Source organism: Pithys albifrons, chromosome 3 (assembly GCF_047495875.1).
Source record: "Pithys albifrons albifrons isolate INPA30051 chromosome 3, PitAlb_v1, whole genome shotgun sequence".
NCBI lineage: Eukaryota > Metazoa > Chordata > Aves > Passeriformes > Thamnophilidae > Pithys > Pithys albifrons.
This window is the reverse complement of record NC_092460.1, coordinates 15,159,819-15,280,948: the sequence shown is the minus strand read 5'-3', so window position 1 is coordinate 15,280,948 and position 121,130 is coordinate 15,159,819. Positions and strand designations below refer to the sequence as shown.

At 45.8% G+C, this 121,130-nt stretch overlaps 3 protein-coding genes across 4 annotated transcripts; 1 reads left to right on the top strand and 2 right to left on the bottom strand.

Annotated features, from left to right (window-relative positions):
* Window positions 1–11,283: 11,283 nt before the first annotated feature.
* On the bottom strand, window positions 11,284–41,730 carry HEMK1 (HemK methyltransferase 1, mitochondrial release factors N(5)-glutamine). 2 transcript variants are annotated; one of them, XM_071550581.1, is made up of 11 exons: window positions 41,477–41,730; window positions 38,493–38,924; window positions 37,936–38,027; window positions 36,800–36,893; window positions 23,812–23,961; window positions 21,717–21,781; window positions 19,248–19,297; window positions 18,519–18,624; window positions 17,485–17,580; window positions 15,762–15,875; window positions 11,284–15,419 (listed from the first exon to the last, which is right to left on the bottom strand). In XM_071550581.1, exons 2-11 carry the CDS (start codon window positions 38,751–38,753, stop codon window positions 15,383–15,385), a joined length of 1,065 nt encoding a protein of 354 aa, XP_071406682.1. In that variant the 5' UTR covers window positions 38,754–38,924; window positions 41,477–41,730; the 3' UTR covers window positions 11,284–15,382. The 2 variants fall into 2 exon arrangements, with proteins under 2 accessions (XP_071406682.1, XP_071406683.1); XM_071550582.1 differs by having other exon boundaries at window positions 38,493–38,919.
* Window positions 41,731–41,811: 81 nt separating this feature from the next.
* C3H3orf18 (chromosome 3 C3orf18 homolog) lies at window positions 41,812–50,646 on the top strand. The gene is given in 6 exon segments (XM_071550579.1): window positions 41,812–41,912; window positions 45,206–45,357; window positions 45,359–45,598; window positions 46,959–46,984; window positions 48,504–48,633; window positions 50,468–50,646. Coding segments are annotated over 5 exon segments (519 nt in total). The 5' UTR covers window positions 41,812–41,912; window positions 45,206–45,315; the 3' UTR covers window positions 50,549–50,646.
* A 3,147-nt stretch (window positions 50,647–53,793) lies between these two features.
* Window positions 53,794–110,370, bottom strand: LOC139669276 (high mobility group protein HMGI-C-like). Its single transcript, XM_071549719.1, has 6 exons — window positions 110,288–110,370; window positions 62,170–62,273; window positions 61,486–61,572; window positions 60,995–61,042; window positions 59,639–59,741; window positions 53,794–56,577 (listed from the first exon to the last, which is right to left on the bottom strand). Exons 2-6 carry the CDS (start codon window positions 62,257–62,259, stop codon window positions 56,492–56,494), a joined length of 414 nt encoding a protein of 137 aa, XP_071405820.1. The 5' UTR covers window positions 62,260–62,273; window positions 110,288–110,370; the 3' UTR covers window positions 53,794–56,491.
* Window positions 110,371–121,130: the final 10,760 nt, after the last annotated feature.

The following is a 121,130-nucleotide window of genomic DNA, read 5'->3' as shown; positions in this document are numbered from 1 at the left end:
CCATTTTCAGCAGCTCCTTCTTTCTTGCCCTTTCTGGAGATCATACACTCCCCTAGACTAGGAGGAAGGCAGGGACTTGCATTGCAATTTGCTGTATGATATGGACAGTGGTGTTTGCCCCAGTTTGAAATCCAGAACACTCTTTCTCAAAGTGGAAAGAATAAAACACTTGTTCCTGGGTGAAACAGCAGCTCCTGACCTTGCAGGATCTTTGTAGGGAGGAGGAATCATTGCCACCCCACAGGTGAGAACCTGCTACTGTGCAGGAGCTATAAGGCTTCTGGATCCAAACTCCCATTTTCCCTTGTCCTTCATTCTGTCATGGATGAAATCCTAAGAGGATAAAGTGTACTTGGCAAATTCCCAAGCAGTGTGAAGAATGAACTTCCTCTGTTCAGAGCTGTTCTCACCCCACTGGCATGAGACAACCGGTGCAGGTCACTGGCAGGTCCCGCTGGGGGAGTTTCATGCTGCTCTGCTTCAGGCATCAACACCACTGAAGGTGCAGCAGCCTATGGCACAGAGAGGCACTTTCCTGGGAAACAAATGGCATGTAAAGTCCTCCTGGTTTGACATCTCAGCACCTCTTTCAAGTAACAAAATTCAAACACCATCAATCCGCTTGAGGACCGCCCACATCTCTGGGAGTGATGCTCAGTCCCAGCACAGGATGGGACCTGCCCATGTTTGTGGAGCCACAGCATTTAATCTGAGCTAAGACACGAAATGAGTATCTCACAGGCTCTCATTTTATCACATACATCTGAGAAATGTGACTACCCTCTTAAACAGAACATGCTTCTCTGCTACACCTCAGTGACACTGCTCAAAGAGAAGCAATGGCTGTTTATAATGCCATTGCACAGCTACACAAGGGAAGTTGGTAACTCTGTCACACAATCCTGGTAAACGTTTACTTTCTCCTACAGGTTCCTTTCCTTTCCCAAAGCTTTTGGCATAGCCCATTTTCATTCTCCACTGTGAAATGGATCAGTGTGTACCTTGTATAATTTTTGTTACAGAAAAGCTGTACTGAGCATATTATTACTCTACACATTACCCTTTCTCTTCTGTATCTCTTATCAGATCACAAAGAATAGTTGATCTCAGCTATCAAATAACCACAAATGCCTGCTGCAAGTCTGAACCAGGCAGAGGTACAGATATTACATACAGATAAGCAGAGCTCTGAGTAATCTAAGCAGCAATAATCACCTTACAGTTAAGTGTATTGCATAATGTGCTATTCAGACCATAAATTAGCAATAATATGGAATAAATTCAAGTAAAAAAAATAAATCAGAACTTTGTCCTAAAGAATGACCTTTTTAATTAAATCAAATACTTTCTATTCCATGAAAAATAAATTTCTGTCACAGCATTTTTGAGGACTATGGTAATTTTTCCATTCTTTGTCCAGATCTACAAGAAATCCTTTCTTTTTTTTCCATATGTTATCCCCAAATATTTCAGTTTTCAAAGGCCATCAGGTTCAGTCTGACTCTGCTTTCTGAAAAGAAAATCCTCAGCTTATTTAGCATCATATTTATGTCTCATCATATTTAACCTTTATCTTCCAGGCACACAAATAAATCTGGATTTGTTTCCTTTTAATACACATGGAACTGCAAGAGAAAACAATAATGACCTTGTGCTGGTACAGTTATCTTGGGAAGCCAATGCCTTCACCTATGCTTAGGTTAAGAGAGGGAGGAACACTAGAAAAAAGAATATATTCACTTTTCAGAGAACTCTACAATTAACTGCAACACTGAGAATTAATATTAAGCACAATTCCCCACTTCTCCCTTCCCTGCTCCCACATAAACAAACAGCGCCTTTGGAAGAGATCAGCAGCAAGCCAACACAGCACCAGTGTGCCAGCACAGAGCTACAGCCTCACCCCCGGCACTGGGATGGTCAAAACTGGCCAGGCCACAAGGTCTCTCTACTACTCCTTCAGTGAGGAAAGGCCAAACAGATGAAAAATCAACCAATACCTACTATGAGACACATTTACTCTGCCAGAGAGATGTAAAGAAGCACTGCTGCAAACCCAAACTCCTCCCCAGGGACATACTCTTGATTTACACCCAGCCTGAGGGCCAAGCATTTATCAGCCCTCACCAGCCAGTGAAAGGCCATTTATCACAGGTGTCCTCACTTACCAAATCAATACCTGCAGTACCTCACAGAAGTCATCCATTCCCCAACATGGGCCAAGGTCAGCACAGAGCACTGGTAGAGCCCAATAATACATAACCCAAAACTCAAATAATCTGGTCATTTTTTCTGTTGTCCCTTCAAAAAGAATGAAAAAGCCTCCGAGCTATTTGATGCTCCTCAACCTGTAACACAGTGTGTTACATCCCAAATACTGCTCTTGGATTTCCTTCTGCTGAAGTCAGTGAGAAGCCCATGGGCTTGGTGTGAGCTTTCAACTTCCACTCAGATACCTGTCAGCAGAGACAGAGGTGTGAAGACAAGCACCCACATGAGCTGGTTTGATCAGAGCAAGTGATGCTCCAAACCTCTTTGCAGATTTTATCAGAGCTGGGCAGGCAACAGGCAGGTCATGAGTCACTTGGCAAGAGTCACAGCAGCAACAAGCCCTCCCTGCACTATTAGGACTGAAGGGGAAAACTTACAGGTGTGTTGAAGATCAAGGCTGTGTAACAGGCTGTGTCGCAGGCACTTCCAACAGGTGTCAGTGTGTTCCCTCACCTGCCAAGCTTTCTGACCCTTTTTCACCCTCCCAGCCCCGTTCTGGTCCTGCTCCTGCACAAGTCCATTTTTTGGACTAAACCCCACACAGAGTTCTTGGCACACTCTCATATCTTGGTTTCAAACTTCCCTTGTTTGTAACAGGACTGTCTCCCTGAAACCATCCTGTGACCATATCACCCCTGACACACCTTCACCACACGTTCCTATCGCAGTCAGAGTCCCTCTGGTGCCTCCAGCAGCTGCCTCAGCACTCAGCTCATTCCCTCCCTTCCTCCCACCTGCCAGGTCCTCATGCACAGCATTCCCAGACTGTCTGGGGACACAGACAGTGGGAAAGCTGGTGCCAGCCCTCAGTTCCACACACACTGCAGGGACCAGTCACACTGCTCTGCTCCTCAACCTTTAAAAGCAAACTCCCACAGAAGCCTTCCCTGATTCTGGGCCTCCTTCCCTTGATGGCAGACTCTGCCTCCAGCTTTCAATCCTGGGTCTTCTCTGACTCAGGCAGTGGTGACAGAAGGACAGAGACTCCCTTAGGCCCTCAAATCTTAGACCTGACCTACTCAGAAGTTCACGGCCCTTAACTAGACTACACAAGCTCTAAACTGCAGCCAATCAGCCCCTTCAGATACATCCACTGAACCTTCTCTGCTGCCATGAACAACGGGAACATCCTTCTCCCAACTGAGGTCAGTTCTCATCAGGCTTCCCTGCTAATGAAACACCAGCTCCCTGCTCATGGGAAAAATTCCTGCTGATTTCACTACACCGGTGTTTCCTGCAGCCTCCAGTGTTGTATAAGTAGCTGTGCTGTCTCCCACATCCCAGTCCCTGCCTCGCCTTCCAAAGATCCACTTTCAGCATAAACCCAGACTGGGAACAATGGCATATGAAACACCACGTAAGAACAAGCAAAGGCATTTCCATACTTGCATGAAGAATCAACTAGGATGTAGCTAAACCCAGATCTCAGCCTAGGGAATAAAGAATTCCCACATTTTCCAACCCTCAATCTAATTCTGTGAACTGGGGCAACTGGGGACATTTCTTATAGATAAGAAACAAAATTCAGGGGAGCACACAAATGGGAACTTGTCCAGTGCTATTCCAGTGGCCTGGTTTCAGAAACTGCCCTCACACCCTACCTCATACTCACACACTGCTCCCAGGCCCTTGCAGTTATACTGATATTAAGGTCACACAGCACAAACCAATTCATAAATCTGCTTGTTCTACACTGCTCAAAACTTGTCACTCATCTTCCCATGTCTGATTCTGCAGCAAAGCTGTCAGCATCTTTATTTCTGACTTTTTGGGACCTCAGCCCTCCCTCTTAGGTGGGAGTTTCTGTCACTGGTACTGTTAAGAAAAGGACAAAGAAAAGCTTTAAATCAGTGTCATGGGGTGAACATGCAGCTGGGCCTTGCTGAGGGCAGAGCAGTTGCAGCAGCACCCTGATGATTCGTGCTCTCTGCTGGGGTACTTTACAGCTTAAAACTGGGGATACCTGGATTGTGTACTGACTCCCAGGAAAATAAATCCCATTGTCACTGCAGCCCTTTGCTGTGCCACCCCCAGATCTGCTCCTCCACTGTGCATCCTATTCCCAAACTGAACATGTTTGCTTGTAACAAGCAAGTTGCTTCTGTAGCATCAGTTTGTTTTCTTTTAACTATACAGTGTAACAGCTGGATCCATTTAATATAAGACTGATAAGTTCTTCATCTGTGCTGAGATCCACACTAGAATTTGGTTCCCCAGACTGGATTCCCAGCAGCGTCTGCAGTGGGGAACACTGAAAGATAACCACAGGAACAACTTCCTCCACAGGAGCAGCCAAGGCCCACCCACCAGACATCCCATTTCAGTGCAAAGTAGGACAGGAAAGGAAACTCGGGCTCCATGACTTTTGTGCCCTCACAGTCATTCAAGGCCTCTTCCCTGCTCATGACATCCTGGGGGTTTTGTTTGCAACTCATTTGTGTTGATTGTTTGGGCAACACTTTGGAGATGATAAACAGACACACCAACATTTGGCATTCTCTGTGTGGGAGGGAGGATCCATGAAGAGGTCCAACAGGGAGAGCACGTTGTCCTTTCCCTGTGAGGGGCAGGAGGGACAGCAGCTGCTTGAACAGCTCCTGTCTCAGGAGCAGGAGAATGACCTCAGCCCTGACACGATGTTACAAGCAATACAAAAGCAGAGCAGAGCAGGGAAGGGCAGCTGGTACAACAAAGGGATTTTGAGGACTTTCATTATGGAGACTTGGGTTTAAATCATAGTGAGAATGTCTGAGTCTTCTCTACTCATGACACTCAGGAGTGTAAGGAAGAGTGCCTTTGATGGGACAGAAGCACAGCTGGCAGAAAAGCACCAGCAAAACAACAGAACAACTTTTTGGGAAGAACTTCTTTTACTAACAGACCTTTTCTTAGTTTTGAAAGAGCATTGGTTTTGATAAAAGTTCCTGCCAAAGCTACTTGGAACAGCTTTGCTTCTGGCACTTCAGAAGCTCTATTCCAGAACATCCAAACTTTATCTCAAGAGGTTTTTATCCCACATGCATGGTTACTGCTTTGCCCTAACATGGCAAAAGAAGTGAAATATTTTATCACTCTTTAGATCATTAAGACAAATCAGTTACGTTTGTGACTGCATAACACGTTATCCAGTTTTCCAGATTAAGGCATTGCTGGGTGATGTAATGGCAGTGCCAGACTCTCATTACATTGCAAACAAGGGAGTTACTGTTCTAGGAAATAAGATAAGGTATTTCATTCGTATTAAGCAGCAGTTGTTCTTACTGATTAAAGAAAAAAGGTAAGTAACCACCAGTTTTTTATATAATATACATACTGTGACCTGCTACTAGGCTTTACTTAGCAAAGCAGCAGGAAGCATAGGCAGTACAACTGAAAATGGATATAACTAAAAGGAAAAAATTCAGAAATCCCAGAGCAGAATGTTTCTAAAACTCAAAATCTGGAACACAGTGTCCTCATAGGAAATGTTGAAAATTATTTCATTCAGATTAAAGAGGGGGAAAAATGTGCCAAACAAGCTTTACTATGTCAGAACTTCCCAGGAAACAATAATTCTGTGTTAGGCTGTGTCTTAATTCCAAGAAGCCTGAGCAGGACTTTTTCCTAGGAACAAAGTCCAAGAGGATCTGGATGCAGTGAATCCTGCAGGGATCCAGAGCACAGAGAGGTCACAGGAGGTCAGGCACAGCTGGCTCCAGGCTCAGCAGAGCCTTGGTGGGGCAGTAGGGCACTGCCAGATTAGAGGGGAAGGAAAAAGGGGGTTCCCTTCAAGCCTCTGCCCACTGTCTGCAGAAAACAGCAGGTCAGACCTTGAGAGGGAGAAGTGTCACCCTCCTGTGTGGGATGTAGGATGCTATCCATGCTCAAGGCTCTGCTGGCAAGTGCCCAAACCTTCCAGAGGGGCTCAGGAAAAGCTACACCACCAGAGGGTGTGGGGCTTCCCTTCCTGCCTTTTCAGACACTGCACCAGCAGGGGAAGGTTCCAGCAAGCACTGCAAAGATGGGACTCCAAGCAGTTGTTTTGTGATCAGGACACCAACAGGCTACAGGGCACTCATCTGGGTACCTTCATCTTTGAATTTTTGTGCTCATGACCTAACCCTGACCTTAATCCCAGCCCTACTTAGTACCAAATTACCTACTTACTACATTGTAAAATTTATTTAATACTTGACTAATTTTATTAAATTATCCAGCTTTCACAAGTTACAAAGGCCACATCTCCAAAGACAAAATTTTACTCTGAGAGTATTTATAGCCTTTCTCTTTCCCACATAGACAATGATGGATGCAAATCCAAAAAAAGCAAATAAGGAAGAACCTCCACACTCTTGGGTTTACTGCTAGTCAATAGGGCACACAATCAAGCCCTGAAGCAGAACAGAGGATATATTTGCCAGGCTGATGGAACTTACCCTGGAGTTTATTGCACAACTCAGGACCTGCATCACGTGTGCGTGTGTTGCTGAGGTGGAAAAAGTTGTGCTTCTGCACAAAGGGCTGCTGTCTGCTGACACAGACAAGACAAAAAATTCACTGACCTGGAAGTTAAAGTACAAAATCTACTTTCAGCCTCAGTGCCTGCTGCTCACGCACATTAAATGAAGAAGCCTTGTTTGGTGGAGTATGATCTTATCTGTGCTTCTCAATCACAGAGAGCACAAGGCAGCACCAGGACTCCACCCAGCAAACCCCATCAGCTGCATCATCAGGTGAGGGACAATCTAAGTCTAAACTGCTTTTTAGAGTGAAACTTTTCTGTCACAAGGTCACTCCACATTATCTAGCATAAAGAAAATTAGCCATGCAAGCCAACAAAGTTGGCGAGGGGAGAGTTACACAACAAGATACTGGCAGGGGAATAGAGTAGTCAAAATTCAGAGAGATGGAGCAACCTGCAGGATGTTTCTAAGCACTATGGCAATACAAACACACCACAAACTGCAAAGGCTCAGAGAGCTCCAGAGGAGCAGCGGCTCCAAGTCAAAGTATGGCAAGTAAGTCACTCAAGGGTAAATGGCAAAGCAATATAGGACAGGAGAAAAGATTTCTCAGCTCAACAGCCTCCAGTCCCTAGACAGGCTTAAATCAGTGACTGGACACTTGTTTCACAGAACACAAACACCACACAGCACCAGGTGTGCCAACTGGAATGACTGTGATGACTCCACTGAGGTCGAAAGAGCTGTAACAGCTTGCTCTGGATTTACAGCTGGAACATCAAAGCACTACACAAACCTAAGTAATTAATCATCAGTCACAAGCCAGGCCAGGAATTTTATAATAACTCAAGCCTTTTTCAACAACCCAAGCATTCCAGACAGTCTTAGATGCATATTCCAATTAAAACAGGATGTTGATGGCAGAAGCCACTCTCCTGCCAGCACTGCTGGGTACTGCAGCTCCTGCAGCAGCTCAGGCTGCCAGGTAAGGAATCCACAGCACTGGGCACTGTGCTACCAAGCTGATGGGCATGTTTCAGTGTGTGCATGCTGTTGTGTATGTACAAAACACAGGAGACAACCTAACCACCAGGAGAGGAAGAAGAAACAGGGTGTAGTTTAAACTATAGACAGCCGCTGGCTGTGGAAATCAGAATCTCCCATATAAGTATGGCTGAAGAAATCCGACTAGAAGCAGAGTTCTGTCTCCCCTGTACTCACAACTTTTATATAAACTGTGTTTATAGAAACTCAGGCCAGAGGCCCCTTTGTGACACACACTGAGCAGTGCTCAGCTCTTGATCAACAAGGCCCCTCAGTCCTGTGCCCTGTCCACTGCTTCTTGCCCACCACCCCTGGCCCACCAGGAAGCCATCCACACTGCAGAAGGGGCTCCATTCACTCACTGAAGTGCAGACATTGAGTAGAAATGTGCAGTTTGCCTCCTATATGCAAGTTGCACCTTACAGAGACTCAGCCTCACACTCCTGCCATGATTTCAGAGTGCCACAGCAGGAATGTGGCAGCACAGGCCACCCCTCCTAAAACCTCGGCTTCATTTTAACACACCCTTTCTCAAGAATTGTCTTCTCTAGATGAGCTCCATGTCCTGGTTTCTTCACCACTCCCTTCCTCCAAGCACTCTGCCACTTGTGTGCCTCCAGGTCCTGCAGTGTTTAGCAATGGCTGTGCCAGTAACATCAGCTGTGAAAATTGGCCTCCTGTCATATCCCAACACGGAGGATCTCAAAACTGAACATTTCTCTGGTCACACTGTCCATCAGGGAATAACAATCACTACTTTCCGCTCTCAAAGCACTATCAGCTTTCCAAGGCACAGCTGGGCTGTACACTATTTAAAGAATCAGCCAAGGGAGGAACAAGTACACCTACAGCTTGGTTGCCAGATATTGAATGGGGCCAAGGCCCCTTCCCCCAGGCAGCACTTTGCTCACACACAGTGGGTTCTGAGGCCTCCCATCCTGGAGGAGCCTTGCTCATGGAGCCATGGTTGTCACTGTAAGGCTGACAGGGCAGCTGCCCCTGAAATGACACGTTGATGCCCACTCTGCCCCAAATGCTGGGATGAGCACACAAGGCACAGAAGAATGACCATTTGGGTGTGTTGGTGAAGGGGGAAGATGAAGGGTATCTTCAGAGACAGAAGCTGCCACTTACACAAGGCTACAGTTCTGACATAAACCACAGTGAGGAGACAAACCACAGAGACCACAACATGTGGCAGCACTTCTCTGCACCTGCCTGCAATACAGCACATTTGACATTCATGCACTGTCAGAGCCCCAGTTGCTGCTGTGAACAGGATGCACCTTCTCAGCCTCAGCAGCAGCCTCTTGCCATGCTCTCATTGTGCTTAGAGATGCTCTCATTGCAGAAAAACTAGTGCTGGTACTGTGGCTCAATCCCACATCCTCTGGGTTTGCACTGGAAAGCAGCAAAGCCAATCTGGTTTATCACACTCAGCAGGGTGGTGAGCTCTGTCACTAAGCAGCAGATGAGATGAATTTATAGAAGTTGGCTCGTTCTTTGCTCTTTCTGGGTGTAATTGAAGAAGAGCCATAGGACACTCACAGTCCTTCCACAAGTAACTGGGTACCCCACATCCACTATATGAAGTGCTTTTACAGTGGTTTGGAAGGCAGCAAGGGGATAACATTCCAACTGTAACAGCAGAGTAAGCAAAAATGCACCAAGGTCAGGTCTGCAGTTTGTCACACAGCAGGGATCTGAATCCAGATGTGGTGAATTATAGCACAGGATGGACCCCCTGGAAAGTTTCCAGCAAGTGCAGCATTAAGCTTCCTAAAGGGAGCAAAGTGAAATGACAGTTTATTTGCCTCTGACCTAGTAATAGCAGATGGAGAAGAGTGCAGGTCACACCTGCTTTTGGGCACAGCTGGAATTCCTTAGGCCTTGTTTGTGGGCAGGAACTGCTGCAAACAAGTTCCCCCTTCTTGGTCATTCCTATTCATCATCCCCACAATGAAATCCAAAGGCACATGGATTTCTTTTCTTGGATATGAGAGAAAGAAATATAAAGCAGTTTGCTCAAGAGCAAACCCCTTGAAAAACAGTTATTTTGCAAAACCTCCAGTGGATCTGCACACACCACACTCCCCAAAGGCCTGATGCCAGGATCCAGCCCAGAAGGAAAACCATCCTGGTGTTCAGCTCAGTGCAGCACACACATGTCAGCACAATCACACCTTGTACTACCAGAGTGTTCCTTGGTTTGCTCCATTCCTACCCAGGGGGTAACAGAAGCCTTACAGACCCTCTCTGGAGGTGGCCAAAAACCCCCAGTCACATGAGCAGACAATTGAGCAAACAACTTGCACTTTTTACTCTGCCCTCAGAGGCCGCTCTGCCAAGCCCTCTGTGGCACTGACAGTGATGCCTTAAAATCTAGGATTATGAAGAGTTTAGCATAACTCTTTTAGCAGCACTTTAGCTAAGTACATTTGTATTAGATTCCTGAAATATTGTTTAATGTTCCTTGCCAAGGATTTTGGTGGACAAAGATTTTAGAAAGAACATCTAGTTTGTATAGAATGTACCCAGAAAAACATAATAGGCACATTCTTTGATATGTCCCAGTCAAAATTATTCAGAAGACCCAGAAACTTTGAGGCTGTTCCAAGCAGGGCAGAAGGTGCTGAGAAGATGAAGATATCAGGTCTCTGGGACCACACACTCAATTTGGGGATGTGAGCCTGAGGGAGGTCCAAAGGGGAAGATAATTTTTGGGCTGGGTGTAACGGTGATGGAATAGTTAGATATTATAATTAGCTAGTGTTATAAAATTGTAAAGCTTATGTTGACTGAGGGCAATATGCAATGTGCATATTGTGGCCATTAAAGTGCTTTAATTAAAGAACTGCTCTCTGTCTTTCTATACTAAAATTGTCCTGAGAATTTTTGGTTTTAGGCAACAACAGGCAAGCCCCAGGAGTCCAGTTCAAGTCCGAATCCCACCAGATTCCACCTCCTGCTCGAAGGCACAGGTAGGAAAGACTTCCCAGGCTGGAGGGCAAATCCTGACAACAGTTCAGATCCAGTCTCTGATCCCCAGGCACGTCAGCCTAAGCCTCTCTGGAACAATCAGAGAGACAGGTGATTGCAAAGCACAAACGAGCTGGGCACAGCTCTGACTCTGCAGTGAGGGCATGTTTTAGAACACCCTTGAGGCTACAGTAACTTCTGCTGCCTGCCCCACTCACAGCAGCTGCATGCAGGGCATGCCTTGGCCATGGTCCAGGGCTGCAGGATGGCAGCACGGAAATAGCCTCCTGCATTCACCAGAGACCGGATGGACCATGCTGAGATTTGCCAGCAGCTGCCAGGCAAAAGAAGCAGAAGGACTGTGACATGACCCTCCACAGGAGGAAACATCTGAAACTTCTGACACTTAACTGAAAGTATATCAAAACATTTATGGAAAAGGAAACAGCATGGAAACTGGATTAAGTCTATCTTGGTATCTCATTATCTTCTTGACTGTGAGAATGAAGCCTTCTTTCACTGGGCATTTGTCCCTCTGGATTCAAACTGGAGAGGAAATTGTAGTTTATTAAAACTTAAATACACTTTTTGATAACTTTCCCAGACAAACAAAATGTTAATGCAATTTTTGGCTTAGTCTTCACTTGGGGAATGATGACTCTTCTGTGACAGGATGAGCTCTGGCAGCTTTATTATTCCACTCACGAGAGGCCCAAGTATCACCTGCAACACGTCTGCAGCACACGTGGTCCCCTTCCATTCTGGAAGCAGGGAGGGAAGGATGTGCAAGCAGCCTACAGAAACAACACAGTGTTGGTTCTTTCCCTCAGAAATGAAGACTGAGGAAATATGGGAACAGCCATGGAAGTGCTCCAAGGAGAGTCAGCTGTTCACCTCAGGACACGAGGAGTGCTTGGCCTTAATCACACAGAGCTGTCATGACAAGGGGTAACCTTCCAGCACACAGAACAACAAGGCACCACAACAGATTGCAGGCAGGAGTCCTTATCAGCACTGGGAGCTTTCTAGACCAGGCTGGGCAAACATTTGTCAGGAATGACGTAAGGCAAGTTGATGCTTATTTGGATGGGGAAATAGGGCTACATGACTGTCAAGCTCTCTTCCAAACCATTTTGATCTCTGGCCCTACACAGAGGAACATCGAGTGTTGGCCAGTAATCCACACACACTTGATCATCTGGGTCCCCACAGATGATGTGTGTTACCCTGGTGGAGCTACTCTGTCAGTCAGTTCCTCACATGGGAAGCAGCCTCATTCCTACAACATCACAGAGTTTATTCTCTGTGAGGATAAACATATTTCTTTGTTTCTGTAAGGTCCCTGTGAAAGTCCCTTTCACCCCTGATCACCCAGTCTCCCTGGGTGGAGACTGAAATTAGGTGGTACTTACATACACTCTGAGATGCTTCCATGGCCATCACACCAGAACAAGAATGGTACTCTATTTCTGACCTCCAGCCCCAGGGGGCTTCATGACCCCATTACCAGCATGAGGTAAAACCCCAGTCCTGTACCTCAAGCTCAATGTTGAAGCTGTTTCACTGGCACAGGAATCGAGGTTAAAGCCCCTCTTTGCAGCTGCATCGACCCTTCAAGCCCTCTGCTGACCCCAGTTCTCTCTGTGCCGGGGGTCTGCACCTCCCCACGCAGCGGGAAGGCTGAAGTAGGAGCCTGTCCAGCACGGACACAGCTAAACTGGGACCGCAGCTCCATCTGCAGGGCTCTGCCAAACCGCCAGCCTTTCCCAGCTCCTCCTCGGGGAAGGCCAGTTATCCCAGTGGACACTGCACACCTAGTAACCACCAAAACACAGCTGTGAGCACACACACAACCACACTCCTCAGGCTCCTGAAAGCAAATTAAGCCCCTCTCTGAAAGCATCACCTCAGGAATGAAATCACTGTTTCAATACAGTCCCAAAGACCAGTAAATTCCCAGAAAATTCAGTGTATGTCAGACACTGGATTATGCAAAATGCCAAGTGAAGCGTCAGCTTTGTGGCTTCAGGGAGCAGCTCTGCCTCTGCAGCGCTCACGTGCACAGGCAGCCAGTGTCAGCTCAGCCTCCTGCTCACAGGCAACACAGGCACAGCCCAGTGCTCCAGCAAGGAGTCTGTGGTTCCTTAAAACCACCACCTCCAAAAACCCTCTCTGCCCCAAAATGAGCCTGGGCCACTATGTAAAGCATGGAGGAACACACTGTACAACACCAGCCCATTCCCTCGGATCTGAGTCGGACAAGAACATCCAGCCTCTTGGGACCAACAGCAATTTTTCTCCACTCTTGTCTTTATGAAAAGGTCAGCAGCACTATGTGTTTTTCCAAGATATATAACTACGATGCAATGCAAATCCACAGAAATGCATTTTTAACATTGCTTTATCTATAAATATAGGAATTTAACACTTGTCCTACTGGATTAGACCAATAGTCCGTCTCACAGGGGATTTGTTCTGCTCAGAGCTCAGACAAGTGATTGACTGATGCTTCCAAGAAAAAGCACAGTGCCTCCCACCGCCCAGCCACCAGCACTCTTGGAAGGTCAGCTAACTCCAGCCTGCTGCAGGGAAACAGCCAACCCCAGAAGAATGTAGCATGATGCTGTTTAATACTCCCATAATCCAGCTCTTAAGGCATCCTGCAGAAGCAAGCTGTGCATGTTGCTCTGTTTCATACATGAACACTGCTAACACCCAAGAGAAACCTGTGAACCCATTTCTTTAATTTCTAAACAGAGTCTGACAAACTGAATTTAAAATATACCCCTGAATTACTATTAGAAAGAAATCCGCAACCAAACAAAACACCACCTCTTTGACTACAATCTGTACTCATGGCACTAGGAAAACTCACAGGAATCAGCTGTGCTGAAACTTCATTTCCAAACCTAGGCTGGAGTACACTTTAACTGAGCTTCTTTAGTTGTCTCCTTCCCCAGATTTCCTCTACTGTGTTTAACCAGGGCAAGTCCTGCAGGCCAGAGAAGACTCACAGTTTCAAGTAAAGAGTGTACAGGACATGGCTCACTACTGGGGTGGATAAAAGCAGTGTGAGGTACAATGGGGGGAAAGGCCAGTCTGTGAACTGTAACCACCCATTGGGTAGGGAAGGATCCAGCAGGAGACCCGAGCGCTGGTCGGTCAGAGGGAGCTTGGGTGTCTGTGGGAAAGCAGGGCCAACATTCAGCAGGTAAGGGGTGCATGAAAGAGCAGGGAGAGTGACAAAGGTAGAGGGGAAAGCAGATGTACTAGTGCTCAAGTAATGCCTCCGAATCTGCTGCTGCCTTCCAGACTCAGTTTGCTGATGCATCTCCTGCCTAATGTGCTTGGCAGTGGAGTCCCAGTCCAGCCTGGACAAAGCCTGACAGCCCATCCCTGGCACACACAGACTGCACTGGACACTTCCACCCCTACTGAGTGCTCACCTCCACTGGCCCAGCAACTGCTTCCACTCGGACTGGCAGACCAGATCCTTTCCTTTCCTTTGATTTCCTTCCTTCCCTCCTAGCTATGGTCAGGAAGGGAACTTGCAACACCAGCAACAGCAAGCAGCAGCTTGAATTTAATCCTGCCATTACTCAGTGTCATGATGTTGACTGTCCATTTCAGGGACTTCAGTGCTGTTTCAGGCAACCCTGCTCTGAGTCATCCTTCCAAAAGTGACAGACCTCAGCTATTCCCACAGTTGTCAGGAGACTGAGTCCTACTCCAAACTTAACTTGTTGTCAAATTTTGTACAAGTCGTTTCACCTCCTGTTTTTCAACTTCTCCATCTGAAAAACTGGAGTAAGCAACTCTGGCCTTCTTTGTAAAGTCTTGCATCTAAATGCCTCAACATGGAAGTTGGGGATTTCTATTACTATCAGAGCAATGTGTGAGTGTCCGGTGTTTATTTAGGTCTGCTAGGATGTCTGAATAATTGCAAAGCAATTCTTGTGAAGACACTGATCTGAAGCACTATCTTTATTACAATGTTTTGTCTGTTTCTGGCAGCATTCACCAAGTGTCAAGGGCTGTAGATCAGGTGCTATAATATGTGCACTGATCCCTCAATGACATGTCACTCAGCAGGAGTGGGAAACAAAGGCTGCTTTGCTGTTGGAGTATCAGGATCCTGGAATAGAACTGAATTTGAAATGTGCAGGTCAGGGCCATGTCCTGTTATACCTGCAAATCCATGTGCCAATATAAAGCACAGTTTGAACCTATCATCCAATCTGATCACATTCTATATAAATGAACCTCAAGGCCAAAAAAAAAGGAATCCTTTCTAGGTCAAATGGGTGATCTGGCACGTTGAGAATTGTATTTTTAATGAAATATCTGGAGCTGTGAACTCTTCTATCTTGGGTCCTGAGATTAATGAGTTGCTTTTGCAATGCAGACTAAAAAGTTTCATGCAGTTCCCTGGGGAAGGTGAAACACTTCCACACGCTCAGCTGAACTTCTGCACCTCTGTGTGAAGTCTGTGTCAGGAAATGAGGGAGTCTGTCACTGCATGGAGAGTCCAGCACACTGGGAATGAAGTGGAGATTCCTTTCACCTGGCAAAAGGACTTTTCAAGTGTTCAGCTGGGCTCAAGAGCAAAAAGCATCCTGCAAGGAGAGTTGTGCCTGGTACAGCTGTCATCTGCTTTGTTTCTGGATATGCAGAAACCTAGGCCTGTGGGAAAAAGAATGAGCAGAGCTTTAAGCCTCACTCAGGGAGAATGTGCCTATACCTCTATACTATAAAAGCAGCAATTTTCTGATGGCAACAGAGCTGGTCACCCCATCAGAAATGCTTACCTGTGTCAGCATTTATGACGCAGAAACACTTGCCAGGCTATCTCAGGATATCAGAAGGCTGAGATACCACAAGAGTGCCCCTATTTTGTCAAGGACTGGCTTCAGCTGTGGACCTTCTCTAGCTGAGTTCATTCCACACATCAGGGTGCAGGGACATTCTCTACAAAGGACACAGACCTAACCGGAAGCAAAAATCTGAAGGTAAAAAAAGACTTACTTGCCACAGAAGTCCTTGTGAATGGCACGGAGGGTCAGTAGTAAGTCTGGGTGTGCATGTAGCCAGTGCTCCACCATATTTGGGTGTCTGGGATCAACTTCCAGAAATACACTCCTGTAAAGACACATTCAAGAATAAAAAGCAGGGAAATGCAAATGTTTATGTTGTTAAACTGATAAAAATTAAGGCCTTTCCTTTTGGGTGACTCCTACCAGTGGGAAAAGGCAGTTAACACACTGCAATCCAATAATCCTAAACCAGATCTGAGCTGTCCATTTCAGATGCAGAGCCCAACTGCTTCCTTCAGGGGAGAAAGTGTTGAACCTGAGGGGGAATTCTTATGGTACTTAAATCCTTGTGTTAAGATTTAAGGAGGCCTTTTGAAGTCCATGCAGAGACACCACCAGCAATGTCTTCCTGAAGCCCCCAAAGATTTAAGGCCAGAATGCAGTTTCATGCTGCAAATGCAGGAACACTGAGCCCTGGCCTGGCAGCATGAAGTTCCTCCGTGTATATGCAGAAGAGTCATGAAGTACAAGTCAGTACACACATCTCTTCACAGTAAATGTCTCCATAAACCTGTTATAAAAATACCACCAGCATTCAGGCCTACACTAAACTAACCAGCCAGCCTCAGGTACTGCAGGGATACTTCCATTTCTGCCAGGCTTCACAACACCAGCCCAATTCCCATCTCCCCTCCTGTGAGGAGGCAGGACCACCCCAGCTCACAGGCACAAGGACTGATGGAGCTGGTCATAGCCTGGGACAGCACAGCAAGATACAAGTTTAGCAGGCAAAGGTCAGAGGCCAAGTCCCATCATACCCTCTCCTGAAAATTCCTAAAAGATCCCACACTGAATACTCCCTGCAAATTCACCAAGCTGGGTGTGGATCTCATTTCTGACCCTAAAAAACATCCACTCCTCAGTGGGAGCTCCACCTTATAAGACAAGCAAAAAGGGAAGGAAAAGAAATAATCCTAACAAACAACCCCATGGGACCAGTCTCTGTTGGTGGGAAGTTCTGAGGAACATCATCTGCTCTTGTGGTCATGCAAAGCATGAGGAATGAACGCTGCATGGACTAGGCCTCTCCATATTCCTATTCTTCTTCTCAAAACTGCAGATTTTCCACAACCTCTCCTATGCTGGGCAAATATCAGGAATATTGAACAGGATATGTGAATGCCCTGGCACATGAACACTACATTTGGACTTGGTTATCAGCACGATGATTTTCTAAATGGATCCCACATGACAGAGAATAGGAACAATCAGTCTTGAATACTAATCATGAAGAAATTTAACATTTAAGAAACTATCCCTGACTGATATTCAGCATTGTATACTGGCACAATAACTAAGCTTCCCCTAATTAAAGGGTAGGAGGGAAGTGAAGATCTACATCCATCCTCCCAGAGTTCTACAATGCTTCTCCTTCCATCATTCACTTTAGAAAGTTTCCCTGCTTTTTGCACTCTCTTCTGTGTTCTTTTTGCTCCTAAGGACCATGAAACCAGCCAAGGAAGGCCTCCATCCCTTTATTAACTGATTTCAAGGTAATTTTGATCATACACTTGACATTTTTTTAACTGCTATTATTAAATGGGGCAATAGGGGGACAATTTTGTAACTATTTTCCCTCTGTTTTGTTTTCACACAGGAAGGTATAGAAGTAAATGGACAAAAGACACAAAATTCAAAGAGAAAGCAGTGCTTACCCAGAATCCTTCAGAAGAGAAGGAGCCAATGCCAGAATTGTTTTGATGACACTCATCCCATCATCTCCCCCATCTAGTGCATCAAGGTCCTCATAGCTGGAGGGTGGGGAGAAGGTATTTAACAGTGATTAATGTGGCCCTTGAGAATGCATAACCCCACACTCCATGCAGAAAGGTGCACCAAACACCCCTGAACTCCACAGCAGGAGACAGCACTCGTGGCTTTTATATAAAACACAGGGAGTGAGAAGGAGTTAGCACTGAGCTGAGAAACTACATTTACACAAGCAGAACACATCCCCTAAAGTCTGCCTGAAAGTTAGAAGCCAACTGCAGCCAGGGTCCCACAGTTCCAATACATGGATCTGCTCTTTCTGTGTCAGCTGGACGTGGAGTGGGATTGTACAGCAAGGGACCACTGCTTGCTCTCAAGTGAGCCAACAAACAGGTGAGCCTTCCTGCTAACCCAGCAGAGCCCACTGGGATGGAGAAAGCTCAGCTTTCAGAACCTGCTCTACTGAACATCTCGTACGGAGGTAGGGACAGGACTTTGTCCTGACATGCATGACCATCAATTTTGGGCAAGAAACAGCACACACAAAGTAGTTTCACATCCCAAAACAGCTTACTCTTTTTTTTTTTTTTTGTGTAAAACAAGTATTGGGATGAGAATGGGTAGTAGCATTTTCACCCACCACAAAAAGCTGCTCAGATTACTCTTTCCTTCATAAACTCACACCAAGTATTTAAAAAAAAAGTCTATCAGGAAAAATGCTCTGAAAAAAATTTGGATTGAGAACTTGTTGGTTTCCAAGTGCATGCTTTTTCCATTTTAATGAATATTTAACATCCTTTGATACTGCTTCAGGCCTGCAAACAGTATCAAAGTACCACTGAAATATTATATACCACATAAATGCATCTCCACTTTGCACATGTATACTATGTATGCATGTTTTGTGTGTAGTACAAGGAAGCAGACAGAAAACCTTGCTCCAAGGAACAGGAGAAGAAAGGTCTGTTTGTCTGATTACCGCAGGATTTCTGCATCCAAGGAAGCCATGTCTTCATGGAAAACATAGGGGGGGTTACTGACTATGACATCTATGGGGCCCCAGAGCAGGAACTGTTTGGCAGAACCTAGAAAAGAAGAATCACAACCAGCTCTGAACTACAGCATCTTCCCTGTAAGCTCAGTATCAATATCCTACCCAGGAGACAGCCAAGCATCCACCTAACTGGATAAGCCTCAGCAAATGTTGGTTTTAATGGGTTTCACCCAGGTCTGGGGAAGACAAGTATCCTTCCCTGGTTCAATTCACCTCATTTCAGGTGAATAAGGCTGGACGTTTAAATCTAAGCTAAATATATGGGCTCCCTTCTAACATCAAGGCATCCACATGTTTCTCTAAAGCACCCATGGAAGCGTGGAATGGATTACACTCTGTATATATTTGTCTCTCCCCAGTAACAACAAAGAGCACCTCTACTACCAGCTCATACACAACCTTTGGACACCTGAGATCAGGAACAATTCACCTTCTGATGTAGTCAGGGACTTCTCTCAGCTGATCATATGGCCTGGAAATCTCTGGAGGGAGAAGCTTCACTGGCTGTTACTGACCTTTTTCTCTACTAACTTCAACAGCCTCCTGTCACCTGCACCCCCAGGAGGGTCCCTTGGGTGTTTGTCACACCTGCCTCCTCCATCAAAGGGAAAAAAGGAGAAAAACAAAGGGGATTGTAATAGTGAAAAGAGTTACTGTGTGAAACATCTTGGTGGATGATGTGAATCCTCTCCTGGAGCTGCAGCCTGTAAAATTCCAGATGCAAGAATAGAAAGAAGAAAAGTTAGGAGGCATGTTGGTGTGGATTCATGAACTGCATATTCTATAAACAGATCATTACATATTGCACCTCTTATCTAATACACCTGCATCACACCCCACTGACTGCAGTTGGATTCCTCTCAAGCTACAAGGGAAGTTTAGGATCTGCTCTTTGCCTGAGGAACAAAATACAAAACAAAGAGCACACTGTGCACCCACAGTGATTCCAGGCTGTGGCTCCTCTATATGCTCCTTGCCAGGGGAAAACAGCTGAGACAGTGATCCTCTTAAATCTCAGGAATCCTGAGCAAAGCTTCCTTGATGCTCCTGGGTCGGGAAAAAGAGGCCAGTCTGAAAGTAGACTTGGGCTTGCTGGCAGCCTGACACTACAGAAGAGGTTACAGAAAAAGGGAGAGACAGCAAGAAAAGAACAGAACCTCTAATTCCTCAGCCACGTGGTCCACCCACTACAATCCATCTCCTTTCTAACCAGTTTTGCCCCTGGCCCTTGTCAAAACATTTGAACAATGTCAGAGGAAGTACTTTGCAAAGTCAGAAAGACAATGATGGGAAGAACCTACTGTAGGAGCAAAACTCCAAGCCTTCCACAGGAGATGTCATTCCCAGATAGGAACAGCACACTGTGGCACAGAGTCTGGCACTGTCCCCCAACTCTCGTCCTCAGCATGGACACAACTGCCCAGATCTTACCAGCATATTCTCTCCTCCCACCACAGTGGCCTTACAGCCAAGTCCTGCTTGCCTTTGCTGAGGGCCTGTGGCCCTGCCCTGCCAGTAAACACAGGCATCAGGAACAGGAGGGATTCCTGCACTGGGTGCCATGTGCCCAGATGGACCATCTGGCACTGGGACTGATTCAGTGAGAGTAAGACTCACCTAAGAACACATCTCAAGAACACAGCTGGGATAAGGGAGCTTTGGAAAGCAGATAGGATCCAAGCTGGGTTCAGTCAAGCAGTAACACAGCTTATCCTCTGGCTTCTTTCCCAAGACCTACAGGGCACCATGCCATGGACAAGATTGTAAGGATGCAATGAAAATATCCATGGAGAAATATGAGTTTCTCTGACATGGTTTTACACTCCACTCTTATGCCAACAAGCACTGTTAAAAAGCAAGACCATTTTTCCCAGATGACAGAGCAATAGTCTACCAACAGGCAAAGATCTGGCTAGCTTTTACTATATCTATGAAAAATTGCAACAGCACTTCGTTTGACACTGACACATGAGAAGGAAACCTCTGCTCCCCATAACTGGGCTAGAAGGCAAAGGGTGACAGTGGGGTGGCAAGCCTGAGAAGGGCTTGTTCCTACACATCTCTTCAGACTCAGTGTGAGCTGGGACTGGGTTGCAAGTCATGAAGAGAAGCAGCTCAGTGCAGCCAGAGCCAGAATTATCCAGGCTCTGTAGCCCCAGTGCTGGCAGCACTTGGCAAAGAAGGGTATGTGGGCACTGTGGACAGATATTCCAGTTAATGAGCACCTCCTGAGACTCACAGCTGTACTGGACTCCATGAGAAAAGGCAATAGAAATTCTTTGTGATATGGTCTAATGCCAAGGGCCCAGCAGTTACTGAGGACATGGATGCAGTTTGGATCTCTGTACCTTTCACAATGCCTACAAAGACTGGGATCCAGGACTCAAAGGCATACTGGGATTCCAGCTCTGGGACTCCCTCTGGTAGTGGCAGTCCAAAACAGACTGACAGAAGAACCAGCTGAGGAAGTGAAGCCACCAGAAAGGAGCAGGTCAACCCAACAGACATCTGTCCTGACTTCAGGGACAAGGTGATTCAGCAGCTCTGAACATCCAGTCACAGCACAGGTGTCCAAATAGCACAAGGCCCAGCAGCACCATCCCCACTAAACCAAGACTGCCAGGAGGATCCTGAGGGACATCCCACTCACAGCACACCAAAGGCAAAGTGCTACTTGAGTGTGCAAGCTTCTTTCTAGAGGAGCAAGGACAGGCAAAAGCACAGCAATAACGTTCTGGGGAGCCAGAAAAATTGAGGTTCAGGCCACACTTGTCCTGAACCTCCCAAGTGCCATAAATGTTCCTACTGCTGCCCTGAGCTTCCTGAGTTCACAGAAAGGGATAAGAGGATACCAAGATACAGTTTGAAAACCCTTGACGACAAGCAGTGTGTAAGGACTATTGCTCTATTGAGGCTTCTGTCCTTTCACAAGTCAAAGGAAAAGTACTCTGGTAAACCCAAGTGTTTTTTTGCTGAGTTATTATGCACTTCAGGCATTCAACCAACTAAACATTCTCTGGTTTCCAGTGATGATAAAAAGGAACTACAGGTAAAAATATTGAAGACTTTTGGTCTTTCTCAAGCAACAATTTACAAAAATATGAGCAATAGGTGGTCTTGTACCTATGTGCGTTCTCCCTGGTGAGATCCACAGCAGCCTTCTCTTTATCCACGGCTATGACCTGGCTCTGAGACAGAAAAAAACAACAAACCCCACCAAGCATATGTTACAACATCAAGGTTCCTGAGCAGACACGCTCTGCCAAACATGCAAGATCAAAGCTGGCAACTGAGTGCTCACTCTTGGCTCCTGAGAGGAACAGCTCATGAGGAATGTATCTGGGGCACTGCTGGGATCGTGAGTCACATCTAGTAAGGCACTAACGTGACTGAAGGCACAGTCAGGAGCCCACCAAATCAGACAGGCTTCTGAGCTGACAACACCACGCTGACTCAGGTTACCTGATACACCCACAGCTCCTGGTAGTGTGAGACTCAACACTAGCTAGTCCGGGGTAGACACAGGCTGAAGGAATATCATGTTGTAGGTTCCTCCTCTCTAATGCAGACAGAATCCCTCCCAGCATTAGCACAACCCCTTGGACACAGGTTCTGGAATTTTCCATCTGCTATGCAGACACCCTTTACCCAGTTACTCCGTACACCAGATTCCTTGCCTGTATTGACCGCACGTACTTGACTGTGTGTCAAGTATCTGAGAGTTCGCCAGCATGATGTTAGGGGACAGGGCTGCACAGCTAAGAGATTTATTTGACCTTCCATTCTACCTTGGGAAAACCACAGGCAAAGGCCTAACTTGGTTTTGCTTTGCCTAATGTTTTGTAAGCACAGATATTGGCAAGAATTTACACACAGAAAGCATGCTTGGAGAAACCACTTTGCATTTGTAGATGACGGTGTGATGTCCCATCATTCCTAAGGGGACTAATTTCACAGCCCCAGCCTAGAACCCACACACTTGAAGCTGACCCTTAAGGTCAAGGACATAGCTCAGTCCATAAATCAAAAGTTGCTGCCATTTTCTCAGTACCTTAGTGCCAAACTCTGCTTCAAACACTAAAAAGATTACACAGTGTAAACTCCACTTAACTGTCAGTGTGGGTTCCACTAATTCTAATCAGTCAGGGCTGCTTATTCCTCTGGGCACAGTAGTTTGTGCTAGGAAAGGACTGTTATCAGTTACAGAGACAGACTGACACAGCTCTTTAACTCAACAAGCAAGGAAAAGAGCATGAAGCTCTTCTCCTAGCTCAGGAAGTCAGAGCAATTACACTCTGAAGTCATGAAGCACAAGTATTAACCTTCTCAGGTCACTGGGAGGAGGGAACACCCCTCCCACCACAGGCATCAACCTCTAATTTTTACACAGCAAGGTTTGTACTTCTACAAGAGGAGGAGTTGGCAACGGCAATACTTATTCATGCGAAGGAACTGGCTGGTCTGCAGTTCTGAGGAAAGGGGAATACTTTTCCCTTAACCACATGCAGTGTGATCTTGGATTCACTTCTCATTTTCTTTACCAGGAGTAGCTCAGTAACATGTCACATGCCACAGGAATCAAGGGCAAGAAAGGCTTTGGTGACCCAGACCTCAGTCCCCTTCCTGTTCTTCTCCCTCTGTTCAGAAGCTGTGAGCTGTTACTGGGGAACAAAAGACTGCTAAAAGGTGGTTTGGCAGTTGTGGCAGTGACATGTGCTTGTCATGTTGATCCCAAGTACTGATGCTGTTATGGTAATCCCTTCCCTGTGTTCACTTAGTCTTCAGTCTCCTAGAGACAAGATCTTTTGATTCATAGCAAGGTGATTTTTAGAGATGACTGCCCCATAAATTCAACTACTGAGTGTGCCCCTGTGCCTCAGTCCCTCCTGTCCTCAGTCCAGGTTATCAGCTTAAACCAACGCCCACCAGCACCTCAAGTTAAGATGATAAATAGTGAGCTGCAACAGCTGAAGAATGAGCACACTCACTTCTTTTACTCTGATTATATCTCTGCTACTTCTGCAGACAGCTGAGGATATTCCCAAATAAAACTACCACACCTTCTCTCCCTAGTATGAACTTACAAAGCCTGACTGTCACAGACCTGAGCTGCTGAAATCCCACCAGAGAAGTCTGGACATCTCAGGGAAGAGGAGTAGAGTGGGACTGCCCTCTAACACAGACACTCGTTGTACCAGGAGCACTGAAGAGAGCTCACCTGTGGCAGTTTGCACAGCAGACTCAGAGCAATTGCTCCAGAGCCACAGCCAATCTCCAGGATCACAGGATGAGGAACAGGAACTGGGATGCTGAGGCCTGAATTCGCACATTTCTGAGATTCTTCCTCCACAACTAAAGAGACAAGATCCTAACAAAAACAAACAGACAAATAAAATTTATACTAAGAGAGTTGTTTTTATTCACACCTTTGTGACCCGAGGACTGAAGTTTAAGTTTCTTGACTGTGTATTCAATAAAACGTGTTTTTGTTGCTAATTTTAAAACCACAGATGGTAGCAATGGAACTGACACGCCAGAAATCACTTCAGCTCCATCTGCCCCCCAGGGTGCTTTGATTAGTAACCAAATCCTCAGGATACAAATTCCCACAGATTCTCTGAAATTTTCTTGCACTGTTCGGAAAAACAATAACCAAACAGCTGGAGCACATTATCTTCTGCAACACCATTTTATTTACTTAAAAATTTCAGTTTTCAGAATTTGCAAGCATCAAAATTTAAGATTTCCACACTGCCTCAGTAGGGGATGTGATCTGGAGGAAGTGCTAACAGCATTGAAACCAATAATCAAACCTGCAGATGAGAAGCAAAGGCAGTGAGTTACCAAATGATCCAAATGAGCAGCTCCCTGCATGGATTTCAGATTGTGGACTCCTACTACATTTTGTTGGTATAAAGTCACATGGAAAAGATTTTCAACCATGCTCCTCTATCTGTATGCAGCTCCATCATTGCTGCCTCCTCCCTCCTATCACTCTCTTCTTTTTTAAATCCCTTTGCCATGTCATATAAAATCCAACACAGAAGGAGAGGTCTCCAAGATTTCTGTGTTTGTGAAAATAAGTGACTAGCTCCAGGAGAAAGCACACATGTGCCTCCCTCAGACCGCAGCATGAACTTCCCTCGTCATTCACCAAAGAAAATGCTAAGACAGAAACCTCATGAACACCTTGAGTTAATCAGCAGCTCAGCAGGTGCTCACAGCTCCCTGCAATCCTCGGCTGTCACAGCACAACAATACACAAACAAGGCCTTGCTGCCCAAGGCACTCCCACCATGGCTGAGATACTCCCCCTGACAGGTCTGCCCTTGGATCTCTCCTGTACATACAGAAAGTTTAACAAAATCTACAAAAAATATTTGGCTCGATTTTGCCAACAGGTAAAAATAAAGTACATTATCAGGAAAATTACCTGCCTCCATTTTAGCAAGGAATCTTGCATATTCTTGGCATAAGCAGGAATATTTAAAAGCAACAAGTCCTGGCAGCAGGTCAGCTTCTCTTTTACTTTGCAATGGCCTATCAGGAGCCTGACCTGGGCATAAGCCCTTCCTTGGATCTATCCCCCTACCTAGGGTGCAGCATAAAAGATGCCTTATGCAAAGCTGTAGCATTTATGAAGATATTTGTTGCTGGTGGTCATCCTTCACGTTGGGCCAATCCACATCTGCAGTAAATGGGAAAGGAGGATGCAAACAGATATAATAATGAAGTGTTCAGGTAGATGAGCTTTGATGAACCATTCCCAGAGCAGAGCTCCCAAGGCATGGGCTGTTTGGTCAGACAGCATTTTCTGAGCTTTCCCACAACACATGAGATGCTTTTAAACATATTAAAACACTGGGCCCCTGCATACAAGCACCTCCCCAGAGGTGAGAGAACAGAAGTGAAGCTTGCATTGCTTTTGTCTGGGATGGGTGGGACTCACAAGGCCAGGCAGCTTCCCACTGCTCCATTTCAATAGAACCCTTTGCTGGTTGATTCCTCCTGCTGAAAAAAGACTGAAAGCAAGCAAAAAGGAAATATCTGGTCTATTGGAACATGTAAACAGTCTGCATTTCTTAACACTACTGCTTTGTCAGACCAGCCTGTCAGAGCCTTTGCCATTTTCAACTCAGCTGTGTTAGGCCGTGTTGCTTTTCCAGTAGCCTGGCTCTGCCAACAACAGCCTTTGGGGAGCCACTGGTGCCTCACCTTTGTTGAGCAGGAAAGAATTAGTCTGGAAAGGTAAGTTTGGTGGCTCATAGCTAAGTAGCCTCAGCCAGGGATGAGGACTCACACCACAATGTCCTGCCCTGGTCACTGTGTCATTACTGGCACTGCTCTCATACAGGAACTTGCCAATAGCCTCCAAAATCACATCTTCCTCACTGCTGCTCTGCCATTCCCCTCCTAAACAGCAATGGATGAAAACATTCTCACAGGCCCCCAGCCAGTAGGAAACTATTAGAGGACTATCAGGTAACAGGAAAAAATAAAACAACTTCTCTACTCCCTTTAGTGTTCAAATGGCCATTCAGGCACCAGCTCCAGATGAATCAGTCTGAAAACACCCTGGCAGTGGAGACAGCCAGAGATCGGAACCGCAGTGGGTTTGGCCAAGCAGGTGCTGATGATTCCAAGGCCACAGAAGAAGAGGCACCCAAAAAGCTCTGCTTGGTCCTTAAATCAATCTTTTAAATACCAGTCATTTCTGGACACTTACAAATATTTCCAGGAAATCTCTACAGTAACTCAGAACCGTCTGTTCCAGGGTAGCACAAGTTACTGATTACAAATGTCCAAATGTAACTTCCATACACCAGAACTATTCTTACCATTTATTAACTTCCTTAGGGTTTATCATTAGTAATTTCAAGCTTGATAGGTTTTAATGGAATGTCTACTTTACATATTCCACAAAGTATTTTAGAGTGCTTGCCAAAGATCCTATTTAAATATGATCCATTTCAGTTTTTTCCACATGTGTAAATGAAATGGGATGTTGGTATTACTTAGGCTTTGTATCCTGCTTTCCAACACTCTGGCCTCACTGTCTTGGTTATTTCATATGCCTCTTACTGAGACAAAGGCTCATGTTTATGTATGTTTATATTTGAAAGTAATGTGACAACCTAAAGAAATGACATCTTTTTCCAGACATTAGTATCTCACTACAATAATTATGCATAATTATTCAACTTGATTGACAAGCAAAGAAGATGGTGTTTTCTAACTAGCAAAGAATCAGAAAAATCCAGCAACCAAGACACAGAGTATGTCCAGTCATCCCACTGTCATTGCCACTAAATTTCCTTCTCAGAAACCAGGAATGATTAAATTATCCAGAATTGTTTTGAAACTGTTTTCTTCAGATTCTTCTCAGTATTCTTCCTCTTCTAGCAAACAATCCAGCAAAAATCTGTGCTTCTGCAATCACACCATCAATTCCAAAATATCATCCCTGGAAATTGATAAATTACAGCACTCTGCAGAACCCCTCTCTAATCTCATCTTGGGGGATGATGTATTTCTGGCCAAGCACTACAGTGTTCATACACAGACTACAAAACACCCTGCAAGTCAGACATTCCCAATCCCTGCACAAGAAGCCACCTGAAGCCACAGCCAGTGATGAGCAACAAAGGGGTTGATGGTGCTAAAAAGAGATGTCAGTCCCAGACAGAGAAACTGGGACAACAGCAGCTGGCCAAAGGCTGGGTAGGATACCCCATATCTTCTCACACTGTACAGATTCAGAGCACAAACACCTGCTAATATATAAAAGCCATTTTAAATCAGTTTGATCACCAGATTTAAAGGCTGAGAGATGAAATTACAAAAATTCCACTGGGATATAAGGGAAAACACTTTGGCAGCCTTGGTGATTAACCTTTGGAATGTGTTAGGTGAATTCTGCAGGAACTGGCACTCTAGCCTGAAAGGGAAGGCTGTTCAGTAGGGCTTACTTTCACTCACACCATTCACAGGCTTCAATACTTATTCAATACACCATGGAGAGAAATGTCCCTCACTACAGAAAAATGCTATTTTGGAGAAAACAAAGACTTGACAATGAGTGTCTCTAAAACCTGGAGAACAAGTCAGCTTGTTCAGGTGTCCTGTCCACAACATCTAAAGAAAGTGCTTGACTGCTCTCAAATTTTTTAATCTACTGTTGTAGATTAAAAAAAAATTACAAAAAAAATCAGAGTGCTGTATTAAGGAGCAAGTAAAATCATAAATTAAAAAAGTATCTTAGAAACGTGACCCAACTTCATATTGCCCACAGCATTCCAACCACTGGGCAGGGTGAATGCTCAGTTGTGGAGTTAATAAAGTTCAAATTATTGCTTGCAATATGAGTCATTATTGTCAATAACAACAGTCTACACTAAAAATCCTACTAACCAGTGGTACAGGTATTGGCAGAACTACTTTTAACCTGGAGCATGGAGTACAAGCATGTGGGTATAAGTTCCAGCCACCTCTGAAACCTGTGCATTCATGAGGAGGGCAAGTTGGGTGCAAGGCAAAGTACCTGGAAGGGTCTTTACACTGCACTGGGCTGAAGGTGACACAGGCATCAAGTGATGGCTTCCAGGAACCTACAATCCATTCCTTAGCACAAGACAGAGTGGGGAGAAGCTACAGACCCTCTGTGTCTCTCCTAGAAGAGAATTTAAAAATCTACAGGGGAATATGCAGGACATCCTTGGGAGGGGGAAGGATATCTGGTTCTGACTAGGACAGGAAGGGCTTGGAAAGACAAGCAGACCTATTAGTCTATTTAGTCTAGAAAACAGAGAAGACTGAGAGGGGATCTCATTAATGTATAAAAATACCAAATGCCAAGAGGATGGTGACAGACTCTTCAGTGGTGCCCAGCTACAGGACAAGGAGCACTTTAGACATCAACTGCAACACAGGAAGTTTCACTTCAACATGAGGAAGAACTTTACATTGTGTGTGGCACAGCCCTGGAACAGGCAGCTCCAGGGAGGTCGTGTTGTCTCCCCTCTCTGTAACTGACCAGGACATGTTCCTGTGTCACCTGCTCTAGGCTGTGTCACCTGCTCTAAGCTGTGTCACCTGCTCTAGGTGGCCCTGCCCTCTCAACAGGAGTGGATTTCATGATCTTTAAAGTCCCTTCCAGCCCTACCGATTCTGAGATCCTGTGATTACCTGCCGTTCCATGCACAGGGCACACAAATATTTGCCTCTAATGCTACTTAATTTCCAGCACTCAAGAGGTTCTCAAGCTTTGTCTCTCAGCCAAGCCACTCACAGCCTCTCACCTCACGATTCCAGGAAGTCTTGCTTCACTGCCAGATTCACCCTAAGTTCACACTGTCATTTATTTGGGTTTTTCCCCCCCCTCATCTCTGTTGAGTGAAACAAACGTAAAAGCTTGCACAGACCTCCAGCTTCCCCGAGCCTCTGCCTCACCCTCCCACCCACACCTGTGGTTCCCCAACGCCCCCCAGCACACACTCGTGTTCTCACAGGTTCTTGGTATCACCTCTCCCTGCGGGCAGGTCTCCAGTTCACTGTATTTCTTGGAACCACAGCTGCACAGAGCAAGTGTGACCCGGGGGCTGCCAGCACCCAAACCACAAGCCCCACAGCTGCAGGCCCAGCCAGCACAGGCTCAGGCAGTTTCCAGCACCAGGGCAGATGGAGGAAGCAGCAGAGATTCCTGTGCTCAAGGGTGGCAGCAGAGCCATGCACAGGGCCAGAGCTGAGGGGATCCTGTGCTACAGCCCACAAATAGGGAATGGCTTACTAGATGCCTCAGACATCAAAGTACAAGGCTGAGAAAAACAAAAGGAGTGCACTGCAAAGGCAAGGGGGGAGGTCACAAACTCACACTATGTTCCCTACAAGCACCATTTTTTTGTGCTCCATGTGCTCTGGGGAAAGGGGGACAACAGGGTTCCAGGGGAACAAGCCAAGGTGGCAGGAGGCTCTAAATTCCCAGGACAAGGAAAGCAAAAGACCCAAGAAAACCACTTTCTCTCTGCTCTCGCACACTTCCTGGGAATGTTTTTCTTATTTGTGTGCTTTCCCGAAACTTCTGTTCTCAGAAGCCAAGATTTTCCATACACCCTGATCTGATATTAACCAAATCACCCCTCCCCTCCTGTTTGTCCACTTGGCTGCAAACCAGCACATGACAAAACACCAGGAAGCCAAGCTGGAAACCTAACCCCATGGCAATGGCCCTAGAAGATTCCTGCTACGTACCCACTTTCACAACAAGCTACCAAGCCAGCCTAGTGCTTCATGGGCAGGCAGGGGCTTTGTCCTGGGCTCTTACGCCTGGCACCATGGTAGGAAAGAAAAAATGTTTCACAAAGCCCAGGTATAAACAGACAGGAAGCAAAGCACCAGAATAACTGCAGAGAGAGCCTCTGATCATAAAATAAAAGGTGGCTTTATTAGGTATTAGCAATGACAGACAAACAGGTCAAAGCACGCCCAATACTGAGGAAGGGGTTTGGCTTCTTTGTCACACCACAGAAGCTCCTGATGTGTCAGGGAACGTGCCAAGTGCTGCTTCATCTGTTGGAGCAGAGGCTGTGAGAGCAGCCAGAAATGATTTTACCAAGAGGCAGCAACCTTTGCAATCCATATGTGCTCGTGCCCAAGAGAAATTACCACAGCTGTCATGTCTAAATTTAGCCACACCCGAGGGGCAAGAGTGGATCCAAGCCACTGCACTTTGGCCGCACCTTCAGTTTTCTGCACAAAGCTCTGTCTCTCTATATCTAGCAAGGTATTTTCTTTCTCTGCAGGCTCTGCTATTGACCACTGCCAGACACAGCATCTGGACAGATGCACTGGTCTAGCTCACTAGTCTCTAGCTCTGAAATTCCAGTCACTTGGATGTCGGATAAAAGCTGGGGGGGAGGAAATGGTTTTTTTCCCCATTCACGTGGGAATCTCCTTGAGTCCCATCTGTTCCAGCCATTCTACAGTTTGTTTTTACTCCAGTTCCAGTCCTACATCCTGCTCTAACTGCTGATGAGCTACACTACCCAGCTGAAAAACACAGAAACAGAGACCCTCTTTCAATCAGAACAGCCAGATTAAAATGCTAAAGGCATCAGAGTTCTTTCAGGGCCAAAAAACCACAGACATTAACAACACAGAGATCTGTGGGAGCATATTAGGAAAGTCTATAAGTTAACCTGGGGAACAGGTTTGTCCATGACTTAAAAGAACATCTAATGCTTTCCCTGCCTTCAGCACAGATTTTAGCTTTAAATTTACCTTTTTTAGTCTGTCCTGAAAATCACTAATTTGGAAGCAAATCTCTGCAATAGCAAAGCCTTTTTTCTTGCGTAAGAAGCCAGAAGAAATTACCACCATAGTTCATCTTGGCCAGTTAGAGAGAAACAATGCTGTTTCTTCCATCATTTCCTTTTGAACAAGAAGAAATCTATCTGGGGAAAACATTCTGTCCTAATTTTCAAGTGGCCAGCAACAGACTCCTGCTAAGCTGTTTCAACATTTAATTACACTCTCTGGTAAAGATGTGCACCTTTTCTTCTGGCCTGCATTTCTAGGGCTTATTATACACTTGTCTATGAAACCAGAGAGACTTCAGTTATCAAATTTCTGCTTCCTGTGCCAGCTAATGAACCCTTAAGTTTGTCTTTGAGCTAAATAGTCTGTAACAAGGCAGATTTTTTTTCAGCTATTAATCCACATACTGTTTTTTCTCGAAACTTAGTTTTTCATTCCTCTCTCAACCAGTCAGTAATGTAACTGGACATAATAGTTCTGCAACTATTCCACTACTGCAGCACTCACTATTTAATCCTGCCACTTGTACTTGGCAACCCTCTGTCCCACCCACAAGGATCACATCAGTCCTGAATGTGGGTGCTCATGGCCAGCCAATATCCTCAAGATACTGAAGACCCCAAATCCTTCTCCAAGCCCTTCTGACAGCAGAAGGGCCTCAGCCACAATGCACAGGCTGCACTATTTGTCTCTGTATATATGATCCTATTAAACACTTGTGTCTAGCTCAAAGGGCAATTCCAATGGATCTGCAGCAGGAACAGTCTCCCTTCCTAGTTCCTATTCCCCAGCCTCCATACCACAGCCCACATGGAGAAAATATTGTTCTCCTCCAACACACTGATAAAATATTGCCTATCACATGGGCAAAATCTGACCTATGTGAGGCCACAACAGCAACACTCCATCTTTACCACATTTGTTCACAGCTCTATTTTGACAGATAGCAGTTAATTTTGATTTATTTCATGATGCTCTACTGCATTTATGTTCAATGTACCTTATACAGGTCTACACATATTTCAAGAACGGACTTTAAGCTCTGTCAAGACAGGGCAAAATGGTCCTTTTCACTTCCCAAACTGGGAAGCCAGTGATGCAAAAGGGAGCAGCAACCTTCCTTTGAAGAGACAACGGGCAGAGGCAATGTCGGGAAGAAAAAGCCAATTTCTGCCTCCCAATCAATGGCTCAGTCACCAGATAATGTGACCTTAAAACCTTTCCAAAAAGTAACCATCTGTGGTAATGAAATTAGGGAAATGAAAGGACATTTCTGCATCAAAGGCTTCCTTTCAGAACTGATTAAACCAGAAATTGTGTCACTGCTTTAACATAAAACACTGGTGAAAAGCCCCACCTTGCAATGTGTATTTGCATATACAGGTCAGGGAGGAAAAATCCTCCTTTCCCTGTGTGCTGGACCCTCCTGAAAGGTTAATGATTATGTTTAGCTAAAAGTAAAGTTAACCTTTATGAAAGGTTTCTCTGAGCATATCTTTGACTCAAGTGCTTTCACAGAACACCCCACACAATGACTGTCATTCCACAGCAGACACAAGGAAGCAGCAATGACTTCCTGGTATTGAGCGTGTTTCATGGGAAAGAAACAACCTATCTTGGGAAACAACTAAAAAGCTTAAAAATCACAGGTGGAAAAAGAACTGATTACACAGAGACATAACTAAAAATTACAAATGCTGTAGACATTTAAGTGAATGATTGATGCAGTATAAATAGTAGAGGTTTTGCTTTATGGTTAAATGAGCAGGCAGCACCAGAAGCAAATAATGCACTTTTCCCACTTCCAATGCAAAATTAGAAAGATTCGATGTCAGATGATGTCAGGGAGGTCAGACACAGACTGACTCCAAAGAGGATTAAGTAAATTAATGGAGGACAGATTCATTAGTGATTATGAAGCAGGATGGCTCCAAATCTTGCTTTGACTAAGACCAGCCTTTAACTGCTGACTGTCAAAAGAAGAGACCCTTCCACATCCATCTTTTCCCTTGTAATTTTGCTCCCACCATCTGCTATGAGCCCAGATCAGCCACAGTACAGCGAACTAGACAGACCAAGATAGTCTGACACAACGAGTTGTCTTCTTTCTCTTACAGATTGCAGCCACCATATTCTTTGCATTACTCTTAAATGTTCAGCAGGGCACAGATCTGTAATTCTTTTCCCTAAGATGTCTCCCAGGCTTAACACACATCCTCATTTTGCAGTGCCTCCCCTTACAGGACAATGGACTATTCTTGTGAAGTCACCACAACAAAAGCCAAGACAGAAAAATTATGTAGGGTGTGAGTTTGTGCTGAGATTACAACAGGTGAAGGAGGGCGACTGCAGGAGATCCCTGGGTGGCCTGAGCTTTTGCTTTTGCTGGAGGAAAGCTGCTGGGAGATCTCCAGTGTTGCTTGGGGGGACTGTCACTGTCCCACAGTCCCAGCAGATTTCCTCCAGCAAAAGCACAAAGTCCGAGAACCTGACTGTGCCAACACAATAGTAGCAAGGAATAAAAGATGGCCATTTTTGCCCCCACTGAATAAATAAGCCTTTTTAGAAACACCAGAAATCCTGGAGTAAGTGATAGGAAATAAAGCCATCAGGAAGGGCGCGAGCCTAAGCCTGCAGCGCCCTCTAGGGATGACAGACCCTGAACTGCTCCTTCAGAGAAGTCATGGACCAAACAAATCTTCTCCTAAGGAAGCCATGGCGAGGCTTCATATAGCCCATAGTTGCCTGGACAAGAAAGGAATTACTATCTATGGCTGACCGGATTCTCCTCCTCTTTGTCCTCATTTCAAGAGGCCCTGCTTTGGGAAAAGGTCTTTCTTCTCCATTAATACAGTGACTGAGCAGTGTCGAGACAGGAATGCCTTGACATTACAAGAGTAATTGCATTACAAAGAAAATTTGAGACTGAGCACAGCCCTAAAGGTTGGTCCAAAGCCTCCCCAGTGCAGCAGCCTGGCTCCAGGGCCTCAGGAGCAAAGCTGGGAGGTTACAGAGTCCTGCAGGCCCTCACAAACCCACTCAGTGCCTGCAGCAGCGAGTCCAAAGCTTTGCTCACAGCAGGCCAGAATTAAACAGGACCTGCTAGTTCCCTAATTTTGGCTGCCTGTCCCCTTCCCACCCAGTTTCCCATGGAACAGAAGAATGAAGCCACATGTGCCAAAAAAATATTCCCGGAGGGAGCGAATGGGAGAGGGTTCAGCTACCAGAGAGAACGAAATAGACTGCACAGGGGCAAATTTCACAGGGCAAAATTAAGCACACAAGGGAGCTTCTCTCTGCATGTGTCTCTGTCCCCAGGCCCCAAACAATGCTCGTGGTTTGTGTCATGCTGTGTTCAACTTCATGCCATTACCAAGCCACTGGGACCAAGAGTCATAACACTTCTGTTGTAACCAGAGAACAAAATGTGTCACAAACAGCTCCCCTTCCTCTCAGACTTGAACCAACATGCAGGAGCACTTGAAGAAGCTACATAAATACAATTAAGAGGCAAATTTTACAGATGCTTGTGTATCTGCACTAAAAACTCCATTTAGGGAGACACATTTGCTCAGCCAAGACATGTGGCTTGTATGTTCAGACACAGATAATCAACCTGAACCTGGATAAAAACCTTGATAATGAACTGCTTCCTAAAGAACAAGGATTGTTTACAGATATTATTTAGTGAAAAGTTTCAGCACTACTGCATTTAAGAACACTGCAGACAAATCCTAAACAAAAAGAAAGCAAGAGGTGCAACGAACTTCAACATTTCTGAAGGGAGGTATTTCCACTGCAGTTTTAAAGGCTGAAAAAATTACTCTGATAAAACAAAACATAGCAAAACCCCAACGCAAACACTCTACACAAAGCTCCCAACCTGAGATGACCACCCTCTCCTTCCAGCAGGAAAGGATCTGGACACCAACACCCTCCCTACAACACTGTTCCTGGGAGCAGCACGTGTCTGCAGCCATGTCCTGCCAGGTGCTGCTAAACAGCTGGATCTTGTCCCCAAGGCTCTTCCCGGCACTGTAACCTCCTCAGCAAATCACAAGGAAAACTCCCAGTTGCCCACAGGGCTCCATTCCTGAGCTATCATCATAAATTTCTGGTCTTCCATAATAAATGTGCTAAACATGTGCCTTCATAGTAAGTAAAGTGACACATCAAATAAAATTCTCCCAGAGAAAAGGTTTGGGTTGGGCTGTTGATGCTATGTTTTTGCACCAGGGTAAGTTAAGTGGTTTTAAACACAGCATGTTACACAGCACTGCACTCCAGTTTGGGCAAGAGGAGATGATTTTACCAAAATCAGGCATATGGGCTCGATTAACAACATTCCCAGGCATTAACAACCACCCTGGCTTCCACTCCACACAATAGGCCTTTGTTTGGAGCCTGGCACTGCATGGGGAGAATCTGAGCACAGCTCCAGAGGAAGCCTTGCCAGCAGAAACTTTGACTTGAAGAATATACAAGTTTTCCCTGGTTTTAATGCCCCATGAACTACTGGGGAATTGAAGGGTGGAAATACTCTCTTGAATCAATCAGAGCAGAAATACTGTTGACAATAACAAAGCCAACCTTTGCCAGCTCCAACTGGCAAAACTATTCCAGAGCTCCAGAGAGATCTAACTCCAAACTTAACCACCACAGAGTGATCAACCCAGACAGAACAGAGAGCTCTGGACACAAGAGCCACCATTATGATTTAGACCTCAGCAGGCTCTCCATGAGATGCTGCTGCTGCCCCATACCAAATGAAGGCTCTGGTTCTAACTATTCTTCTACAGGCTGAGATGAGAGGATGTGGCAGTTTTGCTGATGCCCACCAAATGGCCTGGAACTCTCTCACAGATTTCAGTAGCACCCTCTTCTTCAAAGAGCACAACAGAAGCCCAGACTGTCTTTGCCTGTTAACTCTTGCTTAATTTTTGAACACTGCAACAGTCATCAAGCAGCAGGCACACAGCTGAAGAAATGACTACTAGGCCAAAACTTTAAGTTTCTGGGACTCATAAATAGACAAGCTATGGAGACCACTTCATCTCCTAAAGTTAATACAGGTTCCAGAAGAAAATAAACAAAGCCAAAAGACAAGGGAAAAAAAGGCCACTCACAAATCTTAAACCCTCCTAACGACTAGCAAACACTTTTCTTGCTAGGATGGTCCACGTGCTAAAAGCTGGTCAGGGAAAACATTACCCTGTAATTCTTAAGCTTTTCTGTAGCAGCAGGAACACTGGAGAAAATGGAGTTTTAATTTGGTCATGTATGGCTGTGCTTTACATTCTTATGACTGACAGTCACATTTAATTCCTGTCCAGGTCAGAACTTACCTTTCAGTTTCCTGTGTTTGTCCAGAAACCACTGTGGAGCCATCAAACAGGTAGTGGATGCCATTTCCTACCAGCCTGCACATGGACAAACAAGCTCTCTGGAGTCCATTACTGCTTTCCAGTAGCAGCTTCCCACTACTGCAGGGTTTGGCAGGCAACCTCTGGACAATATTTATATTCTTATCCTTGGATCAATGTACTAAGTCACTGGGACACCAGTGCAGGGTTTGAACTTCTAGGAATCCTCACTATAGCAGAACTAAGCAAAGAAAAGCCAAGTCCTTCCATCAATGGCAACAGATCTGTGTAATTAAGTGAAACATCACCTTGCAACATCTCTTGTTCTGAGTCAGGAGGCAAAGGTCACCAGCATCAGTTCCAGATCACAAGATTAGAACCCCCACCTTGTTCTAAAGCAAGTGAAGTGGTCTGACTTCATCACTACAACCTCACCACATCCAGGGTGTCTTCACAGCAATGCTCTGACGGTAGCATATCATGTAATTCACACATCCAAGCCCACCCCCACCACATTCCCCACGTTTGTACCTCTGTTTCAGGCCGTGGAATGAATACTGGAGGTCTCATCTTCAGCGTCAGGTCCTGGAAGTCCCACTCGCCAAGGACATACTGCACTGGCATCCTGTGGCAGGCAAGAGCAAGTGTGAATGCCTTGGGACTACGCTCCGTGAGTCAGAGGAGCTCTCATGCCACGCTTAACTCATTGCTATAACCACATGCCCCTTCCCAGGGCGAGCAGCTGCGCATGCCCCAGGCCCACTGCATGAACAATGTGCATGTGCACACTCGTGGAGCTGGGGGGGCTCCAGTCCCACTGCCGGGTTTGTTATCAAGCACTGGACCCAGGGAACTACAGGTCAGTCAGCCTGACATAGATACTGGGGAAACTGATGGAAAAAAGGGTTCTAGAGACTGCTTCCAAACACAGCAAGTACAGGAAGGTGATGGCAGCAGTTAGTATGGATTTAGTAAGGGGAAATCATTCCTGACTAGCCTGGTAGCCACCCATGACACAATGACCAGCTTGGTCCATAAAGAAATACTGTGTCTTGACTTTCCCAAGGGTTTTGATGCTCCCATAGCTCCCTCACATACAAGCTGATGAAGTACACACTAGATAAATGAGGTGGACTGAAAACTAACTGAACTGTCAGGCTCAGAGGGCTGAGTTCAGCAGCACAAGGCCCAGCTAAAGGCTGATCACTGATGGAGCACACCGGAGTCAACAGTGGGGCCAGTATCACATAACACCTCCATTAATGACCTGAATGAAGGGACAGAGCACTCTTGGCACATCTGCAAGTGACAGAAAATTGGGAGGAGTGCTTAACAGACCAGATGGGTGTGCTACTTTTTAGAGGGACCTCTGGAGAAACAGGCTGACAGGAATCTCACATAACTCAGCAGAGTAATATGAAGCCCCATAAACTGGGAAGGAATAACCCCATGCACCAGTGCAGGCTGGGGGCTGAGCAGCTGGACAGGAGCCTTGTGGGAAGTGTCCTGGGGATCAGGGGGATAAGCTTTGCCCATCACTTTAATCAAAAGAGACCAACACAGCACTGTTACTTGATATCTGAGCTGCTATTGTCTGCCGTTCTTCTGGGTGATTTAAGGCTGAAGGAAAAGCCTCCAAAGGAACAACAATAAGGGGATGCTCTTACCTTTCCAGTCGCTTTCTGCTCAGCTGCTGGATTTGCTCCTGCTGCATTTCTGTAAGTGGAGTGCAGAGGCTTTTGGAATTCAGGCTCTGAAACTGAAGACAAAGTCAGTTGAAAACCTGCGCTCTTGTGCCACTGGGGTGTCCTCTGCCACCCTGCCAAGGGCTTCTTCCAGGGAGACCCAGGACACTGACAATCACATATACCTGGAACTGCTGGAAACCCCAGGTGATGAACAGAGCCTATCTGCATGTTTAGAAACAAACATCAACAACTGTTCTGCTACTTTTTGGGGCTTACAAGAATAAGTAAAATTAAGAATCACTTCATCAGGCAAATCGAGGTCAGTGTGTATGTCATGGGTTACATTCAGTCTCTGCAGAACACAGCATTGAAGAGGCTCTGAGTGTTCTACTGGCAATAACAAACATCACCCTCTGCCATTTAAGGAAGGACAAGTTCTGTTCCTTGTAAGTGAGATAAAAAGGAAGCTAAGGGATTCAATCAAAATGACAAAGTGAGAAGCAAGCACAGACCTTATTCTTTTCCTATTACTTAACTGTTTTTGCTCCCAGGACAAATGACACAATATATTGACTGGATTCTCGTGCTTCAGGGATCCCATTTGTCTCAAACACCTTCTGCCAGTGGTTGACCATATCAGTGGCTGTCACAAGCCCAGGTCTTGCACTGCAGCTCTGCCTCAGAGACGACTGCTTTGGACTGAGGACACCACCTTCGCTTGGACTCAATTGCCCTGGCACATGCTGAGGTGAGAGGCTCAACCACCTCCTGAGCAGTGGACGGGCGAGATATCTCATTGTTGCGAAGTTTCTGGCTTCCACATGTGTTCCTTGTTGCCATCTGCTGATCCAGTCAGTGCTGAGACTCACACCTGGTGCTCACACAAGCCACTATGGCTCAGCACCAGCTGACCACAGTCAGTGGGTTCTCCTCAGGGCACCATGAAAATGTTTCGCAGCTCTTCTGGTCTAGAAAACAGGGTAAGAGAACAGCCTGAATCCCTCAGGCCATGAAATCACAGGCTCCCCCCTGATAAAACACAGACTGCTTCCCCTAATCCCTAATTTCTGCCCACAGGTACAAAACCAACTACTCACCCTACGATTACACACACACACACACAAAAAAAGACCCAGGTCACAGCCAACCAGCTCTGTCACTGCAATCCACTTCTTCACAGAGCTGCCCATCTCCAGAGGTCAGAGGCCAGTCTGTGCTCACAGCAGGGCAGAAGTGAGCTGCCTACACAGAGGAACAGCACTCCTGCCTGGTCTTGGTCCCAGAAAGCCACCGACACACCAAACTTCACCTCCAGCCCTTGGTTCTCCACCCCACAAGTGGGTCACCCTGGCTCTCTCTTGGAAGACCTTCAGTCTCTCCTAGATTCTCTTTTACTCCTTACTCTGTTCATAAACCACAAGCCCTGGGTTAGCAGGGATGCTCACAGAAGACCTGGACTCCATCAGTCAAGGGTCTTCCACACTGTCACCATCCCCAGAGCACAAACAAGGGGTCACAGAGCCAGGGCTGAGCTGCTAAGGGCAGAAAAAGGAAAAAAACCTCACAACGTACTAGAGGGAAGAGAGACACTTGGAAGATGGAAAGGCCAGAAAGGGCAAACCCTGCCGGAGGGAAATCAGTCCCTTAAAGGAGAGAAGAGACAGAGCCAGACAGGGAGGGAATAAAAATAAATAACATGACTGCAGGAAACAAAAGAAATGAAACTTTACAAAACAGCTGCTGCATATCACACTTCAACTGTGCGAGACAAACAGAACAACAACCACATTTTCCTGCTGTGATCCATTTGAAATGAGTGCCCTCCCCCCTTCTGACTCACAGTCCCTGGTGCAACTGTGGGTTTCCCTGAATGCCCATTTCCATTCCTCTATTAATGGCTGCTTTTCAACACTGTCTGGGAGAGGCCACAACCTCCTCTACTCCAATTCAGAAAGCCATCACACAACTAAATCCCTCTCCCCAGTAGCTGGCAGCACCCAGAGTGGCTCCCTGCCCCACAGGAATGCTGCTGCAGGGAGAGCTGGGGATACCAGCTCAGCTCCAGCCTAGGAGATCCTGGCACCACAGCCCTGCTCCATGGGGCACCTGCCTTGCTCCTGCTGCACAGTGAAACCACAGCACAGTTAGGCCTCCACTGCCCTCCTGTGTAAAACCAAACCAAACAAAGCCCAGCAGAAAAAAAGTCTCCAGCAAAGATCTCTGGACTGGCTTACCGGCTACCTCTTGGCAAAGCAGTAGGTGCTCTAAAAGCTCAAGAATTCCCTCCTTACCTTCTGCATTACTCTCAGCAGAGACAAACAGTCCCAATGAAAACTTGCCTTTATGTTATGCATAAGCAGTCTCTCAGCTACAGTGTTTACCCAGGCAGCTTCCCACTCCAAGGCCCCATTTAGGGGATACTGCCACAAGAGGAACACTAAAGGAATAAAACATTAACAACCATTAGTGTTGTTAGAGAGGCAGAGAAAAACCCTAATTGACTGTAGTTGGAACAATGTCAGCATTACTGGCATTATTAATCACACAATTGTTAGGGTTAAAAGTGAGCTTTCTGAGTATTGAGGCCAACCCCACTGCCAAGGTAGGGCCACCTAGAGCAGGTGACACAGGAACACGTCCTGGTCTGTTTGTAATGTCTTCAGAGAGGCAGACAGCCTGGCAGCCTGTTCCAGTGCTCTGCCACCCTCAACCTAACAGAGTTCTTCCTCACATTGAGGTGAAACTTCTTGTGTTTTAGTTTACGTGCACTGTCACTGAGCACCAGTGAAGAGACTCTGGCACCATCCTCCTGGCACCAACCTCTGAGATATTTATATTCATTAGTGAGATCCCCTTTCAGTCTTCTCTTCTCCAAACTAAACAGGCCCAGCGCCCAGAGTCTCTCATCATAACAGGGATGCTCCAGACACGTCATCATCTTTGTGGCCTCCTCTGCACCCTCTCCATGGGCTGCCTTAATTGTCTTAGTAAGGGAGACCAGCTAGTGATCTGAGATCCCTGCATGCCACCTCTTGGTACAAACACCTGTTTTCACACAGGTGGGGAATAGATTTTTAACTTTCCCCCTGCAGTTCCGTGCTTTAGCCCCTTCAGCCCTCAGTTCCCCACTCCTTGTAGTCCCACACGTGCACTGGTGGCTGCGGAAAGGCCCGGCCAGTCCCACACGGGGCGCTGCCCCACTCTCACGGGCTTGGCAGGAGCTGGAGCTCGCACCGCACACAACACACATCACCTTCCAGCTGGTGGTCAGTGTTGGGCTGAGCCGGCCCCGCGGCCGCACCGGGAAGGGCAGCTCGGAGCTGCCGACCCGCCGTGCCCGGGCGGCGAACGAGCCCCAACAGAGCTCCGCCGAGCCCGGCACGCGGCTGCTCTTCCAGCCTCCCGGCCTTCCCTGCACACGCAACGCCCTGACCAGGGCCTGGCACGGGTTCCCTTCGCCCTGAGGGGCGGCGGCGGCCCGGGGGCTGCTCTGAGGCGAGCGCGCACAGCGACGCCTCACCTCGTGGCCACCGTCACCGGCAGGGCCGGGGCCACAGCGTACACCCTCTGCTGCCTTGGCGGGGCGTGGGCAGCCTGGGGCCGCCCCCCGCCCCGAGCCGAGCCGAGCCGAGCCGAGCCGAGCCGAGCCGAGCCGAGCCGAGCCGAGCCGAGCCGAGCCGAGCCGAGCCGAGCGCCAAGGCCAGGCCGTGCGGGAGCGGACACGCAGCCCAAACGCTCCCGCCGCCTCCTCGCGCGTGAGTGACAGCAGCGTGAGTTACAGCCGCGCTGACCAATCGCGAGGCGTGCCCTGCGGGAACCAGCCAATGGGCTGTGGCAGCGCGCGGCGGGGCGGGGCCAGCGGCGGGGCGCGCGTAGCCGAGCGGCTCGGCCTGGCCCGGCCCGGCCCCGCTGCGGGCGCGCCCCGCGGGCTCCGGACACCTCGGCGGGAGCGCGCAGTAAGTGCCGGCCCCGGCGCGGGGGCAGCGCTGCGGGGCGGAGGGGCGGGCTGGGCCGGGCCAGGCCGCGGGGGTGTCCCGCCGCGCCGTCCCGTCCCATCCCTTGGGCGGAGTGGGGCCGCTGCGGCCTCTCGGCCCCGCTGAGCCCCGGCCGGGCCCGGCGGAGTGGCCGCGGCACGGCGCGGGGAGCCGGCTGCGAGCACCGGGCTGAGCCCGGACCGCCCGGGCAGCGGGAAGGGCCGTGGGACCCGTTATGCGCCTGGCAACTTGTCCCCGGGATGGGGGAGAAGTGATCCCCCGCAGGGAAGCGGTGGGGCGGTACTGCCCGCTCAGGGACAGGGACAGGGACAGGGACAGGGACAGGGACGGGGCGGGCACTGCTGGGCCAGCGGGGTCAGTGCCAGGTCAGAGGAGCGGGAACATTGCTGGGGAGGGTCCCCGCGCCGGGGCCAGGGTGAGTGGGACTGTGGCCCCTCCGACAGCCGGGGGTGACAGTGGAGGAGCCCCGGGACAGCGGCAGGGGCGGTTCGGGCGTCCCCCCCCGCCATGGGTCAGCCCTGGAGCGGAGGGAGGGGAAACCAAAAGTTCACGCACAGGGAAGCCACATCCCGTTGCCAACAGCAACCCAATGCCGCTTGCATTGCTGAATTACTACAGACCCTTAATGGTGAAGTAATGCAGAGAAAATACTGGGGTTTATTTGCCTTCTTCACCCAGCGACCCCCTGACCCATTCTCATCACTGTGACACAAACCTCTATTCCTGTCACACCCAAAACGTCACGGCAGCACAGAGAGACTAAAACCAAAACTCAGAATAGCCTCAAACTATTGCCCAAAACAATGTTCTGCATCTCAGAAGTGTTGGCCACCATAGCACCCAGAGATCAGGTTGGAAATACTGGCTTAGGAGAGAAACAAATGTGTTCTCCTTATTCCCAGGCCCAGCAGAGCTCAGCACAGAGCAGTGCTGGCTGTGTGAGGAGCCCTGCTGGTGCAGGCAGTGGAACAGTGCCAGCTCACAGCAGCTGAGGATCTGGTTGCTCTTCTGTTGTGCATGGGCCATGCTGAATCCTGCCAGTTGTAGGTAGTATCTGTCCCTGGCCCTAAAGCCTTTGTAGACTTGGAGTGTGCCCAGCCTGCAAATCAAACTTCCAGCACTCCGATGACAGCTGGGAAAGATCATCCACCTCCAGCTCAACCATGTAAGCCCTGGGCCATCCTTGCACTCAGCATCCGTTTCTGGCCCTCTGCAGCCTGGACCACAAGGGGCTTGGGAAAAGAAATATCCCCATCTGGACCTGGATCTGGCTGTCTAAGCGAGGTTGGAAAAGTTCTACAGGACTGCTTTTAGAGCTCAGTCTGTGGGCTTGGGAATCCTTCAGCATGAACAGGACCCTGAGAGCATGAACAAGAGCCCTCATTCTCACTAGACCAGATTTTCAGCTGGCTTATTGTAACCTAACCTGACATTTTTGGTTTTCTAAAACTGACATGACATTGGGCTGAAGGCTTAACCCATTTTGTTTCTAAAATTCAGGAGCTTTTCATGATCTAGAGCCATACTCTGCAAAGCCCTTGGGCCTGCTTCACTCTTTTCACTTTTTCCACTTTTTATCTCCTTGGTAGCGGCTTTTTTAAAAATAGGTATTATCATCATGGACAGTTTCCCTGAATAGCACAAATTAATGGATTCTGTCTGAGCGGCTGCTTGATTTGCTCAATGATTCCTTCCCTTTCCCTGCTGGGCTGTTGCGACACTGTGATTTCAAATTTGCCATCTTTGTGCCTGAGTGTCCACTACACCTGAGCTCTGCTGTGCTCAGTGATGGCTGGGGAAGTCCAGGTGGCCCGTGGTTTAAAGCACAGGCTTGCATGGGCTGGTGGTCACTGGCAAACACAGTCCCTTTCAGCTGCAATGAACTCGTGACTCAGCACGATCTGGGGAGGGACCAGACCAGAACTACTGTTATTCACATTCCTCTAGAAACTCCTGTGAGTTTGACAGCTCCCACAGCCTCCCAGGAACTTGAAAATCCCCCTCTGCATCACAATGTGATTGTTCTCAGGGAGCCAAGACACAAACCCTGCATGTGTGGCAAGACATTTACCTGCTCAGGGAGATGCAGGACAAGTCAAGGTGGCTACTCCAGCTGCTGCCTGACCACAGGGCAGCCTGGTGCTGCTTTCCTTGTGTGATTTCTCTGCTTCACTTGTTAGTGGTAGATGTTAATCACGCTGTTAAATGCAGTTGTGGGCAGCAGTAAGGCATCACAGTGTGGGAACTGCACAGTAACCTTGCCTGGAAAAGAACAGAGTGAAGCAGAATAATGGCTCGTTTCTCTTTGCAGGCACATCTTTTTCTATTCAGAGCTCATTAACCCCTCTGTCCCAGCTGCATTCCAGCCCACAGATGTAATGTCTGTTAAACTGCAGAGAAGTTACCAGAGAACTTCCTGGAGTCAGCTCTGCTCCAGAGGTGCTGCATTTTCATGGAAACAGTTGCTGAACTAATGTTATATACAGTGGTTTTATAAACAAAGTGTGCAAATACTTCCCACAGGCTCATCCCACAGCATTTTGCAACTCCTGATCATTTGCACAATAGAAGCATGAAGCAATTAAAGCCTTTCATGTTCTCAGCATGAATAGATCTATCAAATTTCACAACTCCAATCCAAAATTGGACTAACTTTAAAATTAATATTGATAATTACCAGTGCATGACTAAGCTTGAGTGGGTGCTTTCCTGGAGGACTTGAGAAATACTGTCTTTAGTAGCACATGTGGGACAGTGCAACCCACCCTGTCCGGAGCACACAGGATGTCACCAGTGACTACCACAACAGGGAGCTCCTACTTTGGATTCAATAAAAAGCATCCTGAGATATGGATGCCTCACAGCTGAGTGTCATTTTATTGGATACATTCCCACTGATGAGGGGATTCATGTAACTTTTGCCAAGAGACAGAGGTAGGAAGATGCTGTATCTCCTGGGGCAGACAGAGACCACCTGGGTCATCCTGGGGCAGACCAATGACGGGTTCTGAGGTTGTCCCCACATGGATCTGCCAAGTGCCTGCAAAGAGGCAGAGCTGAAACAAGGAGGGGAGAGTTATTGCTGACTTTGAGTGAATGAGGCATGACTCTAGGGGTTCTCAGTACTCCCAAAAAATCTTTTTCTTGTTTTGAGTGAACACTCAAATCTGTACTGGTGAATTAGGGAACTGTGGAAGAGGTTGTCCCTGTGTCCAAGAGCTCTGCACTGTTCATCTGTTCTCATTCTCTCCTAGGCAGAATCCAGTGTGGCTTCTATGAGGAAAACCCATCAGTGGTGATGCTACAGGACAGGTCTTACATGAGGGTCCTCGATGCGAGGGGCAGTTCTGCACTTCTGTAGCTGATGGGTGAGGACAACAGCTGGGTGACAGGAGCTACCAAGAGCTGGCAGGATGAGTTACAGCCCACCCCCTGTGCATGACTTGTATCACAGCATCCCCACCACAGCCAACCCAGACCCAGGGACTGCTCTGGATGTGACTGTATCAGAAACAGCCACCATAAGCCCTGAGACTACCAGTTTCAACAGCACCAAATTCCCAGATGTGGCCAGCCCTGGAGCCAGCATGAGCACAATGCTGCTGTCCTTTGGGATCATTACTGTGATTGGGTTGGCTGTAGCTGTGGTAAGTGAGCCCAACTAAATAATCCTCTGTGTCTGTAGGATGGAGGGTGGCAAGTGGTTCTAGGATTGATTTGAGTTGAACCATTTATTTATATTCTACTAAAGGCACACCCCAAACTGGTGGGAACTGATATTTCCTGAGATCCCTTTCTTTTTAAAGCCTTTATCCAGTGCTCCAATATTTCTGCAGTCTCCCTGAGATCTCCAAACAGGATGCTCAGCAGGCTTAGAAGAAGCTTGATGTAGTAGTATCAGTATTTATTTTTAAAAGCAACAAGAAGTTCACTTAAAAGAACACAAAGCAGATTCTGTTCTGACTTATTACCTGGAACAGTTGCATTGATTTAAACCTTGTAAACACTGAGGCCTTGCAAGAAAGTTCATCCAAATTAATTTTTAAGGCAGACTTGAAACCATGTAAATCTCCCCTGTGGACACGTGGCAATTGTTTTTGAATTAAAGTGGCCTGAATCCATCCTAATGAGACTCACTCTGGACTGCATGTCCAAGGTTGTGCTTGCTGGGTGTCAATCCTGAGGGTTTGCTGTGTCACTAACCTTGCAATTAACGCTGTGGGCAGAAGCCTTTGGAAACCATAGTCCTGGGCCCAAGAGGGGAGGTGCAAGTGCTGCAGTTCTTGTGATATATAACCAGATCATTTCCCTGCCAGCAGCGAACAGAAGGGAGCAGCCAGCTCCCATTCCTTGTACCAGAAAGGGCTTCACTAACACAACCAGCAGAGGTGCCTACTGCAAAATTTCATTGCAGGCCCCGGGAGGAGTTTTTCCAAAAGTCCCTAAGAAAACCTGGAAACATTATCCTGGAAATGGTCATAAGTTCCCAAGAGCAACATCCAGCGTCCGTAGTTCCCAGCACAAGGCTGTGGAGGCCCAAAGCCTCCCTTTCTTCCCAGCGCAGCCGCTCGTACCGGCTGACTGAGGCAAGTCCCTGAGCATGCCCTCTTTCCTTCTTCCCTTTCTTCTGGGGAGGGGGTAGCAGCACTTCTACAGGTGAAAACCACGAAGGGAAGCTTTTCCATCCACTCTTAAATTGCAACATATGTCCTGCAGCCACAGAAATGTGCTGAGCTACACCTAATAATACACCTAATACTCTTACTTGTACTAATACAGCTAATAACAGGCTACTCGAGCACTTAGTGTCAGACATGATGTGCTGCTGAGCTCACACTGATGCATATTTCATTTTCAGTTGTCACTTCTCCCTTCCCCCTGCTTTGGTGCACAGTGACACCAGCCTTCTGTACTTCTTTTCTGTGTGCCTTGTACCCAAAATGTCTCTTCTCAGCTGTTCCCCATCCTGCCAGGACTGTTGTAATGGTGGCTCTCTTTCTTCTTCAGGTTCTATATATCAGGAAGAGGAAGAGGTAAGTAATGTCTGTTCTTGGCTGAAGGGAACCCAGTGCTTGAAAATCCAGAGTAAGTTCAAAAGGAGCTCCTGAGGGGAGGTGGGGAGAGTGTAAGCAATGGCTGTGTGAGAACAAGGCTGCAGGAGTCAGCTGTGTGTGACAGGCAGGGGCGCTGCACTCCTGGAACTGGCCCATCCTCTGACACCAGAGCTTCAAAGACTCCTCTGCAGCTTTGGAAGGAAAATCAGGCTGAGCAGGAGGAGGTTAGGGATCCTGCAGACTCTTCGTGCTTCATCTATGAGATGCACCAAAGGAGAGGAATAAGTTACAGGTGTAAAAAATAGCTGGGAACTGTCATGAGAGGTGTGAATCTCAGGTTTCTACCTTGCCCGTATCCCTGTGTTGTCCAACAGCCCAGACAATGACAGCAACTGGCAGCAGCATAGTACAGAGGAGCTCTAGCCCAAGTCTTAGCATCTTAATTTTCTTGTCAAACTCGTGGCTGAAAATAGAGAGGAGAGCAGCATGCAGGGAGACACATGACTTGTTTCTTCTGTCTCTTGACAGCAGGACAACAGTGAAGATCCATTAGCTGTGGAGCAGGCCTGGCCTGGCCACAAACTTTCAAGAGCTGCTGCCCACTGTAAAATTTCCGAGCCTCACCCAAGCTCAGGTCTGGGTGCTGCCACAGGAGCAGCTAATGCTTGGCCTGTGAAAGTAGCACTGCTGGAGATAATGGTTGTGCTGGCAAACCCATAGAGGCAGGGAAAGAATGTGTCATCCTCACACTCGCCAAAATAGATATTTGTGGTGGCACTGCCAGTAACTGCTTGTGTGTTTCACTCCACCATCCCCCAAAACTCAGCTACAGCCTAAGGCAAGGCTCTGTGTTTTCCCAGGACTATGTTCATCCATCATCCACCTCTGAGCTGCCCAGTGTTTAGGGAGACCCCTTGGAGCAATGATACAACAGTAAGAACAGTCTGTCCACAGGCATCAGCCTTCTGTGAGAATCTCTCTCTTCTCTATTCATTATTATTTTCTATTTATGTTTATATACTTCAGCCCCAAAGTTAAAGTATTACTAGATCACTGGAGCTAGAAGTGGACTGCTGCTGGCAGACAGTGTGACATGGCAGGACAGGCTGTTGTGGGCAGAGGGTCAGGGGGAGAAGTCACAAAACGCCCAGCCAATGTGTTCCATTGGCTCTTTTGTGCTTGATCTTTTAAGGTCTGTGGGAACTTAAATCCCTGTCTGATTCCCCTGTGTGTAATGCCTGCCAACATAGATTAGTGATGGCAATTAATCCCTGTAACTGCTCTCTGGGTGTCTTCCACTCCTGCCAGCTGAGTGTAGTAGGTTCTTATCCTCCTCCCTGCAGGACAGGACACAACCCTTATGCAGCAGGAGCCAGAGGAGCAGAATCCCTGTGCAGCAGGAGAAGCAGCCTGCAGAGAGCCTCAGCAGTGGGGTGGGGAAGGCAGCCTGAGCACCTGCCCTTCTCAACCACCCCTTTTCCTCCCCTCCCATGGGCAGGTTGGAGAAGCTACGGCACCAGCTCATGCCCATGTACAACTTTGATCCCACTGAGGAACAGGATGAACTGGAGCAGGAGCTGTTGGAACATGGGCGAGATGCTGCATCTTCCCAGGCATCGCAGAGCAAGGTAGGAATGTTACTACAGCCACTGGTACCTGCACCACTTTTCTTACAGCATCAGAGGGGCTTTGTAAATGAAGAAACCCATGTAAGACCTCGAGAGAACTTTCCCACCTCTGCCAGCCCTGGAGATAAGGACCTGAGCATTTTGGAGTGCTTGGGATGGACTGAGGAGTCAGGCAACTAGAGCAAAGTGCTGGTTCTAGTCCAGTAGGAGAGAGAAAAGGGCAACTTGAGTAATTAAGGGTGAGTTTACCACCCAGGGCACCACAAGGCAGCAGGAGGATGAATGTAATTTTCTGGGAGACAGGGCTTCAATGCCCACAAGCACTACGGCTCCTTTGCCCTGGGCCTGAAAAGCAAGTAATTTCCAGTGAATTCTAAGCTTTCCCCACTTTGCCTAAAGATCCACGTGTGGAACCAGTTAAGTTTGCTGGAAGCCCTGAAGAACACAGGCAGGAGAGCCTGCACACTGCTGGAGCACAGCACATGTGGGCCTGGCAGCACCTCCAGGCCAGTCCCTGCTGGGCACAGAGCAGAGATGGCTCAGAGACAACAAAGGGAGCAGGGTTCTCTTTTGAGTCTGGGGAGAGGGCAAGAAGGCTTTGCTTTGACCACATATGAGTGTTCAAAGGTGTGCAGTGTGCTAAGAAATTCCTGAGTCCTCAGAGACCACTGACTTACTGCATCTCTGAGTTAGCAAAGAGCTTGATACTTTGGCCATCTGTTTTTGACTGATGGTCCAAGTGAATCTTTGACAAGAGGCTACCTGCTTCCCAGTGTATCGAGAGGTAGGAAAATAGGGAAAAAGGGCTTCTCACCATCATTTGAAGCCAGCTTCACAGTGTTTTCTGTTTCTTTTGTCACCTCCACCATGCAAAAAACCTTTCTGAAAAACAAAGGCAGCAGGGGTGGTTGGAACAGGTATGTCTCAGCCAGTGACACAACCTCTCCTTTCTTGAATTTCTCACCAGTTGCTCTGTTGCCCATGTCTTCCCCTGCTTTCCCTGTCCAGTAGCAGGAATTCTCCCAAACAATTCTCAGTTTCCAGACACTTTACACCTTCAGATAATCTGTAGCAAGCTTGGTGTGGGCAGAAAGGGGAAGAGGACATAACAAATGCAACTATAATTTAAAGTATTTACCTGGACCTTACCTAGGCTGCTGAAGAACCCAAAGGAGACGTGTGTGTTGGAATATAAAAGGTAGTCAACACATGGACTATGCTGGTTTGGGAAAGCAAGAAATGTATTGTATAAAAGCAAAAGATCTTGTCCTTAGAGTAGCACATACTGGGAAAACATCAGATCTCTTTATTACTTCACACAGAGGACTTCTCTGCAGGTAGTAAAGTGGGGAAATACAAGGCCAGAGTTAGCTTAGTAGAGTAAAAGCAGATCCTTCCTATACAGGGACTGGCCAGCAGGATACCTCAGATCCCTCCAGAGCTTGCCAACACAGATACCTCTGCTTGGAAAGTAAAAGAGTTTAAAGACGTCCCATAATAAGAGAGGGAGAGTCTAAAACAACAGCCTGAGTTCAGGCAATGGCATCTTTCCAGGCCTTCTTGATGTCTCAAGTCCTTTCACACTGCCTCGTATATATAAATAGGGAGACCCAGTAATCCAGTGATGTGGGGATTTTAAACTGGCATGGATGTGCTGCCTTACTCTCTAGCCCGTTTGTATTTCCCTGTCACAGCCTCGTTAATGCCTTGTTAGCCAGGCAGCCCGCCCTGGCAGGGGTGAGTCAGTGCCAACAGTGCAGGCTGTGCCCGAGCACACACACCTGAGCGAGGCAGCCCTGCTGGCACTCACAGAGCTCTCCCTGCCTCCCTGCAGGTGCTGCTGGCGAACCAAGGAGCCCTGCAGAGACCCAGCCGCCTTGTGTTCACCGATGTGGCCAACGCCATCAACGCATGACCAGCACCTGCCCCTGTGCCAGGATCACGCCAATGCCTGGGGGGATGAGGCCAAGAGAGCAGGGACTTCTCGCAAGCATGGCTGATCCACTGAGCCCAGCTGGTCACCCCGGTGGTTTGGGTCACACATGGGCATGGGAACTGCCATCCCTCTGGGAAGCAAACCCTTTGTGAGGGCAGTGGTGATTTTTTGGTGTGTCTGTTCTCAGTGAAAGGTCCCGAGCTCCAGTTTCTGGGCTGGCGCTGACTGATTCCATCTGCTAAGCTTTGTGCTTCGGAACAGCACCTGCTTTGTGTAGATTAACCTGTCAGAGCACACATGTGCGCTCTCTGGGTCAGGGAAGGAGGAGAGGTGCACGTTTCAGACACCTTTCCTATTGGCTTTATGTCACCAAACCCCAAGGAAAGCGATCAATGAGCCTCTCTGTGCAGTGACCGCAGCTCTGGCAGGTCCTGGGAGCAGGGTGGGGGTGACTGGTGGCAAAGCCCCTTTGAGCAAGGAGAGCTGACTGCCCCAGCTGAGTGGTAAGCTGGGGCACAGCAGGGAAAAACCCACACCATGGGATTATCTCCCCTGTGGTGTGTGGGCTGCTGATAAACAAGCACGCAGGGTGGTGTTGAAGCACGGGGAATTCACTAGCTATAAAAAGTGAAACAGTGAACATTTGCCAATTACATCTTAACTGAGCAAGTGGCTGAATATCCCAAATTAAGGCTCCTGTACAGACAGAGGGGAATTCACACAGCTCGAGGCAGGGGATGTCAGTGTCTGACTGTGACTCTGTGCTGCTGAACTAGGAAAAACAGTGTTTGGGCCACGAAAAGGAGTTGAGCACAACTGGGGTTATAATACACATATCCCTCCTGCTTTGGCTCAGGGAAGTTTCTACAGGGCAGAATGTCATCCAGAAAAAAAATGATTAAGCCTTAAAATATTGTCTTTTAAATAAAGAAAAACATGTATTGGCTTAACATTACAACAGCCCCATATCTGCCCCCAGAAGTGACTAACAGCTGGTTTGTACTTCCTTACCTGCCAGGAGCTGCAGTCAGAGCCTTCTCTTCTTCCTGCTGAAGGGAACACAGAGCTTTATGTTAGCCTCTGCTCATGTCACCTGCTAGTAACAGGTAGGTGGGACTAGACAGGTAAGCCAGGAGTTTCCCTGTAGCATCTCTCTGCCTGTGCATCCTTGAGGTCTGCAGGAGGAGGAGAGTGCAAAGGGGTCTCTGGTCACCTTGGCACGTGGCAGTGCAGCGTGGGGTCTGTCCTGTGCAGAGCCCATTGGTAGGCACCAGCACAGCAGCCAGGGGCCAGCAGCAGTGCCCAGCCCTGCACTGCCCACCTCCTGATCTTCTGGTGCATGCATTTGTCAATCAGATCATATTCCATCTGCAGTCAAGAGGGAATCAGGGCAGGCCAAAATTTGAATGCAGAGTCAAAGCTCTATATGAAAGCAGATGTTTTGAGAATAGCAATTCAAGTATCATGTGCTTTGTTTCAAGTTTGGACCTGCCAGCTATTTTTTGTTCTCTCAAATATTTCTTTCCTTCCCCGCTGTGATTGTTTTTTCCATATTCATTAAGTGCAGGCTCTTTCCAGGGCATGTGCCACTGACCCCTGTTCCTTACCAGCCCTCCCTCCTTCACTGACACAGCTTTCCTTGTGGCAGCTTTGCAGAGCTAAGTTGCTTCCATTTTTCATTATCTTGCTGTCTTTGTAAAACTAGGGAGTTCTGGGAGTATATTGGGCTGGGAGTGTGGAAAACGGTCCATCCCTCATAGCCAGAAGGCACTCACAGGCTGCTGCTCTTTGCCTGCAGGGGTGCTGTCAGAAGGAAGGACAGTAGCTACAAATACTCAGTGTAATCCAGATTAGGTCCTGAGTTTGGACTCTGCCTGTGGGTCTTCCCAGAGGTTATGACTGGCTGAGAAACAAACATGTCCCATCCACACACACTTACCATCTCCAGTTGCTCAGAGTGGACAGCCACAGAGACATCAGATTTCTCCCTCCAGGAGCTGGCATGTTGCTGCCTGTCATATTCCCGTATTCTGCAGCAGGGCAGGGATCCAAGTGGCAGCAGGAGTGCATGGCCATCCTAAATCGCAGCATTTCCCCTACAAATCTTAGGATTGGAGCTTCATGGGTTGTTTTAAACTCAATAAAAGGCAAGTGTAAGCTGAGCTGGTTCCTCCAGCCCACTTAGTGCTCTTCCCCAGCTTCATGTGCTGCACAGGGAACTGCCCAGCAGGGTATGTACCAGCTCCAGTGCAAAAACTGCACCTTGTTCCACATCAATCCTGAGATAAATCTTGTACAAACACACCTACAGAGGAATTCTCTCCAACCATTCTTCCTGTGATGGTAGGCTTTGTCCTGTGATGACTGCCCTTAGATTAAGGAAGTACAGATAATAAGACTAAAAGAATATTACGGGTATTTGCTGGGCTTGTACTGGAGTATTCTTTTAGTTCCATAGCACCACCTCTCTCAGTTCTTGGAATTGTATGTATAATTTAGCAGAGGCATTATGATGTAATTTAATTCAAGTGTTTCTGTGTTTGAAGCATTGAAATAAAATTAAACTATTTACATGAAAATCTACTGTGATTGTCTTTTCCCCCCCCCCATCATTTTCATTTTCCACAGAAAACTGCTGGACTGTATCCTCAGTATCTGTCAGTAATTCGTGTGCAGTGAATTCCCCTACTCTTTCAAAAACTGAACCAAGTGTGAAAAACATGGAAGGGGAAGCTGTGCAGGGATCAGAGTTTGGTGTTCTACAGCACAGAAACTTGGCCTGGTGGAGAAGGTGGAAGAGCAGAAGCTTCCAGCTGGGCCATTCCTGGGCCTCCAGAGTACAAAAAGACAAATCCCAGTGTGCCCGTTTGCCATGTTATCCTTTAACCATTCCTGCACAAACTAGGGGCTCATCAGCTCATCTGCAGCTCTGCCCACACTGAGGTGAACAGAACAGGCAGCAGTGGGAGCTCTGTGAGGACATGGTTGGTGTGTTTCAGGTTTGCTTCTGCCTCATCTTCTGGCCCACAGCTCCAAAACTTGGCACTAGTTAGGAAAGCTGTCAGATTAACTGAAGGGGCAATGCCTAGGAACAGAATTAATTGTCTGAAAAGCTAAATACCTGTATAGCCCACAGAACAATGTCATGGTGAAAAGGTCTTAACTATGAAGACTTCTGGATGTGTGTGCTGAGGGTGTTGTAGAAGGAGGAGGCAAAGCAGAAGTCCAAGGGGCTTTATTTAACCTTTATTTAATACAAACTTCAAGGCTAATTTACAAGTTGCCAACACTTTATGCCTTCACAAAAAACATTTATGAGAAACTTCCAAACTTTGCTAGAAAACAAACCTCATTTATCTTGTGTTTTGACCAACTCTAATGACCTCTTATTTTTGGCCAAGTCAAACTAAAACTGCCTGAGTTAAAAAATACCTGAAATGCATTTTCTTAGAGGTAGTATTTGGCTACACAGAAAAGGTAACTAACAATATGAAAAATAAAAAGGTTTTAACTAATTTCAAAAAAGACAATCCAAGTAATCCATTGTGAGATCCTTACTCTCTGCAGATTGCTGGAATTCTGCCCATCTTTCATATGCATTGACTTCCATTCTAAGTCTCTGCATAAACATGGAAACTGAAGCTATGGGTTGGAATTTCAGCTACCCTGAGTAGTTCCTAATAGCATGGAATCCTGCTTGTTCTCAAGCATTTGCATGGAGACATGTTTTCTACTGTGACTTCCCAACAGAGTATTAAGAGGTAGCAAAGACTAGATTTTTTTCAAACATTTTAAGAGAAGCACTTTGTGTGCATTCTCAGAGGAATAGTGCTTACCTAAAGCAAATGGAGTAACTATCCAGCCAAGGCAGTTTCCACCCCTGTTCCATGCCACCAGCTGAGAAAGGTCTCACTGATGGCACAGGAAAAGCTTGAGACTCTTGGAGATGTAATTCCTAATCCATTTCAGAGAAGCTCAAATTTAAGTCTCACACTGTAAGAGGGATTGCTCTCAGGTAATGTGCTAATTAAATAGGCAGTACAGCCTTGCAGCAGAGTATTGAACCTGCCAACTCACCTGAAAATCAGGTACAGAAGTGGGTAAAATATTTTGATCTGCCACTAGAGTAGCCTTTGAATGCAGACAGAACAGAAGCTGAACTTGTGTGCCCACTGAAGAGCAGCAGCTCCCTCACCTGATTGCAGAGGAACACCAATTGCATCTTCTTGTGTAATCACATCAACAGTTACAGATTTAATGTGTCATGTCCCACCTGGATTTATTCACACAGCAGGAGCATGGGGTCAAACTCTTCCCATGTCTGGCAGCACAGCTTATCCTACCACACAGGATTTAGGTCAGTCTCTGTGATCTAATCCATTTAGTCCTTGATTTCTCTGCTCTTTGGCAGCAGGCACAGAAGTTTGCTGTGATGCAGTTTTGTGCTGTGACCACCAAACTCCCTACATAAGAAACTACCCTTAGAGCAAACCAGACACCACACAGAATTAGGACCAGGACTCTGATCACTACTGAGCAGAATTAATAGGATCAGGACTCATCACTACTAAACTGGGTGGACTGGACAAGATGACCTAGAAGAAATAAAGCATTTCTGCCTCCATTATCTCTCAATCAGCCCTTCCCCTTAATTCTGCATACGTTTTCTTGTGTTAAATAAATACTTGCCAAGGGAACAGAACTCTGATGAAAGGATAATAAATGAGCTCAATATATACTGCTATTTCATGGGTTTCTGCTATGCACCACCATAAATTTAAAGCCAATTATGTTCTGTTTAAATATTTAACACTGTAAAGCTAGCCAATTTTACATCCTGTCAGAGATAATTGAAATACCCACTTTGTCCCCTTAATAGGCAGGCAGAACACCCAGGAGATGGAAAATACCACTGGGATTTCACTGTTTGCAACTGGATATTGGAAATACCCTCAATTCCTCAGAATTTAAGAAGTTCAGCTCTGACACTAAAAGCACAAACCTGGCAAACAGTGTGAGACTGAGAGCAGGCAGCAACAATCTCAAACTGATTGGCTGCTGCCATCTCCCAACCCCAAACTCTCACAAGCTTTTATTTGCATAGCTGAGACACTAGAGGACCCCCCATACACACCATGGACCGAAGATACTACTAATTTAAATTGAATCCTGAGGCTCTGCAAGTAACTTTTGTGTAACTAGTTCTTTACAGACACTCCTTTAAAGGGATGAAATACAGTGGCTGTGACTAAGCTTGTAAACATTGTGCACTCGGAGTTGGTATCAGATTCATTGGGGGTGCCACCTGGACAAAACCCCTGAGCTGATCATGTTAAAATAAAAAATTTCAGGATCAATCCCCCTATATCAGTATGTGAACTTTCTCCTAAAGCATCCAAAGTTACTGCCCACTGGAGCAACAGCATTGGAAAGCTGGAAATTCCATTAAGGTTTTCTTTCTGATGTAGTCAAGAAAGAGCTCCAAGACTGTCTTTGAGATGCAATCCGCATGGGCAACTGAGCAAAACTTAACTCTTGGCACTGCTGAGGTGGTATGATATACAAGTTCAGCAATGAGCTGTGTAAATGGATTTCCTTTCCTGTATCTGAATCAACATTACCTTTCTGTCAAACTATTGCAGTCTGTGTCAGGGTAAGCACCAGGTCATCCAAGTATTTTTTAAGAAACATGAATATCCTCACAAAAGATATGCTACAAAATGTGAAAGGCATCTCTCCAATAAGGCATTTGCTGTTTCTTCCCCTAAATCCCTGTTTGGATCTTTGTGCTAAGCAGGCCATCAACAACAGGGGAGAGAGCTTGGCCAAAATTATCACAAAAGAAGAATTTGAAATACAACATTAAAAAAACCTGTTTGCTTTCCAGTGCTCTGGCTTCAGTAAGCACGAACAGGTGGCACACTATTCAGCTGTGGCAGAGAAGGTACTCGGAGACCTCTTAAGACCAGCAGTTTTGCCAGACCTGGAACCATCTTTTCCAGTGATCCCTAAAGGGAAAGATCATGGGAAAGAGAAGGTTAGAGCTCTGGGTCCAGAAGCCTTGCTGCCCAAGTGCCCCTTGCAGAGCCAATGCAAGGTTAAAAGATGACAAGCATCCACTCCCAAACAACTGAAGGTCTTCACAGCAACATTCCCATTGCTCTTGTAGCAGCTCCAGTCTAAATGGAGCTCCTGGCACAAATGGCTTCCCTGGCAGCAGAGCTCAGCATGAGGCCACTGAGAGCCCAGAAGTGACAGCCTGTGTGAGATTGTCTGGTTTCTGCTACGCAAACACTCCTGATCACCTCTGCTGAGAGCAGCGATGTATTTACCAGAATCCTCAGGAGACACAAAATACCCGAAGTGCCACATCCAACATCAAACACCAGGAAAGCAGAAATGCACAGAATGCTTGAAAATTGTCTCAGAATGGGGAATGTTTCTGCCTACTCAGGCTTGCTCTGATCTGTGGCTAATCCCTGGCTTTCAGGAGAGCTGAGGGCAGCACTGGGGTAGCAAAGGGGACAAAACAAGAGAAGTTTGCAGCTGCTCCCTCTCTCAGCATACAGAAAAGAATACAGGGAAGCAAAGAGACAAAAAATAGCAAGATCCCAAGGCTGCTTCTGGCTTTGCACTGGGTCTTGGAAATTTTACCATGAAGCAAATTCTTTCCCTCTCACACCTGTATTCTATTGGCCAAGCACAATTATTGGGAAAAAACACAGCTGCTTTTTTGGCTTAGGAGGCCAGGAAACGAGGTTCATCAATCCCTTGGCAGTGGTACTCATGGAAAGAAGACAAATGCTTTGTGACCAGGACAAACAGCAAACATTAACACTAGAGTTGTGATTGACAGCATCTGCAGGTAGCAACACAATGGAGCCTGATCCATTAACAAACTCCTGCCTGCTCCTGAATAATTTGGAGTCACCTGTAACAAATGCCTTGGGAAAAACAGATAGATCTCCAGCCAACAGCCACGGCACAAAGTACAACTGGCTTTAAAACAGCTCTCTGCAGGTTTGCAAATCTTGCCTATTTCTAATTTAGCTCTGATTTCTTGACTTTGCCCATTAACAGACTGTCTGAAAGACAGGGAGTCAGTCAGTGTTTATTTCAGCAATTCATCTGAATGCTGCAGACACAAAGGCCAGGGCAGACCCCTTTCCCACTCAGAGTTGTTCAGTGTACAACCTGCAGGATGGGCAAGCACATGTGTACTCCTCTGCCCTCCCCAGGGCAGCACCTCAAACATCCTCACCTGGAAAGAGAAAGAAAACCAACGAACCCCTCAATGACCAAAGCCCTGGCTGTACCAGTGGCAGAAGATCATTAAGTGAACTGACTCCTGCTAACAACTCTCAGAGCTGTAGCCTCCTGCACAAGCAGCACAAAAACTTGCAGGCATAACATCTAAATTAAATCCAGACCCATAGAATGGGTGAATCCAGAAACTACCTGTCTGGAAGCTGCATCGTGCTTGCAGAAAAGCCCCAGGATCTAAAGCTTCCAGTAAGACAGAACAGCAAGCTTCCCCTTTTAGTCAGAGGTTTTAAGCCAGGACTACATCTCAAGCTCCTGAGCAAGGAACAACTGTTAAGAAATTTTCTGGAGGATTGCTAGGTTTCATACTCCACGTGCTTATTCCCATTGATTTTCTAGCTGGTTTTTGTTTGTTTGTTTTGGGGTTTATTTTGTTTTGAGTTTGTTTGTTTTGTATTTTTTTAAGTGCCCACCTTCCCCAACAGCAAAACTGCGCCCAGCACTGAGCACGCACAGGCCTTCGGGCTGAACTATCATGTGCTGCCAGGCTGTCTCCCAACGACCGCAGCATCCGCTTATCCTGGCACATCTGCTGCTACCTCATTGCAACAGGAGGGAAACAGATCCCTCCTGACACCAGTCCTGGTCCCACTCAAACTGAAAGGAAGAAGAAAGTGCCCTCAGTGGCTGCGGTTTGGGGCGATGCTAAGACGCGCTGCACGGCTGGGCCGGAGGTGAGTGCATCACCTGCGGCTCTGCTGATGTCATCGCACTGCTCCGTGGCGGGAAGTGATATGGGAGCAGGAGCCCCAGAGGAAACTGAACTGAGCAACTGAGGTTAACTCCCCTGGCATTTAATCATGTGGCATTTCCAGGGACTTTCTAAGAACCTGGTGCTGGGTTGGGCTGCCTGGCTCCTTCGCATGCTCGGCACTAACGGCAGCGTGAGCAGGGAGCGGTGAGCTCACCACGTGGCACACCAGGGCAACATCTGCCTCTTCTCCTGGGCTGCTGGCCCCTTCCCCCTCCCACTTGAGGGGAAACATTTAATGAATGGCTTCCTGGGAGGCTCACAGAAGGCAGGACTCAGCCGCACACAAGTTTTCCTGGAATCTACTTCAGTAATGGCCCTGAACAGTGTAGGCTGGACTTGGAGTTGTTCTTTCCCAGGGCTGAAGCAAGGCTGGGGCTCTGGGTGGTGCATCTGTACCTTCCTACAGCAGGGATAACAGTTATCTGGGACCTCATCCCAGAGAAGCTTTGATCACTTGAACTGGCCAGTGCCACATTCTCTGTGCTGCTGAGGCACCTCTGCCGGAGAGCACTGTCTCAGAGGACAAGCCAGGAAGGAGAAAGCAAGACCATCATGGGGGCATGCTAGAGTCATTCCAGAATATCAGGATGTCCCAAATACCAGGGGATTTTCTACTCATCTTTTTTTCCTCTCAAGTAAGGCAAGACATTCAATGGACTATTTGCACTTTGTTCCCAACACGGCCAGACAATTTCCCTGAGCCATACCTATAACAAGGCCCAGAACCTCAGATATATGTGACTTCTTGGAAAGACAAACATATGGTTTCTCTTCCCATTCCTCTTTTCTGCCTCCACTTCTGCTGAAGTAGTCACAACTGAATTAGCTAGAAGGAATGTGCTACCCCTCCTGTTGTAATGTGCCTGGAAGCCTTCCAAATTCTGTTTGTAGAATTTACCAGAGTGATTGCAGCCAGTGCCAGAGCTTTGGGGGTAAGTGCAGGGTGTGCCAGGAGCATGGCTGCACAGTTTAGTCTCGTTAATCATGACTACCTGATCTCAAGTCTTGTGTGGCTGGCGCTGAGTTCAAATTTGAGTCACTGCTTCCCTGAGAATTTCCTTCCTGAGACTCTCCTTCTTGGACCACTGCTTGAGGCTACAAGGAAAAACAGTGAAAATAAAACAAATCCCCCACATAAAATTAGGTGTCAAGGGAGCAAATTGCAAATATACAAAGAGGATAGAAAGCAAAAGCCTTTGATCAATGTAATTCATATAAGACTATGCAGCCCTGACAGCACAACCATTTGCCACCAGTTGCTATATCCAGCAATAGCCAAGAGCACATGCCAGGGCATGTAGTGTCCACACACATTCCCAAGTGTCTTTGAATCCCTCTCAGAATCCATGATAAACCACCATATTACCAATGGCCCAACATTTGAAAAAAATCTGCCTGTTACACAGCTGTGGAGAAATTTTTTTAACCTTGAGAATACTTGCTCAGTTTCAGGATATTTTCCTGTCCTGCCCAGCTACATATTTTGTCTATTAACTATTAAGAAACAAACTGCTGTTCTTTTTCTTTGGTTTTGCCCCCCAAAAACTCTTCAGCTGTTTAATTTTGAACTTAAACATCAGAATGCTTCACTAACCAAAGTCAGAATGACACATTGAAACAGTAACAATTTTAGGTCCTCCTAAAATTTGTGGTGTCAGTCCACAAATGACACCAGCAGAACTCACTGGGTAAGGTTTTGGTCTCCAAGACACAGTCATTTCTTCCTCTGATGCTTTTCCATAGAGCCTGAGGATTCCTATTTGAAGAGCTGGTTGCTTTAAGCACTGGTAACACACCAGACTTTCTTACTCAGTGTATTTAAATAAGGTAATATAAATGGGCTTAGGTTTGGGTCTAGCAATTTTTGTGATACACACTAAATAATACTTTGTGGCTGTTTTGGGTTTTTTTAGTAACTCCTAATGATAGACTACAAGCCATTAATTGTCCACAGGACTGAATGCCCTTATTGATTAAAAGCTTTCATCTTGTTTTCACACCTGAAATATTCTATTTTCAGTGACTGACTCTTACTAATCCTTTGTTCACTGCATAAAAGAAATCAAAGTTTCTCCATTTATCAAATTTCTCTTTCAGCTTAATTTTAAGTTTCCCCTTTTGAGGAAAAACTGACATGCTAAGTCCAGTATGTCTTGCATTAAGTCCAGCACCTCTTCTGGGCTCTCAGAATTCTTTGGGCCCTGAATCTTAGAAGTGATCAGGAAGGCAGTCAGAGCTTCCCCAATGATTGCCAGGCCAGATATAGAGCCTGGGGAGAGCAAACACAACTGGAAGTTCCCCAGGATCTGTGACTGGAGAAGGGGAAAAGGACTAAACACAATACTCACCCACTTGCGAGGCCTCCCTCTTCCCCTCTTGCCAGCAGGAGGTTCTGCCTTTATTGAAAACAAAGGGGGGAAAATACTTTCATTCTCATATTTGCTGGGCACTGTGACTAATACACTGAACTCGGTCAAGGTGACCTTTGTACAAAGGTCTTGTCTCCCAAGTAGCAGAAAAAGCAAAAGCTGAGGATAGTTGAGGAGGAAACACCTGCCAGACTGTGCTGGTTGTGATTATCTGGCAGTGGTGGAGAAGTGCTGGAAGGAAGCTGCTGAACAGGCAGTGGCAGCACAGGAAGGCTGGGAGGTGAGTTAAGATTAAACCACAATAACTGGTTTGTCTAACAGTGGCAATTAAAATTGAGCTGAACTAGGGGCAACTTTCACTAGGCTTTAAGCTATGAGAAACCTCCTTGCTTGTCCCTCTAGCAATGCTTCCAGAAGTGGCAGCCACCTTCTCTCTCCAACATAAAAGAACATGAACCATCCAGTCTTACCATTTCCTCAGTTACAGTAGTCATTTTCTTGCTTCCTTTTGGCCTTCCTCGTGATTTCTTCTCTGCCAGTGGTTCCACAGTATCCTTCTGAGATAAAAGGAGAAAAAAAAACAATTAAGCAGGATGATCCCTGGAGCAACTTATAGCTTCTCATTCTGATGTGCCTCAGACTGCCTTACCCCAATAATAGCACCTGGACCACTAAATGGCTGGTTGTCTCTGCTTTGCCAGCTGTGAGGTGCAGTAGAAGATGGCCAGCAATACTCCTACTCCTTTGCCTTTTGGGCTGGGGAAATGAGTAAGTCTCAATAACACTGGACAAGGTTCCTGGAATGAGGCCTTCTCCATTCTAACTATTGATGTGTAAACAGGGTGACAACACCTGAAAGTCTCCAAAGTGGAACAGAGTCTAGTGTCAGGTTGGAGATCTGGTCAGCTCCTCTCACAGGTTCCCCGGCCTGAACTGTCACAGCCTGTCACATCTAAGGCCCCTCTGGGGCCAATGACTGAGACTCCCCAGGGTACACATCCTGCTGCTGTGCTGAGCAGCAATAACAGTTACCACCGAGCATTTCTGCTTCCCTTGTTCTTTGTTAGTGAGCTGCTTCCCAGGGCTGCCTGAAAATTCCCCCAGGCTAATCACAGAGCATTCCCAGGCAGCCTCTTCAGATGATGTGCCCTCACCTGTGGCTGCTTCTTTGGCCTTCCCCTCTTTCTCTTCTGGCCCTCAGTCGGTGTAGGTGAGGTGGAGTTCTCTGGTCTAGTGCTGCTCATGGTGGCAGTTTTCACTGTTTGTAGATTAGAATACAACAGGTTATATTTCTTTGGACTAAAAGAAAAATATTTTTCCTTTTTTCCTTATCTTGTTACTGATTCTCCTCTACCTGCAATGCTGAAATGGTCAGACAATCAAACATGACAGCTTGCTATTGTTTTCACCAGCTGAAAAAGAGTTCAGGACCCAGCAGACTGTTAGAAGCATAACTGTGCTTATAAACATTCTAGAATCATTCTCTTACCTGGCCTATTCCTCAGCTTTCTGAGGCTTTTGGCCAAAGGAGCTGATTGCTCCAGGCACAGAACATGGCAATACCTGCATCTACCTTTCCCCTTCTTGGCCAGTTTCATCTGAAGCAACAAACCCATGTCTGCAGCTCTCTGAACTCCACTCTTTGGAGGCTCCTCTGCCTGAAGAGGAATGAGGTGGGAGATAAGGTGGTAGTGGCAAGTTATAAATGCACCATCCAAGGCCAAAGCTTCATTTGGAGCTCCCATATCATGAGATAGCAAAGCTAATCCTGAGAGCAAAATTCACAGCAAAGAGAGCCTTATATGAGGATGCTTGAGGGAGCAAGTAACAGGGTATACACTCTAAGAAGTCAGGCTCTGGAGCTGCCCCTCAAGAGTTTGTTCCTAATCCCTGACTGAACAGGTACTGTCTGGAGAGATGGCCTGTCCCCATTCAGAGCACTTAGCCTTTGGTCCTACATGAGGCTCACTGTTTGCTTCATAACAGAAGTCCCCCAGACCTGGGTTTTGGTTGAATCCTCAGCACTAGCTTGCCTGCTGCAAGTTAGTATCAGCAGGATTGGCAGTCAGCGTCCTCCCCATTCCCAGTCTCTAGCGCCTGCTGTGGTTGGAATAAGCCCTGATCTAGCTTGTTTGCTCTCAGAAATAACAAAGATCATGAGCTGTTGAAGGTACATTGAAAACCAGTGACTTTCCTTGGTTCTGCTTGAGGTTTCTGCTCTGGCATATCTGCCAGAGAAGGTACCAGTCTGACTGTGGGCCTTGACCCCCTTGCATTCTGCAGAATTAAGAAGAAGGAAGTGACTTATACCAGAACCTCAGCAGACACCCAAATCCCAGGCACACTTGAAGAGGTGGGGATCACTGGTGTTGCTTGTGTGTGAATCAGAGCCTACCCAAGGATGTGAGTTCAGCTTCCAGTTTGCTGATCTGCTTGAGAAAGGCATTTGCAGCACCCCCAGACCTTGGCTCTCCTTTCCCTCTTGCACAGGAGAGAGGGCTCAAGAAGATGAGAGGAGATGAGGAGGCTGGACAGAGGCCAGCAGTGCTGGCTGAATCCTCTTTTCTCAGTAGTTCTTACCACAAAATAAATAGCTGAGAATAGTACAGCTGAGAAACCAGCATCATTTAAGGCTTGGGAAAGGAGGAGCTTATAGATGAACCGTGCACTTCTACCTTCTCTGCAAAGCCCTCACCCTCTTCTCCTCACCTGGACACTGCAGGTATAGCTCTGCCTTGCCTGTAGAAGCTCTTCTACCTCCACCTGAGAGGTGGTTTTTTGCAGCTCTTCGCTTTAGCTGTTTTATCTCTCATTTTCCACCTGCTAAGTGAAAGGTATCAACAGCAAGTTTTAAAGAGCTCTTTGTCTCATCAGCCTTGAGCTCTGCTGTGTCCCCAGGTCCCTCCAGCAGCTCTACCTGAGGCAATAAAGGCAGTACTGCAAGCAAGGGCACAGCTGTACCACCTAGAAGACAGTGACTTTTTTCTTCAAAATACTGCTGGAGGGCAGCAGCTGGTTCAGTTCCAGTTCATGCATGAGCAGCCCTACCCAGTGAACTCCCTGGATGCCCCTTTGTGTGCACTGCTGGGCCCCAGCTCACAGGTGCTGCTGCACACTCAGCTTTTCTATCAAACTCTCTGATCAGAGGGTGATGGAAAGACCACAGTGCAGGTCTCCAGGTTCAGGCTGCATCTGGAGGGGAAACAGTTAGGGGAGAAAAGTTTCTTTGTACTTGCAAGCCACACACAGTTGTCACCAAGTCCCTAAGAGACATGCATGAAACACTTGTAGTCTATTTCAGAGGAGAGCTATGCTTTTACAGACTGTTACAAGAGCTTTGTAGTTTGATCAGATGTTCAAGTTCCAAAGATGAGAGGGCCTCAGCTGAAGATGACAACAAATACACTGCCCTCTGGCCAGGTACTGTTCCCTGTGCCTGCATTTACTGGTCAGAACTGGGGTTCAAACAGGCTGGTGCTGGTATTGGGGGCTGGCTGAGGCACGAGAGAGTCACTGAGGCACACAGGCTCTGGACTGCCCTAGGGGCAGAGAAGTCCCTCTTCCAAAAGGCAGGTCTAAGCCCAGCTCATGCTGCACTCATCTGCTGCTGGAGCAGCCCTAAGTGCTGCAAAGGTGGCTTGAAGCCTCTGGAGCCTTCCCTCAGGCCTGGGTAAGTGTGAAAGTGCTGTCCAAGCCAGGTCCCTGAGAAGAGATTACACCCACTTTTCTGGGAGGAGAGGGTGGTGGTGAGCTCTGTTGATAGGAGGGTGGAGTTAAGTGTTTGCATTCTGGTTTTCAGTTTCAGATTGCACTTTTTGCTTGGTCACCACAGGTTGGACAATGTCACAGATGCCACAAGAAAACTCCCAGCCTTGACTCCATATTCCAACACAATGTTTGCAGTCATGGCAGAACTGAAGCCATTGCTCTCATTGACACCTTCATGAGTTCACTGTAACTGAAACCTGAGTTGAACCCAAATTTTTCATGTCATTACTCAAGTGGGAGCAGCCATGGTGTACAGAATTCATTTTTTCCCACATGCAAAGAAGGTCAGTTCTCACAGAATGATTGTTTGCTAAACCTTGCTAGGCTGCTACACTCTACAGTGTCTTTCACATATCTGGTGAGCTTTCTGCAGGCAGGACTGCAGACAAATGCACAGGGACTGCCAGGGAATAGCAGTGACTTGGTACATGTTTTCCACCATCCCACCAAAGGCACACTCTTCTCAAAGCTTCTTATGAAAAGAAAAACACACAGAAGCAAAGCTGCACAAGTACCTTAGGGCTTTTGTGAGCTTTACATGACAATGAAAGACCCAAAGCAAAAGCACACACTGCAATTCTGCTTCAAATTTCTTGACAACAGCCTTCCATGTATACATATAAACCCCCAAACCCATATTGACTCTCACTGTATACCAAAAACCACGTACACCTTCCAGGGTCACTGGAATTGGAGCCAGCAGGGCTGAATCCCAGGCTTATACAGTGTCCACAAGGGCCTGAGATCTAAAAAGCCTATTCAAATACTTGTGGGCCTTAAATCACCTTTGTGTCAGCCACATACCCAGCTTTGCAAATGGTGCAGGTGTGTGAATGTGCGTTTCTGGCAGTATTGAGGCCTCTGTGTTGCAGAGGCATCACCTAAAAGAAATCACTTTGTGCCCCAAGTGCATTCCCAGACACCCAGCAGAGGACAGGGGATCCTCACAGACATAACACTTTACATCTGGATTGAGGTGTTAAGTTATACAACGCCAGGTTTTCTACCATAACAAATTCATAGGAAAGCAAAGCTTCTCCTGGGGGCTAAGAAGTTGTTGCCTAACAGAGAATATTGAACAGTGTTCTTGAGGGGCTTTTCCCTTTCCTCAGCTTACAGAGGAAGTCCTGGGTATGAGCCCACTGACCTGAGCAGATATATTAAATGACAGAGCCCTCCCCATTTGTTTCCTCAGGGAGGTTAAATTTTAGGCTATGTCCTTGGGAGATACACAATGTGGATGCTTGAGACATCCTACTAAAAGCCCCAAGCCCTGTGCATGATTCACAGCAAACAGTGCCAGGAAACGATTCTCAGGCTGCAGTGCTCACATACAAAATAAAAGCTCACAAAGCCCTTTTCAAAGCATAATAGGAGTGTGATTATAAAAGACCCTTCATTATAGCCTTAACTCTGTCACTGTCTCTATAATAATAGGAAAAACTATCCACTAAGCACAACTCCCACTTGGTAGCACAGCTCCACTGTGCTGCTGTCACATGTGACAAGGCAAACTCTGAACATGGTCACTCTTCATTCCCTTTGGTAAAAGAGGAAAGGAAAAATTTGTCCCAAGCCCTGCATCAAGCAGAGGAAGATAAAAGACTTGGTTAATCAAGACATCTAAAGAGGAGGACCAAGGAGGCCAGGCAGAGGGAAGCTTCTCACTCCAGTAACTGTAGCAATAACAATCTGCACTGGCATTATAAAAAATTACTTTCACCTTCTCAGAAATCAAGTGCTCAGGTCTTTTCAGATCTTGCCGCAGATCAAGAAATAACACAGCTTGTTGTGGTTCCCCATGGACTGTTCTACCAGAAAAGCAGGATAGCCAAGGCCTGGAACAGCTCCCTTAGGAAAGAGCAGCGACAATATCACTCTGGCAAATGTGCCTTTTCTGCCAGATTTTTCTGTAAAACGAGGAACTTAGGGGCTACTAAATCAAGCTTGTGGCAACAGCAGGTAACTGTCATAGTATCATAAATCACTTTTCAAACCATAACTAACATCTCTAGGTGACTTCCCTGACTGCTTTGAGTGGCTAAGTCTAAGGCTTCTTTGATCTCATGCTTAAGTCTCCTAGTTCCTCGCCTGTTGGTTTTGTTTCTTTAAATGAGTATTTATCAGCGCTTGTTCTCGCATCACCAGAGTCCTTCAGCAGCAACATTTCTGTCTCCCATTTTAAACCCACTCCACCAGAAAAACACATCAAGCTGATCACCCTCATCTTGCCTGGCTGAACCAAGCAGCCTGTTTGTTTCCTGGGTGTGATCGTACCCTTTCCAATCTGAGCTCAATGCTGTGAGATAAGGAGTCTTACTCTCAAAACTCCTTTCAGTGAGGACATCTTGACTAACTTAACCTCTTGTATCTCTGAGCAATATGGGCTAAGCAACAGTTAGTGGGGACAATCAGTTCTTGTGTAACATCAATAGCATCAGCCTCCAAAACGATTCAACCAGCAAGCTATTCCAGCGCATCCTGACTGATAAAGTACCCAGGTGAGAAGACAAACTATTTAAGCTTCCAGAGAACAAAAAATACAGGAATCATACAGGCTTCTGTGCTTTAAGTCAGTGCTTGGAACCCACTGAAGGCTGAACGGGAACTTCTGTAGCTCTACCAATAGAGCTCCATTTCCAGCTTTTAGACCTCTCTGTGCAACCCTAATGAAAGTGCCCTCCTGTGTTTCAGTTCTCTGTGCACAAAATGGTGGGGAGCTCCCTGAGTGCTGAGCTGGGCTAGGGCTGAGGGGACACCACCCCAGTGGGGCAGGCAGAGCCCATCCTGTCTGGCCCTCCTCTCAGAGAGACTGCAAGGCAGGCAAGTGCTGGTGGCTGGGACAGGAGCTTGTGTACTACAGACCTTTCCACTGGGAAACAGTGCCAGAAACCGTCTTTATTAACATTGGAGACATGCACAGCTATGTGGGAAAAGGGTTGTGGATTACTGAGTTTCAAGCAATGCTGTGGACATGAACAGCCTCTTTCCTATTTTCCAGCTCCAGACTGTCCAGCTTCAGCACAATATCAAGGCTCTCTCTTGAACAAACCCTGCTTCATGCAGTACCTGACAGCTTATTTCTCTGTCCATATATCTGAGCCAGTTATTGCTCGGAAAGGCAACCTTGTTCATCCTAACCCATACAACAACTAATCATAGGAATATCACCATGGATCTGCTGCACCTAGCCTAAAATACTCCCAATTTCTTCCTCAAAAAGGTGAGGCTTTGCACTTGCCTGAGGAATGAGTCACGTTGCACATGCAGTCCAAGCTGCACTGAGCACTGTCGTGGTCATGTCTGCATACTCAGTACTTTCCCCAAAGGTTGCCACAGCCTCAATCCTACCTCAGCAGCATCAGCTTGCAAGTCCTGCAAAAGCCCCAGGCCGCTTATAGTCAAGAACCAGCAAAGCAAAGAGGCAGTTAAACATTACAGGAAGTCATCGAAAAGCACTGCTGGATACAAGGACTGGTGAGGAAGAGAGATCTGGAATCTATTCCTAAAACTCTGAACTTCAGCAAGTCATACAATCTTTCTACGTTTTCTATCTATAAAGTTATAGAAAAACTGAAGTATTAACACCTTCCTCAACCTAGTGAGGAGGGACTGGGGAGTAAGTCATCTCTATTTGTAGAGTGACACTAAGAACCCGCTGCAGCAGAGAAGAGAGCAAGGCACTATTAGTGGAATGCAGCAGCAGTCTCCTCCACGTTGTCCTGTTCAAGAACACAAAGGAGGGGCCATCACAACTGAAGAAATACAGCTCAGGATCAGCCACATCCTGCTGAGCAGCAAAGCACAGCCTCACCCTCTTTCGCCAGGAAGCTGAAGGCTCATTGGACTAGTTTGGCCCAAAGCTGTAAGCTGGAGTTCCCTGCCCTGGGAACCTGGCCCAGAGCAGCACTGGAGTGGGAGGGTTCCCCAGAGCCACCCAGCACTCCTCACCCACTCCCAAACCAGCATGGGCAGGGCACGAAAGGCCAAGCTCACTGTCTCTATCCAAGGAAACCCTTGAACCAAACTCAGGACCTCAACTTTTGAGGCCACTGCCTGAGGTCTAAGACACTTCTCATCCATTATCAGGACACTTCCAGCACTTATCCCAAAAGTATCGAGCCAGGTCTGTGAGACTTCATTGCCTCTGTGCAGACTGTAGACTCCCTAGCATTATGAGCCTGTTAAAATTCTCCCTTGGGCAACCTGTTCAAACACCCAAATGTTTTCTAAAGGAAAGGTTTTCTCTTAAAAGTCTGTCCAGACACTTTCACCAAAAAGCAAGCACCCCAAGCACCACAGAGATACATCGATGGAAAAAACTCATCAGTGTTTAAAAGGAAATAAGAGGAAAAGGAGAAATCTGTGCTTACTAACAATTAAAAAATCACAGTTATCTCATTTCAGGTAACACCAAGCCTCATTCCTCTGCAGAATGACTATCTTCTTCAGCCCAGCCACTGGCATCTGTAAAACACTGTCCACTTGTGCAAACCCAGGAAATGGCTCTCTGCGCTTCCTGGTGAGGTCTGGCCTTGTGGCACCTGGCTCGGGGACACAGGAGGCAGCAAGTTCTGTTCGCTTCCAAACAGTCCTTCTCACTCCCCAAGCTGCAGTCTGTTAATCCCCGTGCCCTCACAAACCCCAGCATCTTGCACGTGGGCTGAGCACACGCATTTCAAAAGGGTGTGGTAAGAGAGGAGCAAGGTTACCTGTTGAGCAGTTGGGCAGCGCCGCTTGACCCGGCCCCAGCAGACCCAGCAGGACGAACAGACAGACAGAGGTGCCCAGCAGCTGGCAGCCCTCCCGCCCTGGCACAGGCAGCTAACCCAGGTCTCCGCACACGCTCATCTCAGGGCCCCGCAGCTCTGCCTGCCGCGCTCCCGGAGGCGCGCTGTGGGAAGCGGCAGCGCTGCCCGCGCTCTCCTTGTGATGGCAGCCCCGAGCAGCGACACAGCCCGAACCCGGCGGGAACCCCACACCGAACACAGCCACCAAAGCAACAAAAATCCCCGGCCACCCCACTCACAGCAGCCAGCTCGTTCCACTGCCTGCGCACTGAAAGTAGGGCCAGTTTCCAAATGTGAAGTGAGGTATCTGAGTGAAGGGGGCAGATCATTCACGGACTTCCCTCTTTGTAAAAGCAAGAAAGAATCATGCTGGCCCTGTTTTATGAAAGAAGCCAAACTAAACCAAAAATCCCAAACGGGTAGCCCCAGGAAGGCTTGTGATGACCAAGTGGTTATTAATCTGAGTAGTTATTAATCAGTGCGTTAACTATAAACCACAAATAAAAATGGGAAGCTGACTTCAGTTGAGCTTTAAACACATTTAGGAAGGAGATGTTGCATGGCTCTAAGTTTGGTTTCTGTATTAACTATATGAACAATCATTAGAACTCACAAAAGTCCCCAGAAGTGCTTTACAAAGGAGAATGTGGGGGTTTCATGTCTGCCTTGGTGCTTTTAAGACACATATTGGGATTTTTTTGGTACATCACCATTAGCACTGCAAATGTCTCAATCCGTACCTGTATAAAACCCATTGCATTATCTAAGAGACAAAGTCTGAGATGCTTCTTTATGTTAAGCAGTAAATTGCTTACAGTGACAGCACCACTGAATAAACCGAAGACTGATTTTTTTTTCCCCCTCACAGTCATCCATATAAAAGATTTGCACCACTTGAGTTCTTCAGTAACTTCTCTAAATGTCACTATGACACCAAAATTATTTACTGCAGTCTGGAAAAAAAATCGATCCTGACCTTATTAACAGAGGAATGGGGATTTCCTGGGTAAACCTGCACACGAGGGCTCTGGGAGTGTGCCCAGTTCTGGGGCTGCCTTGTGCCCTCAGGAACCTCACCTTTCCTTTGGGCACCGTTTCCCACACCTGAAGTGGGGATCACACAAAACAGGTACCATCTGGCTTATTTAGACAGTATTTCCTTTGGAAAGATACATTTCCCACCGTGTAATTACACAGATCTTAGGCAAAGTGGCTCAAGATTGTATTTGAAGCTCCTAACAACTAATAAAACAAATCAACATGAAATGTTAAGAGAAGCCTTTGATTGCTCCTGCAACAATGTCTAATCCACAAATAATTAAATAGTATATGAAATCAAGTACCTGAAAATTATTATCTGTTAATCTAAGTGCTTAAATATATCCATCTTTTTATCAAAAATCTTCTGGCATAACCACTACTGTATCATATGGAAATACTCAATTTTTTCATTTTCTAATGGAAAGTATTTTTCTTTTAAATATCATGAGAGGCAAAGCAGTACACATGCTGTACAAATACAGCATAACCATAAGGACTGAGTCAGAACTTGAATTGTTACATTTTGTATGGTATGAAGAAATCTGCATTTCATGCAAATAGTCCCTGGCAAGGAAGTACTAAACTTGATTCTACAACACAAACCAGAGATGGTTGACAGTCCATAAGTGCTAAAGAGCATTATTAATATTCCAGAAACTAAACTTCTAGTTAGGAAATGTCAGATACAAAATTGGAACATGGAGTCCTATTTAATTTTTATTGGGCACATATCAGAGAATAATGTCTTTAATTTAATATCCACACATCATAATTTCATTAGTATTTAAGGCCAAGAGGAATGATTTGATCATTCTGTATATAAATGACTGCCACTTCATCATTATCCTTGGACTAAGTCCAAAACTCTCATACTTGACAGAACCATCAGTCCCAGAAAATGTGTTCTTGGTTGGAAGACATAGAATCGTAAGTCATTAAGGGTGGAAAAGACCTCCAAGACCAAGATGAACCTTTGACCAAATACCATCTTGTCAATTAAACCATGGCACAATGTCCAGTAATGTCTTGAACACCTCCAGAGGTGGTGACCCCACCACACCCCTGGGCAGCCCTTCCAATGCTTGACAACTCTTTTGGTGAAGAAATATTCTGATGTCCAACTTACCATTTACTCTCATCCTGTCATTTGCTACCTGGGAGCAGAGCCTGACCCCAACCTGCCTATACCCTCCTTTCAGGTAGTTGAATAGAGCAAGAAGGTCCCATGGATGGAGAACGCACCGTACCCTTGGACATATGTTCCAGTGGCTAATCCCTTTACAAAGGGTGCTTAATTTACAATTTTTCATGTGCTATCAGATTGCAGGTGCTGGTTCTTATCATACTTTTCTCAGAAAAGCACCAGCCTACCTCTTCCCACCTCCCCTGCTCAGCAATACCTGGACACTTATCACAAGTCTCCTCATTATTCTTCTAAAAAATTAAACAGATTGAGCTCCTTAAGTCTCACACTGAAAGGCCTTAAAAAAAAGTTTTAAAAAATTGGTTTTGTTCCACCCTCCTCATCTCCAAATATTAGCACCTTTTAAGAAGAGGGTGGCAAAAGCAGTTTACCCACTTCAGGAGAGGCCTTTCCCCTCATTAAACCACACCTGTGGTTTAACAGCCCAGGGTCATAGGAGCCCTTTGAGAACACAAAACTATTCTTTTCATTTCACAAGCTGCCCCTTCCATCCAGTGAGAACCGCTGTTTCTTTTCACCCTTTGGCAGTTATCCATTGCCCTGTGCAGCCCTGTTTCTGCCCCGGAGCACCTCAGAGAAGCCACTGTGGAGATGAGCAGCTCCTGGCCAAAGGCTGACACCTGGTCACAACCACAAGTTCTGATTAAACATCTCTTTTGATGGTCCTCTGAAGAAGGAACAAGCTTGCCCAACAGCATGCAGCAAAAAACCAGCAGCAGCCAAATCTAGAGGACAGGAGACCTCTAAATTCCCTCTCCTTAGATGGAAGTGGGTTCACATTAGCAAAGGTTCCCCTCCTGAGTGACCTTGCCAGGACATTTATGTCACAAGAGGGTTTTGTCTGTTTGCAGCAAGACTTGACCCACACAAGGGCTGGCTTGTCCCTGTGAGATAGTTACTAGCTTCCTTTAGGATACATCCAGATTTTACCACAATGCAGTGCAATTCTCTGCCTGTATTCCTATTCCTTATCTTCCCCCTTCCAGAAACTAGACTGGTCACTGTGGCATAGTGTGATATGTGTAGGCTAACGCTAAGTATAGATTCATTTGTGTTTAATCCCTTTCTGTTAGACAGGTGCGTGTAAAAAGCTTCATTCACTGCTATCCTGATCTTGTCAGGACCTCTCAGGTGCACAAACCTGTATCTCCTAACTGTAAGGAAAGCTACATTCATAGTAATTGTTTTACACATGCTTATTATTCAGGCTGTATTAATGAATATTTTAACTGGAGTTTAGGCTGAGGAGTGATTTCCACAAGATAAGAAATAGATTTGCCATGAGCTATTTTATGATTGTAATGGGAGTGTGGCCCATAATCCTACATTCCTTAATTCTTTCATACTACGTTCATCAGCAATTCAAACTCTCTGGATGACACAGGGTTACAAAATCTCCCTTAGAGAAAGTTAGGGACTTGCTGGAAGGCCTCCAAAAAATCAGAGGCTTAGAAAACATGGCCTTGTGAGGAAAGATTGAGAGACTGGGTGGTTAAACCTAGAGATAGGAGAGCAGAAAGGATGTGATAATGGAATAGTGCAGCATCCAGGAAAGCAATAACGTGTGGATAGGATAAAAAGTTGGTTTAAATGCAGAAGGGAAAATTAAGCTGAACAGAGGAAAGTCTAATGACTTAATGGTCCTGATAGCAAACCACTGGAATAAGTTCTGAGTTTGTAGAGCCTCTTCCCATAGAGAAACTACAACTGGGTCACACACATGCACTAGGACTGGCATGGATAAGGTAGTAAGGTTTCACGAGAAATGAAGTGTGTTTGGCAACTCCCTGGGCTGCCTCCCAACTCTCTTTTCTGTGACACAAGGTTTCCAACTAGATCATGGTTAAGTACATTTATGCAGAACTATGGCTATCAAAGAACCAGAATAGGTGTTTCCTGGGGACCAAAATTAATTTCTGCTTGTTCTCCATGGCTGCAAAACCTCCTGAACTGGCAGTGTGTTACTTTAGAGGCTTTAGAATCCAGCTGGTTCCTCAGCTACAAAGCTTGTGATTCACTTTGGGAAAGCTAAAGAAAATTTCACTATTTCAGGCCCCAAATTCTGTCAGTTAATTACCAGAGGTGGTAGAATCTGACTCTTGCAATGAGAAAGATAAATCTTGACAAAGCAATGCCATAAACATTGTCAGCTGGTAAGAAGGGTGACCTTTTTCTACCTTTATAGCAAGAGACAAGTTACTGTTCTGACAATGTGCAGAAAAGGAAGGTGGGACAATTGAGAGTGTGAAGTGAAGAGGGAACAGCTATGCTGCAGGCAAGAAAGGTGCAGTCAGAATTAGAAAGAGCTCACACTTTGCTCGATAAAGCCATGTGGAGACATTGTGAAAGATGGCCTGGGGATGGCCTTGAAGGACCTTTGTAACACAAAATGAACCTCCCACCAGCTGAATATGAATGAGCAGTGGATCCCAATGAGAAAGTAAAGACTGGACAACTCTCATGCGACCAGAGGTAACAAACAGCATCAGCCTAAGGATTCATGGCAAGCAGTGCACACCAGAGGACCATTCCCTGAGGTGCAGAGCAGCAATGTTATGGTTGGGGAGCACAGACTGGCAGGTGTAGCAAACAGCACCCCAAAGACTGGGGGTATCTGTACCTATGGAGGAAATCATACAGATCTGAGGGAGACAGCTCAGGCCCATGATTATCCCTCAGGCTGCCATCCAAAACAGCAGCACCACACAAAGGTGGGGTGTTTAAAGGAAATGCCATAGCTTTTCATGAAGTGACAGAGTGGCTCCAAGATGCTTTGCTGGCAAGAGGGAATTGCACATCCCAACTGGGAAGCCTGAATTTGTGGGAGAGAGATGCAGTGTGAGACAAACCCCCCTCTCCTCCACATCCCAACAAGGCCATTCTGAAGATTGCAACATTCAAGCTGTGATTGTGTCCTTTTTCCAGTGTTCCTGTAGAAAGTTCTCAAGTAGACAAAGGCCAATGTGCCCCAGCAAGATAATGAGTGGTGTATCCCAGCAACAGAATGAGTAGTACATCCCAAACACTACACCAAGGAAATTCATGCTGATGGAGTAACAATGCAGTGCAAACCATGTTCCCTTCCCTGATTTAACAACACATATCCCATGTGCAGGTTCAAGGCATCACTAGCTGAATCCTCCTCAGTCTTAAAGGAGTTAAAGGGGAAGCTCACCTCTTCTCCCAAACTTCTTATGGTTGGGCTGAAGAGCTCATGCACTCAGCTGCTTTGGGAAGGTGTCTGCAAAGAATGCCTGAGCATACTGATGGCTCAGCTGCAGAGCCTCACAACACAGACAGAGCCTGCAGGCTGTGCCCCTGGCAAGGTGGCTGCCGGTACTGTTGTTCTCTTTTCCATTCAGTCTTACAACAAACAACTTCAGAGGGAAGCATTTCCTTCCCTGGAGCAGAACCAAAGCAAATTACCAGAGAGTTAACATGTAAGGACCTCAAGCTAAAAGGTATTGAAAAGAAAGAACTAAGGTGCAAGATCTGCTTAGTACAGCCACGTGACCACGTTATGAGGATGTCAGGACAAGGGACTAAGATGACTTCAATCTCAGTATTAGCACATAGTGTGCAGAATTGCACACTATTAGAGGTATGATCACACTACAACCCCAGCAGTGCTGGCACAAGTACAAGAAAGCACAGCCCCAAGTAACTGAACTTGTGTTGTCCATACCCGACACAATTTGCAATGCATAGTTTGGACAGAAGTTCATAACACAATATATTATCTATACCTGTCCTGTTCTTATCCCTGTATTTCACTATCCTTTGAGAAAAGAGACACGACCAGAAAAAGAACATATTTATCAGGAGAGAGTAGGGAAGGAAAATACAACATATAATCAAAATATAAGTGCCTGAAGTGTTACTTCCACTCCTTTACCAAGTACAACCCAAATCCTGGGGAGGAATCAGTCATGCCTCCATTAACTCCGAAGAGCTGCTCTCGCAAACCTGCCGTGCCAAGGACGCCGTGCTCCGTGTCACCACACAGCGGCACTCTGCCCACACATTTCCCAGAGGGAAACCTGCAGGCTTTTTCCCTATTACCAAGACACTCACGACCATTTATGCTCATGGCTGAGCAGGCAGGGCTTTCAGAAACCACCAGTCACTGAAACACGTGCAACTTGGAAACCGCAGAGATGGTCAAACATCTGCTTTGACAGCACAAGCATTAGTTGATTACTGGCTGTTAGAAATCAAACACTAGGAAAATCTGATTTAAAAATTGCTGGTAAGTCTATTCTTCAGATCCTTTTGTTTCCTTGCACCCTCTTCTCTGCACACTTTGCTTACACTTCAGCATTCTGGCTCTACCATTTCGATACCTCAGCAATTCACACCACTTCTTCCTTCCATAACTCCAGCAGCATCACAGAACTGGGAAACCACTTACTCTCCATTGCTTCCTTGGAGGAAAAGTCTCAAGGACTCCCAAGCATTTACACATCCATCAAAACACACTTCTGCGAGACACACGTGGATCTATTCAAGGTGACAATAACGGTGTGCTGGCAGGACTGTGGCAGAGAAACAGGACTAGGAAAGGGGAAGGGGTGGAAAGCAGGGATGAGTTGGGAAAGAGCCATTCATAGAGGCTTTCCTGGTAAGTGTTGATTTTACTCCTTAAGTGCTAAATGTATGGGACAAAAATAGGCCTTAATCTTTATGACCTAAACATGACACACAGATGAGGAATCAGAGCTCAGGTCTGTAATGATGCACATAGAAGAGAGGGAGCCCACACGATGTGAAAAGTCCTGCTCATGCCTCCCAGCTGACCTTTGGATGGGACCTGTGCTAATGTAGGCGGAAACTGGCCTGCTAGTGATAAAATATGTCCACCCCAACACTTTCCCCGAGGTCCTTAAGCCACAGATTGACTGGGATTTGCAGATAGCAAAGCAGGTATATTAGCCTCCAGTGAGACAGACTGTGTGTGAATATCCAAAGTCCACCTTGAGTCCTGCCCCTTCCAGCCTCCACCTTCTCACCTTCCCTGCTTTCCCAGCTCTTACAGAAGGGCCTGTGTTGTGGGGACAGAGCTGACACAGGAGCCTACAAGCAATGATTCCAACACGGCAACTGAGTGCAGTGCTTTCAAAGCCAAAGGAAGAGGGGTCTCCAGAAAGGGTCTGACCAATTTCCAGCTATTTCTGATCAGTCTCCACCTTTGCAGCTGCCAGCTCCAATGAGCCAGGCTTGCTGCCAGTTACCCAAGCAGAAGAATCCCAGATGCCTACAGAGATCAAAAGGATTATCATCATGCATGTATGGCATAAATACCAGTGACAGAGATTCATCTGGGCGAGGAAACTCCCTCCACAGCCAAACTTCCACTTGGAGACTGGGGTAGAGCTTTGAATCCATAAATTATTACACAAGATTTAACCTTTTCAGGGAAGAGACTCAGATAGAAAAACAATATTCCTTAGGAGATCCAATTCCATTGTACACAAGAAAAATATGATATATGAAGTAAGAACATTCATGATGGTTCAAGCCAAGGTTCCTGCACAGGGGAAGGCAATAAATAGTCCCTATTCATGCTCCTCCACCTTTGCTATACTTCTTAGTCATGTCTCCTCCAAGTTGAGGACAATTTCTCATTCAATCCCATACAGAAGCCATTCTTGAAATTTTCCCATGTCTAGTAAACTCCCTGAGGATGAAGAAAACAAAACCAGATGTTGTATTCAAAAGTGAAAGCAAATTAAGACAAACAAACCCAAACACTAAAACCAAACACACACACTCACCCAGAACAACACAATAGTGTTTTCTAGTTTGTTCTTTCTTAGCTTCTAGCACTTCATTTGTCTTTCTCCTAAGTCTGACCTGATGCTTTCATGAGACTATCTGACATAACCCCCAAGATCCTGATCAACTCCAAGCCCATGATTTTATGTGCACAACAATCACTGCTTTTCTCTGCACATCTCATTTCACTTTTACTCATGTGAAATTTCCTGCACCATTTTTCTGGCTAGGCATTCAGTCTCAGGGTTTTTCAACAATTCTTCCCTGTTCACTATTGCCTTTTCTGTCTTGAAAAACTTAATTTTAACAGCAAAGTTTGCAGTCTCACTGTTCTCCCTACTTTCAGTGGTCATTCCCGACTATGTTTAATATTACACATCCCAGCACCAACCCATGAAACTCCCCTGGCAGCATTCTTGCCCTGGGATCACTTTTCTCCCACCTTGTTTCCTATCTCTTTGCCAGTAATTTATGTATCTGAGGACCTTCTCTCCTAGAAAATGCCTGCATAGTTTCCCAGTAAGGTATTTTGTGAAAGAACTTTGTCAAAAGTCTTACAGAAATGTAGTACCAGCTGGTTCACTCTCCTATCTATTCTTTTCAAAGAATTCCAAGAGGTTTGCAAGACAAAGCTCTTGCCTTTACAGAAACCACATTGACTTTCCCCAAACTGATTGTGTTTGTGTCATTGTCAAATATACTTTTTTCTATTACACTTTTACTAGTTTATGTACTACAGATGCCAGGCTTACAAGTCCTTAGTTTCCTGCACCCTCCTAAAACCATTTTTACAGATTGATGCTATATTTACCCACCCTCCATGCTTCAGGTGCCAAGAAATTTTTAAGAGCAATGTTACACACTGCCTTTGGCAATACAGCTATTTCATCCTTGAGTTCCTCAGACCTCAGGTGAAGCCTTCCAGTCCTGGCAATTTGTTAGGGTTCAAGGCTGCACAAATGTTGGATTCTGGATCCAGATCAGAAACCTGTTTTGCCAACATTTTATGTTCTGTGACAAAGTGGGGGAGCAAGAAGGTGTTATCAACACCCTCACTAAGCAGCCAGGGAGAGCTCAGAATGAAAGAAAGCCCAGTGAGAGCTGAGTATAAAGCCCTACAACAAATGCTCCTACACAAAGCCCTCTCACACAGCCTGTGTGGGAAGGTGAACCTCCTTGCAAAGGTATTGATGATCACCGTATTCACAACCTAACAGAGAAACTGGATGACTTTCCCCAGTGCTGACCCACACCAAGCCTCATGATCACACCAATGCAGAGCAGCAGCAGTCACAAAAGGGATATATTTTCAAGTAATTTAAGTGGGTCGTTATCTTGGAACATTTGTGTATCACTCACCTCAGGCATCTCAGCCTCATTAAAATCACACCAGACGGCAGGGCCCTGGTGTGGCCTTTGCCAGCCAGCACACCACGGTGCTGAGACAAAAGGGACAGAGGAAACACATTTAATGACAGAAGATGACAGAGGTTGTGTTTGTCGAGCCTTCACATTATGAAGGGCTGAAAGAGGAGGTGTCACTTCACTGCAGAAATGAGCATGGGAAGATGACTTCAGCTTGTGTGCCCAGGCAGCTGGGCCAGAAGTTATGACGGCAGACAACTTTAGTTGCCTTCCCCACCCCTCCATCACCCCCAGATGTGGCCACAACCAGCACAGTCAAATGGTACAAACAGCCAGTTGCCTTTAAGCAGATGTTTCATAAATGGGATGTGAAAGAAGGTGAAAAAAACCCAAATTGTTTCCCTATACTGCACTCCACTGCTGTGGGTGGGATTTCCTATGGCACACCAATAACAGGACAGCTGGCACTCCCAGCCTCACCCATCCCCCTCTTCCCTTCACACCACAAGGATTCCAGGATGAGTCTTGTGGGTTGCATGGTACAAAGAGCAGGAGAAGGGCACACACCAACTGCATCACATCTGCAGAGGGATGCACAACTGGCATTAACTCGCATCTCATAAGAGATTTGCTTTTGGATTGTACTCATGAGCACTGCAAATTTAAGGTGCCCAAAAGATGGCTGAGATTAGAGTATTTACAGCTTGATTGAAAACCCAGTAAAATCTCCAGATTGTCTGTTTAAAAAAAAATCAGATTTTAGGCTAAAAAACTTCTGCAACACATTTGGGGGCTTGAAATGGAACAGACTTGAGAAGCTACAGTATCAGTGAGGTTGGGCCCAGGTCTCTGCCCTGTGGATTCCTCTGCCACCTGCCCAGGACACCCCCATAGGCTGCTGGCTTTGCCCAGGTGCAGGTCTCCAAGGTTTGCTGTCATGTTACCCTTGAGAGAAAGGAACCTCTTGTGCTGCAGGAGGTCTCTGCATCCAGCTACTCTACTTCCACACCCTGTAAGATTTCTCCATCTCCCATCCCTGTCCTTATTCTCAGTATATTTTAGAAATTCTCCACAAACCTTCCCTTTTTCACACCAGAGGCTCTTGGAATTCATCATTCTTCCGAAGGAATCAATCTGCCCCATTTCTCTTCTCCTACACACGTATCCCCCCCCCCCCTTTGTCATTTTGTTTTCTCCCTGTTTCTTTACCAGGGCTTTCATTTTCTCTCTTTCCAAGGACTTCACATGCTGTGCATTTCATTGTTTTTCATCTCACTGACAGGATCACAACTGCTGGAAAATTCAGGCCTCTTTCCCTCTTCTGATCTTAAACAAAATCAGTGGCTTTCTATCCAGAAATCAGTCCTGAATATTACGGCTGATCAGATGCAGCCGCCACTGGCAGCTTGTCACAGGCAGATAATGCAGAGACAGGCAAGTTCTTACTCTTTCACCTTGCTTCTTTAATGGGCAGATCAAAAACACTAACTGTGTGACAGAAATGAAAATAAAGTATCTGGGCTCCTCGAGATGTATTCATTAACCAGGTGCTAGGTTTGCCAGGGATTTCAGTGGCTTGGGGTTTGAGATACAGGCTTGGAATTTTGATAGCAGCAGTGCCATTTCAATCGAGGTAGAATTCAGATTCCACTGATATCAGAAGTGTTCATTAAGAAGAAAAGAGAAGGGAACCAAAAGAACAATCATGCAGAAAAATCAATCTGTTTTGAAACATCAGCTCAGTCAAAGCAGGAAATGAAGTCTTCAGTCTGTTATCCAGCTTTAGACCCTGCTATTCCAGGAGGAAGGGAGAGGCCAAGGCATGAAGCACAAGGACATATGTCAGTTTGAAGTGCCCATGGATTAGTTGCAAGACTGTTGAAATCAGGTAGGTCTGGTTTTGGAAAGTCTTGTGCTAACAACAAGATTGAAGAAGAGAAAGTCGTTTGGCAGACTGCTTGAAAGTTGCAGAAAGCAGGCAAACATGTCTGACAAAGCAATCTGTTTTTCTTATAATTATCTCCAGCTCCCAGAGTTTCCTCTGGATTTATTAGAAAGCTAGTAGCATCTGGCTCCTCGGAATCAAGTTCATCCCTTCTGCTGTATTTACTTGGCTAATCACAGCAGCTTTGATAGCCTGAGATCTTGCATTGTGCAGGCCACCAGGAGACAGGGAGGGCCTGTTTAAAGGGGAGTTGATCAAGCAGGGAGGGGCAGAGCTGACAGGCAGCAGGCATGCACATGGGGGCTCATCTAAAAATCCAAACTCTCTTCTAAAGGAAATCAGATGGAGATCAGGCATAGGATTCATTTGCAGGGGAACAATTTGCTTTTCTTATCTGGCCCTCCAATCCTGTAGCACACCTGGGATGTGATATCCTCCTCCTCATCTGTCTCTCATCCAGGATCCAAGTCCTCCTCCCTCCTGCGCAATGCTACACCATCCCACCTTCCCTCCCGGCTCCTACCTGTGCCCAGAGAGCCCAGGCACTCACTGTGACTCCTCATTACGGCTCAGAATTTTCCATTGCCCTCTGCAGCCCTCATGGTTATTATACTCTCATCGCCCAGGCAAGTGAGCTCAATCTTCGCTTTTCTGATTTTCTATTGTCTGTTTATTAGATGGGCCCTTTGTGAACTCAGCAGTTCACACTCTCCTGTGGTGCCAAGTGTAAAATTAATATTGACTAAAAAATCTGGGCACCTCTTTCTGGCCAGAGAGGAGACATTTGAATTAATGGGAATGTTACAGTGTTTCACACCCACTGTCATCCTTCTGGAACCTCCAGCTCTTGCTGCTCATTTCTAATTGCCGACATTAACTCTTTATGAGATGTTACGTCTGTTCCAGGTGCCCACAAGTGCTGGGCTGGCCGGGCACACCCAAGGCTCACTGGTGTCCTCACAGAGAGCCAGCAGAGCTGCTGCTGGTGTATCAAACATGAATTCCCACCCCCAGCTGACAGGCAGACAAAGCCACAGCCCCTGTCTTTACCAAGTGTCCCCACAGGAATCACAGACTATTCTGAGTTGACAGACCCACAAGGATCATCGAGTCCAACTCTTAAGTCAATGGCCCACACAGGGGATTGAACCCATGACCTTGGCATTATTACAACCAAGTTTTAACCAACTGAGCTAATCTCAGGGTTTACACAGCCTACTGTGAGTGAAGGGGGTTTGGTGAGAGCTCTGCTGGCACCCAAAAGGACACAGCCCAAGCACTACTTTCTACCAATCTGCCCATGAGGTTGCCCTGTTCCTGCAGGCTGACCCAGCAGAAATGTCTCAAGGCCAGATTGTTTTGTGTCTGTGGCCTCAGTTCAGCTCTCTGACAGAGAGGTGACTACCAGTGACAGAGGGGACAATTACTGTCAAATGTGGTAGGCCATTTACCCCCTCACAGCAGTAGCTACCTGGTTTAGAGCTGAGACCACAAGTTTTTCAGTAAATATCACTAAATAGTCCCTAAAGAGATGGTATTACCTCCAAACAGCTCAGAAATTTCTGAGAGGTGAAATCCTGTGTCAGCTGAGCACAGGCTGTGGCTCAGGGTGGGGACATCCCTGCCAAAAGCCCAATTGCTGTCTCTCTCCAGACATTGCCCTGTTTGCACAGAGAAGTGACAGGATTTTCCAACTGGTGTCACTGACCCAGGGCCACTGCAGAGCTCAGGAGGAAAGGCTGCCTGAATTAGGCACCTCAGTGCTCTTGTACCTTTTCGGTGCTTGATAACACAGCTGTAAAACCTCTGGAATGGTGTCACATCCACACGCAGAGCAGGACACTGAAAAGCTGAGTGCACGTTTGGTTTCTTTCAGAGCAAGCCCCAGTGCTCCTGGCCTTACACAGGAGCAGAACCACTGCTGGGACAGTGTGTGCTGCTTGAGAAACCAGCACTGTGCCCGGTGCCTGCAGACAGCTGAGCCCTGCAAACCACAGCAGATCACAGCCAGGTCAGAGGGGCAGTGGGGGAACAGGCAACACATTAACCCACTGAGGATGGAGACCTTTTTCTCCCATGGACAGATTTCTAAGGTGTTGGCAATCAAGGTTTGTTTCAGTGCATCCCCACAGGCAGTTATGGCCAAGTAATAGATTTGGGTTTTCTCCTGGTCAAAATCCTACAAGGAGGTCAAGAAACACAGTCCGGGGAGCAAAAGAAGATTAAAGAGATGCTGAACATGCTGTGCTATGATCTCAGGGAAAGGAAATCTTGCTCTTGCATTCCTTGCACACCCTAACCCTTTACAACCAAGAGCTCTTTGCCAGCCTCTCAAAACAAACATACAATGCAATTATACCAGTATAACACCATTACCACTAATACCTCTCTGCACTTGCATGGCAAGTGTAAGAGGGGAGATTCAGACTTTAATAATATTATTATTGTTTCAAGTAGCATTGCCAACATGAATCATTTGATAAACACTGAGGTAACAAAACATAAATGCTACTTTTTTCCCTGTTTTCCTCACTTTCACTAATTGTCCCAGCCCATCCACTGCCTGCTGCAGAAGACTTCTGTATCACTGCTTTTACTTTCAAAATTAAGATAACACTGAATAAACCTCTGTTCTCCAATGAAAGTCAAGTAATGGAAGCAGCCAGATGTAAAAGTCTCTCCTGGTCACATCAAGCACATTGTGGACTTCCAGCCCTATTATAAATGGAGGAATGGTGCAGAATTACTGCACATACGAGGGAACCAAGGCACCAAGAAGTGCTGTCACATCACACAGCAGTGGATGACCAGGAACTGAACTCCCACCTCCAGCCATGACAGATAAAGAATTTCCTTTTTTAAAAGCAAAGCACACATGGTTTCTAATGTTTCACCTGTGGGTACTTCAAATAATTTGATCTGGACAGATTAAAGGCAAATGGCAGTTGCTCAGATGAATATAGAGGACTATATGGAGCTATGAAAACTGCCAAAAGTACTTGATTTTCAGATTACACCAGCCATAAAAAAATATGGATCACAGAACACTGTCAGGAGAGACAACAAATGCTTTCCAAATGAAGTGTCAGATCATGGCAGCTCAGGCACTAATAAAACAGTGCACCTGCTAAGCAGGGCCATGTGCAATGAACCCCCTTGCCCAGCACAGCAGAGTTGCAGCTGGACAACCACAGCCAGCAGAAGGCTTTGCAGCAGCACAGATACGTATCAGATTCTGTCCTTCCTACAAAGGCAGAAAATTTCCAATTGACTCAACTTTCCTCACATCACAAACAACAGTCAAGACCAACAGTGACAGGTTTTGAAATCCTCATCTTCTGGCTCACAGGAGGATCTATAATAGCAAAGGAACAGAGAGATAAAAGCCTTCATGCAGTAGGAAGAATTCACTTTACTGAACCAAAAATTAAAAACCTTGTCCTTTGAGAAAAAGATAGCAGTTTTTTGCCTTGAAAGATCTTTACAAAAAAGGAAAAACATGCACTCCAAGCTCTCCATCTCATTAAGATAAATCAACTTAAGGGGCATATTCTTGTGTAGTCCTGTACAACCTACAAATCATATTAGCAAATGGGTTGCAGATCAAGTGAAGACAGCCTGGCAGGAGTTACCCAGGGTGCAGTCCCACAGAGGACAAGAGAATCAGCCCTGCTGTACACCTGACAAAACCCCTCCTCTGGGCCTTCATCCCTGTGCTTTAAAGGGTAAGGAAAGTGAGCTTTGAGAAGACTGATCCAGCCCTCTTGCTAGAAAAACATATATGCCAGTCTTCATTTGCTAACTTGATACTTGCCTCAGTCTCTTACAAAATGGCCACAATTCACAGACTATTCTGAGTTGGAAGGGACACAATGACCATTATTATTGTGCTATTTGTCTAATCAAAGTGTAAAAGGTGCATTTTACTTGGCAGGTGTTGTGATGAAGGTAAACTTCTTCGATATCCACTCAGTAATGATTAAGGCATGTTAGAGTTTAAAGTTCTAGATTACAATAACCTTTAAAAACAAATTGTTTTCCTTTGCATTGCTGCAGGGCACAGTAAAGGAGGTTAAGGCACCTTAATTGCATTTCCATTCCTAGGATGTTTTTAAATCATGCTTGGGCTACTATTCTCAAGTTTCCAAGGCTTGAGCTGAAAGGATGTCACCTGAACTAAAAAAAAAAAAAGGGGGGGGGGGGAGTAACCCTGCCAGGAAACACAGGCATTTCCTGAAGTTAAATCTCAGGCAACTGGGGTGTGTCTGACACTCAGCAATGAAGCAGTTCAGAGACAAAGGGGTTAACATCCACACAGCAGAGCAAAGGACAGAATAGCTGATCTAGAAAGCTGTGCCAGAACATCCTACATCTGCCTGGTCCAGGCTCCAAAATATTTCCCTGTGGCAATTCTGCTTCCAGTTCTGTGTGTTAATTCAGAGGACAGAAGTTGATCTGGACTCTACTGGCTGGATGTAGATGACAGCAAGTTTTGTTCTTTAAATGGGAGTGGTTGCCTCAAGCATAGGGGCACTGTACTGGCAAGTCTGTTTCTCACCACAGCGTTAATAAAATGTGAGAGTGCAGCACTCACTCTCAATTTGTGGGAAGTGCTTCCAAAGCTATTCTCTACCTCCCAGGCTCACGTGTGATATGGCTGGGATTTACAGCCTCAGTTAACTTAATGTAGCTTTTCCAATTTGCATCTATTTCCTGAAAGATTCAAGCCTAAGGAAAGTGGATGCTAATGTAGGAGCCTGTATTTGGATTGGTGAAGCAGATAATCCAAGATTAATTTCATCTGACAAAAGAAATCTATTATTACAGTGTCAAACTCCAGTGTGCAGCTCGTAGCTCTCAGCAGGACTGGAAATGCAACTCAGCACCTGCACTCTTACACACCAGGTGCTACTTAAAAACACCCAGGGAGACTGGAGTGATTCTGACAGGGGCAAAAGCCTCTTTGAAAGCAAGGCCATGAGCATCCTGTCTTATCACTTGGCTCCTGGATGGCTGGAACATTGAGCCCACATGGAGCAATAAGATTATGCTGGCACTGATGAGCACAACATTCCTTTAGAAAACCTTGGAGCAGATCCAGCTCCTCACCAAACACATAGAGCTCCATTCACCAAATCACCCACCACAGACGATTCAGGTCCATTACACTTCTGCCCCTCACTCATCTCCCCATTACATCTTCAGCTTGACAAAAGATGCTACTGTGACTTTAGCAATTATTGCAATCTTAGCTGCTCCTCTCACTTTCAGAGGTGGTTACTAGTGCTTTATTGTAGTGAAGATGTTTTCTTTCTTGCAAAGCCCAGAGCAAGATTGCCACAGCCCTCAGACCCCACTCCTGCATAAAACGCCAACATTAACCCCAAAGTTTCTGCACATGTGAGAAACATGTCTCTGTCTGCACTACTTGGCTGGAGTACTTCCTATACACTAACAAATGGTTCTGGTAAAATTTCTACAGAAAACCGTCACTGCAGAGTCCATGGCACAAAATGCTAAATAAACCAACTCCATCTGAAGGAAGCACACACAGAAGCTGCTCGGAGCTGGAAACTGGCTCTTCTATCCACAGCAAGACTCACTGTTCTGAGGGCTGTTTGACACACTTCCCTACTTTAGGGCTCCAGTTGAGACAGTGATGCCTTCCAAGGCTTCCAAGAGGAGCACTGGACAGCATCCCGACCATGCCCTCACTGCAGCCCCCTCTCAGCTGCTGAAAATTGCAGGAGTGTTCTGACCCATGAGCATATTCATCTGCATGGCCTGAATCTCTGGCTGTGTTTCTTTCCAGTATTTACTAATTTTCACATTCCTTTAATTCCCTACAGCCATCATGCAACCCCCTACTCCTTTTTCCCCAAGGCTTCAGCTTTTTCTCCCCAGCTCCTGCCTGCACAGGTGACAGTTTCCCTCAGAGGCATCTGCAGTGGCCCCTTGGCTGTGGCAGGAACTCTGCCACTCATTTCTGTCTCTTGCTCAGCACAAGCACATGGGCACACAAAGGCAAACCCCAAACAGCTGGTTGTTACAATAACACATTATAAAACTTATTAATCATTTCTCCTGCATATTAAGGGTCTCCTCCTTCCTTTATCTGCCTGCCAGAACCAGGCTCACAGTTGGAGACCACTGTTGACACTGCTTTGGGCAAGGCAAGTATTGAACTTCCTGGCTCTGTCCTGCCCAGATGAGGTCAGTGGGAGCTCTGCAGTCACTTTCAGTGAAAGCAGAAAGAGACTCAGCATTATGAAGGTCAAAGAGCCTTTTAAATGTTTCTAACAAACCCAAATGTTGCTCCCAGTTTACAATCCTGGGATGTTTTACAGACACTTACTACTTTACTCAGTATTTTGTTTGAGGACTAGCAGTTTGAGAAGAGATGCAACAGATGGAGGCACTTTCCCAGCTCACCTCACTGTAGTATGGTGAGGATGGCCTCGTGGGGAACAAGCCCTCCATGGCTTGTGCAGCCCTAGAGAAGGGTTCCCAGCACTGATAGAACAGCCATTTTATACCTGGCCATGGGAAACTGGACTGTCATCCAAATCCCACGGCATCAGGGAAGACTGATTTTCAGTCTCTGAATGTTGGTGACTGGTGAAAGCTGAACAAGTGCTGAGGAAGGAAGGCCTCTGGCAGCACATCCCTATGAGTGAGCACTTCCCAAGTCACCTTTGCCTACAGACAACACTGGAGCTGCTCTGCTGCACAGCAGCACCAAGCTTGTTATCCAGAGAGAATCCAGCAGAAAATATTCATAGACAGAAAAAAAATCATTAAATAACCAGTGTCAGGATGAAATCCTGGATCAAATAAACTCAATAAATCTGAACTACAGAATAGATAAGTGTTACAGTTGGCTATAAAACCCTGGGTACTGGGTGCAGACCATGTCTGCCTCCTGGCATCATGCTGGGAAGGCACCTGGCCACATGCAGCCCTCCCTGAGTAAGAGAACTTGGGCAGGCCCAGAGGAACCCCAGGATGTACCAATAGATGCCCTGCTCCAGGTGATCAATGGAAAAGCATTAATGCTTTTGTCACAGGGTGGTAGAGTCCATTAACCTTCAGCACTCTGGCTCTTGTAAGGTCAAATACTTCAAATTTCAGAGTAATGCAAAGCCTGCATGCAACGTTGCAGGGAGGGAACAACACCACCTTTCCAACCTCTGTTATGCAAGCAGCTTACACACTGGAGCATGGGATTAATTCACACCCATCTCAGCATGAATAAATGCCAGACCTCAAGCAATCCATCTTTCAGACTGTGGCAGGATGAGCTGGTTCAGTGACCTGTTGGGGTAGCAGTTGCCCCTTGATGGTTACAGAAACAGAAAGTCCTGTCTGATCCATGGCCTGAAGATGATTTGAAATCCCCATGCTTGCCTGACAGAAGACATAATACAGGCTTAAGCCATCTGTGTTGGGTCCTGAATCCTCATACATGCCCCATGGTGCAGAATAAACATGTCATGAGACATGACACTGTCTTGCTCCTGTCGAGCTGAATCTGTCTCCTTGGAATCAACAACTCATGGTGACATACCCCAACCGCAGGAAGATGCAATAACTACCAATATTGTAATAATCCATAAGCCTCAAAATAAATCTTCACCCTCTATGCTGGAAGCAACAATGACCAATGGGGAAAAACCCTCCAACAAAACAATCAAAAACCCCAGAACAAAATACGAGTCTCTTTCAGACTGTGGACGCAGTGACAGCTCAGAAAATAAACCCTGGGAAGCTGGGAGAGTGCTGGGGAAAGGCTTTTCAAATGACCCACAAGAGAACAAAAATCACCAGGGTCTGACAGGGATCCTCATCTTTCTTGCCTTTAGCCTGTGTCATGTTAACTCAACTCCTTGTCAAAACAAGTTCTGTTTTGCTGCTGTCAGCACAGTGGGCTTAACGTAGCTTAAGAAAAACATCTCACACTATTCTTCATACTTCATATATCATCTCCAACAAGCCAGAGAGCAGAAAACAAGCTGCTACTGTGCCGTTGATTATTGGTGATCATGTGGGTAGGCAGGCCCAAGGAGGGAAGAGCTGAACTCTGCTAAGATCTGTTTATAGCTATGCACAGAGGCAACGAGTACCAACACAGGGGGAGCCTGTGACTCAGGGAAACTTCCACACTGCCTGTGAGCTACAGAAACACAGTTCCACAATTTCAGCACTAACAGTCTCACCAGAGAGCACTACTCTGACCAGGCTCTTTTGCATGGCTCCCATTGTTAAAGAGCAACAAAGTTGTTGACCATACAAAGCATTTTTATGTATAAAAACTGCCAGCAACAATTTAAAAGAAGAGTCAGAGTTGAGATGGAATAGATACTGAGGAAAAGTACTGCTATTAAAAACATTAAAGCAAAACCTGTCATTTGGTCTTTTCCTTTCTCAAGCAGTTTGGCTGCTAATTTAGTGAAGGCAGTCACCTACTCCATCTCTTGTAATTATTCTATTTTGGCCAAATCCATTTCTCTGGATGGTGTCTGTCTCTGCACATGCAGTAATTTAATACAGCTACTGGCTTCAGTCACAGAATGTTAAATATTTACCTTTTTTTGTTTAACTGGAGAAATCAGGACATTCTCCTAAGAGCACGTGAATAAAAACTTGGGGAATACAACCTTGAAATAACTCAGGTCAGTGTTCTAGAACATCAGCAATTTAATTTAGGAGAATCCCCCAAGACATGAAGAGCATTCCTGATATGAAGGTATTCTTGCCAGTGTTTCACTGTGCTCTGTGTATCTATTTTGGTTTGCATATCCACCCTGTGGAAGTATCTCATCATCATTTTCCACTGGTATTCAGGAGGGATCTCGTACTGCTCTCAGCAGCCAGCATTACAGTCTTCATACTCTCTGCTGAGATTTGATGGTTCATTTCCTCTGCCCAAACTAACTTCAGCTTGTCAATATTGCCCTGCAGTTCTGTAAAAAAAAGTACATGCAAAATATACTTATTTGTACTTTGAGCAAATAGTTCCTCATCTTGTAATTTCCTTACACAGCAAGCTAGTGGTGATAAAACAGGTTTAAACTACAGATTAATATTAAACTCCTCTTGCTCTTCTCTGCTGAATTCTTGGACATTCTGACACTGTGCTAAAGGTGGTCTTGCTCCACCCCTTGACGAAGTACCTGAGTGTAGAAGTGAAGCTTATTCCTCAACACTTTACAAAGGCTGGGAACTTAGCATGAAAAATTTAGAAAAAAAATTCAGATCTGGAGTCTGGCTCAGAAAGGATGTTCTGTGTTTCCAAGTCCAGCCTCTGTAATTCATCAGCAATATCTTAGACAATTAGTTTTTTCTCTCCACTTTTCCTATAGGAAGGACATGTCAGCTTCACTCTGATGGTTAGAAGTATTCTTCTCATTTGCAGCCTCAGTCTGATAAGGTATAGCTCACATTTCCCTTCAACTTAAGCAATGCATCTCCCTCCCCAGTATCTTTTCCTAGGATGCATTAGCAGGCAGGTTGCACAGGCCTGACAGACTTTTTTATTGCTGGTTACACTGAGTTAGATTTTTAGCACTCTCTTATCAGACAGGGTCTCTCAGCCAATGGCCTCAGCCACCCTCCTCTCCTAAAACAAATTCAGAGAGTGAGATGGGGAGGTGGGAGTGGAACAGGGCTCAAACACAAAACTTAATCCTGTCAGATCCACCCTCTGGCTCCTCATTCCCATCTCTGTGCAGTTCAGAGCCTCCTTAGGTATCCCCAAGACAAACTCCCCATTTCCAGATGTTGCAGATACCACCAAGAATAACTCTTCCCAAGAAGAAAAAGCTTACTTTAAGTCAGACCACACCAGTGTTCCAGTTACTGTGTGGTGACAAAGAGCCCTGAAGGCAAGCATATACACTGGTTTCACCACTGCAAACTCTGGAGGGGGCCTCATTAAGACACACAAACTCTGAACAGCCAACTCAGGACAGCACTGATCTGCCTACACAGACAGCAGAGCCGCGGTGTGTTGTCAGGGTGTTCTCATGAAACCCTTTGTCACTTCACTAGAGCAGTGACACGAGCCACCTGTCCTTCTCACACACCTGTTGCACCTCTTCTTTCATCCAGGCACTCATTAGGCCACAGAGTGGAGAAGCCATTTCTTGTAACATTCAGCACATGCACCTCACTTTTCTGTGCAGATTTCTCACCTTATGCCACATCACTGAGAAAAGTTGGCTACAAAATTATTAAATGCATCATGTTAAACACTGTTAACCTGCTAAACCTCACTGGGCAGTTGCTGTACATACCTTATGTTTTTGCAGCCAGGATCTGCCATCTTGCTGGCTTAAAAGAAATGTTCATTTCCCCAGCTACATTCAGTTTCTATTCCTGCCCCTTTCCTCTCACTCACTCAATCAAAGCTTTTACTCCCCCTTCCTTTGTAGCCAAATGCTCTACAGCAACATCCTGGCAGACCCTTGAGGCCAACCAGTCCAAAGCTCTCCTAAAGCCACAGCAAGTTTCACTGGCTTCCACTGGAGTAGGGCATGGAGTCAGGACTCTTGTTGCTGACTGTGGCACACACCTCCCTTTCCCTTAAAAGAAGCTGTCTCCCTGCTAAAACCTGATTCACATGGAGCTGAGCCCAGTCTCACTGTTTTAGTCCAGATTAGAAGCAGTGAGGGATCCTGAGCAGCAGCACGGACAGATGCGAGTGGGGACCTCGCTGTGGCAGCCCTGTGCTCCGAGACACTTGCTGTCAGTGTCAGCAAGGAGTCACTGCTTCATTTGCTGCCCACTGCGCAACACAGACTGAGTGAGGAACACAAAAAACTCTTTGTTTGTGCAGCATTTGCAACTCAAAGCATTTCCTAGGCGTAGAGACTACTGCTCTTTGGATGATTCCTGCTTTCTTGGAAAGCACAAGGCAGTAAACATCTCCAGAGCAACTGCTTGCATTAGGCAGCAGTGCTACCTGCACAGACCTTGTAGCAGAGCACTCAAAGAACAGCTTATTTCCTTCTCCCCTACTCCTCTTTCCAAAAGTCCATGAAATACACCTGCTTGCTGCTCCTCCTTGTCAACCTTTTCTACCAGAGAAGAAAAAAACAGCAAGACAGGATGTACTGCAAACCTCAACCCTCATTTCAATCCTTCTGTTCATCTGGGGGAAGGGAAGAAAAGGGAATGTGGTCTCCTACCTCCTTTAGGAAAAAAAAAGCTCACAACACTGTGTGGGTGTCAGGAGAATAGGGCAATAATCAGGTCACAGTACATCTCTACCTACACCATGTTCTCAAGCACTTGTTGTCAAGCCCAGACACTTGGAACTTAGCAGTTCCCAAAGGGATGGACCCATCCTGAAAGAAGAATGTGGTACCAGACAGCAGCAGAGCAACGTTTGTATCATGTTGCTGTAGGATGATACCACTGCAATTCAGAATGCTACACCAAACAGCAAAGAAACTGCAATCAAGAGCTGCATGACAGGAAGCAGAAAGTTTGCACCTGCCACTGAGCCTTTTAGACCAAACTGAAATAACCCACTTGGATTTAATCTCTTCTTCCTAAAGACAAAGCCCCAACTCATATGTTTCCAGTCTGCTGATGACAGACAGGCAATCTTGTCAGAAAGCCAAAGACTTAAGTAGAAAATTCGCAACTCCTGTTCCTAATTCTGTCTCACATTGTCTTAGTCAAGTCATCTCATCGTTGCTGCTCAGCTTTTCCTCCATGAAGAGTGGGGGTTATACTTCCCTGGGCTCTGCTGAGCTTCAGTCATGCACTCTGGAGCCCATCAATGCTACCAGAGAGTAACTTCTTGTTTCTTAAACACTGGAAAGTGCTGTATTTATTCACATACAGCAAGTATATCACACCATCCAAGTAGTTCATCCTACTGAAAGAGGCAGGAAAGAGCACATGTACACCATGAAAACTAAACAGGCATGTTCTGGATGTCTCAATCCAGATCACAAATAGAGCATCAACTCTCCCAGGCTTCAGCTCCTTCTCTATCAGAAGTGGAATCTACATCCACAGTTGGACTAGTCTGCATTTAGGTCTTTCATTTCCACCCCAGTCTCTTCTTCCTCTCCTGGATGTCCCTGCAGAGCTGTTCTGAGCACACACTACATGCTTTTTGCCTCTATTCAGGCTATATTGAATATAAGTATCAATATGGTCAGTACAGAAGATCAATGACATGGCCCATTCTTCTAAATGCAGCCCTAAAATGACAGTCTCAGCAAAGCCTGTGCTGCTAAATAGGGAAACTTGAGTTTTCTTGCCAACCAGCAATGGTGCACTGATTAACAACCACTTTGAAATAAAGGAGGAAAGCAGGTGATGATAAAAAGCCATCAGATGGAATAAACTGCCTTGCACTGAGCATCACCACCATTTCTGGGACATGAAGCTGAAATTTTTATTTCAATTTAGTGAGGTGAAAGAGAGATTGTGCACTTTGCAAAAAGAATTGTGTGTACATATGTATTCTAGGAGGAATAAAAGGATGCTGTTCCTGCAAGGAGTGGGAAGAGGAGGAAAGTGGTATTTTTAAAAGCATTAGTGCATAGAAAAGCAGGATGTATAATGGGGAGTTCCTTGTGTCTAAAAGCTATAAGAGTACCCATGTTCTTGCTCATCACAGGCACTATAAAATACCCATACGCAGAGGAGTGATTTTGTCCCTGCTTTTATTACTTTTTTAATTGCACTGGTACCATCTCCCACCCACCTGCAAACAGCTCCCTCCCCTCTCCTGCTCTTGACAGGGAACAGAGCATGCTGTCCCCTGCCACACTTCCTGCTACCAAAGAAATGGAAGAACTTTGAGTGCTGAGGATTTCAGCAACACTCTCCATGGCCTAGGAAACAAACCAATCTTTTGCTACACCACTTTTTTTGACAGATGTATTTGGAATCCTTCACTGCAGGGGGTGGGAAGGGATTTTGTTTATTTTCCCACAAGCAAAACCAAGAAGTGCTAAACAAGCAAAAATCAGAACTTCTCTTGTAGACAATGCTGGTGTCCAGGAGCTGGACTGTAGCAGTCTCCTGTGTCCAGTGTTTCCTGATGGGTTCTTGCCTTCCCCAGCAGGACAATGGTGCCAAACTCTTTGTTTTCTGATGTCAAAAGTATTTTTAAAGCATGGTTTTGTGTTCTCAGTGCCACCTCAAATCTGTGCTTCTCTCACTGCTGGCAGCAGTGCCAGTTGCTCACTAGCACTGCTCCTGAGAGCTTTTTAGATCATAGCTACTTTCAAATCACACTAAATATAAAATAATGCCCACCTGTACACTACACATGCATTGCCAAAGCTGTACCTTCCAGTGGGCAGGGCTCTAACAGGCAGTGGCCCAGCAAGGCCAGTCTCCTCTTAGCTGTGCCACTGTCCCTGTGCCATCCTTTCCCCTCCCAGCTTTCACCCAACACACCTCTTTGATGGGAGTTTATACTTTGCCTGGGCACAGTAAATGTTTCCATCCTATAAGGAGAAATGGTTTTACTTCTGTCAGCTGCTCTGCAATGGCTTGCTGCCACACTACAGAAATTCCAGCACTCCTGAAGCCATTTTACTGCCTCTTGCAGACTTCAGTTCATTGCCTGAATGGGAAGGCAATGCTGTTTAGGGCATCAACACAAAGAATACAATAGTGGGATGCATGAGTCCTGCAACATCCTTGTTAGACCTTGTTTTCTTTTTCCAGGGGCAGAATAATGCAATGATTTGTATTTCCAGAAATAGACCATGCCATGAGACATGGCACTTCTACCACCAGCAGACCCTTTGCCAATCACAGAACACTTTCAGAAAAAAAAGCCTCAGGAGAGTTTATTGTTGCCATTTCCAATGCTTTAAAAAAAAAAAAGCCAGCAAAGACTCACTTCTGGTAGCTCCTCCCAAACACAGGTGGAACTTCAGAACTTTCATTCCAGTCAGGGCTATAAGGCTGCCTCAGCTCTCCATAAACTTTTGGATGGTGAATACAAGGATGTCTGTGCCAATTGTGAAGGGAGAGGTATAACAAAGGGAAAGCTCAATCACAGTTATAACACAGGAGGCTCTGCTCCTCATAAGCCCTTTAAAACTAATACCACATAGTGCTCTCTGGATTTTGAAAGGTCTCTGCACTGGACCTAGAAGGCATTGGATGACAGGATAAAACAGATATGTATGTAATATTCCTTACAGGAAAAAAATTCCCATTGTCACCACCATAACACTTTCCCAGCTATCACTATCAAAGAGGAATGAATGCCAGAAATTCCTGGCCAATGATCCTACTCCTGCTGCAGAAATCCACTGGTAAAGAGCACAAACCCAAGGCACCCTCCTGGTACCTACATGGCACTGGAATGAGCACAGGTTGTTTTGTGAAAGGGAAGCCAACGTGTCTGCACATCCACTTCCTGCAGTCGCGCGCTGAGGTCTGATATGTGCACACAAATACCAGCACACACATTTTAAAAGCCTTTTTAAAACTCAAGTGTTTATGCAGCTGTGATCAAGTCACTTTAATTCAGCCAGAGAAGTGTGGGATGGCCATGTGAGTGCAAACAGTGAAGTTTCTTGGCTTGGCAAATTCCTGTGTGTCCGCTGGGCTGTGACAACACACCCTTTTAATTCAGCCTAATGCAGAACAGAGCATTTTTGGTTTAAATCACTGGGAAGGCAGTAGCTTTTCATTCTGGTGGTTTAAACAAAAGCACTTCACTGCTCAGTGAGGATAACAGAGCACATGGCCATTTGCTGCCACAGCTGAGCTTTGATATCTTGACCACTTGCAATTATACAGTCTTGGAGTCTAAAATAATCTGTCTAGACTATAGAAAAGTACTACCCACACATGAAGGGGTTTTTTTTTCCTCAGTGCAGCACTGTTGCAAACACCTATTCCTGAACTTGTTTCAAACTATAGAACTGCCAGGGTTCATCAAAATATTACCACAATGCCTCCTTGTTGAAGACCTGGATATAGAGAAGGGACCTGTAATCCACTCAGGAGCAGGCAATGCTTCAAACACATCCAGCTGATCCTGTTGAATGTCCAAGTGTCAGCATCAGAGCCAATCTATGGAGCCCTACAGTACATTAGGATTTTGGCTTACTCTAGGCTGTTGCAAAAACCACCAACTGGAAGAGCTTTGCCCACTTGAAAGCAAGAAAATCCTACATTTATCTCAGTGGTCAATGCAACTGCTTGGGAGCAATGCCAAGTAACATTTATCAGCCGAGCTGAAGGTTTTATAAACACCCCAATATAGCAAGCAGCCAGTCTGGGAGCACTCAACATGTTCTACACTATTTAATTTCTATTGGTTACTGGACAGAAGTAAGGAAGTTTTGAAATGAGCTAACCTGTGGACTGATCTGCTGATGTGCTCATGGCAGACCAACCCAGCAGAGAGAGGATCAACCAATGCAGTGGCACCAAGCTGAGGCCACCTGGCAGCACCCGGCTATCGCTGTGCCACAGGGTACTGCCAGCAAAGGGGGAGAGCATCACCACTGCACAGCTCTAGAGAGGGAGAAACTGAAAAGTGAGGAGTTAAGTCTCCAGCTCGCCTTCTTCTGTAAGCAGAGCCACTCTTAAACACATGGCCAGCCTGGCTGTGCTAGTTCTAAAAACAGCAGTGCAGAAGGAGGTGAAGGGTGGCCTCACACTTCCTTAGAGCAGCAGCTGACCAGGAGAGCTGAGAGGCAGGATAGCTGTGGAACCCTCTTTTATGCTCTAAATGACCAGAGCCACTGCTGCCAAAGCAGGGACAGGATATATATAGGTATATATGAGCCTTTGGAGGGAAGGCCTTTCCCACAGGCTGTTATAATTACTATCTCATCCTTTATTTTCCTACATCTTGCAGCTGATCTCTGTCACTTGGCTGTCTCACCAGCTGCCTCCCTTCCCTCAGCTCAGCATTTTTCTCACTCCACCCATTGCAAAGAACTACCCTTCTCCTTGGGGCTGCACAATGCAGCTTCATCTACACTGCCAGCTGATCTTGAACCAAACTGCCAAAAAAAGCTGTATGCACTGCCCAAACTGCTCCATTCCAGGGAAGAAAGACAATTTGCTTTAACTCAATTCCCTCTCACCCCAAGCTAGTGCCCAATTAGAGTAACAGAAATCTAATTAGACAGGATAGCCGAATAATACCAGCACAGTCATAGCAGTGGCAGTCCCTGCTTCCTGATCTCCTGACTTGGCTATTAAGAGGTGCTAACATGACTGCAGCCTTTCCAGTGGCTCCAGATAGCTGAATCAATGCAGTCAGGACATGACTGAGCCAGAAGGGATGGGGTGGGAATGCTCTTCCCACATCCTGCTGGTGTTATGTGGCTGGGAGTGAGCTACCTACACCCAGCTGTGCAGATATGGATCTACAGTGTCTTCGGCACCCTGGTTACAAGTTACAGTTAAAAATTAGTAAGTAATAGACTAAGCTCAGTAACTGGTGTTTTTTCTTCTACTAGAACTGTTTTCAGAACAGAGTGAAATGCAGAACACACATGTGGGTCAGTGCTTGCCTAACAAGGCCAAGATTTCAACTGGGAACTTTAAGAGCTAAAGCAAAATCACCAACCCATTACCTTGGCTCCAGCCTATGCTGTTGACCCTGCATATTTCCTGACATCACTTCACAACTTAAAGAAAAAAAAGAAGGGTATTAAAAATATATCTTTGAACCTGTAAATTCCAGAGGTCCAGTTCTTCCTTCTAGTCCTCGAGAAAACCAAGCCACTTGCTCAGGAACATATCACCAACAATGGTCACAGTGAGAAAGCAAAAGGCCTTAACCACCCTATCAGTCTCACTTTATAACCCAGCACTGTCCTCACAGGAACCAATTGCTGCAGCAGGGAAGCTGGAGGCAGCAGATAAGCCTCAGCTGGGTGATACGAATCAGCTGCCCAGTTATCAAGGGAGTACACAAATCAAATAGATTTTGATTTAGTAGTTACAGCTTTTCATATATCCTGGGAAAAGGAAAGAGAAGGACTAGTGAGGGGGAAGAGGGAAGAGAGGAGTCTTTTCCAAGGGTGTTATGATGTCAGATCTTTTTAGCAATGAATTTCTAGGTTAAGCAGTTACTGAGCCATGTGGCTGCAGAGAACTGCAGTCAGTGCAGGCGTTTATAGGAGGAAACTGAAAGCAGTGGAAGAGAGGCAAAGGATCGCAGGTCTGAGAGCTGCAAACCCTGCCTGGAGTAAGAGAGACACAGTAGAGCAAAGAAAGTCCCTCCCAAAAGGCACAAACAAAAACTGGCAGTGCTGTACCCTCAGAGAGCCACTTTTCACAGTATTACAGCTCATCAACCCAATTCAGGGTGACAAGTTAACCTAGTCCTCCTCTCAGGTGTGACCCAAGGTCTGGGCTGCGATGCCAACTGCAACATCCATTGGCCTCCATACACGTGTCCAACTGCATAACTCTTTGACAGGAGCAGATCATCACCAGCGGATTAGATCAACAACCATTAGCTGTGTTACTGTTTTAAGTCCAGAGGCAGCTGAAGATAGCACTGGATTTCAGTGCCAGCAGTAGGACAGGCAGTAAGTGGCATCAGCCAGACAGGGATCAGTAGACAGAGTAGCAGGAATAAGTGACCTTTGATTACATAAAATTTGACCCAATAAAGCTTGACATTCAGGTGCAATTCTACAGGTACATATCAGCTATGACAAGGGCTACGTTTGTAAACCTCCATATATTCATCCAAATATTAGCACTTCTGGCATAAGCTTCTAGTCAGAAGTTTTGGAAGCTGCAGCCATTTCAGTCATGAGGAATCTTTTGCACAACATATAAAAAGTATTAACACATAAAGGCTTGCAATGAGGCTTATGACCAAAACCCACAGGAATTTAAATCAGAATTTGCATCACAGGATCAAGTGCATAGACTGGTTCCCTTCTCATGGTGTCTTTGCAATGCCAGCAGACCACTCTCATCTCTGCTCCCACAGAGTCTGCACAACCCCTGAGATCAGCATCCAGTGCCACTGGACAACACCAAGCACCAGTGGCATGTGGACCTGGCACAACCCAGACAGGCCCTAACAGGGACATGGTGTTTCCACAGGGAGACTCATGGAATGACTTGAACCGCTCTGCATCCTCAGGGAGGTACACACTGCATTTGTGCTCCTGTAATCTACTTCTCAGCTCCATCTCCATCCCTGTTAATTATTGTCACAGCAGGAGAGTTTCTGGCATTTCAAAGAATAGCCCTTCTTAAGAAGCAGGAAGATAGGAGGAGATGGCAGGCAGTACTATCCTCATGGAAACTGCCAGAGATGCTCTGCTCCTCCTCCACAGCACTGATCATTTATTTCCCTGAGCTGAACCAGGAAGAAAGGTGGAAAAGATGCTGTAACTGGTAGGGAACTCCAAGCATTTAGGTCTCCACCCAGTCCTCCAGGAGAAGCTGAGGACCATGGGAATAGGATGCTGGAAGTACTACGAGTGTCAGGAATTTTGTCTCATCCTTTCTGACAGGGAACAGGGCAGGGAAACCAGCTTCAAGGATTTGGATTGAGCCTGGCCCACCTTCTCCCAGGAGGTCCTCCCATAGGACAGAAGGGCTGGGTCTGGCAGGAGCTCCGAATTATTCCAGGCTCTCCTGCATCAAGTTGTTTCTGTGGGCATATCCAGTCCAGTTTCAAATATATTTGCTATTGAAGCAAACCTTAACTCTGGTGTTGGCTGGAATCTTATATAAATCTGGCTTTTGAAACACCTGGTCCTCCCTGAATTAGCTGAACAAGACCATGACATCCTTATGCAGATAAATCTGCTCTTTTCAGTCAGGACTTGCTCCCTGGCAAGCTTGCTGGACTCAGATTTTAAGCACTTCCTATTGAACAAAACAGGTTATTTAAATGGGAGAAAAAATGTAAAAGCACAGCTCGCTCTCTCCGTTTGATTGTCTTTGGAAACAGGACTGGAGGCTGCTGTCCCAGAAGACTGCACTGCCCTTATCTCAGACACTCTGTTAAAAGACTTGGAATCACTTATTAATTTAGTGAAAGCTCCTTAATTTTGATCCTTTGTCTGCATTAATTGATTTGCTATCAATAACCTGCATTGATTAGGCCTTCAGACCTGGCAGCCACTGAAGATGAAGAGACAGAGACTCTCTTTCAGAGCAGGAGTTCAAAGCCTGAAATGATTAAAAAAGACAGGACCAAAACGGCTGATAACAAAAAGGTGTCATTCCTTTTCCATTCAAGTATGAAACTCTGTGCAGTTAACCCTTTGGTACCTAAAAATGCACTCAGGTCTAAGGGTTTTGTATAATCTAGAGCTATTAGATTTACTCCATCTTGTCATTTTAATTAAAATATTGTGGATGCCCAGAAACACCTGACAGGATGAGAGCTGAGAGAAGATTTTATCTGCTTCAGCCACCGAGAGAACTCAGAAAAAGCGACCTGACCTGGCTCAGGAGGTGCTCTCGGACCCCTTCCAGGAGACAGCATTGTAAAGAGCGGTTCAGAAGTCACATTTAATTTGCAGCAGATCCAAACCGTATGGAATAGTGAAATTTAAAAGTCAGCAGTTAAAATTTTGACAATAAAATCTTGACAATAAAGTTTGGAGAGCTGAGAGTGGCTTCCTTGTCCAAAATGTTGGGAAGCCAGTAGCAAACCCAGCTCCCTGTCAGAGAGGGTGCTGGCACACAGCTCTGGGCTGCTCCCAGCTCAGGTTCTCCTTTGCTACAGGAGGGCCAGAAGGTGTGGATGTCCACACACAGTGTTTCTCTACCAGGAAAATCAAAGGTACCAGCTAGGGAGAGCTCTCAGGCCACCCAAGAAAGACTGTTTGGGGACAGACTCTAGGCACAACAGTTACAGTGGGAGCACCTCAGCTACCCTGTGTACATCTAGGAACAAAATAATAAATAAAAAATAAAAGCACAGCCAGTGCACCCAACCTATGCCACACCTATGTCTGCTGGGAAGAAACCATCCTGCACACCACAGGAGAAACAGCCCACAGAAATTAACAATACTGTATTTTCTAAAAGTCCTTTCCCTTTGTATGGAAGCTGTGTCAGCCTTTGTGTCTTCCAAAAATTACATGTGAATAATGATTAGGACATTTGAAGATTGCCTTGGGAAGTTGTGGAGTCTCCATCATTTGAATTTTTCTGGACGGGCTAAACAGTCATCTGTCAAAAATGCTTAAGTATTAAAACCCTGCCTTGGGGAGCAGAGGGAAAGGAAGATGTGACCTCATAAGCTCTATTTTCTGTTTCTGTAATTTGAAGATCACTTCTGAGGACTGCAGAAATTCCACTTGCCCCCTCAGCTGGCCACAGCACAGCTCCTCCTAAGCCCTTGGGTTTCATGTCCAGGTGTCACACAAACTCCACTCTACTCAAGGGTGGCCTTCTTTGTGCAGTGGTTCAAGTGGTGCCTTCACGTTATCATCCCACGTTTATAAAGTGCTGAGGGATGGAAAGCACAATGCTGCAAATATCTCAAAATCTCCGCATTTAAAAAAGGAACTTTTATTCCTACTTTTAACACATGACTAGTAGATCAAAGTAACTGAAGGCTTTATCTGGTATCTCCCAGATACTAACACTGGGTGTACATACATCACGCTGATGTGCACAGGATGAGAAACGAGGGAGCCAAGCTTTTTTCCACCCACAAAGAACAAAAATAGGCTTTTATTCCGAATGACTTATTTTAGACTAAAAATGAGAAAGAACAAAAGTGAAGGCTCCAGGAAGTGGAGTCTGCACCCGCATCTTATTTTAAGATACTGCCTTGACTTTTTAGAAATTTAAAGCTGCATTGCACAGAAAGCAAAGTCATATCAGTGATGAGCTCACTATTTCCAGATATCAATCTAGGATCTTAGAAGCAATAAAGATTCAATAACAATTCCCAGTCTCTAGCTCTGAAAATCCAAAGAGAAAAACTGTAACAATTAAGGACAGATACAGATATGCAATACACATTGCACAGATGTTTTATTTCCCTGCAATTATATATATGTCCTCCAAAATAAAATCCAACCTCCATTAACTCAACATTACAGTGCCATTGTATATTCCTCATTAAAAAGAATCAGTAAAAGTGAAGGGAAGCACTCATCGAGATAGCATCACCATCCACACTTATCACACACACATTCCAACAAATTAATTTCCAACATGTTCAGGTACTGGCCTTCCATGAGTAATTATTACACAAATATTTCCAGTGTGGCCTCTTCAGTCTCAGAAGATGTATGTAAAGCAAATATTTTTGTGTGAAAATTCGAAGAACAGTTTTACACACCTACAGGAAAACAACATACACATCCTTTGGGGATACACAGAATCTAATCATTTGTGGAGAACACACACAAGCACATGCAGACCTACTAGAAAACAGAAGTTCATCATCACTTAATGAGAAAAACCTCTGCTGGAGACACAGCCTCTGATGCAGACAGTTAATTCCGACCTCAGCACCTTAAGGTTGCTGGCTGAGACCCACAGACAAAACAGGGATGAAACAACTGACTGTACATGAGCAGCATTCATGGAATGTGGCAGGGGGAGACGGATAAGGATATTCCCCTCTCGACATATTAATACTTCCCAGCACTACCAGCTTGCTGGCACACAGCAGTAACTGTGTCCCCAGGTAAATGGAGCCACAAAACATTCTCATTTTCTGATGAGCAAAGGCAAAGAGCATTCAATTTCATCCGCAATCATTTTACTTATTGATTGGTTCTCTCACCCGATAGCCCAGAAATCCTTTCAGGTTCAGAGGCAAAAGAATGCCAACTTTCCTTGTTCCTGGGAGCTCTTCCTAATCCAGTGGAGAAATTGGAGGGAAATAATTTCATTTGGTAAGAGCTGTTTTCCCTTTCTTGGCATCCTGCACAATGTTTGGAGAATTTCTCACTCCAGAACCAGCCCTAACCCTTCACAGCATTCAGCCTTAATAGTGATTTAGCTGCAGACTCACAGGCAGAGCAGTAACACACACTATGTTTATTCTTCCTCTCCAGTGGGTGTTTAAAACAGCTCACAGAGATATTTAGGTACTTCAGTTTACCTTGAGCTCCATAAAGAAGGTAGTCAGCTCAGAACCACACAGCTCTGAGCTTGAACTTAAAAAAAAAAGTTTTCTTTTTTCAGTTTTGGGAAGTGATAGGAAAACATGTCTTTCAGTTCTGATGAATAATCTGCTTTGAGTTAAAAGCCACTGCTGAACTGCAGCTTTCCTTAGCTTTAATACCAAAGGATAGACCAACAGAGACCACATTTCAACACACAAATTAGAAGGGGTAAGCACTAGGTAGAAAGTGATATATTGCTGCTGCATCACCTTTTGTTTGATTAATGATTAGAAATTAATTGCCTCTCTGCCCAAGAAACAAAATCTGGCAGAGTCTTTCTCAAATAAACACAGCATTTACATTCAGTCCTCAAAAAGCCACAAAATGCTTCAGTCTCCAAGCAGTGTAGTCCTAATAGTCTTTGAATATAGTTTGAGACAATCCTTGTGCACAGCTCGTTATGCACTGAATTCTTTGAAATAAGAAACCTCTTTCTGTCATTCATATACAAACCTAACACAGATGCCCCCAGTTAGCAGATGCAAAATGCTGCTGCAGTAAGAGGTGATAATAAAGGAACTAGATTGGGCTAATGGAGTCACATATTGTGCTGGTGTGGTCCTTGAGAACATTCTCCCTCAGCTTCTGTTTCCTCTCCTATCAATCCTCTCCAGGGACTGGAGGAATGGAAGTATGGAAAGGGGAAAATTCAGATTTGTTGGCAGAAGTGACATCTTTGGATGAAAATACTATTAATCACTGTCACTGAGACAAGATCAATAAAAAATTTATAAAGAATACATCTTCTAATATGTACATGTTCCAAGGAACACTGACAGCCATACCAGCAGCATGATACTAAAATAAATCCAATTCTTTTCCTCCCTTGAGTTTTTAGTTCTGTCTTTTCATCCCGAGTGACTGAGCTCACAGTGCTGTGTCTCCTGTGCCTGTGTGCACTGATGCCTTTCACCAGCTCCAGTGGGCGCTGCCTTATACACATGGGGGTTGGGATGTGGAAGGTTTGACAGAATAAGCAAAGGGGAAAAAAAGAAAAAAAAGAAAAAAGTACTTTGCTGTGATCAGTGCTCAGACTTGAGGGAAGGGGGTGGATGGAGTGAGAAGGCTACAGATTGCACAGTACTACATATTTCCATATTTGTTTTATTTCTTGACTGCTGTGCAATTAACTCATGTTTCCCGAGTGCTGTAGGTCTTGCATGTGGAATGAAAAAACTATCTTTTCACTTTGGATGCTCATGGCTTTTCTTGCTGAAGGTCCTTTATATCTAGGCCAAACTGTAATGGGGTAAGAACAGTTTGCTTGTCAGAAATGGCAGCGTTTCCTGCATAAAATCCCATCCCTCTGGAGCCTGAGAGGGGATACCGCTTATCACAGTGGCCTTCAGACTTAGTACAGAACCTCAACAAAACCAGCCCCATGAAAATAACACAGCTCATCTGCTGTCCCCAAAAGTCTGCTCCCTCCTGCAGACCAAACTGCCTGCCAGTTAGAATATGTTTCTGCATGTGTTTATTTTTAGGGTACAGCTAAACAGTGATAGCAGCCTAACAGTGCTAGCACTGGTTCTTAATTACAATAAACTCACTGGGGAGGAAAGGAGCATAGAAAATAATCCAATTCCCTAAAATGGCACTGTCAAATCTCACCTATTTTATCAAGGACATAACTATATCTGAGCCTTTCACTAGAGCTCCAGTGTCTGGATTGCATAATTAAACAGTAATTTAATTTTAAATAAAATTTCTAGAATACTACATTGAAAAGAAAAGCATGAAAAAACCCTGAGAGTGTGAATGTCTATTATGCTCAAAAAATTAAATATCTATACTTTTGTAGTTTCTTTAAGTGTTATTAAATATGACAGACTTTAAGTCAGAACCTGGATTTTAGGATGCCTAGATTGTGGTGTTTTGGTGCAGACACCTCAGATAAATATTGCTATCAAACTCTCTATAAATTGTTTTCTGTTCCTAGGGCTCACTGATACCTGAAGTACAGCTTAACCTCTCTTGAGAAAATAGTCCAAAGTGGAGCAAAGGAAACCTGTTTACAGAAAAATTTAATTTCCAGGGCACACGGAGACACCCAACAGTTACTCCTCAAGAGTGAATGTTCACAGTGCCTTTCCTGTGCCTCTAAAAAGCCAACGATGGACATGCTTATTATTTACATCCAAACTGGCTGGCATGCCTAATATTTCAGGCAACAGATTTTGCAGCTGTAATACAACGTGAGGAACACCCTGTATTTCACTGGTATGAGGTACCATAATAGCTGAGCAATATAGGTCTTTCTGTACATCACGTTCAGTGCTGGGAAATACTTTTTTTGTTGTTTGCTGCAAACATGCTTTTTCTTACCTATAAAAGTAGCCATAATAATGGTGCTTTACACAGCTTTGGAACCTCACAGCCCTTTCAGGGAGCTCAGCACCTGTGTTGCAGACCTGAAATAGTACTGGCATCTCCACAAATCAAACAGTGAGTAGAAGACGAAAGGTTTGTGGGGGAGTCAAGACTAGAACTTAGAGCTTTTTCCTGCTGGGGTGCCTGACACTGTGAAACAGTTATTTTCTGTAAGTGCAAAGGTGCCAGTTACCACAAATTTAGAAGCTTGGTGATATGAGACAAATATGATACAACTGTGGAGAACGTTCTGAATTAATAGAGAACATTATAAATGTGGCAAGTACTGAAAAAGTACTCAGAAAGTACTGCAAAAGTTTTTTCCCTTTAACCAGGGTAAAGGGTAGACATATGGCCAAAATAACACTTTTATTATATTTAGATGCCTCTGGTCCCAGGAGAGGGATTAGAGATTAGGTTAAAGCACTCACACACACTCACACACACCCTCTTAGCAGGCCATACATCACCACAAGGCAGAAACTACAGCCTGGGAGAACCTCAGGGCTTCACTCTCCATACCCACTTTGTTGTTCTACATTAATTTAGATGCAAGTGAAAAAGCACAAAACACCAGAGAAACAATACATCTATTGCAGTCATTAGATCTGAGTCTAAGGGCACCAAGTTGTTTAAAGCAGCTAGTGCTGAAACCTGCCAGGAAGACAAAAGTGAAAAACTATTGCTTATTCAGCAGCTTGGCCTGGACTCAGCTAGCATCTGGCAAGCCAAGTTTTCTGGTCTGTGGGTTATGCTGCCTTAACTGATACCGTATGCTCCCTAAAAGGCAAATCCCCACATCAAAGCCGTTCTCATTTAGCTCATCTGAAGAGATTGGTGCTAACAGTGACAACAATGGGATGCTGAGTCTGTGCTGAGAGCTGTAAATAGAATACCTGGCTGCAGCACTGTTTTATCCCTTCCAGAAAAATTACTTCAGTGCATGAAGTGCTTTTGCTGTTTCAGATTCCCAGGCAAGAAAGCTGATGAGCAACTTGAAAGCAGATGGGCAGTTGGAATGGTTAGCAGATAGAACAGCAAGGGAGAAAACAAGCAAGCAAGACAAATGCCCATGCCTTTGGAAGGGAAATCCAACAGGACCTTCTTCTGCCATTGCACAGGCCCTGACATCTCCCTGACATGTTCCACAGCAAGCACATGCAAACAAGGATTTTCTAGTGAGTGCCAAGTTCTGCGACAACTGTTTTTATCTGAGGATGTGGGGTTAGTGCCTTGACAACCATGGTGGTGTTCTGTCTGGGGCCTGCATTCCACCTCACAAGTCTCAGGTCAGCCAGCACTAACACCAGCTGATGCGGGTCTTGCAGAAGGGTGTCAAGACCATATAGCACTTGTGAACTCCCTCTAGTTGGGGAGCATGGTGAGGTGACACAGCTGCCCCCACACCAGGCAGCTGTCTTGGATGGATTCAGCATAGCTGGGACATTTCCGACTCAGAGAGAGAGAGATAAGAGGGGCTTGTCTGCAGCATCCCTGTGGCTACATTTCACTGTTCACCTCCACACCTCCTCGCCCCTCCAGCTACACCATGGTCACACTGCCACGTGTGCAGGGCCTCTCTGTGAGTGTGCAAAGGGCAGCTGCCCATTTCACTGGCTGATTTTCAGTGGAGTGCCTCTGACAAACATGAACCTCTGACAGTTCTCAATCTTCATTAGATGGTTCAGGCCCTCACACGTCCTTCCTCTGCCTCAGCAGATGAACCGTTCAAGGTCTCTGGTGTGTTTTTCCTCACCACACCTCCCCAAGACAGGCAGCTCTAACCCTCTCCTTAGAACTTAGAGGTCAGGGCACAGAGACTAAAGGCAAGTTTTTAAAGATCCTTAAGAAACCTACAGAGGCAGAGTTGGCTGATGCACTTTTCAAACTATGAAATGCGTAACTGCAATTCAAATTGCTGAATTGAAAAGCCCTGAGGAGTCTATTTCCTTGTGATTGATTTCAATGGGAATTAGATACTGTTTGTTTCTGAAAATCATCATCTTTAAGAATCTTAAAAGCCTCACTCTTAGCACCTTGCCTACAACATAGCAGGAAATGGGAGTCCAAGTTTTCCAAGCATGAGGCTACTACTCTAGCCACAAATCTCCTTCTTAATCCTTCCTTCCTGTTTTGTTTTCCTTTTTGTTTTTTAAATAAATGTCACCAGCCACCCTGCAAAGGAGGAATGTGGCACCATCAGGTTCAAAAGTTGTTAGACAAATTCAAGAAGAAGTCCACAAGTGGCTACTGGAAACAGGGCAGGGATTTATCCACTAGCACCACTGATCCAACATTTCTGAACGTGGCAGGGAAACAGCAGAAAGTGCCACACCTCACAGGCTCCCCCTGAAGAGCATGTCCTTTTGCTGTGGGGGAAACAGAACACTTGACCAGGTGGCCCACAGCCCTCTGCTCCAGGAAGGCATTCCTCATGGTCTCATGTTCTTATGTCTTAAGCAGTCTGTGCTGGAGCACTATAAATGCACCAACAGCCTGCACTGAGCATCAGCTTCTATCACCCTGCAGTTGCTGTTTCTACTGTAGAAACTAGAACTCTCCTAGCTGGACAGGAACACATGGACCTTGAATGATGTAGACTGCTTTTTGTCCTGAGCCCATACATTTTTAAATTGGCATCCGAGCTGGTTATCTTCGTTTGAGCTGTTTCATTGCCACCGTTCCAAAGCTGTGAATACGCTCTGCATTCTCTTTCTTCTTCAAACTCTTTTGCATTCCATTTTTTCCTCACAGCAGTGTTATTGTGGCAGTGGCTGGCATAATTATTGCTACTTACTCCCAATCCCCCAATGGCAGAGTAATACCTCTTTAATTGGGTATTTCTTCCTCCCGACACTAATCTCCTAACAAATGCTGATGCTGTGTTAGATGCTGTGTGGGGATCTCTCATCACTATCTCTTTAAGCAGGCAGTTGTGTGTGGAACGAATGCAGAGTCACTCAGCATGGATGGATTTGTCTGAGTCCCTGTCAGCTCCCTGTTTTTGCCACTGAAATCTTGCACTGCGGATCCGGATTTCTATTGCTTTAACTTTTTGAGGCAGATTTATCTCAACCCCTGTCAGATCAATGGGTTTTGTCACAGAAATCTACGTGACTTTGTTCCCTGTGGAGATCTGGCTAGGCAAGTTTGTGGAGGCTCATTTGGAAAGCTGAACCCGAGGTCTTGTGTGGCTGCACTCGGGGAGGGGGGGTGGGGGGGGACGGGAATTGAAAAGAGCAGAGACCTAAGAACCATGAAAAAGTAACTAGAAAACACAGCAGCAACATATGCACACATCCCAAGACAACACATACCCTAAGAGACCACGTTCCTTCTAAAATATGTTTGCAGGTTTAGGGCTCTCTATCTGCTGGCATCATAAACAGCTGCTCAGTCTGCCCATCACAGTTGCTGAGATCTTGCAGGGCTCTGGGTCTGAGGCATTATCAGCCTTTCAGGATAGTCCTCTGTGGTTGCTCAAAACCCCCTGGAGCTGTGGAGGCAGGAAGTCCACAGGAGGCACTCTTTGAATGCCTGCAGTGTATTAGGAACACTGTGCCATCAGAGATCATCCTTCTGGAGTGATACAAGTCCAATTTGCTTTTTGCCTGTAGCCATCAGACTGCATGGTTGTCTGACACTGTGACAACAGAGTCTTCCAGATAAAGCTCAGCTTTAGTGAACTGCTATGTGTCCATCTTGTCTCTTTGGCTAATTCAAACATTTCTGGGAACAACTTCAGTAAATGGAAGTCGTCTGATGAAAAGGACATTTTTCAAACAATTTTTTGTTGGACTGAGGGCTAACATTATTTCCTTTTCTTATTACTGTTTGAAGACTTTTTAAAAATAATGATTATCACAGTTGAATCTGACCAGGATCGAGGTCTGAATGAACTTTAGGAACAAAGTGGTAGTAGTAATAAGAATAGCAATAACAATAATAGGAAAGCAGGTAACATACATTAAAGGAAGAGCCTGGTGTTGACAGATAAAGACTCAGGCTTGCCTGGAACAGCCAACTCAACCTGAAAGCTCAACACAGCAGGGATGGAGTCCCTGTAGGTGAAACTGCCTCAATTTTGTATTTGAAGCAGACCATTTCAAAAAGAAAGAGTACCCCAGGAAAGAGCAGATTTGGGAAAGGTAGCCATTAGCATCTCAGCATTAATGAGAAACAGTGCAAATTGTTGGCCAGGGGTGACCCCATTGTGCTCTTTGCAATATTCCAGTCCTGGCCTTTCTTTACAGCAGATGCTCATTCCTGTGCCTGCCTTGTGATAATTCTCTTCTTTCTTTTTAATGAAACTCTCCTTTTGTTGTATGCTTTTCTATTTAAAATTTACATCTGGAAATTCTCCATTCCCCTTTTTCACCTTCTAATCCTTCTCCATCCATCCTTCTCTCCCTGCCTCATTTAAACATTCATGCTTCTGTTTTGCTCCTTCCTCTCCATGATTATTTATTCTCTTTTAACTGCTCCCCCTCCTCAGTTTTTTCCCTTTCCCGTCCTTTCATCTCTCTCTCTCCCGTTTGCTGCTGCTCTCTCAGTCTCTCGGTTTGCTGCTGAGGAACCGGTAGTCCTTAGATATTGAAATGACATGTTTAGTTCCTGCTTGTGATTCTGTGCTAGATACCCCAGTATGTCTGTGCAGCTTCAGAGTGTATGTCTGGGTAACTACAGGAAACTAAGAGGGAAGCAAAGCTAGCTGAGTGAAAGGTTGCTTACTTGTGCCTATGATTTGTGGCTGTTTAATAATGGCCTCCTGATTAACACAGACTGCAATTCCAGAAATGCCACAGTGATAGATGCCCAATATATAACTAAATAGAGATGCACAATTCCCTTAACATTTAAAGCCAGTGCAAGCAATGCAACTATTACCTTGGAAGTTGTTCACGCCGCTGCCTGTGAGTGTTTCGCCAGGTAAAACACAACTGTAACTCTGCACGGGGCTCTGAGGACTGTGTGTGTGTCTCGGCTTCGCAAACAAAGATTTGGGAAGGGCTCTCGTCCCCCCACGTGGGTGTGCCCTTCCAGCCTGCGCAGTGGATTTTAGGTGAGGCTCAGCGTGGGCAGAACTGGCCCCACCGTTTAAGTCCTGAGGTTCATCTGCCACGGCCGAGCGAGCTTGGACAGTGCCAGTGAAGTCCTCAGGACTAGAACCTACAGCACCCGGCATTTCCCAGGAGGTCTCCCATCGAAGTACTAATCCGGGGCTGACCCTGCTTAGCTTCCGAGATCTGACGGGATCGGATGTCAGGGAGGCATTTAACTGCCCTACTCTGAGGACTAACGAGGTGTTAAATGATCACTGTTACATGCAGCTGTCACCACGCCTGCAGTTTTATCAGACCTAAAGAACAATGTTGTAGCTTTCATGTCTCGCTTCAGAACAATGCAAAAAAGTGTGTTTTCAATGACACTGCTGAAATTGTGCCCTCATAAGTCATCTTGTCTGCTACAGCAACTGCTTTTCACAGAGGTCTTCATATTTTATCTGGTTATTGCTAGTTAACAAAGAATAATTACAAGGCTTGACTAGACAAAGAGCAATGAGACACCTGTTACCATCCTATTGTTTTAGTCCATCTCTTTTGGTATATCTTAATATGCAGAAAGGTCACTTCATTGAGAGCTTTGAAATACTTGCTGTTGCTGCTTTTAAACTCATTCCAGAAGCACAGAAAATTACTTTAGTCAGATTACCTCCCTGTGGTCTCCTTCTGCAGGTGATGCGTCCCAGCCAGGCAGAAAGAACCAAAGGACAACAGCAGATCAGTCATTAGTAAGACACTCTGAGAGCAAAGGCTGCCTGTTCTGTCCTGGCTAATTATCTCTTCTGCCTTCACCACAATTATAAACCAGGCTGATTAGTTGTCTGCCATCCTAGCTCAATAAACCAAGCTGAGAGTTGCTGTTATGCACTCTGTTAGGGTTATAACTATCTTTTAGCAAAGCTCCAGGTCTAGGACTGAGGATCTGCAGAAGTGCATTCACAAAGATGACTACTAACCTGGAATGCTGCAGTATTAACTGAGAGTGCCTGTGTGAGCACATCTCAGGTCCTGTCACATGTCAGAACCAAGAAGAAGAATTTTGAAAACTGCTTTGGAAAAGGGACTTTAGCACAAAGTGTGGGAGGCTGCATTTGGAAAAAAAATAACTACAGTGAGTTGCACCAGCACTGCAGTGGGAGGAAGACTTGCACAATGCCTTGACTGCAGCCATGGCTGTTTTTCCTCACATTCGTGGGCTCTAATTCTACATAAAATAAGAAAAGGGGGAGTGAGAGACAACACTGCATCATCTTGACAGTCCTTTCTAAGTATATAAAGGATGAGCTGTAAGTTCCTCAGTGCCTTGCTAACACAAGCCGATGGCAGCAGCAAATTGCGATCTCCAGAGCCGGGCAGGACAATGACAGATCGGTGAAAGGCAGCCTAATGCTGCCTGGAGCAGTGGCCAGCCATGTTTGCCAATAGTGGGCTAATTAGTAGAGAGACAGATTTCCAACACAGCAAAAGACGATTAGGGAGCTCTGTAAAAGCCTCAAGGCTGGCTATGAGAAAAATCTCAAAGGACTGTGGTAAAAATCGTTGCATGTGGCCCCGATTTTAAGCTGACAAAAAGAAGTGTTGGACTGAAGGCCTGATGGGCACTTATTACCTGAAGCTGGTTGATGATCTCAGTCCACCTTCTACTGAATAACCACCTACACCACTAAAGAAAGAAGTTATCAGTTCATACTTGCAAATTTGTGGACATTCAAGCTACTGCTTTAAACTGGCCATGAGAGCTGAGGTATCTGAGCCACCTCCATAGAGATCCTTCTGGTTCAGGGCTGAGACAAACTAGTAGTGTGTGGGGAGAAGGAATTTATGTAGTTTGCTTATGCTGTACCTGTCCACATTAAAGAGAGAACTCATTTATTTGTCTGTAAGTCTGACATACTTGCCATGCACTAAAATTCTGTAAAATTAAGAACTCTGGAACAAGCTCTTTAAATAACCAGAGACACAGGTTAGCAAGAGGTCACTGGGAGAGCGGAAACATTATGATACAGCCTAAATAACAACTTCAGCAACTATGGCAAGTCAGGTGGATTTACTGGTTGTACTACCCCAAAATTAGCTTTGCAAGGGTTGTAATTTAGGCCCATATTGTACACCTATAAATCCAGCTTAAGCAGTTGCGTGGGGTCCCCACCTCAGAATCATTAAGGTTGGAAAAGACCTTCAAGATCTTCCCCTTTAACTGAGTGACAGAAAAAGGTCGCCAAATGGTTATACTCCATGTAAAGCCAAATAAAATTAAATACTTAATGAGAAGAGCAAGATGGGAAGTTGCCAGTGATATCAAAGAGTTTCAGTTCTTTCCAGTTTGGAAGAAAACAACCCATTATCATTAGTCTCATATATGAATTACAACAAATTGTATGAATATCCACTTTGTGTGAATTATGGTTAGTAGTCCAGAATCTCTCAGATCTGGAAATTGGGACAGAAATCAGAAAGTCTGGTCAAATAATCAAAATTCTGGTTACAATCTAATGAAAATGAAAGGATTTTTAGGAGGTTATAAACCATGCATATGACTAAATCAGCTTCTTTCTAGCCCAAACCTTCATTAGGCAATCCCACTGTACCTTATGTCATTCAGACTCCCCTCTAAGACAGAGCCTACAACAGAGTAAATGGTGCATTGTTTAAAAATCAAAAATTCATGGTAAAAGTGAGGAGCAGAATTGTCAGGACTCCAGGAGGATGCTTTGGTAACAGTCTGCTGTCAGTTCTAAGCAGGAGGGAAATGTGATGCATGAAAGACAGACTGACAAAACCTGGGCTCAGGTCAGGTGCTGCTGTAGACCCCAAATGTGTTGCTTTGAACTGCTCTCTCAAGGAAAGCAGCAGCTGATACTGTCTATAGAGAACTGTTGTTTCTGAAACTATCGAGCAGTCTTTTAAGGCAGCCCCATACAGAGCCTCCATCACAACAGGTAATCAGAGTAAGAGATTTTTCAGAGAGAAAAGGGGTAAGTTCCTTGGAAACTACTTGGAAAAGATAATTTCAAGCTATCTGCACATGAAAAGATCAAAAAGAAATAGTAGATTTTTATCCTTGTTAATAAGCACCCCAGTAATGGAAACAATGCTACATGTTCCAGCTACTTCTCAAAGAAACTGGCACTATGTGCCTTGACTCTGAGTTCCAGCCCACGTGCACCCCCAGAGAACAGGGATGTTTGCTCACAGAACAGTGAGCTACAGCAGCACAACTGAGGCAGCTGCATCACTTTGGGCCTGTTTGGGAATTTTTCTAGAGTACCTGGGCCTTAGACACAAAATTAAGTGCAACACAGCCTGTGTTCCCAGACAACATGATATTCCTGTAAAAAGCAGAGGGCTGTTCAGCACTGTGGCAAAATGTGAGAGACAATGTCATGGTGAAGGCTCTGACAGAGTTGGTGCTTCCTGAAAAAGCAGCAAAGAGCACCAAAGCACAGCTCCATTCTGCAGCTAAGGTAATTCCCCACCTGCCCCCAGTGTAAAGTCCTCCAAATCAGCCTGGCTAATCCTCAGAGAAAGTTTAAATTACAGAGCAGAATCATTACAGGGCATAGAAAATTATGCAGTCCAACTATGAAGGACTACTATTGCTTTTTAGATTGGAAGACTCATTTAAATTTAATTAATCAGACCACCTTCATGTACAATTAGAACTGTATCTCTCAGTGATACTTCTGCTTTGAGAACCAGAGAGCTTAGAAAATTATTGCCTCTAAATTTTGCATATTGAGGATTTGGTGGGTCACCTGCAGACATGACTTTTGGGTGTGTTGAAATGGGGACACAGACAGGGCGAAGGAAATATCCTTCCCCTTCTCCCTGCAGTGTTAAGCATAGATTTGCAGTTGTTTGGGAACTGACAGCATGGAAACACCTCTTGTCTTTGGTAAAACATCCTCCCTCCATTGTAAAAGCAGGTTTTTCAGTCAGCTTCCCTTAAGGTTAAGCTCAGTGGGTCAGGCCTGGCTGCTCTTCCAGGCTCCTTTTAGTCTCCTCAAACGATCACCTGTAAATTAGCATAACAAAATCAGGTAAAGCAGCAGTGCTGGAAGGAATTCAAGCTGAAAGTCAGACTGAGTGCACACCACTGCAGTCTCAGCCTCAGGTGGGAACTCTGATAAAATGACAGTGTAGAATGACAGCTTAAGAGGAACCCGTGGGTGGGTAGGCATTAAACCTGTCCCAGACACACAGACTCATCACCTAAGTCACACAAGAAGAGGTTGGTGAAACAGCACAAAATTATCTAATTGTATTAGGAAGAAGAACAAGTTATCTAATTCGTGTGTTGTGCTGCCAGAAATCCAAATCAGAGCTCACAATACTGCAATTTTGGATATCTTCAGACACAGAGCAAAGTGGCAGATAAACTCTTTTTATCTCCATTCAGGATCAAAAGTCACTGGATGTTTTTGTGGCCAGCACAGATTCAATCCAAATGAAGGGGAATGCAAAATTTCATAATGCCCATCTCCTAAAACCTTCCATACCATTAACACCAGGGAAAAAATATTTGGTGCTGAAACAGCCTCCCAGTCAGCCTCAGAGTGAGATGATGCAAAATCAGCACCATAACTAAAGCAAAGTGAAGAGGAGCTTGCAGTGGGTCAGTTTTATATCTCTAGTTTGTATCTTACAACCTAATCAAGAAAGCCCTGATGATGCTTGAATTCTTCATTCCTTCCTATATTTTAGCAACGCTCAGTAGAGAAAATATATTAAGGATACATAGTACTACTGCTTAGTGAAATAGTTAATGGTCCTTTCATGGGGCAGCTCTTGCCCTGGACATAATTTCTTTTAGCATCTAAACAGTGGTAAGAAACCTACTAATTAATCCTTGAGCCCTTGCGAGCAGCCACCTTCCTATTGTTAGACTTCTTCTTAGGAGACAATGGATACAAAGCTGTCAGGGCTGTGCCTCCACGGGGGACAGGCATGGTGAGAGCGTGATAAAACACTTGAAACGTCTCTGGCCCTTCCTCTGACACAGTGCCCAGAGCAGCTGTTCCCATAACAGCTCCTGGGCATCCAGAGGGAGGGCTTTTGCCTAAGCCACAGTGGTGGATGGTAGTCCTTGCCACCTGTGAGCAACAGGAAGGGCTGTATCCTTTGCTGCTGCCGGGATGCTGTATCCTCTCTGCTGATTGTAATCAGGGAGACACCTGCCTCGGAAGAGGCTCTCTTGGCATGCGATGCACCAAGGGATTTACAGTTGGAATAATGGCTGTGTGGATGCTTTGAAATACCTCGCAGGAGAGATTTTCTGGAAAGGGCAGGCATTGCAATGGGACTGGCAGAGTCCCCTGGCTCACATGCACCAGGCTCTGAATGCACTAGAACATGGGAAGGATGAGGAGTGCTGCCCCTTTCACAGTGATGTACAAAATCATACCCTAAGAAAAGCTTTAATATCAGGATGTGCTCCAATGATGAATTTGTTTATATTGTTCAGTTTTCTTGTGACCTCTCAGCAAACCTGTTGTAAAAGCTTTCCTGTGTTGCACTACTCTCTGTCCAGCAGCAGAACTTCTCTGCACCAACTGTACAGACATCCTTCTTTCCCAGTTCAGTCAAGGGTTCTTTGGTAGCCAGTAGTCCCCTGGCCTTGCTGACCTTGGTCTAATATGATTGACTACTTTTTAGTAGTTCTTTTAACTTGTACCCCAGTGCACAGCTGTGTCCTGAGCACACAGAAATCCAGCCTCCCAAGAGGACAGACAGACTCTGGGCAGGGGTGCTGAGCTCTATACACATCCACCAAAGAATCAGTGCTCTTAGGGAGCATGAAAAGCATTTGCCAATGGAAACCCTCCTAACTTTTCTGAAAAGAAATGACACCAGGACCAACACAGTGACAAGTGTGGAGTGACAAGTGTGGAGTGACAACTATGGAGTGACAAGTGTGGAGTGACAAGTGTGGAAGTGCCTCACAAGTGATTTGCTGGTAATGCTTCAAAAACCCCTAATGCCCACAAGGAGAAGGAAGAACAAACGGCCTCCACCAAAGGTGTCACCTCCATGGTGTCCAATATTCTTTCCACATCTTCATCAGTCACAAAGATGCATCTCAGACAGGAAGGCCAGTAAGTCTGGGGTAACAGACATGGACATCATTTGGGCTCCCTAGGGAATATCTGTTCTACAGCTGGGGCTCCTGTTCAGGGGCTCTAAGTGATAAACTAAATTTCTTAATCCTGAAATTGTACCCTTTCTCCTCCAGAAAGATACAAAGAGCAGTCTAATTACCAGCAGAAAGGACCCTGAACCTTCCTGACAGTTTCCTTTGGAATCACTCCTTGAAACTCCTGTAGAAGGATTCCCATCTTTCACACTTACATGATGATAATTTCCAGCTGGAGATTTCTCATTCTGGGTCTCTGTTTCATTTTGCAGGATGGCCTTCACTGCTGTAGCTCAATGCCAACACTGAGTTCATGTCACCTCCTGCAGCCACTGTATGCCTGAGGAGACAGAATAAATGGTTATTAAACCTACTTTAGATTTCCTGTCATATTGTAACTAGGCACTGGAAATCAAATAAATACATCATAAGATGAGCAGTTAAAATGTCTACTGAAAAAACAGACTCAGGCAAAATGGCTTAATATGCAGCATTAATGAGTAACAGATTGTTCCATCAATAGTGTATGAGGAGCAGCATGCAAGAAGGCAGAACTCCTACAAGTTCCCTGGGACTCCCACCCTTGCAAAAGGCCCAGCTCAGAATACTCCAGGACAGGATTAAGGTTAAGCATTTGTTTAAATCCCATTGATTCAGTGAGACTGAGGTGCGAGTTTAAATGTTTTTTTGAATTGAAGTCCTTTACTAAATTGGAGAGTATTCTGTGCAAAAAGCTCAAAGTAAGAAGCAAGAAGAGCTGGGAGGACAGGGCTGGCCAGCTCTGTGCTGATGGACCATATGCAGCCATCCTGTTATCCCAGCTTTTAGGAAGAGGGAGTCATCAGCCTAAGAACTATCCCTAAGATCCACCTCCAAAGTCAGCCTCTGTCTATGCCACACATTATCTTTTTTCCTAGTGTAATCCTCAGTATAAGGAGAAAAATGCAAAGGGATCCTCCAGCTTTGCCTGGAACCAAGTGTACATCTTGACTGCTGCCTCCATGGACACGGCTCACAGAAACATTTCAGCACAGCCACTCCCTGCTGTACATGCACATTTGGAGATGATCAGTAGCAGTTCCAGGATCCAAACAGGACCAGGACCACACTTCACATGCAGAATGAAAAACTACCTTCTTTCTCAGAGAGCCTTCTGACTTAATGAATGCTGAGAGAACAGGGGAATAAACCAGAGAAACCTGAAGGCCTTTGAGGACAGAAAGGGAGTCTGAGAAAGGGAGATAGTAAAAACAAATGGATAATATTCTGTTGATTACACACATCTAAACCCCAGAAGAAACAATACAAGGACATGGATTTATGTGCACAGCCCTGCCCACCAGAAAGGCCCATCCCATATGAACTGAGGACTTGGACCATGCCAGTAGCTGGATGGTGCAGAGCAAATAATGAAATGGTCCCACAAAAGCAATGAAGACAACTGGCCAGTTCTTGCTGTGGTTAATTCAGATTGGCTCTGTGTTTCTTATGCATTATTATTCCATCTTAACTTATTCCTTTATTTCTAGTGTCCGATCAGGTGAAGCAGACATAACACTCTCCTCCATGCACACAGTATAATCTGTTCTATTCCCTTAACAACAAGGGTCAGCGTGGACAGTGGCTAGGAAAGCAGCAAAAATCAGTGTGATGGGTGCTAGTGAATGGTCTGCTCTTGCATGAATGCTTTGCTGCCTAAAGCTTAAGAGATCACATGGGGTGTTTAAAGAGAGGAGAAAATGTCATTAATTGGTAAAGCCTTAGGAGCCTAAGGCTTTCATCCAGCTGTTACACTGAGGTGAAGTGAAACCTCCACAGAATGTTTGTAGATGGATGGTACTCACAATTTTCCTTCTGTAACAAGCAAGTTAGGTAAACATGCACAAATATGGGGAAAGGGAAGGACATCACCCTGATCAGTGCAAACCCCCTTAGTCTTGCCTCCTTGACAAGACCAATTGTCTTGGTGTTTAAACTTTGCATATTTTTTAATCAAGTTGGTGGTGTTAAATCCAAAATAACTGAATTCATAGGTGGGACTTTTGGAAAGACAATGGGTTTGCTTAAATGGGTCTGCTGCTGTTCATACCATAGTCCTTCAAATCCCTCGGAGAAAAAAGACTGAGTCTGCAGCCTAGTAGCAGAAGACAGTGATTTCATTTTAACTGCAAGTAGAAATCACTGCAATGACCTTGGATGAGACAATGACTTCCTGGTGCCTGTCAGAAAGCGAAGAGGGAGCCTCACTCGTCTGCATGGGAGATCATAAGAGATGGGGCTACAGATTTTGACCAAGTTCTTTGAAATTCTGTAGGGAAACATTTCAGACCAAGACAAAGCCACAGGCCTCTCTCATCCACACCTCTGTGCAACCCACCCATCCTGTGGGAAGGTGCAATGACATGACCCCTTGGAGCAGAAACTACTGGTCTGACAGGAGGACTCACAGTTTGCTCGTACCCATAACTGCAGAGGTGTGTCCCTCTTGGCTTGCATCTCTCCACCTGAACATGGTGTGCTTGCTATAAGTGCTAGTTAGAAGCTTTCACATGAGCCAGGAAGCTGCCTTGGTTTGATGCCATGGAATAGACACGTTCATTCTCCGAGTGTTGGGGTCTGACCAAGGATGGCAGCAAACATTTATGAGCACAGGTGTTACTGGCAGGTGTTTTGTTCCCAAGGAAGCTGCCTTCTGGCTGAGCTGCTGCCAGCCCATCTATCCTCCTCCCCCATTGCCACACAACCTTGCCTCCCCCAGGGACTGCCAGGCGGGCCTATTTGCAAACAGCAGGCACAGGCAATGAACACATCAGGCAATTAAATGGCAGATCAATTCGACTTAGCTTCTTTTGGGAAAGCAGCCCTTGGGAGGCAGAAGAATGAGGCAGCAGGAGACAAAGGCAGAGAGAAAAATTGGGAGGTACAGGAGACAAGAAGGAGAGCAGAAGAGCAAAGATAGAAACACAGCAGGCAGGAAGGGCTACACACAATGCAGTGTGAAACCACAACTGCAGGGGAAGAGGCATCCAGGGAAAAAAGGGCATGGCTGGTATAAGGCAGCGTGAGAAAGACAAAATTGTGGGGAAGACACAGGGAGGAGAGAGTAAGAAAGGGAAAGTAAGAGCAAGATAGAGAAAAATTATACTGGAAAGATCTAATAATGAATATTGCAACAGTAGAGAATGGCCCCAACTGGCTCAAGCACAATGGGTCTCCATAAATGTTTATGTACAGGCAAAAATGTAAGCTTTGCATCAGCAAAAATTACATTTGTAATATCCTATTCACTGTCTTTAAACTGATGGAGAATCACTGGATATTGACAGACTTCCCTCCCTGAAATATGCCATGAACCAGGAGCTTTCTGGGAGCAATATGAAAAACAGACAGTGGAACTGACAAGCAGAAGGAAAGGAAATTAAACAGGCTGGTATCACTCCAGCCAGCTGAGTGGAACACTAGAGCAAAAAAACAACATGAACTCCTAATTAGTTTTCAGTTTCTATCTTTAATAATCTGAGACACTGGTAGTACTAACCCACTTAGTAATGCTTGTCACAGGCCCTCAAGAATCATGAGTAAGGTACCAAAAATCTGAGTCTCTTTTCTTTTAAAAAGTCACATGATTCCTGGTTTTTTTCCTTCTTTAAACAAATAAACAAATTAGTTTCAATTTTTCATTGTAAACAGAGGTGCTAGAAATGTAATCATGTTTATAAAACAAAGATGAACTTCACAACTAGAACCTGACTTGGGGAGAGGGAGAACACTATAGTTAAGGGACCCAGAGAAGGTTTGACAGTCCACAACACAAAAGGACCTTTTGCTGTATGACCTTCACCCTGCCAGACTCCCCAGCAAGAGAAGTGGCCTCTTGCAATAAGTCTCTGTTTGCACTTCCCCCTCAGCTGGGAACAGTGCAAATACCTCTCTCCCTGCTTCCAAACCCACTGTTGCTGCTCTGCAGGGCTCTGCCTCATCCTAGGGGTGTGCTGCTCATATTCCCTTTACAGCACAGCAGGAGGCAGCCACAGGAGGGACGTCTAAATGTCAGGCCTTGAAGCTGCTGTGCCAAAGGACAAATGACAATGTCTCCCAGGGACTCTAGGGAAGCTATGTCTTTCCAGATTTTATGCTAAGGCTCTGTAGTATCACGCTATGCTTTTATAAATTCCTTTCTTGCTTGGCTTCCATCCAAGCCTGTTGAGGCTATTTACATACACCCACCATATTTACAAGAGTGCTGTGAAGAAGCAAAAGACAAAACCAAACCAAACCATGCAATGAGTCAGTGGCAGAAATGCTAATAAACCCAGACTCCTTGCTGCCTTTTCCTTCTTATTAGGTAGACAGTGCTGCCTTTCTTCTGCCCCCTTCAACTGTCCCACAACAGATCTTGAAGAATAAATCTATGAAGAGTTAATGTTCCAGTTTCTGCTTAGGCAGAGGAGCCAAGAACATTAAATCTAACATTATGAATGTCCCTGCCAATAGGTAACCAGTTTGGAAATCCTAGGCCTGATTGCTTCACACC

Bases quoted from the DNA above. Each gene is read 5' to 3' on its own strand.
- LOC139669276 (XM_071549719.1), bottom strand. From the start codon at position 62,259: ATGAGCAGCACTAGACCAGAGAACTCCACCTCACCTACACCGACTGAG. The intron at 61,573-62,169 runs GTGAGGGCACAT...CTTTTATCTCAG, and splicing joins GGCCAAAGAAGCAGCCACAG to AAGGATACTGTGGAACCACT. The intron at 61,043-61,485 runs GTAAGACTGGAT...TTTTCAATAAAG, and splicing joins CTACTGTAACTGAGGAAATG to GCAGAACCTCCTGCTGGCAA.
- HEMK1 (XM_071550581.1), bottom strand. From the start codon at position 38,753: ATGAGATATCTCGCCCGTCCACTGCTCAGGAGGTGGTTGAGCCTCTCA. The intron at 21,782-23,811 runs GTGAGCTCTCTT...TTTCTGTCTCAG, and splicing joins TGCTGTGCAAACTGCCACAG to AGCCAGGTCATAGCCGTGGA. The intron at 17,581-18,518 runs GTAATCAGACAA...CCCACCCTCCAG, and splicing joins TTGGATGCAGAAATCCTGCG to CTATGAGGACCTTGATGCAC.